At 41.3% G+C, this 144,179-nt stretch overlaps 5 protein-coding genes across 15 annotated transcripts in view; 2 read left to right on the forward strand and 3 right to left on the reverse strand.

The window, feature by feature from the left end:
* Window positions 1-606: 606 nt before the first annotated feature.
* LOC117399481 (protein mono-ADP-ribosyltransferase PARP10-like) lies at window positions 607-16,832 on the forward strand. The gene is made up of 11 exons (XM_033998693.3): window positions 607-796; window positions 3,303-3,478; window positions 4,117-4,362; window positions 4,844-5,074; window positions 5,185-6,176; window positions 7,376-7,588; window positions 8,060-8,183; window positions 9,043-10,080; window positions 10,683-10,819; window positions 11,211-11,385; window positions 14,503-16,832. Exons 2-11 carry the CDS (start codon window positions 3,304-3,306, stop codon window positions 14,799-14,801), a joined length of 3,630 nt encoding a protein of 1,209 aa, XP_033854584.3. The 5' UTR covers window positions 607-796; window position 3,303; the 3' UTR covers window positions 14,802-16,832.
* A 1,264-nt stretch (window positions 16,833-18,096) lies between these two features.
* On the forward strand, window positions 18,097-47,096 carry LOC117400484 (cleavage and polyadenylation specificity factor subunit 1). 2 transcript variants are annotated; one of them, XM_059021316.1, is made up of 38 exons: window positions 18,097-18,355; window positions 19,636-19,827; window positions 20,325-20,352; window positions 20,683-20,816; window positions 21,149-21,229; window positions 21,436-21,587; window positions 21,743-21,889; window positions 22,835-22,974; window positions 23,164-23,274; window positions 23,537-23,630; window positions 23,743-23,830; window positions 24,555-24,677; window positions 25,114-25,162; window positions 25,493-25,587; window positions 25,867-25,941; window positions 27,195-27,275; window positions 27,975-28,064; window positions 29,895-30,005; window positions 30,342-30,483; window positions 30,898-31,076; window positions 31,433-31,572; window positions 32,914-33,094; window positions 33,387-33,593; window positions 33,719-33,808; window positions 34,100-34,249; window positions 34,408-34,560; window positions 36,913-37,029; window positions 37,132-37,222; window positions 37,460-37,544; window positions 38,429-38,570; window positions 39,217-39,369; window positions 39,622-39,798; window positions 39,891-39,957; window positions 40,372-40,419; window positions 40,853-41,008; window positions 41,168-41,297; window positions 41,447-41,585; window positions 46,783-47,096. In XM_059021316.1, exons 2-38 carry the CDS (start codon window positions 19,684-19,686, stop codon window positions 46,828-46,830), a joined length of 4,338 nt encoding a protein of 1,445 aa, XP_058877299.1. In that variant the 5' UTR covers window positions 18,097-18,355; window positions 19,636-19,683; the 3' UTR covers window positions 46,831-47,096. The 2 variants fall into 2 exon arrangements, with proteins under 2 accessions (XP_058877299.1, XP_058877301.1); XM_059021318.1 differs by having other exon boundaries at window positions 19,653-19,827.
* Window positions 47,097-50,088: 2,992 nt separating this feature from the next.
* adck5 (aarF domain containing kinase 5) lies at window positions 50,089-71,050 on the reverse strand. The gene is made up of 15 exons (XM_033998275.3): window positions 70,843-71,050; window positions 68,832-68,926; window positions 68,415-68,564; window positions 67,585-67,660; window positions 67,158-67,358; window positions 64,243-64,383; window positions 63,058-63,171; window positions 59,087-59,218; window positions 58,915-58,998; window positions 58,508-58,589; window positions 54,530-54,608; window positions 53,933-54,024; window positions 53,319-53,571; window positions 52,845-52,961; window positions 50,089-51,625 (listed from the first exon to the last, which is right to left on the reverse strand). Exons 1-15 carry the CDS (start codon window positions 70,867-70,869, stop codon window positions 51,523-51,525), a joined length of 1,746 nt encoding a protein of 581 aa, XP_033854166.2. The 5' UTR covers window positions 70,870-71,050; the 3' UTR covers window positions 50,089-51,522.
* A 23,890-nt stretch (window positions 71,051-94,940) lies between these two features.
* Window positions 94,941-112,446, reverse strand: zgc:91890 (solute carrier family 52, riboflavin transporter, member 3-B). Of its 4 annotated transcripts, none has more exons than XM_059021323.1 (4): window positions 112,390-112,446; window positions 100,682-101,766; window positions 97,358-97,481; window positions 94,941-95,451 (listed from the first exon to the last, which is right to left on the reverse strand). In XM_059021323.1, exons 2-4 carry the CDS (start codon window positions 101,701-101,703, stop codon window positions 95,239-95,241), a joined length of 1,359 nt encoding a protein of 452 aa, XP_058877306.1. In that variant the 5' UTR covers window positions 101,704-101,766; window positions 112,390-112,446; the 3' UTR covers window positions 94,941-95,238. The 4 variants fall into 4 exon arrangements, with proteins under 4 accessions (XP_058877306.1, XP_033855470.3, XP_033855469.3 ...); XM_033999579.3 differs by lacking the exon at window positions 112,390-112,446 and adding an exon at window positions 102,550-102,766; XM_033999578.3 differs by lacking the exon at window positions 112,390-112,446 and adding an exon at window positions 102,117-102,405.
* A 14,662-nt stretch (window positions 112,447-127,108) lies between these two features.
* LOC117400652 (solute carrier family 52, riboflavin transporter, member 2-like) overlaps window positions 127,109-144,179 on the reverse strand; it is a 37,061-nt gene continuing 19,990 nt past the window's right edge. For 3 of the 7 annotated variants that reach the window (XM_059021344.1, XM_034000905.3, XM_034000904.3), the window contains one exon: window positions 139,598-144,179. This exon is cut by the window's right edge and continues 8,622 nt beyond it. Coding sequence is in view for 4 of the 7 variants with exons in the window: in XM_059021356.1 (XP_058877339.1) it covers window positions 127,361-127,573; window positions 130,139-130,262; window positions 132,300-133,179; window positions 134,080-134,209 (1,347 nt within the window). In the remaining 3 variants the exon portion in view is untranslated. Of the gene's footprint in view, window positions 127,574-130,138; window positions 130,263-132,299; window positions 133,180-134,079; window positions 134,214-135,346; window positions 138,168-139,045; window positions 139,335-139,597 lie in introns of those variants that run through there. The other 4 variants (XM_034000907.3, XM_034000909.3, XM_059021356.1 and 1 more) reach the window with 3 other exon arrangements.

Here is a 144,179-nt window from a genome sequence, read left to right on the forward strand (position 1 = left end):
GAATTTAGCAACTTGTCAGGTATTTAATGGTCATGGTTGCATTGGGAGAGGGGTATTGCAGTAGAACAAAGGCTCCCACAGCGTAGCTCCCACGGGGTAGTGCTGCGTGCGCAACTCGTAAATGACGTCATTATTATATGCTACTGCCCGATCACCATTTAAGTACTAAATCGAAGTTTATTTCATAACAATAATGCTAAAGTTTCTTGGGGTGTTGGCCGTAAGTTGGCAGCAGTGTGGAGTAGTGGTTAGGGCTCTGGACTCTTGACCGGAAGGTTGTGGGTTCAATCCCTAGTGGGGGACACTGCTGTTGTACCCTTGAGCAAGGTACTTTACCTAGATTGCTCCAGTAAAAACCCAACTGTATAAATGGGTAATTGTATGTAAAAATATCTTGTAACAATTGTAAGTCGCCCTGGATAAGGGCGTCTGCTAAGAAATAAATAATAATAATAATAATAATAAGTTAAATACACACAACAATAACCCAACCCTAAACGTTGGTGGTGTGGTATTAGGGTCACGTGGTAAATTGGGAGTTGCGCACGCAGCACTACCCTGCGTGAGCCACGCCGTGGGAGTGACCCACGCTGTGGGAGTGACCCACGCCGTGGGAGTGACCCACGCTGTGGGAGCCTTCGTTCTGGAGCTATCTATCTGCTCTTGTGCATTGCTAGAGTTTTAAGGCGGTGTTGACAGGTTAGACAGCACTCATTTGAACCAGGAAGTACGGTCATACAGAAACATTTCCGCGTTCAACTCGGAACACAAACACAATTTTCGCCGATGAATTGAGGTAAGCAGCATGTTGACGTATATCTGCTTCAACTGTAAAAAAATAAAATACCTGTTCATTTTACTGTAGCCTGAACTGTATCGCTGTGTCGTGTGCAAGTACTCTTTCACTTTCGATTCTGGCTATTACAATGACAGGATGTTGAGTGTTGTACCCCGTGAAATATATTATCTGTTTATTTAGCAGACTATATATATATATATATATATATATATATATATATATATATATATACACACACACACATATTGTATATGTAAAAAGGTAGGTTTTTGAAACTGTGAACTTAAACGTATGCTTGTGTTGGATTTCTAATATGGTGAATTGCTTTATTATTCACTTTTTAAACCGTGCTAAGAGAGATATACGTCACATTGTGAGCAATTTGACAACAGGAACACTGTAGGTGCGCAGCGTCTGGATGTGTTCCTGCGTACACACACACACACACACACACACACACACACACACACACACACAGTGTGCATTTTTATTACTTTGTTCATCCTTTCTGTACTGTAGACTATTTTATACATTAGCCTCCGTTTTTCGTTGTACTCCGCCAAAACCAAACACTTCCTTGACTTCACTCAGACGAGTTCAAAGTCAAACACATTAACCCACAGTATGTCAGTCACTATTAATTTGCTCCTTTTCCTACAGGTGTAATGTTAGAAAGTGGTACGCATGCCAAAATGCGACCCATGTAAATTCTAGTGAGTGTTTTGCAGCTGTGCATAAGTGGTACATGGCTTATTTAACCCTTTCAGGACCAAGCATTTTTCAGTGGGATGCTCCCCCAGGACCAGGCATTTTTTGGCTGTAGTTGAATCTTCCTATAAAATTTCACAAAAATTCATTTTTTACAGTAGCATCTTGCAAATGGTGTCCTTTTTTCAGAACACTCTGGGGGACATTATAAAGTACTCTGTTTATAAAATGTATTCTGCTTAGAGATACATGAATAAAAACGTGTTATTCTATGACCCGACGGACGTTACAATACTTTCTGAAAGTTATGTTGAAAAATATTGATGTTTGGGCAGATTACAAGACATTGTTTCCCCTGAGTGATTGCAATGACATAATACACGTTTATTTTCAGGGTCTTTATAAGCAGTAATGGACACTGCTCTCGATTAATAAATATTTATAAATAAAATAGTTATTAGTTCCATTATTATCAGTAGTAAGAAAAATGTACCTGTTAACTTTAGTTTATGAAGTTTTTTCATCCATGATTTACAAACACTGTTGGAAAAGTTGATAAATTTAATAATCTGCTGGAGTTTATATATTGTTACGTTTTCTTTTCACAGTGCAGTAACTACATTTTATTTCTACACCGAGATTAGTTAAAATCTTCTGATTTAGCGTCCTCCTCCATAAGGTTTGTAGTAAAAACACAAAACAAATGTTAAGTTAATTATACATATATATATATATTTTGCAAACTTAAACTGGAAACAGACAATCAGTTTTCTCTAAAAAGAAAAAAAACACTTCATGACGAACCAGATGAAATGAGAAGTCCACTGCAAAGTTGCATAAGTAAAAACAAATGACAAGACCCAATGCATTGCATATGATAAATCTTTGCATACTGTTTTCTTAATGGTGGAAAAATATGATACACTAAATTTAAAAAGATGAAAAACAGCATAACGTACCAGATTTCAACGGGCACTTTCGTTTTTTCAAAAGTTCAGAAGTTTTTCAAAGTGGAGCACTGTGAATTTGAAACTACCAAAACCTCAATTAGGTGCGTTTTTAAAAACTACAAACTGATAGAAAACACAAAAAATAGATTACCATGGTAATGGGGGGTTAACAACTTCCGACAGCACTAGAATTTCGCGTCTACTCCTACTGGAATCAAACTACACAAAAAGGAAAGGATCTTAAACATTTTAAAAGTTGCATGCAGAATGTGGTTGGTTAACAACTGCTGTAGAAACCACACATCACAAAGTTCAGTCATCATCAGATTTAAAATTACTGCAGGCGTGAACTGAACGGGGAGCGAGATTTTCTTCACAATGTTTTTCTGTTCAAAGAACAGTCTGTCTTCGGGGAAGGGCCACCCTCGTCCCTCCCATAGGTCCTTTCCTCTGATGGGAACTAGCATTAACCGTATTGAGACTCTCACACTCCTCATTTGCAGCTATTGGGCTACTGAACCTAACAGGAGGCTTCTGTGCTGTTAATCTGGTTCTTAGCTAAGGGGTCATCCAAAATTACCACCTGATACAGGAAGCACACAGTAAACAGCGCGCTCCTTTTCTCAATTAAAAGTAAAATATCACAAACTGTAAAAATAATGACATCTCTGGTGGCTGTAGTACTGTTGCATGAAAGTATGTGAATATTTCAAGCTCATGAAGTTTCATAATGTTTTGATCAAGAAATGTACACTGCTCTCGAACTGCCTTCCTCCCTCCTACTTTGTATGCTTTCAGAAAATCTGAAAATGTGGATCATTGTTTTAAAATGTTTCTCACTCTAGGATGTCAGAAAACAGTTTAGAAGGCAGGACAGTGGAGGTGTCTGGGATCCCTAATGAAGTTGAGGATGAATTTCTGGGGTTGTTTTTCGAAAACAAGCGGCGGTCAGGTGGGGGCGCCCTTGCCTCGCTCCGCAGGCAAGGCAGCTGCGCCGTTCTGATCTTTGAGGATGCTGAAGGTAAGACAGATCTACCAGGAATTAGAAAACAACAGGACCTGGGATGACTATACATGAAGGATGCTATATTAGTCAAATTGGCGTAGTATTGTATTGGGGTATACGAGTGGCTGACCTGGTAAAAACACAGCCGCGTGGTGTGGAAGGTGATTCATACAGTCAGGGGAGCGCAGGTTCGTGACCTGCTGTGCAAAGTCGCTGGTCTTTGCCAGGGATTCCGAAGGGAGAGTTGCATTGGCTCTGGCGCTCCCGTGGGTTAGTGAGGCGAAACCGGCAGGGAGTGTTTCTCCTCATCATGCAACAGCAGACCCTGCTGGTCAGGTGCCTAGTGTGCTCTAGAGGTCGGTAGCTTTCTGACATCCGCTCTCGAGTTCCTGGGTGTAAAAGAGCAAGCTGTCTGAAGGAGTTCTCCTGAGCTGTGTGGAGAATCGCTGAAAAATAATTGGACATTTTCAAATTGAGGACAAAAAATCTGAGGTAAAATAATTGTGCAAACTACAATTACAATTTTTATTTTGTTTAAGTTAAAAATAAATAAATACAAAAAGACATTGTCCCCCCCCCCCCCCCCCCCCCCCCCCCCCCCGATATAAAGAAACATGTCAATTCTATTTTGTATAACCCTTGTCTCTCAACAGTTGCTAAGAGAGTGCTGTCCAAAGGGACACACATGCTACACAATGCTAAGCTTACCGTTCGGAAGCCAACCCCAAAGGACCCTAGGAAGGTGCTGCTTCGTGGGATGAACGCCAGCACAGCCAAGGAAATGGTGGAGGTCTTTGTGGAAAACGTCACAAAGCTAGACAGCACGGGATACCTAATGTACCCCAGCCCAAGAAGAGATGAGGTTCTCGTGCACTTTCACAAGCCCCTTTCAGAACAAGGTATGCCTGAGCTCATGAACCATCCCTGTCAGAGAGCATTTGGAGTACATGCACTATAACTGGGATTCTGAAATGTAGGGACGCAGTGCCCCTTGCATTTTGCTGCTGGATATGCATTGTTTTTGTTCACAAAGAAAAAAAAAAAATCATTTCTAGTGTGGAGGTGTTTTTTTTTTTTTTTGGTATAAAATACAAAAAAAAAAGGTTTTCCATTGGTTGTACAGTTGCTATCTACACCCTTAATCTGGCTAGTAATACAAGGATACAGGACTGTAGTGTAACTCTTTCAGCACTAAGTAGCTCCACTAAGTGGACTTAGCACTATGAGTAATACAATGGTCTGCCTGTGTACAGGTCTACAGAAATGAAATGAGTTAAGGATTAATGGTGTGGTCCGCAGTCTAGTCGGTAAGTGTGGTGCCAGCTATCCACACCCCGTTTTAATAATGTATTTATGTTTTGGTGGTGTTGTGAATCACAGAGTTCAGGAGGTTGGCGGACAAGGTAAGGAGGCGTCTTCTTGATGGAGCCAGGATTGAAGCTGAGCAGATTGAGAGGACCGATTCTGTCATTGTGGAAGACCTGCGCTCTACCACCACCGAGGACATGCTGACACTCTACTTTGAAAACAAGCGCGGAGGAGGAGAAGAGGTGAAGGACGTTACCATGGTAGCGGACGGCATGGCCAGGGTTACCTTTGAAGACTGGGAAGGTAAGATTCCACATAGGAGCGTTGTGTCTATTGTTGAACCTTTTCATTTTCTAGCTATGCGCCATAAAAAGAATTCGTAGTTACGTATTTCTGCTCTGCATTTATTACAGCTGTGGACCGTATTCTTCAGCGGTCCCATAAGCTGGATGGGAGTAATTTGTCACTCCAGCCCTATTTCGACTTCCTTCTGCCTGGAAAATATCCACCATCTCCCAGCACTCCAAATGGTACAGAGGAGGGTCACGGGGACAGCGCAGGTCACGCGGACAGCACAGGTCATGCTGACAGCACAGGAGATCTGTGCACAGACACTCTTAGGTGCGACACTACTAGGGAGGAACTCACTGACAGTACCAGGGAGATGTACCCTGACAGCCCCAAGCTTTACTCCAGCAATATCTTGCTCGATGATCCAGTGAAACTCAATCTGCTGCAGTGCAGTCACCTACTGCAAGAGCTCCAGCAGGGTCACCAGGACTTTGGCATCCAGATTGTGGGTAATGGGGTTCAGATAAGCGGCCCCAACCAACTTACGTCTGAACAGCTGAAAAAACACATCCTGGAAGTGTTAAGCGGCATTGCCCAGGCTCACCTGCCCTTTAGCACTCAAAAGGCCACGTTTCTTTCTCGGTCAGAAGTGCAAGAGAGCCTGCGGAAGAGCCTGGAACAGGAAGGGATGTTGGCCACCTACACTGCGTCAGATTGCACAGTCACCGTCATTGCACTCACCCTCGACATGGTTAAGCAGGCCTCAAGCCTGGTCAAGTCCTTGGTTTGCGACTTCACCATGCCCATTGCCGCAGAGTATGAATGCATGCTCTTCTCAGACGAATGGCCCAAGTTCTTGTCTTCTTTGAGTCTTTGCTCTGCCAAGGTGACGGACCGAGGAGATGAGATTAATGTAGTGACCTTAAGAGGGCAGGAGGAGGAAACCCGGAGCAAGATCGAGTTTTTTCTTAGCAACCCCGTTGAGCAGGAGTCTGTGATCACTATGGAGCCTGGTATGCTGAGATATCTGCAGACTCACTGCCACATGCTTCTGGCAGACATGAACCAGGTCACCATATTCCCATTAGATGGAGATGACATCACAGGATTGAGAGTATGTGTCTTCAAGGTCTAGTATGAAAAGTTACAAAGGGTGGGAGGTTAGGCTGAAGATAAGATCTACTGTAAGGGCTGAGTATATATTGAATGTATTGTGTGATTACACTAGGCAATTATTGCTAGCAATTACTGCTAACAATAATTGCTAGCAACTTGATGGCAATTCAGCATGGCACTGTCAAATAAGATACATTTCTATTGGGTATTTAGATAATGTATTAAATATATGGTTTCATGTTACATATAGTGGAGTTGCATTTCAAATTGATAACATAGGCAAATGATAAAACCCTTTGTAGCTCCCCAATCTCAGATGGGTATTTTATCTGTGTGGTGTACTGCTGTTTCAGAGTACATTAGGCATTAGTATAAGTCAGTACAACATAACATTTGCCCTAAGTGTGACATAAAATCTTCTGATCTATGTTTTTTTTTTTTTTTTTAAACTTCCAAAGGAATATAAAAATAATTATATTATTGGAATATTGCAGCGTTGTTTTTTTTTTTTCCCTTGCTTTAATCGGGTTATAAATTACCTCAACAAGGAAATGTCCAGTTAGCAAAATAATTCATCAGCTAAGTTTTAGTTAAAGTATTATTTTTCTTTTCCATGTAATGTTTGCAATAACATTACAATGTCTTTATCAATCATAATTTGGAAAAACCACAATAACAAACCATATAACTAGCTGCTGTGTTGAATTTTAATGCACGTTCAGAATATAATATTTCCTTCTTGCCTTTTTTAAAATAATCAGTCCCAAAGACAAACTTTACTTTAAAAAAATCAATGATAAAGCCTCCTCTTCCAAACTCCTCTTCTCTTCTCTTTGGGCACTGCCATCTTGGAATGACAAGTAAAATAATGTCACATGTAGAAACATTGCTGCCAATATTGCTCCAGGGTCAGAACTTCTCCAAGAGTGCAATCAAACTTGCTTTCTGTGTTACACTAGGCAATTTGCCAACAGTAATTGCTAGTAATAATTGCCAAGTGTAAACCCACCCTAAGCCATCTTTACATCTGAACTATGAAATGTTTTAGCTGAAATGAAAGATGCTATCTAGGTCTGATCATGTGATCTAACTGACACTTTGTCACATGGAAAGAGGTACATGTTATTAGATTTCTAATTATTTTTGTTGTCTATAAATTGGTGATGAGTTTATATAGAATTTTTTTTTTTTTAACAGCTACACGGGCAAGCCAACGCCTGCCAGGCTGTGGATGAGCTGCTCCGCAATGTGGTGGCCTCAGTTCACACCAGAACCATAACCCTGCAGCGCCCCGGGGTAGCACGCTTCCTTGTGGAGGAGCAGGGGACCAGCATCCTGAACCAGATCCAGACCAAATTCGAGGTCGTCATCAGCCTGGAGAGAGTGCACTGGGTACCGCTGCAGTCAGAGGTAGGGCCTGGGAGGATCTAGTGAATGTGTGGGATACAGATGGAGAACAGCTACCCTTCACTGTGTTTACATGTTCTGTAAAGAAGCTAACAAAAAATAAAGGTTTTTACCTTGGTTGAGAATTGTATTGTCTCCCTTTTAAGATTCATTGTTCATTGAACCTATAGTCAAGACTTGCAAAACAAAAGTCACACTCATACTATACATACTGTGTAGTATAAATGTGTTGTGAATAATCTCCTAGAGCATATTGATTTTAATCCTTTGCTCAACCAAATTGCCTGCCACTGTTAAGAGCAGGGGCAGATGCAGAACAAATTTAATGTGCATGGCTTCCAGTGTTTTATTAAGTCTTTCAGAGTGTGACATACAGTACATCTCGATGACAGCTTACCAAACTGTGATGAAACGGTTAGGGCATAATTGCTCCAGTCCTGCAAAATAATATTAATGTACTTGTTTTTTCATCAGAATATATTTGAGGATGCAAAGAAGTTCGCACCACCACCGAGCTTTGAAAGACACCCCTCTGCAGACACAGATTCCTTGACAAACGCTGATGAACAAGCCCGTGACCTCAACAATCCTGAGACAGGTGCATTTCCAACTAGATGCAAAGTCAGTCGCTGGTCAGGTGGATCATTGCTACAGCAGCATTGATGCACAGCTTTTAAGATTCACTCCAGTTTTGAACTAAGAAGTGCATAATATTGTCTGCCCATTCAGAGTTACGAGTGCAGGCTGCAACTGGTTACTGACGATGCACACAATCATTATTTTATGTTTAAAATGAAATTTCACTTAAATTGATAACATTAACTGCATACAGTGTGTGGCAAATGTGGTTAGGTGCAGTCCAGTGGAGAACTTGTGTTGCATACAACAGCAGTTGAATGTCTTCACTTAATTTAAAAACGTTAATTGCAATTCTGAATTTCTTCGTTTAAATGATTTTATTCGTTTTGAATTCACAAAACAATAAATATGAACAAATCTGTATCGACTGTTGCCTGTTGTGGCTGCAGCACCCTCTGAATGCTTGTCGCAGACTTGCTCGTTCATAAGGCTCCTAGCGCACCTTACCATGTTGGCCCTAGGTTATGTTGAACAGACTGCACAAGAATTGAGATATTGTAGTGTAAATCGGTATATTTATGAGTGCTTACTAATGCTTTAAAATACGTATATACACAATATAATATAATTTATTTTTTCTTTTGAAATGTACTCCAAATTGAAATATAACTGCTTTGGCCCCTGGGTCCACAAATGTGGACATAAACTTGTGAGTTAAGTATATACAATGAGTCCTGTGTGTATATCATTAATTAATTAATGATATATATTATATATTAGGACTGTAGGGGCTATTATACAAGCAAACGGTCTTCAGCAGTAGAAAAGGTGGACCAGTGATGACACTGCTTTAAGAACTACAATATTGTTGTTTGCAGTTCTTTTGGAGGAGGCCAAGAAGCTTATCTCAGTTATCAGAAAGGATGATCATGAACTTCCAGATACAGCAACCAGTGCTCCCGGTACAGCGGCTGCTGGGATCAGCATGGATGAAGACCTCTACACTGACCAGCTGCTGCCTCTCAGCTCTTTGGACAACAAAGACACCCTGGCAGAAATGGAGGAGACCCCGGGGATAACAACAGAAGGAGAAAGTGAAGGGGCTGTGGGGGGAAATCCAGAACTGAACTATGTGAAGCAGCTTTCCATGGAGTCCTCACAAGTGGATGGCGTCCTTGAGGAGGATGCCCAGCTTTCCTTGGCCATCCAGTTCTCAATGGAGAACAACAGCGACCCAGTGGACAAGGAGGATGAACTGCAGAAAGTTCTGGAGCTCTCCCGGAGGACAGCAGGGCAGGGCAGGACCTCTGGCACTTCAGAGCTGGATCAAGCCATTGGGCTTTCCATTCAGGATACCATCAAGGCTGCCCACACAGCCCAGATTTTGGTGTATGCAGGCTACGACATGGATCTTATCAGGGTAGATATCGCCTTAGGGAAGAAGACTGAGCTGAAACAGTGCAAGGAGAAAATTGAGAGCAAGTGCCTAAAGAATTTATCTGAGCACCACAGAAGTTGCGTGGACCTGATCCAGAGGAAGCATGCAGTAGACATCACCATTCAGGGAACCACAGCCACAGTGCAGGGGTTCAAGGAGTATGTTTCAGAGGCAGTCCTCGATATGAACAAGCTTGTCAACCACATTTCTGCCACGGTGCCAGACCCTGATATTTTGCGAAGTGTCCAGTGGGTTTGGTACAAGGAGCAGTCAAATGCCATCCCCTATCCTCCCAAAGCCACTATTTATATAGAGCACGCCTTTAAACAGAAACAGAAGAAGATCGACATTGTGTTTGATAAGCAGCCGTGCACCATCAGCTTTGAGAAGATGGAGGAGTATAACATTGCCTCAGGGAAGTCGCTGCCAATTGCGAGGAAGCAGCTGAGCAACATGGACATTTACAGTGATGTAACAGGTGTGTATCTTTAATGAATTACAGAACGACTGCTGTGGCTGCGTTTGCAGTTCACTGTGTTAAGTCAGAGTGCTGTGCATGTTTAGGAACAACCTCTGTTTGATTCATTTCAGTTTTAAACACATCTCTGTGGAATTGTTTTGGTTTCTGAACATATGAGCAGCTCGTTTGTAAAGTCTGTGAAGTATAAGGACTCTGAGGTGTTGGAAATATATGGATAATCCAAATATCAGTCTACAGGACTAACATTCCTTGTGTGAGGGGGTCAGTGTTTGTGTGTAAAGACACCTTGACCTACTGTGTTAAAAGGTGTGGTAACAGCAGTCCTAGTATAAATACAGACCTATGGCACTCTGCCCTGTATCAAGGTCAAAGAGTTGCAGTATTGCATGGATGTGAAACTCTCATACTAAATATATTATTTTCTCTTCCCACAAGTGTCCATATTCATAAAACTAAGCTTGTGTTTTAAAAATATACTGAATGTTAATCTTGCTTAAATAGTTCCTAAGATGTTCGTAAAATACTTATCATTATTATTATTATTATTATTATTATTATTTTAAATAATTCCCCTCTATTCTTTCTTGTTTCCTTTACAGAAATAGAGGATTTTACGGCTCTGTCCAGCATGCCTGAGATAACTAGAGTGAATGAGGCAACAGATGAGTTCCGGGATGTGGTTCAAGCATTCTATGGTTCTATCAATGAGTTCCATAATAAAATACGCATCATCAAGGTATGCATTATGGTGATTTTCAGTTGTAGTTTTTATTTCATATTGTATTAACTGGGCTGGCTGATAATGGTTGTCTGAATTTGCTTAGTTTAAACTTTCATTGCTTTGGGTTTAAACACCAGTTTATCTGCACTTGATCTAGTAATTACTCATTGTGTTCCACATTTTGTCTGAACTTTTACATTCCAGCTGTCACAATAGCCACTGGTAGGTGCAACTCCTGGTCCATTATAATGAAACAATATTCCCTCTGAAATAAGGACAAGCAAGCACCAAGATGTGTTGCTGTTCATGTGTTAAGACTGTGGACATGTTCGCTAAGTCATATATGTTTTCTTAAATGACCTTATCTTAATTACTTAAGCACTGATGAGGTTTTATTTAATTGTAGGTTGAGAAGATGGTGAACAGCCTGTTGTACAATCAGTACAAACTGAAGAAAGCCAGTATGCTGCAGACTTGTACCCAGGCTGACGTGGAAAGGACTCTGTACCACGGCACCAGTGAAACTGGCATGAGAGAGATCTGTTTACATGGCTTCAACAGGAGCTTTTGTGGAAAGAATGGTACATGTCATAAAGAAAACTACACAGAAGGGTGTTTGTCTCACATGGCAAGACACTCCAATATAAACTTGATATATATATAGTCGCAGACAAAAGTATTTGTTAAAATTAGAAATTAAGAAATCGCTTTCTTTGTGGCTTTTCTCTCTTCTTTTTTTTTTAAACTGCCCAAATACTTTTGTCTGTGTGTGTGTGTGTGTGTGTGTGTGGAAAGTATTGGCACCCTACTCTTATAGCATAATTCACATGCCTTTATACAGTCCTTTTTAGGGCTGTGTTCGATGGTTCGAAGGTTCGTTCGCTAGCCAGGAATTTGAAGGTAGTTTTAAACCTTCAAAGGTTTGTCAGGTGGCATTCACGCACTGCTTTTTTTTTTTTTTCTCTGTTAACAGAAACCGTTTGACAATGTGTGAATACTATAAATCACATTAACTGTCACGCGCATGCAAAAGTTGGATCTTTTGATTTTGTATAATGCATATTACACAAACAAAAGTTGTTGTGTTAAAATCTACTATCAAATCACTAATCGTAGCAACTCTATATGGCACTGCTCCCTTAGATGGAGCAGGGTATAGTATCCAAAGCACTGGGGGGTACCTATCGCAGTTATAAAATATGTACTTAATACCTTGTGTACAAGACAGTGCAAGAGAAGTGCTATGGTAGAATATGTTTGAAACATACAAAATATACGCTAACACCAATAATTAATTATGAAAACTGAGCACCTTCCCCCCCCCCCCCCCCCCCCCAAGCTCATGTTATCTACAGGCAAACCTTTTGGTTGATGATTCACCATCTCGACAGCAAAGTGTTGTATAGTGTAAGCTGTATTGAAAGAAATGTCTCTCAACCCCTCTGCTGTTCGGGATTTTTTTGTTAAATGCCCAGACGACCAAAAAAAAGTAGAATGCAAACTGTGCAAGCGACTCGTATCATGGAGGCATATCCAATCTCCAGGGTCACTTGACAAGCGCCAGTTCATATTATTATTATTATTATTATTATTAATATTAATATTAATATTAATAATAATAATAATTGGTAGTAGTATTATTAATATTTTTTAGTAGTAGTAAAATGTGGCTGATAACCTGCTTGGAGCGGTGACTGTTAAATAAAGCTTTGTCTTGCCTCAGTCCTCTGCAGTTGGTGCTGCTGCAATGCAAGCTTACTGTATATATCACATTAATTCTCAAACTGAACGCAGTAGGGATTCAAGGAAATGCATGCACATGGATTAGGGAGTGGTTAACAGGTAGAAAACAGAAAGTACTGATTAGAGGAGAAACCTTAAAATGGAGTGAGGTAACCAGTGGTGTACCACGGATCAGTATTAGGGCCTCTGCTATTCCTAATCTACATTAATGATTTAGACTCTGATATAGTAAGCAAACTCGTTAAATTTGCAGACGACACAAAAATAGGAGTGGCAGACACTGTTGAAGCAGCAAAGGTCATTCAAAATGATCTAGACAGCATTCAAAATTGGGCAGACACATGGCAAATGAAATTTAATAGAGAAAAGTGTAAAGTATTGCATGCGGGCAATAAAAATGTGCATTATAAATATCATATGGGAGATAGTGAAATTGAAGAAGGGAACTATGAAAAAGAGCTAGGAGTTTATGTTGACTCAGAAATGTCATCATCTAGACAATGTGGGGAAGCTATAAAAAAGGCTAACAAGATGCTTGGATATATTGTGAGAAGTGTTGAATTTGAAATCAAGGGAAGTAATGTTAAAACTCTACAATGCATTAGTAAGACCTCACCTAGAATATTGTGTTCAGTTCTGGTCACCTCGTTACAAAAAGGATATTGCTGCTCTAGAAAGAGTGCAAAGAAGAGCAACCAGAATTATCCCGGGTTTAAAAGGCATGTCGTATGCAGACAGGCTAAAAGAATTGAATCTATTCAGTCTTGAACAAAGAAGACTAAGCGGCGATCTGATTCAAACATTCAAAATCCTAAAAGGTTTAGACATTGTCAACCCGGGGGACTTCTTTGACTTGAAAAAAGAAAAAAGGACCAGGGGTCATAAATGGAGATTAGATAAAGGGGCATTCAGAACAGAAAATAGGAGGCACTTTTTTACACAGAGAATTGTGAGGGTCTGGAACCAACTCCCCAGTAATGTTGTTGAAGCGAACACCCTGGGATCCTTCAAGAAGCTGCTTGATGAGATTCTGGGATCAATAAGCTACTAACAACCAAACGAGCAAGATGAGCCGAATGGCCTCCTCTCGTTTGTAAACTTTCTTATGTTCTTACAAGCAGCATCAATTACATGTAAATAAACAACGTGCATTTTTATTTTTTATTTAAATTATAAAAACATGATTACTGTTCTATATGATGTATTTTTAAACTACATGTGAATGTTGTATTCCATTTATATGGATTGCCTGTAAAATAATAGGATTTTCAATCAAATATAAACAAGTAAAATGATGCAAATGAGTACCATTGAAGGTTTGAACCTTCGAAGGTTAAAGTGTACCCTTCGTTACAGCACTAGTGTCTTTGTGCACTATTGTGCCTGGTGCCTCTGTCTTTAAGTCCTTTGCTGTACGTGTAGTTTTCTTTAGATGTCCACTTCTTTCAAGCGTTTCAGTTGAATTTATTCTGTGGTACTTCTTGATTATTGCTCTGATTGTGGATTTTGGTATTCCATATTTCTTTGATACTGTTCTGTAGCCGTTTCTTTTGTTGTAGTTTGCTACGAGTGCTTTTCTCAAACGAAAATCCAACTCCATTGTCTTGACCATCATCTGTTGTGTTGCGAAAACATTCTTCTTCAACAAATGTTGGAAATAATTACCTCTTTTTCTGGCTATTTACTTTATAATGCAGCTTAGTTACTGTGTAATGGTTTTCAATCAATGAATATATTTTAAAATGAGTTATATACAATTTTTACAGACGTTTGATGTAAAGGTACCAATTTTGTCATGAACAAATATTTAAAAGTGCTTTTTTTTTAAAGATTGTTTGTTGAACTACCAGAAATTATGTATCTTGGTCTTTGTCACATTTAGTGGCTAATGTTCACTAAATGCTCTATTTAACATGTTTTCTTGAATTATCTTATATTTTTGTTTTTCTTTCCAGCCACAGTGTATGGACAAGGAGTCTACTTTGCTGTGGAATCAGCCTTGTCTGTGCAGGACCAGTACTCCCCACCCAGTGAAGAAGGATACAAGTATGTGTTTGTGGTGAAGGTGCTGACTGGGGAATACACCAAAGGGAAACACGAAATGAAGACGGCACCACTGAAAGAAAACTCCCGCATCCCTCTGCGATACCACAGTGTGGTGGACAGCACAGACTCGCCAAGCATATTTGTGATCTTCAATGACACCCAGGCCTATCCCGAGTACCTTATTACCTGCCAAAAGGTTTATGGCTAAAACCACTGTAGTTTTGGAGCATGAAGATCATGGGATCAAAATTAGATTTTTCTTTTACATTTTTCTTTTTTTTTTTAATCAAATGAAAAAAACAACAGATTCTGAAATCAATTACTAAAATAATGTCTAACCGTATTCCACTTCTACAGTTCCCGTTTACTTCAGCTTAAAGTGGTAAGAAGCTTCTAAGCACTGATTATAATCAGACAGGCAGCATTTTGATACTTCTATGCCAAATAGAGCTTCAGGATATCTAACCACAGTCTTGCATGATTGAGGCTTAGGAATCCACTGGCAGTACATATAGCGTTCAATTAAGAGCCCAGTATGTTGTATTAAATAACCTGTTTGTTTATATCTATGATTGTATACAGCATATACTGTCTTACCAAAAATGACACATGTTGAACACATACTGTGCTGTTGTGTAGTTCCATATGTTGTCGTTATATATGCTTGGATTTGTCTTCGGCATGGCACCATGTACACTGTCCGAATATCCTGCAGTGGATTGTTACCGTCTGTCTGGCAGACCAGAGCACCTCTGTTTTAAGGAGGGGGAAACTGGTTTGAATAGAGCAGCAGGGACTTCCCTTCCACCCATCAATGAACTATCGCAGTAAGCCCTTAAGGAAAACTTAACCAACTTCTTCAAGAACCGCAGCCTTCAGGGGTACTTTTTGAGGGAGCATTTTTACAGTATCAATTGAATATTTGGTTAAAAACAGAACTACTACTACTACAAAAAAATCTATATATGTATTATTATTGTTTATTTCTTAGCAGACGCCCTTATCCAGGGCGACTTACAATTGTTACAAGATATCGCATTATCTTTACATACAATTACATTATTATTTACACATTATTTTTACATACAATTACCCATTTATACAGTTGGGTTTTTACTAGAGCAATCTAGGTAAAGTACCTTGCTCAAGGGTACAGCAGCAGTGTTCCCCATCTGGGATTGAACCCACAATCCTCTGGTCAAGAGTCCAGAGCCCTAACCACTACTCCACACTGCTGCCACTGTATCCATAAAAATATATATATCTACAGTATCTATCTGTCTGTACACTGTGTGTATGTATGCAGTCAGCACTCACATATCCGACCCTGTGAAATTTAGACTTCAGCGATGGTTAAAAGAATGTGATGCATATCTGATTATTTGATTTTGGCCCGTTCCTACCCTTGTCAGGGAACACAAAAAAGATACAATTATCTAAAATACATAGCTGAAAGGACTGTGTTTTAAAATAAGTAGGCTTCCATTTAGAAGTACTATAGTTGGTTTTGTTGGTACAGTATTATATTTTAATTCGGAATTATACTGATTCTGAAAATATCACTTGTTGAAAGAGATGACACGTGGACTGTAATACAGTACATACTTTTAAATCAGGTACGTATTGTAGCAGTATGTAAAATTCCCCATTTAATGAACCAACAGCAAAATTAAATCAAAATGTTACCCATGCACAGAACTGTGTAAAATGTAAAAGGCAATGCAATTTAGCAAAAGGTTTTAAAAAATCAAAGTTTTAAAATCCATTTATTTGCCTCTGCTAGCATCAGCAGCATTATTGCTGGTCCTGCTGTTTTTGTGTCAACTATCTTTTGGTTCTTTGCTTGTTTTTTTTTTTTAATACTTTTAATTAGGAATATGCAGATGTTTTTTCCACCCAAAGTATTGTTTAACCCTGTAAGAAAATGCAACGGTTTCTTCTCTAATAACGTCCTGTGTGACAAATCATATGGCCTGATTCCATAATAACCATGGATGGTCACCCCATTGTCCTGTCCATTGGGAAGGTTTCTCTTCCCGGTGTTATGTAAGTAACTCCCAGCTAGGGGAGCTCTATCTTGCTCAGTTGCTGGGAATAAGACTGTATATGCCTATTGCTGCCTGTTCCATGCAGTCTGTGTGTATTATAGACTGTTGATCTATACTTGACTGTATACTTACTGATTCTCTTTAATTTGCCAGTCTGCTAATAAAGCTGTGTTGTGGACTCTGCAAGCTGATTGTGTGTCCTGTTCTCATTATGAGTTCCAGTACTGTAATGAGAGGAGTTGTGAATCTGACCTACCCTGGGTGCAGCCATTAATACAAGTGAAACAAAGTCACAGCACAGCAGCAGGAAGTGATTGTGTCCTGTGCAGACGCAGCAACTGTTATTCCGTAGGGATGTCTTCGAAATATCAGCATATTGCAAACTGAAGCATAAAGTGTAAGCAAAGACCCAAACATCCTTCAACAGAGGAAAAGGTGGCACAGAGATAACAATGTCAACAAAGGGGTTATAACAACGGGATTGTTAACACTGATTTAGAATAATTAGGTGAAGGATGGATTTTTAAAACCTTCAATTTTCATGTCAGGGATGTTACAACTGCCTTCGACAGGGTGCAGCTTGGGAGAAATGCAAGACGACTACAGCATCCCTGCTTCAAGAACAGGTGCTTTTACACCTTTGTGTGAAGCAGTGCTTGTGTTAGGACTCGAATCTGTGTGTTAAAACCAAAGATGTAATTATGCAAAAGGGTTTACGATAATTAAAACGAACATCACAATATTGTTGTAATTAATGTTTGGACTATGTATTTACCAATGTAGTTAATAGCAACACATAACAATTGTAGAACATCAGCTGAGTTTAATTGTTGCCAGTCGGAAGTATACATAATAATGTGTGTGTTCACGTGACTCAACCAGGGTAATGGCTGATACACCTTTTCAGTCTGAATTACATCGACTAAGTGTTTTAGCAATGTATTCTCAACTGAATTGGATAGCTACAGCACACGTTGGCAATTGTATTCGTGCTCTTTCCTTTACTCCGATTAACTAAATTGTGGTTCAGCGGTGGTTTGGAAAGTAAATACCGTAAGCCTGTTACACATTTTTCATGCTGACAGCTTTTGAAATCTCTTTTGTCACCTGCTGGGCATTCTTTCTGTATTCAGCCTGCCTTTACCTGCGTGTACATTTCACACATTGCAGATCTTCCCTTAATACACGTATTGTGATAGAAATAAAGTACCGGTAAGTGTAACACCATTAAATGGCCAAAGAATACATACGGCGGGGGCGGGGGGGCTAGCTCTCAGTTGTTTCTTGGTAGTTCAATTATAATACCGTACAAATAATAGCAGGGTGAAGTTTTACTATAGACAAACACGGTAATACCTACATTAAATATTGTTTCAGTTACAACACCCAGTGAATTTGTTTCGAATACAAAACCAATATCCAACAAACCACTCAAAATATGTTTTGGCCTGTATCTCTCTGAACAGTAGGAAGTAGGAAGCTTTGTTTCCGCGGAGTCGGAACCTTCTGCTATGCTTCCCGTGTTTCCCTGCCGGAATGTGTTTACGCTCTGCCATAGGTAGCGCTGCATGGTGGGGCTCGAGAGGAATGAAAGACAAGAGTAACGCAACTGGTTTATGACTAGAAACATAAAGGGGAAATTAGATCATGGTGTTAGCTGAACAAAGTGGAAGAAGTGTGTAACAGGAGGGCAAATCAGAATTTGTAAGCAAAGGTAGGTTGAATGAAATAGCCCAGTCCTTCTCTGTTCCTACGACGACGATGCAGTATGCAGGCTTTTCGATTTTGCCGGGGTTATAGAGTATATTTCATGTTTTCACACTTCATAAGTACCTTGTAACATGAATGCATGCTTGTATATGTTAATATGTGTTCGTTACCATACACACATTACTAAATAAAGGCTTGAAATATGTATTCATAAAAAAATAACAAAAACGTGATAGAATACTCACTGTTATTGCTGGTGTGTGTGTATGTATGCATCATCTCCCGCATTGTATTGTTGTTAATCACTGTATGTCACCTATTATCAGATAGAGAAATACACTGTGGAAATACTTGAGGAGATTAGATACATGCAATACCCTGTTATAAGTTTTAATAGAAGTTCAGTATACAAATACAATGTGAATTTGTATAATAATTCTCTTTTAAGAAAATCAGTATTTTAGTGTCGTTCCTGTACCTTCAGATTTAACGAACCCACTGTTTGTATGTTAACGGCGAGTAGTATTTGTGTACGATACAGTTTAGTATGACGCTCGGGCTCTGCTGATCATCGGTTTCTGGTGTCAAGGCATTCTGTTGCCCTGGCAAAATTGAAACCACCAAAAGTGATCGAAGTCGTAAGTCTTTCTCTTTAACTCTGAAGACATTTTCATCATCATATAGGAGGCTGTGTGGTCCAGTGGTTAAAGAAAAGGGCTTGTAACCAGGAGGTCCCCAGTTCAAATCCCAACTCAGCCACTGACTCATTGTGTGACCCTGAGCAAGTCACTTAACCTCCTTGTGCTCAGTCTTTCGGGTGAGACGTAATTGTAAGTGACTCTGCAGCTGATGCATAGTTCACACACCCTAGTCTCTGCAAGTCGCCTTGGATAAAGGCATCTGCTAAATAAACAAATAATAATAATGTGTCCTTTCTACTCTAATTATTTTTGTCAATTCAATATTTCAACCATCCCTTCTCCAGACAACTGAACATATACTTACTGTGTTAATAACACCTATGTAGAGAACATTTAGTAAAGCCTCCAGTCCTATACCTGATGTTCTCTCACCCCCACCCATTATCTGGCATGCGAAAGACAGATATGAAAAAAAATAATAATGCTTGACTTTACCTGCGATATCTCGATAACCGTGAGGTTAAAATACCTGCAACCTGCATAGTTGTTAAGCCATTGTTGTTTGATCTCCGTGCCTAGTTCATGGAGTGCTGTTACATTCTATTCCATTTTAATGCACTGAAATAAGGAACAGCGCCTGCAGCATTCTTATCTCCCCAGGAGCTGTGTGGGTTCTGAATACTCAGCCAGGATGTATGCAGTCTACAGACAGGCTCACCCTCCGACTGCGGTCGAGTTCTCTGTGTACTGCAACTTTATCTCTAGCCAGGAGAACAACCTGGTGGTCGCTGGAACGTCCCAGCTCTACGTTTACAGGATAATCCATGATGTGGAGGTGAGTGGATCAGATGCATCTTGCTGAGAAATGGTTTTTGGTTTTTCTATTCATGTTAAAAGCACAGTATAGTGCCTGCTGTGTGTGTGGTATTGGGTGGAACTGTGGCACACTTCTTGAGCAAAAAGCATTCTTTGTTTTTTAGTTGCTTGTTTTTTGTTTTTTTTATATGTAGTGTTTTACTGCTCTAGAGTAATATTCTGGATTGACAGCTTTGAGGACTGAAATCCTCCCATTATCCATATAGAGCCATCGTATTCTGAGGGTAGAAGTCACTTGAACCACTCTAGCTATTCTGAAAAAAAGAATGGGTTCCATGATATGCCCCTTCAAACTTTCCTGGGAAAGTTTGTGTCTATCTTGTGCAGTTGCTGTATTGTATCAATGTGCTCCATAGCTGAAATCAAAGCTAAAGTTCTGTCTTTTACAACAAAAGCCTTTTACATATTGCAAATTCTTGCATTTGGATTTGCCATTTATGTCTGTTTCTGTTACAGAACGCATCCAAAGGAGAAAAGTCATCAGGTATGTGTCAGTACATACTGTATAGGCGCTATCATATCAAGTTCAATATGAATATACTGTGTTTATACATAATTAAACTGATTTAATGTTTAGCAAGATTGTCTATTAGTATGAAAATATTTTACAATTACTTTTTGGAATAGAATGGAATAATAGTGTTGTTGATGGACAAAAATCCTAAGTAAAATAAGCATGTTAATACAACCCTATCTAGGACTGTGAATACAAAATTAGAGCTTTCTGTATCAGGTGAATGAAAGTCTGAGGAGCTTTCCTTGTAATGTATTTGAGCTGCATTAAAAAAGCACATACTCCTCCTTTGTTGCCCAGAGGTGAAGATCCGTAAGGAGAAGCTGGAACAGGTGGCAGCCTTCTCTCTGTTTGGCAATGTCATGTCAATGGCGAGTGTGCAGCTGGGGGCGTCCAATCGAGATGCCCTGCTGCTCAGCTTCCAGGACGCAAAGGTACAATCGCTTCTTGATTTTCTATTTTACATTTTTTTACGTAGTCTCAGCTCGTAAAAAACAACTTTATTTATTGCAATAAAAAATGTTTCTGGGTTTAACTACAAAAAAATAATGGGTGCTGGTGTTACAAAGAAAAAAAACAAACATTATCCCTTAAAAATGAGCAACATTTATCTCAGAAATGCATCACAGTACGCAAACAAAATGTTGATATAATCACTGTTGCATCAATAACTGACACTATATATAAAAAAAAGTACGTTTGGAATCTGCTCGTGCTTGCACTGCAGTTACAGTGCACTGACCCTCACACTTTCTTTGTCTGCCAGCTCTCGGTGGTGGAGTATGACTCTGGGACACATGATCTTAAGACGCTTTCTCTCCATTACTTTGAAGAACCAGAGTTAAGGGTAAGAGTGGTCGAAACTGTTTTATGCCATTATTTTGTAGAAACTGAACTGCATTTCAGACCACGCTAACAAGCAGATAGAGAAATGTGGCATAGCAGTAAGAACTGGAAATGATGGTTTTGAATCCCAAACTAGGACCTCATCGAGTCTCACCCAAAGCGCAATGTCAGCTTTGTACCTTTTTTAACTTGCTTCTATTTTGACAGGACGGTTTTGTACAGAATGTCCATATCCCCATTGTTCGTGTTGACCCAGAGAACCGCTGTGCTGTGATGCTGATCTATGGAACTCGACTGGTGGTGCTGCCTTTCCGAAAGGACACCTTAACTGATGAACAAGAGGGGGTTGTGGGGGAAGGGTATGTTTTCTTTCAGTTCAGCACAAATGGTGTGAAAAATCTCTGCCACTCTTTTCAAAGACTTAAATACAGCGTGAATTGATAAAGGTGCAGTAACCAGTTACATCTCTTTCTTTCTTTATTTATATATTTATTTCTTCTTCCTCCCCCTACAGGCAGAAGTCTAATTTCCTTCCCAGTTATATTATTGATGTGCGAGAGCTGGATGAGAAGCTGCTCAACATTGCTGACATGAAGTTTCTGCACGGGTACTATGAGCCCACCCTGCTCATTCTGTATGAGCCTAACCAGACATGGCCAGGGTCAGCACTTCTTTTTTTTTTCATGTAATAATATTTGTTCTGGATTGTTAAGATCTCTTCAGAGGGACATACTATCTATATCTAGTTACCCATGTGTCTGTTTATATCTGTATGTGTGTTTATTTGTTAGACTGTCTTGTTGTTGGTCTACATTACTAGAATCTGTGTAAAATAAAAGTGGAGTTATAAATATGGAACGAGTCCTTAATACAAAAATATTCTAGTTTATTTTTACGTTGGCCTAGTATGTGTCCCCTAAGATGTTTAGCTTATGTCCTGGCTGTCACCAAACCCTTTTAGTATATTATGTTTCTACACCTGTATACAAGTCTGCAGCCTTGGTAGTTAAGGTTGTTATGAATGAGTCAGGCAGTCCATTCCAGACTTCAGATAATAAAAACACTACAACCTTTGCAGTTTGAGGTGTTAGAGATATTACTAGCTCAGTATTTTTGTCTGAAGTAATACCATCATGTTACTAGCTCAGTGTTTTTGTCTGAAGTAATGCTATCATGTTACTAGCTCAGTGTTTTTGTCTGAAGTAATACTAGCATGTTACTAGCTCAGTATTTTTGTCTGAAGTAATGCTATCATGTTACTAGCTCAGTGTTTTTGTCTGAAGTAATACTAGCATGTTACTAGCTCAGTGTTTTTGTCTGAAGTAATGCTATCATGTTACTAACTCAGTATTTTTGTCTGAAGTAATGCTAGCATGTTACTAGCTCAGTATTTTTGTCTGAAGTAATGCTAGCATGTTACTAGCTCAGTATTTTTGTCTGAAGTAATGCTAGCATGTTACTAGCTCAGTATTTTTGTCTGAAGTAATGCTAGCATGTTACTAACTCAGTATTTTTGTCTGAAGTAATGCTAGCATGTTACTAGCTCAGTGTTGCAGTGTGTTCTACCTCTCTTTGATTATTGAGGACGTTTCCGTCTTCTTTGCAGACGTGTGGCAGTTCGGCAAGACACCTGCTGCATTGTGGCCATCTCCTTGAACATCATGCAGAAAGTGCACCCGGTCATCTGGTCACTCAGCAACCTGCCCTTCGATTGCACTCAAGTCATGGCTGTGCCCAAACCTATAGGCAAGTGTGGCCTTCACTCAGGCTTAGCCAAACCTGTGATAGTGATCAGTGATACACGTTCTGCGTATAATACTGCATGTTTACAATTTGAGAATCTGACAAAACAAGCAGTAAAATTATAACTTTATTCAAATTTAAACTGCACACTGCAAACAAAAGTGAAAATATATCTTTGCTTCTATATCCCAGGTGGTGTTGTTGTCTTTGCTGTGAACTCCCTGCTGTACCTTAACCAGAGTGTCCCTCCCTATGGTGTGTCGCTCAACAGCCAGACCACTGGAACAACAGCGTTCCCACTCCGTAAGAACCAATAATCTGGACCATTACCATCTCTCTTTAACAGGAACCTTTTTTTTTTTTTTTAAATTAACGACACTTCACTTCAAATTTTTGTGTTGAATTGATGTGTTGGTGAGCATGATTTATCAAAGGTAGCATTGTGAGTGGCCGAGCCTGTTTACCATGATCCCATCTGACAAGTACTGTGTATTGCTGCGTCTGAAATGTTTCGAGAGCTTGATGTTTTTTACTGAATCTAATCCAAGGTGTTCTCATTGATCAGGTGTGCAGGAAGAAGTTAAGATCACCCTGGACTGTTCCCAGGCTACTTTCATTGCCTCTGACAAGATGGTGATTTCCCTGAAAGGTGGAGAAATGTAAGCATTGTTTTTTTTTTTTTTTATTCTGGCGGAGCTATATTAAGAGAGATTATGAAACCAATATCTATGTAACTACTTTATTTACTTTTCTTCTTCTTCTTATACTCAGTTACGTGCTGACCCTTATCACTGATGGGATGAGAAGTGTGCGGGCGTTTCACTTTGACAAAGCGGCCGCCAGTGTCCTGACAACTTGTGTAAGTGTGTGTTTGTGTGTTTTTGTGTTGAGATTGTTCAGCACTCCTTGTGTTGTCAAAAAGCCAGTGTGTGTGTGCTGGAAAACTGCCCAAATGGATCCCTTGTTTGGGGTTGCAGTGCGTCTCTGCAGATACAGGCCATTGGCTGACTGCTGCACTGCTCTGCACAGAAGAGTCTCCCCACCATTTTAGAGGGAGGCGTTGGTAACGTCAATCCCTGAGTCTGAGGAGAGAAAGTGTGCTGTTCCTCGTTCTTTCTGTTACATGGGTTGGGACAGTTCATGTTGCCTGACAGCCTAGGACAAGCTACTGCATAGTGATCCAAGGATATTCTGAAATGAAAAACCTCATGCATTGGGGGCAACTATGGATTTTTTTTACATAAGTATGTATCTTTTCTTGTTATTGAATAGTCACAAATTAGACAGGATTCATTGGGAGAAATATCTAAATGACCAGCTGCAGCTGTTGGTGCAAAGGTGTCAATTCTGCTTGCATTGTCACCACTGTAACAGTTGTGTAGGAAAATTACTGTATAGAAATATATATTGTTATAGTTTGGTAATGATTTTGATCTTAGTTAAATGAGAACAGCTGACTGTCTGGCTAATTATTGCTTTTGGTTTTGGCTATATATTGGCAGATACATTTAAAGCATAGTATATACACTGTCTGATTTCTGTTCATTTTTCAAGTGCATTGGTCTGCATGTCCTTTATTACAGATGACGCCCATGGAGTCTGGTTATTTGTTCCTGGGCTCCCGTCTTGGTAACTCCCTGCTCCTCAAATACACAGAGAAGCTACAGGAGACTCCCATAGAGGAGGGCAAGGAGAAGGAGAGGCAGGTGAGGCGGGAGCATCTGTCACTCTCTTAAAGCTTTTCACATTTCATTGGACTAAGGGTTCCCTGATTACCCCTTTCCATATTCACACTTTTCTAAATAAAACAGTTTGAGGACAAAGGCTTATTTTATACAATTATGCTCAAGAAATAAATCCAAGGGAGTTACAAAATGATTATTCCCTCTCGCCCAGTGGATAAACACCCTGGGTGAAGAGCATATGCAGTGCATTCTGTGGTAACGAAACTGACTCAGATATTGAAGGCTGTATATCTTGGGATCCACTTGCATGGATGCGATGACACTGCATGGGCATTTGTTACAAAAAGTTACTCCACTTATTGTGAATGCTGTTTGTGACCTGTTTTCAAGACACTGACCCCTGTATTGAATTGTATAAATCCTTGGCAGAGTGCACTGACAAACCTTTGTTTTTCAGGAGGAACCTCCAAGTAAAAAAAAACGAGTTGATTCGACTAACTGGTCTGGTGAGTGGGTCTTGAATTTCACTTATTGAAACTGAAACTGTATATTAATAATTTCTTACCTTTCTTGCTTGTCCTTGTACTGCTGATTCAGCTCAGGTGTGTGTCCCACTAGGTGAGCAGTTTAAAGGTATAGCATTATTAATGCAAGTCTCGTAATACTTCAGTATGTAGGTTTTATGGCAAATGTTTTCTAGTGAGTGTTATAAAGAGCAAAAGGAAGTTGCTGTAAAAGCAAGCACATTCAGCCATGTGTATACTCATGGAGTGCACACACATAGACGATGCCTGCATTGTTCACACCCTTCTCAGCTTCAGTCGTTTGTGTTTCAGCTGGGAAGACGGCTCTCTTGGATGAAGTTGATGAGATTGAGGTGTACGGCAGTGAAGCTCAGACTGGAACCCAGCTGGCCACCTACTCCTTTGAGGTACTGGTCCTCTTTAATGGGGGGGATTTTTGACACAGAACACTAAGTACCGGTCAGGGGACAGTACAGAACATGAGGACAGTGCAGTGGGGGCTTCATGGCATTTGCGATCCAAGAGACTGAAATAGAAGCTGAGTAGGTATGTTAGTATGTGTTTTACTTTCATTTGTAAAATTAACAGGGCAATGCAAGTATTTTCCTTTTCTGGTTAAGCAAAACTGAGGTCTTATTCCCTAAAAAGTGTGATTTGGATTTGGAATCTGCTATTTGTATCTGTAGGTGTGTGACAGTATACTGAATATTGGCCCCTGTGCCAACGCCTCGATGGGGGAGCCTGCCTTTCTCTCTGAAGAGGTATGTTTGAAGACCAAGGGGTCATACAGTACAGGAAAAACCTGTATTAATAGAATCTGTATCACTTAAATAACTTTTTACAGAGTTAATAGGCTTCTAATGCTGGACCCTCCCCACAACCAACAAAAAATCAATAACAATAAATACTGAGTCAGTTGACTGAATGACTACTTGTGTGTGGGTTGTTGTGCAGAAACAGATTGCCATGCTGTGGACAGTCACGGGTGACTAAAGGCCACGATACACTATGCAATTTCGGTGCAATCCGATTGCGTGATTGCATGCAATCGATAGCATGCAGTCGCGGCTGATCGCTCCGGGTGCAATAGGGTGCATTATAATGCTATAAATATAGAGGGTGTTTGTATATGCTTATTTCGTATTTTGTAAACATGTCTGAATGTGTTTATTTTACAGAATGTATTAAGGATTTATGAATCATTCATTATTATTTTTGCCTAAATTTCATCATCCAGAGCACCCGTACTTTCAGTTTAGGACTGTTTCGGTATATCTCTTACAAAAAAGTAATATAGGCTACTGCAAGTAGTTATGGTCCTATTGGTGCTATCTTATTTTGGCACACTTGCAGTACGACTTTTGGGCATTTTTTTGTAACGGATGTATAGACTATTATTCTTACTAAACAGGAGTAATCGTCTCATTAATTGATGGGTATATTATTTTCATTGTTATTTTATACATTACTGAAGTACAAAAGGTGAAATATTTGTGGGGGTTTAAGTTTTACGTTTAAAACGTGTATACACTTTATTAAACCCCACAAATAACTTGATTAGTTTGCTAACATTTTCTTGGTTAGCTACATAAATTGATTGATTACTTTGTAGTTTTTTTCCCAGTTTACCACGGTTTCATGTGCATGACTATGAGCACAGGAGCAGAGTGGGAAATTGCCTCTCCGGCTCCCTCCTGTCAAGTTCAAGTTCTTTCCTGTCAGCGTAGATGTTGTCATGTGACTCCTCCTTGCTCACTGATTGGATACTTGTCCAGGGCAATCGCATCCGATTGCATGAAAAAAGAGCCCTGCTCAATAGCTTGTGATAGGATGGAGCCCGATTGCACGGTGCAATAATGATGCAATAACCATGCAATCATGGGCAGTGAAATTGCTTAGTGTATCGTGGCCTTAAGAGTATATTCTTATAAGAATGTCTTCTTAGTCAACCTATTCATAATAAAACAGAAGTACAATACTGACTTTTCCTCCCTGTGTATCTTTTTTCATCCAGTTTCAGGACAGCCCAGAACCAGACCTGGAGGTGGTTGTGTGTTCAGGTTTTGGAAAGAATGGTGCCCTGTCAGTGCTTCAGGTGAGACGAGCACCCAAGGAAGTGTGTTTGAATCTCAATGCCTCACACAGCATTAATAAGTCTTTCTGGCATACACTTGTCATACATATATCATCAATAAACAGTATCTGTGGGTTATATATTGTTAACTTCCTAGCGAAAATGAGTGTTATTTTATGGATTGACACAAAGTATTTTCTCAAATAGAACATCGTTTACATTTAATAAACCTTATTGGCTACGTGCAATTACCAAATGGTTATTATCACTGATTTTAGAGACCAGAGTACAGCAGTCTTCTTTGCTTCCTGTGAACTAACAAAGAGCTCTAAAAAGGCTGTTTTATACCTAACGTGGTTATATCAGTATTGAGTATCCTCTCCTCGTTATCACTGCTCTGGTTGTATCATTCCTCTATAACTCTTTCTTCATTATAACTGACCTCTGGGTACAGGTTGATCTGGCACCTTCCTGTACTCCTGTCTCTCCTTTGGTCACGTCTGAGTGTCTAAAACACACACACTCACAACTCGAGCATTCAACACACACACACACACACACACACGTCCTGCTAATAAGATACGCTGTTACAAAAGATTACAAGTACACAGACAAATTATGCTAGCATAGCAAGTCAGAAAATGACAATCAGCATTTCCTATCGTAACAAGATGCAACCCGAATGAATCCTGTTTAGTGAACTTTTTTTCTTCCCTTCAGAGAAGCATCCGACCTCAGGTTGTCACCACCTTCGAACTCCCAGGCTGCCAGGACATGTGGACCGTTATTTCTTCTGAGAAGAAAGAAGAAGTAAGACTCTTTGTACTCGTTGAAACTTTTTGGAATTTAAGACTTTCAGTAAAAGTACATTTTTGTTCCATTGTTTTCTTATAGATTATATATATATATATATATATATATATATATATATATATATATATATATATATATGAATATATATATATATATATATATATATATATATATATATATATATATATATACACACACACACACAGTGCCTTGCAAAAGTATTCAAACTCCTGACCAATTCTCTCATATTACTGAATTACAAATGGTATATTGAAATTTCGTTCTGTTTGATATTTTATTTTAAAACACTGAAAGTCAAAATCAATTATTGTAAGGTGGCATTGGTTTTATGTTGGGAAATATTTTTAAGAAAAATAAGAAACTGAAATATCTTGCTTGCATAAGTATTCAACCCCTGTGCTGTGGAAGCTCCCAGTTTACACCGATGAAAGAAATTGCCCTCCCGAGGACACAATTACCTTACCATTGGCCTCCACCTGTGAACCATTAAAGTTGCTGTCACATTTTCTGGATAAAAACCCCACGGTTGAAGGATCATTGGTCAGGCTGTGAATCTGAAGGAAAATGAAGACCAAAGAGCATTCTACAGAAGTTAGAGATAAAGTAATACAAATGCATAGATTAGGGAAAGGGTACAAAATAATATCCAAGTGTTTGGATATCCCAGTGAGCACAGTTGGATCAATAATCAGGAAGTGGAAGCTGCATCACACCACCCAGGCACTGCCAAGAAAAGGCCGTCCCTCAAAACTCAACGCTCAAACAAGAAGGAGACTTGTGAGAGAAGCCACAGAGAGGCCAACAATCACTTTGAAGGAGCTACAGAGTTCAGTGGCTGGGAGTGGAGTAATGGTGCACCAGTCAACCATATCAAGAGCTCTGCATAACACTGGCCTGTATGGGAGGGTGGCAAGAAAGAAGCCGTTACTCAAAAAGTACCATCTGAAAGCACGTCTGGAGTTTGCCAGAAAGCATGAGAGTGACCCAACTGCGATGTGGGAAAAGGTTTTGTGGTCAGATGAGACCAAGATAGAGCTTTTTGGCCAAAACTCAAAGCGCTATGTATGGCGCAAACCTAACACTGCCCATGCCTCAAGACACACCATCCCTACAGTGAAGTATGGTGGTGGCAGCTTCTCATCAGCAGGGACTGGGCATCTTGTTAAAATTGAAGGAAGAATGGATGGAGCAAAATACAGGGAAATACTGCAAGAGAACCTGCTTCAGTCACCTTTCAGCAGGACAATGATCCCAAGCACAAGGCCAAAGCAACATTGGAGTGGCTCAAGAACAAAAAGGTGAATGTCCTACAGTGGCCCAGTCAAAGTCCTGATCTCAATCCCATTGAGAATCTGTGGCACTATTTGAAAATTGCGATCCACAAGCGTCGTCCAACCAACCTGAACAACCTGGAGCAAATCTGCCAAGAATGGTCCAAAATCACTCCGACACTGTGCAAAGCTGGTACATACTTACCCCAAAAGACTTAAAGCTGTTATTTGGCTCTACCAAATATTAATGGGGGTTGAATACTTATGCAAGCAAGATATTTCCGTTTTTTATTTTTCTTAAAAATAATTCCCAACATAAAACCAATGTCACCTTACAATAATTGATTTTGAGTTTCAGTGTTTTACAATAAAATATCAAACAGAATGAAATTTCAATGTACCATTTGTAATTCAGTAATATGAGAGAATTGGTCAGGGGTCTGAATACTTTTGCAAGGCACTGTGTGTATATATATATATATATATATATGACAGTGTTGTGTTTTGAACAGGTGTGTCTGTGCCCTTTCTCCAGGCTCCGAAGGGAGAAGGTGAACACACAGAGGGGGAGGTGCCCCTAGCTACCCCTGACGATGACGACAAGAAACACGGATTCCTCATCCTGAGCCGGGCCGACTCCACCATGGTAACCACACCTCCCAAGCGGCAGTCGGCAGTACACGCAGGGTTCATAGCAGAGCTGTGCAGAAAATTGCCTTTAAAAATTGGGTTGTTAAGCAGTAAAACCCTATTATAGAGTTCAAAGAGTAATAAAAATACTTTATGCTAAAACTTATTTTTTGTTTTTGAGTATTGAACCAGCACTGTGTAACATTTTGGATAGCTCTAATAAATTATCAGTATGGAAACCAAGAGAAGGAAACAATTGGGTTATTCTGCAGAGTATTGGTTCGAATAATGTAGGAATGGCATGAGTGTGCCAGATCTCTCTGTGTCCTGATTCATTTGCCTGGCATTTCAGATATTGCAAACTGGTCAGGAAATAATGGAACTGGATGCCAGTGGATTTGCTACTCAAGGGCCCACTGTCTTTGCAGGCAATATTGGGGACAACAAATACATTGTCCAGGTCTCCCCCATGGGTATTCGGCTTTTGGAAGGAGGTACGTATTTGGTTTATAATGCAAATCCTGAATTAGCCAAGCCAAGATATACAAATGCATTGGTACTTGATCAACAAGTAAATCCAGCAGCAGCAGCAACAGAAAACTGTTTTTTGAAGGGTGTTTATAAACATTATACAAGTTTAAACATTGCTTTGGGAAATTATAATACACTTCTAACCCACTCTAAAACGGTTTAAAAGAGGTTTTGTGATCTGCAAAACTTGATTTATTTAATCAAAATGGGTTTAAAAACCAATGTTTATCGAAACATTGAATAAGACAAATACATTGTCCAGGTTAGACTGGTGGATACCACATGTGTCATGGTGTCATACAAAGTACCACAGTCCTAGCGCTAACTTTATGAACAGTCCTCCTGCTCTTGTTATCATGTGGTTCTTTTCCCCCTAGTGAACCAGCTGCACTTCATCCCCGTGGACCTGGGCTCTCCCATCGTGCATTGTGCCGTGGCTGACCCCTACGTGGTGATCATGACCGCCGAGGGGCAGATCACAATGTTCGTCCTGAAGAGCGACTCCTACGTGGGGAAGACACACCGGCTCGCCCTGCAGAAACCACAGATTCACACCGTAAGTCTGGGGACTTTTCAGCGTTCACACGTTTTGTAAGTCAAGAGTTTAGAGGATTAAACCCCACTCTTTAAGCGTTTTATCTTGCTTTAAAACAGAATTGCGTTTGGAAGTGAAGAAATCTACAACAAAATCAACAGGCTGTATTTATGAAGATCTTAACATGAAGATCTTAAAGCTTAATCTTATAAACTCAGAAGTAGTTTAAGGCCTCAAAAATGTACCTATGTTCTTTGTACCTTAATTAAATCTGGCCCAATATTCAGAAATGCAAAAAAGAAAAAAATGTATTCTCAGTTTTGCAGTGGGGTTCATCAAGGAGCTGGGTTGATGTGGTGCCTGCTCTCTGTCCCTAGCAATCCAGAGTAATCACCCTGTGTGCTTATCGAGACGTCAGCGGCATGTTCACCACGGAGAATCGGGTTTCCAGCACCGCCAAGGAGGATACAGCACCTGGGACCCAGCCAGAGACAGAGACAGTCATTCAGGAGCTCAGGTAGGGGATAGCTGTGGGCTCAAACATTCCCAACAGGAACGTCCCACCGAGATATCAGCTCGAAGGTGCTACAGTTACAAATTCCCCCTCAAAAATACAAATAAGTTATTCCACATGAAATCAACACACTTTTTTACATGATGGCCTCAGATTTTGGCTGTCCGAAACCAATGAGAACACTCATTTTTCATGTTTCCATATCTTCTGTAGGATCCAACTGCATTGCCGTTAAAATTGGAGTTAGAAATGGTTTTGATTTGACCTGGACTGACTCACAGTCACGTCATGGACGAGGAGGAGATGCTGTATTTAAGAGCCTACATTGTGATTTCTTTCACAGTCACGTCATGGGCGATGAGGAGATGCTGTATTTAAGAGCCTGCATTGTGATTTCTTTCACAGTCACATCATGGACGACGAGGAGGAGATGCTGTATTTAAGAGCCTACATTGTGATTTCTTTCACAGTCACGTCATGGACGAGGAGGAGATGCTGTATTTAAGAGCCTACATTGTGATTTCTTTCACAGTCTCGTCATGGACGAGGAGGAGATGCTGTATTTAAGAGCCTACATTGTGATTTCTTTCACAGTCACGTCATGGGCGACAAGGAGGAGATGCTGTATTTAAGAGCCTACATTGTGATTTCTTTCACAGTCACGTCATGGACGAGGAGGAGATGCTGTATTTAAGAGCCTACATTGTGATTTCTTTCACAGTCACGTCATGGACGAGGAGGAGATGCTGTATTTAAGAGCCTACATTGTGATTTCTTTCACAGTCTCGTCATGGACGAGGAGGAGATGCTGTATTTAAGAGCCTACATTGTGATTTCTTTCACAGTCACGTCATGGGCGACAAGGAGGAGATGCTGTATTTAAGAGCCTACATTGTGATTTCTTTCACAGTCACGTCATGGACGAGGAGGAGATGCTGTATTTAAGAGCCTACATTGTGATTTCTTTCACAGTCACGTCATGGACGAGGAGGAGATGCTGTATTTAAGAGCCTACATTGTGATTTCTTTCACAGTCACGTCATGGACGAGGAGGAGATGCTGTATTTAAGAGCCTACATTGTGATTTCTTTCACAGTCACGTCATGGACGAGGAGGAGATGCTGTATTTAAGAGCCTACATTGTGATTTCTTTCACAGTCACGTCATGGACGAGGAGGAGATGCTGTATTTAAGAGCCTACATTGTGATTTCTTTCACAGTCATGTCATGGACGAGGAGGAGATGCTGTATTTAAGAGCCTACATTGTGATTTCTTTCACAGTCACGTCATGGACGAGGAGGAGATGCTGTATTTAAGAGCCTACATTGTGATTTCTTTCACAGTCACGTCATGGACGACGAGGAGGAGATGCTATATGGAGACTCTGGTCAGTTCTTCAGTCCCTCCAAAGAAGAGTCTAGTCGCAGTGCCTCTGCATCATTCAGCTACAGCAAGGACAGCCCCCATTACATGGTGGAGCCCACACACTGGTGTATGGTGGTCCGGGAGAACGGGGTCATGGAGGTAAGGATGAATACTTGTTCTTCTCACACTTTGCCAGCGGTTTGGAGACGGCTGTTGGTGGAAATGATAGGCTATAATAGTTATTGAAAAAGTGTGAACCTTGCTACCGTAGATTTTTGCTGCTGCTTATAGTTGTAGTGCATCTTGACGTCAATACGAAACCAGGATGTGAAAAGGGCATTCCTATTTATTCAGCTCCACATTGGAACTGGATGTTCAAGTCATATTGAATGCCTTTTAGTCTTATTCTGCAGCTAAGATAACCACGTGCTGCTGTGATTGTGCGTCTCAGATTTACCAGCTCCCTGACTGGCGCTTGGTGTTCCTGGTGAAGAATTTCCCCGTGGGGCAGCGTGTGCTGGTAGACAGCTCTTCAGGACAGTCTGCTGCCCAAGGGGAGGGCAAGAAGGAGGAAGTGACACGCCAGGGGGAGATACCATTGGTAAAAGAGGTGTTGTTGGTGTCACTAGGCAACCGACAGACACGTCCGTACCTGCTGGTGAGGATTTTATTTATTTTTTTAATATATACAGATAGCATCATCAGAGACATTGCTGCATCTATGATCACCTGTATATTATTATTATTATTCACTTTTTTAATGTGCACTGTGTCACATCTCAGGTTCATGTGGATCAGGAGCTTCTGATCTACGAGGCCTTTCGACGCGATGTGCAACAGGGTCAGAACAACCTGAAAGTGCGCTTCAAAAAGGTAAGAAATCAAAACAGCTCCTTCTGCAGACACAGAGCTTTCTCCACGGAAATTCTACATTGCAGTAATCTTTGCGTCTGTCTCGTCTGTGATTTTTAGATTCCCTTTGCTTCTAAGTGAGTTTTTGAGCAGAGGTTAACTGCGATTAAACCAACACTGTCTGTTGTCTATTTAGAGCAACTCGGAATCACGTCTTTACATCTTAATTTTAGCATCAAGGACTGTACCTGCAGACCTTCGACACAGAGGTGATTTATAACAAACATGTCTGTCTGCCTTCCCTTCCTTCAGGTTCCCCACAACATTAACTTTCGGGAGAAGAAGGTGAAGCAGTCGAAGAAGGATAAGAAGTGGGAGGGTGTGTCCGGGGAGGATGCTGCTGCTGTGAAGGGCAGGGCTGCCAGGTTCCGATACTTTGATGACATCTCAGGATACTCGGGAGTAAGAGGCTTTTTTCATTCAGAGCACAGTAGGAGGCGAGGATTTGTTTAGGGTTAAATAGCTATGTGATTTATAATTCTCATGTTGTAATGTGCTTGGAGACAGTGCTAACAGCTTTTTTATGAAGTGAACGCTTACATGCCCTGCTTCCACCCCAGGTATTTATCTGTGGCCCGTCCCCACACTGGCTCCTGGTGACCTCCCGGGGGGCTCTCCGACTCCACCCCATGACTATCGACGGCTCCATTGATTGCTTCTCCCCTTTCCACAACATCAACTGTCCCAAAGGATTTCTCTATTTCAACAAGCAGGTATTGAAGAAGAGCAATGAAATACTCGGGCATCAAGAAATGTAAAGTACTCAAATCCAAGCCTAGCTCTCCTTAACATGCATAAGCTCCCAAACATAGCATTTTTTTATGTGCAAATATAGCATACAATCAAGTAATACATGTTGATTTTTACCAAGTACAACATTTGCCTCATTGTATGTATATATTTATTTATTTATTTATTGCATTTATAGGAGGCTGTGTGGTCCAGTGGTTAAAGAAAAGGGCTTGTAACCAGGCGGTCCCTGGTTCAAATCCCGGCTCAGCCACTGACTCATTGTGTGACCCTGAGCAAGTCACTTAACCTCCTTGTGCTCCGTCTTTCGGGTGAGACATAGTTGTAAGTGACTCTGCAGCTGATGCACAGTTCACACATCCAGTCTCTGTAAGTCGCCTTAGATAAAGGTGTCTGCTAAATAAATAAATAAATATAGCGCTTTTTATACAAATGTATTGCAAAGCACTGCACAGTATATAGCAGAAAAAAAGAACACACCACAATACATTTATATAGCATGTCACACATACAACTGCCACAGTCAGACCATTTAAATAACAGTATACACATAATAATACAAAAGCAGCAATTCTAAAGTTACATTAAAACCCACTAAGATAAGAAAGTGCGTTTTTAGTCTTGACTTGAAAACTGTAACGGTCCCAGCTGAAGGCAGAGCATTCCATAATTTAGGAGCTCTACAAGAAAAAGCCCTACCTCCCGTGTTGCTTTTGTTGACCCTAGGAATAACCAGCAGCCCCACATCCTGTGATCTCAGAGTGCGGTTTGGAAGATACAGGGTCAGTAACTCCTGCAAATAACTAGGTGCTAATCTATTCAGGGCCTTGTGAGTTAACAGCAAGATCTTAAAATCAATTCTATACTGCACAGGGAGCCAGTGTAAAGAGGTTCACTTTTCCAGGTTTTGGTCAGAATTCTAGCGGCGGTATTCTGAACAAGCTGCAAGCAAGATACCATACGTTAATTGGTCTAAGTTTGGCTATATTTCTCAAATGGTAAAAAGATACTTTAGTAACTTCCCTAATATGAGTCTCGAATGAGAGATCAGGATCAAAGACCCCCAAACTCTTTTATTTCTAGTTTAGGTTTTGATGAGAGACTGCAAGGGTCGAGCTCATGTAATCCCACATTTCCTTTTAGTTGGTTCTGTGATCCCACTAGCACAACCTCTGTTTTATCTGAATTCATCATTAGAAAATTCTGTGTCCTCTAACGCTTGATGTCTGTAAGGCAAGTAGCTAATAACACCCAGGCAGAAGAAATTCCTGGCTTTAGGGACAGATATAGCTGGGTATCATCAGCATAGCAATGGAAGTTCACTCCGTGTCTGTGGATAATGTCACCTAACGGTAGCATATATAATGAAAACAACAAGGTGGAGCCCTGTGGAACACCACAGACAACTTCCAATAATGCAGATTTTACCTCCCCAATGGACGCGACCTGAAACCTATCAAAAAGATAAGATTTGAACTATATATAATAGCTCTTCGTTTTGATGACTTACAGGGCCACTGTACTTTGCAGTACAGGCTTGAAACCCATATCAATGGAGAGGGGAGGGAGTGACGTTCACTTCCTGATGGTTTTTTCTTTTTGTGTGACGTCACTGAAAGGGGCATTTAGTGTCTAAAGGGCAGAGATAGTTCACAGCAGCCAGGTAGAGACAAAAGCAGAAATAAAACATCACAGGAACTTGATAAAAAAGGGGGGGGAAACATTGTAAATCTGATGTATTTGACTTATAATTATATTCAAACATTTATTCTGTCTCGTGTGTTTTAATTTATATGTTTTTACAACGTTTATAAATATCAAGAAACGAGTGGCTTTAAGTATATACTATTTCATGAACTAAATGCAGCAGGTACGTTTTTTTTCCTTATTACTGATTATAATTAAATGAATAACTATTATTTTATTTATAAATATTTATTTTGAGAAAATAAATCGAGAGTAGTGTCCATTATTGCCTATGAAGACCCTGAGAATAAATGTGTGTTATGGTATCGCCATAACTCAGGTGAAACAATGTCATGTACTTTGCCCAAACAACATCAATATTTTTCAACAAAACTTTCAGGAAGTATTGTAAGGTCCCTTGGGTCATAGAATAACACGTTTTTATACATGTATCTCTAAGCAGAATACATAATAAAAAATACATAACTTAAAAAAATAAATATTTTGTTGAAAAAAAAAAAAGCCCCCCAGAATGTTCTGAAAAAAGGACACCATTTCCAAGACGCTACTGGATTAACTAGCTGGTTGTCACATGTTTCCTGTAAAACATGTGCAATGCTATTTCCCAGGGAGAGCTGAGGATCAGTGTTCTGCCCACCTATCTCTCATATGACGCTCCCTGGCCAGTCAGGAAGATCCCACTGCGCTGCACAGCACACTACGTCTCCTATCACGTGGAATCCAAGGTAAGACGTGTCTGTCATTTCTTTTATTTATTTATCATAAGGAAGGGTAGAGATCCGGCCATGGCAGTGACTGAGTGTCTGTGTTCTGTTTCTTTATGGCAGGTCTATGCAGTGTGCACGAGTGTGAACGAGCCATGTACACGCATTCCCCGGATGACTGGTGATGAGAAAGAGTTTGAAATCATAGACAAAGGTAAAGGGCTGCCATTAACTTAATGCACGCTTTTTATACAAACTCGAAGGCTACTTCCCTATATATTAAAGCATTGCTTTCTTCTTTCTATGTGCACACCCTTAGGCCTTTACATACTCACTCAAACTGAATTTTATGGATCTTGGCTTATGTCCCTGTCCTTTTAAAGAAACTCCTGATTTGTAACCTGGTGTTAAAGATACTCCGGATTTGTAACCTGCTGTTGCCTCTTTTCAGATGAAAGGTACATCAGCCCCTTGCAGGAGAGATTCTCTATCCAGCTTATCTCTCCAGTCAGCTGGGAGACTATCCCCAACACACGGTGAGGAGGGAGTGTCAGATAACTTGTACAGTGTACTGGTCTCATTCTCACCACCACCAGCTTGGAAAAGACTTTCACTCGCAATCCATTTCAATGGGTTTTAGATGCGTACACATATGCACTGTATGCACATCACACTTTAGAGTTGTACACTAATCTAGAGAACCGCTTGTCCGGTTCTGATGAAATGTGGTTAGTGCATTCTGTAGCACAAGTTATTGAGAGTATCTGGTGCCTTTAAATCTGTCTTTACGTACATACATGTGTCATGGTTCCATTTTTACTTGTATCTCTAGAACCACTTGTGTGAGAATACATGGTTACGTCAAGTCGTTACCACAAGTTACTAAGTACAGTAGTGTGCACGTTTATTAGAGCAGCCCATTGCTTCTATTTGGATTTGTTGTGCTTATGAAATCAAACCACTGCAACTGAAAATCTTGGAAATGATTTTGTATAATTTAATTGATGACATTAATAGGCCACACATGCAAAGCATTTAAAATAGCAAGAGAAAGGGAACACAGAGCCACACATGGTAAAATGCAGGACACTTTTTAGAAGTTGTTTAAGGTGCCTAGTTAAAGCACAAAGTGGTCGGAACATTTTCACACGGAAATTGAATTTCTCACATCCAGAGGTTTTCATGCAGGTAGTTATATAAAGGATATAAATGACTGTTACTTACAGTTACTGTACATCAGAATCTGTCTGTCTATCCGTAAGTGTTGTGGATGCATGTCTGTCTGTGCATTTCTAACATATTTGTTATAAGGATACCATGTTTGGTATTACTAGGACAGAGACTCTGCTAGATCTGTACCAAGATTTTGCCATGAAGTTAAGGTTGTTCATGTAGTAAACTTGACTCCTCCCCTTCCTAGGATTGACCTGGAGGAATGGGAACATGTGACCTGCATGAAGACTGTCGCTCTGAAGAGTGAGGAAACTGTTTCCGGGTTGAAAGGTTACGTGGCTGCAGGAACATGTCTGATGCAAGGGGAGGAGGTGACGTGCAGGGGCCGGGTAAGCTGAGATTCCTATACAATGGGACGGGGGTCTGTTTTCTAGTCAAACAAATACAAGACTTTGGACTGTTATTTGGCTTAAATGGTAAACCAGTACACTGTTGTGAGGAGAAATTGTAGATAGGAACAAAATACAGACAAATACTGTGGTCTGACCCATCAATATGCAAAACCTAGGAGGCTGTGTGGTCCAGTGGTTAAAGAAAAGGGCTAGTAACCAGGAGGTCCTCGGTTCAAATCCCACCTCAGCCACTGACTCATTGTGTGACCCTGAGCAGGTCACTTAACCTCCTTGTGCTCCGTCTTTCGGGTGAGACGTAATTGTAAGTGACTCTGCAGCTGATGCATAGTTCACACACCCTAGTCTCTGTAAGTCACCTTGGATAAAGGCATCTGCTAAATAAACAAATAATAATAGGTCGAGTTTGGATGCACCTCTTGCCCCATCTCTTTTGGGCTACCTCAGGTTAACATGTGACTTGAGCTACAGCCGGTTTAACCAACACAGGAAGATGCTCCCTGATTAACTAGCAGTACCACGTAGTAATAAATGAATACAAAATTAAAAATACATAACCTTCCCGGCACTCCCAAGTTGCTGACATAGAGGAATTTGTTTTAACTTTTCATCTTCGCGTTTGCAGATCCTGATCATGGATATCATCGAGGTAGTCCCTGAGCCAGGGCAACCTCTCACCAAAAACAAGTTCAAGGTTCTGTATGAGAAAGAGCAGAAGGGGCCTGTAACTGCCCTGTGTCACTGCAGCGGATACCTGGTCTCTGCCATCGGGCAAAAGGTAACCATTTATTACCCAAGCTAATTGCCAAACGATACAATTGCATGCTGAAAGAATGCCGGATTTCTAAGCTCTAACATCCATTTTAATTTAAGCATCCTTATGAGGAGGGGAGGGGCACATGTGTGTTTTGTCATGTGATCTGTTGGTTTATTGCATGATGAAGATTTAACGGTTTGAAATACTGACTTGATGCACAACTACTGCCCATGCTGAGCCTGCACATGTTCCTGTGCTTTTCTTTTTGGTTAGATCTTCCTGTGGAGCCTGAAGGATAATGACCTCACTGGGATGGCCTTCATCGACACCCAGCTTTACATCCACCAGATGTTCAGCATTAAAAACTTCATCCTAGCAGCTGATGTGATGAAGAGCATTTCCATCCTGCGTTACCAGGAGGAGAGCAAGACTCTGTCCCTCATCAGTCGGGTAGGGTTGCAGGCTTCACTTAAATAGAACAATGTGGTTGCTGACAAATAGTGTATCACCTGAAGCATCTAACGGCTGTGTGTTTGTACCAGGATGCCAAGCCTCTGGAGGTTTACAGCATTGAGTTCATGGTGGACAATAATCAGCTGGGATTTCTAGGTAACGTGCTTCAGCCTCTATATGTCTTAATGTATTTATGTACGCATGCACTGTATTTTAATTGCAAGACACACTTGCTGATTTTGTCCATAACTTTAAACAACATAAGAGATTAAAGTGTGAGTTATTGTCTTTTGCTTATCCTGTTTAAGGACCTGTTTTCAACACTCCTTTTTGATTCTTTAATGTTCTGTATGATTTTTTTTTTTTTGTAATTATCATGATACTGGTAATTAGGGTCAATGCTTTTTGTAAATTTAGGTTACAGTAGTTATTTGATCAAGCCAGATATATTTTACTCAATGTAATATTTAACATAGTTTGTTGTACAGTATAAACTACAGAGTTCTCATCTGCAAGAAGGCATTATGTAGCAGGCTGATCTCCAAAGTAATCTTTTTTCTTTATTTTTAGTGTCGGACCGAGACAAAAACCTCATGGTTTATATGTACCTGCCAGAAGGTAAGTAATCTCCTAATCCATGTGCATGCATGCTGTACATGCACACACTCAATTTAAAAAGACGTTTATCCATTAGATGGAAGTAGAACTCTGAAGAAAGCATAATAAGCAAGTAGTACTATTTGAAAATGGAAAATACTAAGATAACATGGGCAGCAGTTCTTTGATATACAAGTGGCACTCGGTAGAGAAGAAAGCTTGAACAAGTTAGTCCAGGAGTACTTGCGATTTCATTTTTACCATCCACCGCTTAAAATATTAGTGGAGGCACTTGTATGTACTTGTATCACACACACACAAAAAAAAAAAAAGTATTTAATGAAACTTGCTATTCATCAGCACAACTTGCATCTGTCAGTATATCCCACTCTGAATCGAGTCATTTTTGTTGTCTGAGTGCTACACTTTTCATTGTTGTATTTGTCGCTCCCAGCGAAGGAAAGCTTTGGCGGAATGCGTCTCCTGCGGAGAGCCGACTTTAACGTGGGCGCGAACGTCAACGCCTTCTGGAGAATGCCCTGCCGAGGAACTCCGGAGGGAGCCAGCAAGAAGTTGCTGGGCTGGGACGGCAAGCACATCACCTGGTTTGGTAGCTCTTCCTAAATCATACACGGATGTTCATAGCATACATAAAGAATAGGCAGCTTTCACTACTATGTTGTTACATAACGTTGATGTACTGTTTGGTTTTGGTGTGGTTCTGGCTAGTTAACATGGGTTTGTGAGTTTACTGTTTTGCTGTCCTCAGCTACCTTGGATGGTGGGATTGGACTCCTGCTGCCGATGCAGGAGAAGACGTACCGTCGTCTGCTAATGTTACAGAATGCTCTGAACACAATGATTCCTCATCATGCTGGGTTAAACCCAAAGGCGTTCAGGTTAGTTTTAATAACGGGTGATCAATGATACCGCTTGATTTTATTTATTTTCAGATGGGTCTGGTGGCAGTCTGATTTAGTTCAATGTGAATGAATGTAAAGCCTCCCTTATCTGAGGTAGAGTATAATGCTGTATGTTTCTCCTGTAGAATGAATCACTGTGATAGACGCTCCCTGCAGAATGCGGTCCGTAACGTTTTAGATGGGGAGCTGCTGAACAAATACCTGTACCTGAGCACCATGGAGCGCAGCGAACTGGCCAAGAAAATCGGGACCACGCCAGACATAGTGAGTGAAAGGAGGGGCAAATGAAGCCTTTAAATTGACAATGAGGTGTTTTATTTTGTGTACAAAGTTGTAAAAACACAAATCTGTCCCCCCCCCCCTTTTTTTTAAGAAAGTAGTCAACTCTCATTAAAACTAATTAAAGGGACCGGCAAAAAAAAAAAAAAAAAAAAAAAAAGTATTTTAAGACCATAACACCGCTAAAATAAAAGTTGATAAACTGTCAAAAACTGTAGACTCAGTACATAAAATAGTTAAAAACATAAAAGGAGATTTTTGGCTACAAATGCCCACTATTGAGGTACTAAGAATCCAACAGATTCCTTAGGAATACCATTCATGTAAACAGTGAAGGGTTTATTGATGAAAAATACAAGGACATTGAAAAGAAATTGGTTTTCCTCACATAGGCTATGGTATTCAAACTGTTTTTGTCTTGATGTCAGACTCCCTGCAATGCACACCCTTCATCTCCGGAGCCAGGGGGTGCAGTGTGTGTTCGGACAGTTGAGAGGGGTCCACCACCCTTCATCTCCGGAGCCCGGGGGTGCAGTGTGTGTTCGGACAGTTGAGAGGGGTCCACCACCCTTCATCTCCGGAGCCGGGGGGTGCAGTGTGTGTTCAGACAGTTGAGAGGGGTCCACCACCCTTCATCTCCGGAGCCGGGGGGTGCAGTGTGTGTTCGGAGTTGAGAGGGGTCCACCACCCTTCATCTCCGGAGCCGGGGGGTGCAGTGTGTGTTCGGAGTTGAGAGGAGCCCACCACCCTTCATCTCCGGAGCCGGGGGGTGCAGTGTGTGTTCGGACAGTTGAGAGGGGTCCACCACCCTTCATCTCCGGAGCCGGGGGGTGCAGTGTGTGTTCGGACAGTTGAGAGGGGTCCACCACCCTTCATCTCCGGAGCCAGGGGGTGCAGTGTGTGTTCGGACAGTTGAGAGGAGCCCACCACCCTTCATCTCCGGAGCCAGGGGGTGCAGTGTGTGTTCGGAGTTGAGAGGGGTCCACCACCCTTCATCTCCGGAGCCAGGGGGTGCAGTGTGTGTTCGGACAGTTGAGAGGAGCCCACCACCCTTCATCTCCGGAGCCAGGGGGTGCAGTGTGTGTTCGGACAGTTGAGAGCAGCCCACCACCCTTCATCTCCGGAGCCAGGGGGTGCAGTGTGTGTTCGGACAGTTGAGAGGAGCCCACCACCCTTCATCTCCGGAGCCAGGGGGTGCAGTGTGTGTTCGGACAGTTGAGAGGAGCCCACCACCCTTCATCTCCGGAGCCAGGGGGTGCAGTGTGTGTTCGGACAGTTGAGAGGGGTCCACCACCCTTCATCTCCGGAGCCCGGGGGTGCAGTGTGTGTTCGGACAGTTGAGAGGAGCCCACCACCCTTCATCTCCGGAGCCAGGGGGTGCAGTGTGTGTTCGGAGTTGAGAGGGGTCCACCACCCTTCATCTCCGGAGCCAGGGGGTGCAGTGTGTGTTCGGACAGTTGAGAGGAGCCCACCACCCTTCATCTCCGGAGCCAGGGGGTGCAGTGTGTGTTCGGACAGTTGAGAGGGGCCCACCACCCTTCATCTCCGGAGCCAGGGGGTGCAGTGTGTGTTCGGACAGTTGAGAGGAGCCCACCACCCTTCATCTCCGGAGCCAGGGGGTGCAGTGTGTGTTCGGACAGTTGAGAGGGGTCCACCACCCTTCATCTCCGGAGCCCGGGGGTGCAGTGTGTGTTCGGACAGTTGAGAGGAGCCCACCACCCTTCATCTCCGGAGCCAGGGGGTGCAGTGTGTGTTCGGACAGTTGAGAGGGGTCCACCACCCTTCATCTCCGGAGCCGGGGGGTGCAGTGTGTGTTCGGACAGTTGAGAGGGGTCCACCACCCTTCATCTCCGGAGCCGGGGGGTGCAGTGTGTGTTCGGACAGTTGAGAGGGGTCCACCACCCTTCATCTCCGGAGCCGGGGGGTGCAGTGTGTGTTCGGACAGTTGAGAGGGGTCCACCACCCTTCATCTCCGGAGCCGGGGGGTGCAGTGTGTGTTCGGACAGTTGAGAGGGGTCCACCACCCTTCATCTCCGGAGCCCGGGGGTGCAGTGTGTGTTCGGACAGTTGAGAGGGGTCCACCACCCTTCATCTCCGGAGCCCGGGGGTGCAGTGTGTGTTCGGACAGTTGAGAGGGGTCCACCACCCTTCATCTCCGGAGCCCGGGGGTGCAGTGTGTGTTCGGACAGTTGAGAGGGGTCCACCACCCTTCATCTCCGGAGCCCGGGGGTGCAGTGTGTGTTCGGACAGTTGAGAGGGGTCCACCACCCTTCATCTCCGGAGCCGGGGGGTGCAGTGTGTGTTCGGACAGTTGAGAGGAGCCCACCACCCTTCATCTCCGGAGCCGGGGGGTGCAGTGTGTGTTCGGACAGTTGAGAGGAGCCCACCACCCTTCATCTCCGGAGCCGGGGGGTGCAGTGTGTGTTCGGACAGTTGAGAGGGGTCCACCACCCTTCATCTCCGGAGCCCGGGGGTGCAGTGTGTGTTCGGACAGTTGAGAGGGGTCCACCACCCTTCATCTCCGGAGCCCGGGGGTGCAGTGTGTGTTCGGACAGTTGAGAGGGGTCCACCACCCTTCATCTCCGGAGCCCGGGGGTGCAGTGTGTGTTCGGACAGTTGAGAGGGGTCCACCACCCTTCATCTCCGGAGCCCGGGGGTGCAGTGTGTGTTCGGACAGTTGAGAGGGGTCCACCACCCTTCATCTCCGGAGCCGGGGGGTGCAGTGTGTGTTCGGACAGTTGAGAGGGGTCCACCAACCTTCATCTCCGGAGCCGGGGGGTGCAGTGTGTGTTCGGAGTTGAGAGGAGCCCACCACCCTTCATCTCCGGAGCCGGGGGGTGCAGTGTGTGTTCGGACAGTTGAGAGGGGTCCACCACCCTTCATCTCCGGAGCCAGGGGGTGCAGTGTGTGTTCGGACAGTTGAGAGGGGTCCACCACCCTTCATCTCCGGAGCCAGGGGGTGCAGTGTGTGTTCGGACAGTTGAGAGGGGTCCACCACCCTTCATCTCCGGAGCCGGGGGGTGCAGTGTGTGTTCGGACAGTTGAGAGGAGCCCACCACCCTTCATCTCCGGAGCCGGGGGGTGCAGTGTGTGTTCGGACAGTTGAGAGGAGCCCACCACCCTTCATCTCCGGAGCCGGGGGGTGCAGTGTGTGTTCGGACAGTTGAGAGGAGCCCACCACCCTTCATCTCCGGAGCCGGGGGGTGCAGTGTGTGTTCGGACAGTTGAGAGGGGTCCACCACCCTTCATCTCCGGAGCCGGGGGGTGCAGTGTGTGTTCGGACAGTTGAGAGGGGTCCACCACCCTTCATCTCCGGAGCCGGGGGGTGCAGTGTGTGTTCGGACAGTTGAGAGGGGTCCACCACCCTTCATCTCCGGAGCCGGGGGGTGCAGTGTGTGTTCGGACAGTTGAGAGGGGTCCACCACCCTTCATCTCCGGAGCCCGGGGGTGCAGTGTGTGTTCGGACAGTTGAGAGGGGTCCACCACCCTTCATCTCCGGAGCCCGGGGGTGCAGTGTGTGTTCGGACAGTTGAGAGGGGTCCACCACCCTTCATCTCCGGAGCCCGGGGGTGCAGTGTGTGTTCGGAGTTGAGAGGAGCCCACCACCCTTCATCTCCGGAGCCCGGGGGTGCAGTGTGTGTTCGGAGTTGAGAGGAGCCCACCACCCTTCATCTCCGGAGCCGGGGGGTGCAGTGTGTGTTCGGAGTTGAGAGGAGCCCACCACCCTTCATCTCCGGAGCCCGGGGGTGCAGTGTGTGTTCGGAGTTGAGAGGAGCCCACCACCCTTCATCTCCGGAGCCGGGGGGTGCAGTGTGTGTTCGGACAGTTGAGAGGGGTCCACCACCCTTCATCTCCGGAGCCCGGGGGTGCAGTGTGTGTTCGGAGTTGAGAGGAGCCCACCACCCTTCATCTCCGGAGCCGGGGGGTGCAGTGTGTGTTCGGAGTTGAGAGGAGCCCACCACCCTTCATCTCCGGAGCCGGGGGGTGCAGTGTGTGTTCGGACAGTTGAGAGGGGTCCACCACCCTTCATCTCCGGAGCCAGGGGGTGCAGTGTGTGTTCGGACAGTTGAGAGGGGTCCACCACCCTTCATCTCCGGAGCCGGGGGGTGCAGTGTGTGTTCGGACAGTTGAGAGGGGTCCACCACCCTTCATCTCCGGAGCCCGGGGGTGCAGTGTGTGTTCGGACAGTTGAGAGGAGCCCACCACCCTTCATCTCCGGAGCCAGGGGGTGCAGTGTGTGTTCGGACAGTTGAGAGGGGTCCACCACCCTTCATCTCCGGAGCCAGGGGGTGCAGTGTGTGTTCGGACAGTTGAGAGGGGTCCACCACCCTTCATCTCCGGAGCCGGGGGGTGCAGTGTGTGTTCGGAGTTGAGAGGGGTCCACCACCCTTCATCTCCGGAGCCAGGGGGTGCAGCCACACACCCTGCCCCCCTGCTGGCTCTACTACTGGACAAAAGCATACTGTCAGTTTTTATTGAAGTGACAGTTGCACTGAAATTAAATTTCAATTACAGTACATTGAAAAGTATTATACATTTAAAAGTGCTGTGCATTTTGCGTCTCAACACTTGCATCCTCTGTTTGCTGTTCGTTGGCGTATTATTGTACTCTGTTTTTTCAGAATGGCTGGCAAAGTACTCACATGAATGCTGAAATGTGCAGCAACAGCTTTCTTTTTCTTGTACGGGGTGAATTATCCGGCACTGCTTCATGGGAATGACATTGATGCGTGCGCACTATGGCAACTCTAAATGCATCATACAATCAGTAGTCCCAAAACAGCACTGAAACACAGAACATAATTAATACATTTCCCAATATCCTTTACACCGTTCGCAATAGCGCAGTTCAGTTTTTTCATTTTTTTCTTCCCTGGGGCAGGGCTCCAAAATAAAAGAAATTGGTAAAGGGGAATTCGTGTTATAAGAAGTAATTTACAATAAACGGCTGTTAAATTTGTCCGGAACCATGTAGAAAATTCATGGTATTGGGAAATTGGCCTAATCAGAGGTTTTTTTTTTTTTTTTAATAAGAATTAACAAAGGACATTATGGTCATCACCATCACCTTCAAGTTTCACAAATCTTCGGCAGGACAGACAGCAGTACAGAGTAATATGACTCAATTGAAAAAATAAGTTACATCATAACTAATTGATTTTGTTCCCCTTTTTTATTTTAGATTTTGGAGGATCTTTTGGAAGTTGACAGAGTAACGGCTCACTTCTGAGGATGTCTCCCTGAGATCTGCAAGCACCTGGTTCACCGTTGAATCATCTTAGAAGGCTTCGGAAATGACTTTTTAGTCCTTTTCATCAAGTTTTATACACATACATTTGTTGTTAAACATTTTTTACTACTGTTTAAGGTTCTTCTTTATTATTTGTTTTTTTTTATATAACATGAATTTGTTATATAAAAAAAACCGCAAATGCATCATGTTTCATATGGAAGAGATTATTTGTAAGCAAAATAAAACGAAGCATTAAAAAGAAAGTATTTTCTGGGTGAACGTGACTAAATTGAAATATTTTATGAACAGACATTACCGGAGGTTTAAATCCTAAAAAGGAGACTGCACTATGAGCTTCATTTCCTATCAATTGTGACCACAAGGTGTCAAATGCCTAGTTTAGATGTCACTACCCTTAAATTATAAACCATGGCGATGCTTTGTTTTTATTCACAAAGAAAAAAATTATCTGGTTGAAATGATTAGCTCAGTATTATTATTGTTATTATTATTAATGAGTCATTTAGCAGGCGCTTTTATTCAAAGCGACTTACAGAGACTAGGGGTTGCATTATTCATTAACACAGCTGCAGTCACTCACGTACAATTGGACCTCGGTTTGACGTCATCCGAAGGCCAGAGCACAAGGAAGTAAAGTGACTTGCTCAGGGTCACACACAGTGAGTCAGTGGCTGAGCAGGGATTAGAACCAGAGACCTCCTGGTATCAAGTAGGGTTGGACTATAAGGACATTTTCAGCAATCGATTATCGTCTGTAAATTATCATGCTAATCATGACTATCGGCCGAATAAATACATAAAATTCTTGTAATTTATATAATAAATATTTGTGTTTTTATGTTAGAAAAACAGTCATGCTTTTCCACTGTACAACTTATTATTAAAATGAAACCATGACGAAAAGTTAAAATCATATTGTTTAAAATCAATATTTAGCTTCCCAAAGCAGTGCTCACACAGAACATGTTTTGTGCCTCACGCAGACAGTTCAATTATGATTATCGATAATTTTTCAACGCAATAAAATTATCGTAATTATCGATTTTGTTCCAAGTGTAGTATCAAGCCCTTTTCTTTAACCACTGCACCCCCACCCTCTTTAACACGGTAAGACATTAAGGAGTCCACTGCAGCTATGTGCAGACTGACAGTATTGGCTTTAGTGTTTACAAGTTACTCCAGATTGAAAACCAACTCTTTTTGGTCATGTTTCTATATAAAAAAGTTGGATGTTTTTGTCTTCACCTGGGTCAGAGAAAGTGAGAACTAGGGGTGGGAATTTCGAGTAATTTCGTGCTAGAGTACTCGACCGTTAAAAATTTTGAGTACTTGAACCTAATGCCAGACAATATTATTCGCCGGCAGCCATTATGACGGTACGTTTTAAACAACATCAATATTAAAATGAAAGACAACTATCCCATACAACTCAAAAGTTTTATTCAAGCACAATTAAGAATAAAATGGTTTATTTATTAACTAAACACATATAAAGCACTACTTCAAAAAATGAAAAAAATAAAATAAACATTTTAAAAGAAACTAGTGTGTAAACAGGTATATGTACATACAAAACTAAAAAAGTTTAATTTAAAACGAACGTAACGTGTTAGCTCTTGCGTGTGTCATTCGGTGCAGCACAGAATCCAGGTTGAGCTGCTGCAGCTTTGCAGTTTTGTGAAATGTTTCTGCTGAAGCGCTGTGGCAAGCTTCAAGATAAAATCTCTCTGACTCATATTTTCCCTGGTGCATTCCTTGTACGAAACAAAGGCATTGTGTTATATATATATATATATATTCGCTCAAAGAGCCAGCTGCCCAACGTTTCGATATGTTGTACATATATTTCTCAAGGGAGCCTGTGTTTGAATCAAAACATTGGAGGTATTTATAGGTTTTTGACGGCATGACAACTACTTGTTATTGTTTACATTCAAATCCATGATTTATTCTTACATGATGTAATGGTGTTCTATATATATATATATATATATATATAGTAGGTGTTCTATATATATATATAGTAGGTTATATTCAAAATAAAAACATGTATTAAAGTCATTCTAAATTACAGCTTTGTTGCTAGGTGGGCGTGCTTATAACTTCCTTATTTTCGTGATCCTGCCTTTCAAACGCCGTTAGGGTATTTATTTAGTAAAAGTCGTAAACGGAGAACCACATAACTTTCAGACACGCAGAGTAATTTAAATTTGAAAACCTCAACCCGTCAAAATGACTTCCATGGCATGTGTTAAGGTGGTATACGTGAATAAAATATTGTAACGACCGCTGGTCTTGAGACTCAAAGCAGGAGACGGAGACGGGATTCAGGCCCTAACAAAACTACTTTATTAATTAAACAGGGTCTGTGTTTGGGTCAGGACCACACCACAAAAACAATAAATCCTTCCTCCTGTCTCCTAAAAACTCGCTCTCTCTATTCCACACACACAGGCTCCGACTATATAAGTCCCCTCACACACAGAGAAGAGCAGACCACTACTCTCATAATGGGGGCAGAGCAAGGGCGTCTAGATGACATGGTCCGCACCCAACAGCAGCTCACACACTACCGAAACTAGTGGTATTCTCCCACCCCGGAACAATACAGACAACGTGAATGCACAGGACCAGATGAAACAAAAGTCTGCCAACCTGAACTGACCGGGTCACTATAATATTGTAACAACCTCAAGAGGTGGCAGGAATCTTGGTGGACCCCCGTGATGGACAGGTGGCGAGGATGCTGATTGGGTTCCACCCCCGGGAACCTTGCATGGGGAAGCGAGAAGAAAAGATGGAGAGGACGGACAACCAGTCAGGACAAGGGAGCGACTGGCAGAAGAAGGGACGTGAGACGGGAGTCCGAGTGAAGAGTCATGAGGAGCTGCTGCTGCGGAGCAGTGTGTGTGTGTGCATGTCTTGACCCCTCCCCCCCATACTTCCGCCTACCCTGTGCTCTTTCACCCCTCTATACCCGTTTTTGCTACAAACACTGCCTCCGTCTGAGCCGATAAGGGCGTACCCTGAAAACATTACAATATATTGGACTTACATTCATGAAGAGATATTATTCACATTTCTTCAAGTACTCGAGTAATTATAATTATTTTGAGTACTCTAACCCATCCCCAGTGAAAACAAAACAAACCCAACAGAAAATAGGGGTAAAAAACAAAGGCAACAAAACTACCAACATCCTTTTACTGAAACACTGAATAAACAACAAGTACCCCCGACCTCAAGTGATCTTTATTATAGCAATTTCCAGAACCATGCATTTAGCACACTTCGACCTCTAGCTCACAGGCTAGCTCTTCCTTACACGTCTGATTGTATTACATAAACGAGTAATAAAAGCAGGATCTTAACACATAATCATTCAGTTATTAAATTCAAATTATTAAAGTTCTGCATCATCACCAGTTTGTTGTTTTATTTATTTAAGCCAAGGGTGTCAAACTCCAGTCCTCGAGGGCCGCAGGGTCTTCTGGTTTTCATTCCAACTCAAACTCTCAATTAACATAATTGATCTAATTATTTGTTCAATTTGACATTTAATATTTTTCAAGGTCTTTTACAGTTGATGGTTTTAAAAACACACTTGATTCAAGGTACACTACCTATGAAACATTTTGAGGCCTGAAGAGAAGTGTTAAATGTGTCCAGTTAATCAAATAATTAGACCCATTAAGTAATTGAGAGCTCAGGTGGAACAAAAGCTATTAGACATTGCTGCCCTCCAGGAACTGAGTTTGACACCATTGATTTAAGCGATCTGACCCCCAAGAGCTTTAGAAGGCAAATGATACAATGGTCTAACAGCTACTCTTATAAAAAGTTCTGGTAACAAAACTTAATGTACAAAAACAAATGCAATCTGATATACACTGGTTTAGCAATATAAACTGCAATGTTGCCATATTCATATTATATTTCATTAATTGTCTGATAATAAAAACATATTTGGTATATGGAGACATTACGGAATCGATGCACGCCCATATATTCTGGGGTGTTTCCATGCAGTTACAACAGAAAACAAGGTCCTAAATAACACACAGCACAGTTCAGGCATAATCATTATTGCTGGTTTAATGCGCACAAATGACATTTTTCTAGACAGCGCAGTTGAACTGCACAAAGGTATGGGTATTGTTTACTTCTAAGTACAGTGCAACAAGCTACAGTAGGTATTGTCCTTATACACCAGATAAGGGTACAGAGGTAAACCTGGTGCAACTTCCCTGTGCTGATATTGCCAGCCTTAACTGTAGCTCTATGTATTCGGCCTGAATGGCCCAACCAGGTTTTGGCATTGGACAGGAAGTGATGTTGAGTTCTCCAGCTGCATACCCACCAACATGGTCCTGACACATTTCCATTTCTAAGCTTTGCTTTGAACTCTACACAGTTGGCTGCTGTATTTCACCATGTTTAAAATGAACCACCCTCTCAGCAGACACCTGATTATAATAACAGCAGCAATATTAAAACTTGCATATTCGGTGCCGAGATAAATTTTCATTTTCCTTCTATTTCGAAGGTGCCACTTTTCTTAATGTATGAAAAGCCCTGTGATTCTGGCTTCAGGGGGTGGAGAGCCTTTTTGTTTTTTTCCGGCATGAGGTAAAGAAATTGAGTTGTATCATATCCTACAGCAGGGCATCACTGGAGATATTGATAGATGCGGTCATCCTGAGGAATTCGGCCAAAGTAGACCAGTAACCGTAGCAACGAGGTCATCAGACGCATCACCACAACCTCTGACCTGACGTGGAAAATGAATATATTAGCTTTAAAACTGTAATGTCTTTGTGCAACCTGCCTAAAGAAATTATTTTATTGATTGAATTTTGGGTTTGGACAATATTTCTGCATACTGTCAAACAGGTCAATAACTACAGAAATGCAGCCACAGAAATATATCCCGCAGAAGGTCTGTGTTCTGAAAAGGAATTCATCCAAGAACAGCCAGATAAGAGACTTAATGATCTAACCTAAAAAGACAATAGCAGCATTTCATATTTTCTCTTGAAGTATTTAACCTAGAAAACCTTACTATTTAAATAATTGTAGCTAACAAAACAGTTCCCCACATTTTCTCCACCATGCACATTCATTCATTATATAGGTCTGAAATGTGCAGTTTTTAAAGAAACTGCAAACAGTTACATTTTAAAACTGGGTATCTGATACTACATTAGATTTAAAAAGTTATCTGTTTGCAAGTCATGTTTTTATACTTGGACATCCTGGAACATTCCACTTAGCTGCTATGCTGTCATTAACTAATCAGCTGCTTCCCCTATTGACTGACATGCTTTCAGTCAGTAACATGCTGTGACTTAGAAGGCAATGCTAAGGTGAAATGAAGAAGCAAATAAACAGAGTTCCTGGTAGACAAGGAAAGTCATCTTGGACCTTTTGATAGCTAGTTTACCGTTTTGAAATCAAACTGCATGCTTTCTAGAATGTGTTTCTTTCAAAACTGCACATTTGAGACCTATGCAGCTAATGGAAGTGCACAATGGGTAACATTCAGGAAAGTATTGTGTTACGTGCACTTACTTTAACTTAGATACACCAAGCAGCACACAAGGAGGCTGTGTGGTCCAGTGGTTAAGAAAAGGGCTTGTAACCAGGAGGTCCCCGGTTCAAATCCCACCTCAGCCACTGACTCATTGTGTGACCCTGAGCAAGTCACTTAACCTCCTTGTGCTCCGTCTTTCGGGTGAGACGTAATTGTAAGTGACTCTGCAGCTGATGCATAGTTCACACACCCTAGTCTCTGTAAGTCGCCTTGGATAAAGGCGTCTGCTAAATAAACAAATAATAAATAACATCAAATATCTGACAAAACTAGGGAATAAGAGAATGCCTTTCGTTTTGATTGCTTCCATAGAATGTGTGAAAGTAACTTGGATATTAGCATTTGCCAGTAAAAATGAATACAAAAGAAAATGTTTCTAGACAAACACGTGCATTACCTCAAAGCAAATTCGAATTTGACATTCTCCCACACGACCCACAGCCAGCGAATCACCCCGATCTGTGGCAGTCTCCTGGATCTCTCTGCCTGCATCCAACTCCAGCCCCTCACAGCACTGTGGAGGGAGCACCACAGTCATTGAAGCAGAACATAACCATTTAAAAATACTAAACCAGGTGAGGTAGGCAACTTGTTATGTTATGCATGTAGCTGAGAAAACAAGGACATAGTCAGACAGTGAGAGATCTCTTGGAGGTACCTAAACATTTTTCACTCCAAACAGCTGAAGCAAGGTAGAAGACCACTCAGCAAGTCACAGTGTGCTACTGGGTACGATGGTTAAGTCCTAATAAGTAAACCAGAGAGGGGGGGTCTGTTGAGTCTTGAGTCTTGTCCTCACTGAACTACAGGAACGATCTGCTGCTGAGCCCCGAGGTCACATCAGTATAACAATCCAAAGCCCAGGCCTCACCTCTTGGCCATGAGGAAGTACCTATCCACGGGCGCCCCCAGTGCGATGTTGATGCAGCGCACCGTGTTGATGTTGCGGAAGACCAGCAGCATTGGCCTCGGCATGGCCTTCAGGACCTCCATGATGCGCTCGAAGTGCTTCGCTGCCATCTCTTGCATGTAGACCGTTTCTTCCCAGCTTAGGATGTTAGACAGGCCGGTCTTGTGCATGTGGATAGGCCGCTGCAGCAGGATCTCGCAGAACAGGAAGTAATCTGCGGGGAAGCACTCAAATAGTGAGCTCACAGAACAGGAAGTAATCTGCGGGAAAGCACTCAAATAGTGAGCTCACAGAACAGGAAGTAATCTGCAGGGAAGCACTCAAACAGTGAGCTCACAGAACAGGAAGTAATCTGCAGGGAAGCACTCAAACAGTGAGGTTTGGATCCTTAGTCATCTCTCTCGCCAAGCCATACAGCACATGCTGGGAACAGACCCTGTTCAGAACGGAGTACTAGTAGTAATCTGCACTAAAGATGTCTCGTCTAGTATGTGTTTAATGTTTCATTTAATCAAAAAATCAAACCTATATCCTATCCTGGCTTCTTAGCAAAATAATTGCACATAGCAGCTTACCTTTGACCCCCAAGTCAGATGAATATTTCTTCATGGCCGGCTTGTCTCTGATAATGATGGAGCGCCACAGCTTACACAAAGCCACCCTGTCACTAATGAGAGGCGGAAACAGTGTCAGGAGCTGCTGTACCTACAGACAGGAACTACATCCGAGGTACAGACAGCGAATCTCAAGTAGTAATTTACAACAGGTAGTGTAGTGCAGGTGCGTCGATCACCAGCAGTTCATGAACCGGACATGTACTACATCCGCATACTGAGCACTGCGACATGTTCTCTAAATTGCCAAGTTTATTAAAAAATACATTCATTAATCTTATACAAAAGTACAGACCAAAGATGCCAGAGAGACTCCCGACGAAACACTTAAGTTTGTGGCAAAGAATGTCAGAAACAAGTTTCATCACAATTGGATCAGCAGTTCTTTGGATAAAGTAAGTGTGATGTACTTACTGTATGTACATCCGGAGAGACATTCGGACAGACACCATCTTAAATCTTTGATACCTGTGCTACAGAAAGTCTAATAGTACTCTATTTATTAAGGGATTAGCCAAGACATTTGCCCATTGCAGAGAATAAGAAATCATGCCTCACTGTTCGCTCAGGAACTCGTACAGCCCGTGGTCCAGTAAAACCAGTTCAGCCTTCTTATCAGGTCCTTTTCTCACCAGCACTAAAAGTAGCAGAAAGATTATGCTTTAAAGATGGATGAAGGCTATATTTGTCATTTGAAAAAAAAAGCATACCGCAGTAGTGACGTCAAAATGGCATATTCGCCTACAAGATTATACTTGACCTTTGACCCATATTTGACTCCTGTTCACCCAGAGACCACTTGCAAAATACAAAATGTCTCTTTTTCAATCACTCGACAATACCCACAATTCATGGTTTTTAGAACTTTTAACAAATCTCTCTCTGTGAAAATTTACAACCATCCTCCACCAACGGGAGCACCAAACACGCGAGCCAAATAATCTTGATTCGGCAGTTCCTGTTTTAGCACATGCTTGTTCACAATGCAAGTCACAGACGGAGGAGAGGATTCGTTTAGTTCATTTTCAACCATGATTCTGATTGAATGCGCACGCCCTCCTGTCTTTTCAGTACAAAATGCTTCAATTCAAGCTGATATTATACCTATAGTTTTCAGCTACACTAAGAACGGTGTAAAATTATTATTATTATTACTTTTATTTCTTAGCAGAAGTCCTTATGTTACAAGATACCACATTATTTTTACATACAATTACCCATTTATACAGTTGGGTTTTTACTGGAGCAATCTAGGTAAAGTACCTTGCTCAAGGGTACAGCAGCAGTGTCCCCCAGCTGGGATTGAACCCACAACCCTCTGGTCAGGAGTCCAGAGCCTTATTGCTGCCCTATATTCAAAATATTTGAATTTGAAATTATAAAGCAAAATATGAATGTTAATAAGAAAAAACAATAGACAACTTTTTATAACAAAATGTTATAAACTATTTTCTTTCATTCTTGGCTTAATTAAAAAAACAAGGCTGCTAAGTGAAAAGAATTTGTTTTTATACCAAGCATCAAAGAAACTTACCACTATTAACACTTTTTTTTTTTTTGAAAAAAAAAGGTCTATAAATGGACATTGACAAAATGTTTTTGGTTTCTTTTTAATCACTCGATCATTCATCCTTGACCATGACACGCTTGAGTGACTGTGACTGAAGCATATGCACTTAATCACCTAATTAGTGAGACCGTTGATTGGACACTGGATATGGAGTGATTTCAGCTGTTGAATTGCAAGCTTGAATAAAATCAATAAAGAAAATCACAGAAAAAAAACAATATGCCACATCTGTCAAGAGAGCAGCGCCTTCGTGCAATCGACATGTTGGAGACTGGACTTGGGTAGCGTACTGTGGCTCGGCATCTTGGGTGCTCACAGTCAGCAATTTCAAACCTGGCACGACGGTATAACCAGACCAAGAGTCACAACACCTGCCCAAATCGACAGATCGTTTTGCAGCATCTTTGTGATGTCAGTTGTTAATCAGCACAATAAAAAGTAACTGCACCTGCTCTAAAACAGAGTTTGTCATTTTTCAATCACATCTAGTGAATTTTATCCAAATATAAGTGATGTTTCTTTTGATGCTCAGTGTATGTATATATATATATATATATATATATATATATATATATATATATATATATATATATATATATATATATATATATATATATAGTAACAGAGCAAGGGCTCTGCATGTAAATAAAGTCTGGGTGGTGGTTGGCAGGGGCGGGGTTAATTCCTCTCCCTGCCAAAAAAATGTGAGAATGTGGCTGTTCCAAACGAGGTAATTGGTGTTGATTGGGAACAGCCACAAACTATAAAAGAGAGTTTCCCTCTCCATTAGAGGGAGATCACCAGGGAGCTGGTTTAAGAGGAGTTTGGCTGTTTTGAAAATTAAGGTAAACTGTTGGGAAAGTGTTTGTTGACAGGTAAACGGCTTAGCCGTCTTGTGTGTGAGTCAAGGACCTGCTAAAGTGAAGCAAGGCTATTTTTTCCTCCATAACTACATGTATGTGTATCGCTTTAAGAGCGGACAGGTGTCGGACAAATGATGTTTTATGTTGTGACCGGTAAAACATTCTGTTTTTTCCTTTTGTTTGTATTGGATTGAAAATTGTTTTACAGGTAATCCATATAAATGGAATAAAACATTCACAGTCTGTATAATCAAAATACAATTGTTTTCTGTGTGGCCGACAATGTGACTGCTCCCGGGGCTTTTAGGTATAATGTAATATATCTCCTTTATTTCTGCACTCCATCCCCCACTCAGCTAGGCCCAGCTTACTTACCTTGCTTTACATCAACGTTTCCGCCCCCCCCGCCCCCTGTGCTTGAGGTCCCCAACCAGAATCTTTTCGTCTCAACCAGAGCCAGTTGCTGCTCCTCTCTGGTGCTTCAGATAAGTTCTTCACTATGCGTCGCAACTTTTGACCACTGAATCCAATGTCTCTGAGAAACCACGTTGTGGAGTGTGCCACAAATCCTAGACAACCCACCTCCACCTGGTAAACTCAGACTCTCCATTGTCACTGTTCCACTTCAGCAGCTAGTTGAGCGTACCGAAGTTTCTTCCTCTCATACGCCTCATCCACAGAATCCTCTCATGACACTGTTTACTCTACCAGGTGAACAAGGCGTGCTGAACCAGACCGCAAGACAATATCAGGTCGAAGGTTTGTGGTGGGAAAATAAGCCATTGTCCAACATCTGCCAGCATTTTCCAGTCTCTAGCACAGGGGTGGGCAATCCTGGTCCTGGAGGGCCGGTGTCCCTCCTGGCTTTTGTTCCAACTGTGCTCTAAATTACCTAATTAGACCAATAATTGGTAATAATCAGTACAATTAAGTAATTTAGAGCACAGTTGGAACAAAAGCCAGGAGGGACACCGGCCCTCCAGGACCAGGATTGCCCACCCCTGCTCTAGCAGCTTGCAGTTGTCCAAGACGAGTTTTGGTTTTAATACCTTTTCTTGGTGGTTGCTCCCCTGGATGGAGGAATGTTGTTCTTCTTGTGTCATATATTGTTGGCATTGGTGGCAATCTGTTGGTCATGCTGCGCTTGTCTTCTAATGTTAAGGCCAAACATCGCAGAACCTGGTCATGCACTAAACCGTAAACCGTCCTGGGCTAAGATACCACCTTACATCCAGTCAAAATGTGTCTGGCGATAAACACAAAGGACACCATGGATCCTCTCCTACTCATAGACTAAGATTCTGTGGTGATGGGAGAACATCATATGTTGACCTGATGAAGAAACTGATCCTGCTCTGTTCCATTGTCCATAGATCTCGCCAGCCGATCTTGTGTTGTTCCACACTCTCCCATCTTGTCCATTCTCCCTGCTTGGCCTGGGAAACTGCCTTTACACACCTCATCCTCTCCTCCTGCATTTACATCTCGTTGACTACCATTTTCCTCTGTTGAGCTGGGGCTGCTTTGTGCCGTGTAGGAGGAGCTGAACTGAGAGCAAGGCCTCCTCTTCCATGCTGTACTTGCACCATGATATCACTGATACGAAGGGCAGCCTTTGCATCTTCTACAGCTCCCTTTGCCGCCCACTTTCTTCCAGTTTTCAGCACAGGGGCTGCCTCCCTCACACATTCGTCATGTGACTCTACCAATGTAATTTCCAATCGAACCTTGGCACACTGAAACTCCTCGGTTAGAGCTGAGACTGGCAGCTGCATTATCCCTTTACCATACGACCCCACTCTGCTGAGGCAGCGTGGAACTCCTAACCATTTCCTGACATATGAACTGATTAACGCTTCCAGATTCTCTACTGTTGTCAAGGAAACCTCATACACAGTGAATGGCCACAAAAGTCTTGGCAGTAGACCAAACTATATATATAAAACTATACTATATATATATATATATATATATATATATTTTTTTTTTTTTTTTTTTTTGACAAGAATCCTTTAATAAAAATGAGCATTTTTTATGAACAAGTACACCTACTGTAAAAGAACAAGGTATAATAAACAACAAATAAACCATCTTCAATCTTACCATTGCCTGGGTGGGGATCTGCATGGATGAACCCTGTATAAAATATCTGCTCTGCAAATGTTCTTATGAGCTTATCAGATACCTGAAAGACAAGACCAGAACTAAACCTGTCATCCCTTTAACAAACTATGTCTGTTTTTCCAAGTCAGAAAGAATAACAGTTTACAGAGTTGTAACAATGAAGGTTCAACTTCATCAGTAAAAGGAGGATAAAGAAACACCAATCGCTGTAAGCAGGACCGATAGCCAGGTTAGAATCCCAGTCTGTTGTGTGTACGAACAAACTGGAAAGAAATCAAATGACAGATTCAAACAGGCAAGAAATTAGATACAAGGAAAAGCAGAAATGTATCCCATGAAGTTTACCCTTGGAGAATATCGCCAGCTAAAACAAAATCATTGCTTACATCTTTCAAGCTGAGACCTTGTCTCTTGATTTCTTCCACGCTGTTTACTTTGCAGCCTTCACAGTAATCCGCTGTCAGCACCCTCTGTGAAGGGACACGTTTTGTTATTTATTATTTGTTTGACATACCAGCTCATTTCCACAGGTATAGATAACCCTGGAACAGGTCCTACCTTGCTGGTTTTGTCCCAGTACACCTTGGGAACAACGATGAACTTGAAGTGTTTGAGATCCTGAGCGCAGCGCTCAGAGTTCCGGCCCTCGTTCTCAAAATCCAGCTCCTGAGCGAGAGTACCTTTCAGGTCCTGTTAAATAGAGAAGAAACTAAACCCTTGTATGTGCGTCTACTGCATGTATGCAAATACATCTTGTGGTATTTCATTCTATACAAACACTAGAGCTGGAAAAACAACACAAGAGCAACTGCAATGCTTAGATGGTCATATACACAAGAACATGAGAAAATGTACGAATGGGAGGAGGCCATTAAGCCCATCTAAGCTTGTCTAGATCCTGGTAGTTGAATGATCTCAGAATGTTGTCATGTTGGGTCTTAACCCTTAGCGGTCCATTTATTCAGCGCGTGTCAGGCGCGTCAGGTCCAATTTATTTTCACACACGGTTTATTTTAGACGCACTGTTTAAAAGTATTTTTTTTCACAGTAAAACAGGTTTAAAAGAGGCACTGCATATCAACAGGAAACTCAGTACTGCATCTCCAGCACCGTCCCACCCCTTGTTCGCTATATTTTTCAAATACCTCTTAATAATAGTACATACCGATAAATCATCTCTTGATCACTCGTTTTATCACCACTCCTCAATAATGCGATCCAAGTCGTTATTTTATTACAATAACATCTCGAAAAAGCTCTGCAAATGTCTGTGATGTTCTTTGAGCGCTGGATGCGGAAGCAGCTATCTTGTTTGTTTATGTCCGTGTTATCTATGTGGTGCCGGGGCTATCAGTATTCATGAGATATGCCCTTTTTTTTCCCCGGCTTCTCTCGGCTCCTATCGGTCTCACTCGGCCATTTAATGGTTTTCTCTGCTTTTTTTCCGGAGAAAAAACGACTAGAGACCTGTTTTTTACGTCTTTTTGATGATGTCAGACAGGGTCCGACATTGGAACCGAAAGGGAAAATTGTGATGTCGGACCAGGTCCGACATAGGACCGGAAAGGGTTAAAGGATCCAAGCAATTCTGGCTCAGTAACATGACTAGGTAGCCATTCCATACCATCACCACTGTGTGAAGAAGTGTCTCCTTCCCTCTGTCCAAAGTCTATCTCCACTTCATTTTCACCTGTGCTCTGGTTTCTGTACTGTATTGTTTCGACTTAATTATGTCAACTCCTTTTAGATTTTAAAGACTTCAATCATGTCCCCCCTGACTCTTCTTTGCTCCAGGCTAAATAGACTCAGTTCCTTCAGCCTGTCTTTGAAGCTCATTCCTTTAAGTCCTGGGATTAGCCAGGTTTCTCGTCTATGGATTCTCTCCTGGGCCACAACGGCATACACTAGATTTGTGATGTCATCATACCATCATCGTATTATAGTTTACTAGAATTTGAAAATGCGTGTTCCAAGCATGGAACATCTGGAGGGGACAAGCCAGCGCCAGTTTGGTACCATTTGTCACGACTGTCATTTGTCACCTTGTACAAGGTGCGACCACCCTTTTTGAGTGAAAGGTGTATGCGGCAGAGGTAGATGTCTCTTTGATAGAAACAGTTTAAAGTATTTGTGGTTTGCCCACTGATGATGGGAATGGGAATGGGAATGTAGAGATGGAAGACCTGCTAACAAGATTTAAGTTTTTGCAGGTATCAGGCTTTTAAAGACACACCTGTGGTGGCTTTGACAGACTCACTGAGAGCAGAAACTGACCCAGGACTGTGACAGCTACTGGAAGCAGGCTGATCTTTGGGATGCAAATTGAACATTTGTGAAACTGCATATGTGTTAATGTTGTAGTAACTGTACTGTGTGTTAAAGAATATAAAGACAGCAGAAATACTAAACAAATTGTTAAAACACACTGTTCAGACAAAAAGTTATGCTATGTATTAACCTATAGTTATGTTAGAGCATTCTATATTCCTGTTTATTCTGTTACAATAGTGACAAATATTATTGTATTTTTGCAAGTCTGAGTAAAAAGGGAGCTAGCAACCAAAAAACACATGTGAAATGAGCTAAGCTTGTACTTGTCTGAGCTACTGGTGCCAAGGTTTATAACCTTGAGGAGAAAAGCAGAAACGAGAATCTCATTTAATTAACTCAAATGTTCACAGTCATGTCTCTTATTTAAAGAAGTAAGCGTGACCTGAAAGTAGTCTTTAAGCTAAACACAGTTATAAAAAGCGAAGCAAAAAACTCTATAAAAGCCGAGGTAAAATCCTAGTGAAGTGTCACTCAACTTGCTAACTACAAGCTGAAGATCTCTGATCGAGCTGATTGCTGTTTGGTCGTATTCACAAGTCTCTGCCTTTTGAAGACAGTTTCTGTCCTTACAGAATATTTTACACTTCCATATATATTTTGGAAGGTAAGAACTATTTTGAATCTCTATCTCTTTTATACTGATACATCGCTATAAGGTATATGACTTATGTTTTAGTCTAAGAGAGTGATATATTGGATGCTCTAGGATTTAGCAGTGGGTGTTTTTAGCTCCATGCATGCATAGCCTTAGAGCAAAACATGTTGTAACCAAAAATGTATTGAAGTATTAATGCTATTATACCTGTTTATATATATATAAATAAAAAGAGTATGTGCAAATCTGACAGATTAACATCATTCCATAGGTCAAAATGGGTCAAATTCAAGGGACAAATTGAAGAATCATTATCTTACTGAGACTGAAGTCCACTTCCCTATCTCCTGTATTCCCGTTGCAAATCTTGTGTTAAGAAATTCATATCGCAATACATCAAAACAAATCACGCAAGGCACAATGAAATGCAGTATCAAAAAAACAATAATTCCAACCAGGGACATAGGACAGAGCTACAACAGTGCTTCCCTACAATTTTCAACATGGTTAATCCTTTCACAACAAACTCAAACCAGGTTCATCTGTTTATACTGTCCTTTTATTTATACATATAAATTATAAATCCAACACGTCATCAAGGAGTGAAAAAGGGTTAAATCAAATAATCAGTCAATTTAATGTCTTACAGTGCCCCAGTCTATGTGAACCTGTTTATACTTGCATGGAGGGGTACACCCCACCCCTCTGTATATATGGGTATTTTATATTTGTATTATGGTTATTATAATTACCGTTATTATTATTATTATTATGATGATTTCATAAATATGACGGGTGGAAAGCCTGTCTGGTTCATTATTGTTCTATTTTTCTATTGAAATACAAAGGCAGAGAAAGTTTTGTCGGTTCCAGTCCGGATTCACTGGTCCCCAACTCATACTCTCTTTAGTTATTCTAATGAACCCTCTTCAATTAAAGCTTGACATCCTCTCTCTCCACGTTGTTAATGGAGGGTCCTTACTTTTCAGAAGTAACTTGTCCAATAACTGTATTGTCCAATGTTTCCATATAATGATTTACACAGGCACTGCTACGCTTAACATTCATGATACAGAACTTAATAGTGAAAGCACTGCTCAAAAAGTTCCTTACAAATTCATTGTTTGTCAAAACATGGCCCCATGTTTTAGACACTGCTGTTCCAGTTTTCACCCCACCTCAACAACCAATCACCAACAAGTAATTTATCTTCCTTAGATTTGTTTATAAAACATGTGTGATACAACGTTCCACCAACTTCCTCAGACCGCATGTTTAGACTTACAGAAACATTACCAACATTGTTGAAACTTAGTTAATTTTTTTCAAGGTGCTGGCAAAATCCCGATTTTTGGAGACCAATATACCTTACATTATGATGACTTTGAAGTCTGTTGAAAACCTGAGTCACAATAGAAAAGGGCAGGGTCAATGGATTGTTTTTTTTTCAGAAATAGTAGCGTGATGATCATAGCGTGCTACCTCTGTTTTCGTTTGTAAATCATACTGAGTCCATGGCCACAGTTAGAGGTTTCCCCTCTACCATTAGCCATCTGCACAAGTTTTACAACACAAACTTGCCTTTCAGCTTTAATAGACTTGCCTTGAGGACCCAGCGGAATCCAAAGCTGGGGTGCATGAACTTTATAAGATCCAGCAAGATTTCCAGCGTCCGGATATCTCCTTCAAAACGGTCTCTTAAATCTATGTACTGCACCTGGAGAGGGAAAGAAAGAAAGAAAGAAACAGATTTATTTATATGTCTTTGCACTCAGTAGAAAGCCCAGACTTGAATTAAATCAAATAATTACTTAATTAAAGTTACTTTGGAATTAAGTTTGACCAATGTATAAAATACAGTCATCTGACCGGCTATCCACCTGTTAAAATATTCAAAGGATACTGAATGATCGTTCCTGGTGTACAGTTTGTATTCACTGCAGGAGGATGTAAGGACATACTCCTAAGGGGAATAAAAACCATATACCACATATGATCATTCAGTATTCAGTTTATACCATAAAATATATTTAAAATATAAAATGTGTACATGTTTATGATAAGTCAATTAATTCAGGGATTATTTTGCCTGATGGAGTTTTACTTTCACTGTCAACAGACTATGCTTCGACACAGATTCATTTAGAACCCTGTTTATGGCCTCTTCACAACCATCTTTAGCTAGACCCTCAAGCTCAGTCTGTCAGTTTACATCCTCTCTGTTGCTTCCTACCTTTACCAGTTTTAATGAAGGGGCTACAGGCTGCTCATATGAGTCAGACGCAGGCAGAGGTAACTGGCATTTCTTGACTAAACCCATTCAAGGAAATCCGAGTCCAAATCAAAACAACAATAGCAATTTTAAATTATTTCTGACTTTTTAAATGTGTTATAAAACACGCAGCTCTGTCCTGAATGTCAGCAGCACACCACTGGACTGGAATGTAAACAAAGACACATTCGAAACTAGTCCTGGTAAGCATGTTATCCCACTCCAGCGAGATAACAAAAATATATCCCACGCTAGATATACCCACTCTTGTGGTGTGTGTATATATATATATATATATAATACAAACACACACACACTTTTTTAATTAAAAAAAATACTTTTCACAATTTATGTTTTTTAGGGTGTTTGCTTAACAAGTGAAAATAATTTACTGGTAAAACAGTATAGTCTGTAAAGTTCGCTAAATTGAGATTTATACATTTTCCTCTGACTTATTATTATTATTATTATTATTATTATTATTATTATTATTATTAATAATAATACGATTATTACCTTGACAGCCACTGCAGTCCCATCGTTCAGTTTTGCCTTGTGCACCTGAGCCAGGCTGGCTGCTGCCACTGGCTCATAATCAAACTCTTTGAACATCTTGTCAGGAGTGCTGTTAAAATCCTCCAGGAACAGAGCATCCACCTGAGCCAAAACAGCAAGAGCACAACCAACTCAGAATTATAAAAACGTCAAAGAATTCGAGGCAAGAGCTCAATGGAATTAAAATGATTAAAATGACAAAACAATTCGAGGCAAGAGCTCAATGGAATTAAAATGTTTAAAAACATCAAAGAATTTGAGGCAAGAGCTCAATGGAATTAAAATGATTAAAAACATCAAAGAATTCGAGGCAAGAGCTCAATGGAATTAAAATGTTTAAAATGACAAAGAATTCAAGGCAAGAGCTCAATGGAATTAAAATGATTAAAATGACAAAGAATTCGAGGCAAGAGCTCAATGGAATTAACATGTTTAAAATGACAAAGAATTCGAGGCAAGAGCTCAATGGAATTAAAATGTTTAAAATGACAAAACAATTCGAGGCAAGAGCTCAATGGAATTAACATGTTTAAAAACATCAAAGAATTCGAGGCAAGAGCTCAATGGAATTAAAATGATTAAAATGACAAAACAATTCGAGGCAAGAGCTCAATGGAATTAAAATGTTTAAAAACATCAAAGAATTCGAGGCAAGAGCTCAATGGAATTAAAATGATTAAAATGACAAAACAATTCGAGGCAAGAGCTCAATGGAATTAAAATGTTTAAAATGACAAAACAATTCGAGGCAAGAGCTCAATGGAATTAAAATGTTTAAAATGACAAAACAATTCGAGGCAAGAGCTCAATGGAATTACAATGTTTAAAATGACAAAGAATTCGAGGCAAGAGCTCAATGGAATTAAAATGTTTAAAAACGTCAAAGAATTCGAGGCAAGAGCTCAATGGAATTAAAATGTTTAAAATGACAAAACAATTCGAGGCAAGAGCTCAATGGAATTAAAATGTTTAAAATGACAAAAGAATTCGAGGCAAGAGCTCAATGGAATTAAAATGTTTAAAATGACAAAGAATTCGAGGCAAGAGCTCAATGGAATTAAAATGTTTAAAAACGTCAAAGAATTCGAGGCAAGAGCTCAATGGAATTAAAATGTTTAAAATGACAAAACAATTCGAGGGAAGAGCTCAATGGAATTAAAATGTTTAAAATGACAAAAGAATTCGAGGCAAGAGCTCAATGGAATTAAAATGTTTAAAAACGTCAAAGAATTCGAGGCAAGAGCTCAATGGAATTAAAATGTTTAAAATGACAAAAGAATTCGAGGCAAGAGCTCAATGGAATTAATTTTAAAAATGTCAGAAGAATTCTAGGCAAGAGCTGAATGAATTTAGGTCACTTTTCTCTTGGACTATTGCGTACTTCAATATCTGGCCTTGGAATATTTTTTTTTTTTGCCCACCACATGTTGGGGTTTGGCTAGCCATAAAAACTGAAAATGGGATTTGGGGGTTCACAGTCTACAGCATGCAACACCCTCAGCTGTAGACAATCATCGGCAATTAACCAAACTGAGAGGTGGACACACTTAATGTATTACCGATAATATGACAGTAGAACGGTGGAATCTCAACTAACCACCAAAAGAATTGAGCAGAATGTCCAAAATAGAAAGCTGGGGCTAGTTTCACAAAGCAGTTCTAGGTAGCAGTCTTCTAAATCAAATTCACTTATATATAAAAATAAATAAATAAATAAATAATAATAATAATAATAATAATAATAATAATAATAATAATAATAATAATAATAATAATTCAAGAAAATAACACATTTATACTTTAATCATATAGACTTGTTGAATGGATTTCTACTACATCGTTCTATCTGAAAATATCGTTTTTTGAAACAGGTAAAAATATAACTTGCTCAGTGGTGGCAGTGCTTTGTGAAACTGGCCCCTGGATCTTTACAGTTCTGAATTCCAAAGCAATTAAGAGGAGTTATTTATGTTAAGATGTCATTATATGGAACTGTTCACAAGGAAATCATTTATTGTACAGGTACAGTGCGGAATCGGTTACCACACGGTAAGGTCCTGGCTCCCATTTCCCCCATAATGCAATCTGACTCACAAACGTCAGGTTTTATTGTCGTTTTACATTACCGTATTTAAACCCATTTAAGTTGAAACTGGGACATACAGTACTTATAAAGCTCCTGTGCTTGCACTATTTTTTTTCTGAAAGTAAAAACAAACTGCCCATTAATGTTACAAAACAAGTACGAAACAATACAAGTCTGTAGAAACGTCCTAGGATTCTGTGTTATTTATTTAGTTTACAACATTTATTATAAAAAATTATACAACTTAAATAAGAGTGGTGTAAACTTTAAACTGGTGGAATAGCCGTTTCTATAATACTGTATATATTGAAACGACCCAGGATTCATACTGTTACAGACTGGTCTACGGACCCTGAGTGTGTGTGTGTGTGTGTGTAAGCAGGGAAGCGGTAAGCTTTGGAAACCGAATCAGACAAGCTGCTGTGTGAAAGACTGACAGGCTGACAGAGGCCGGGAATAATCTTCCCAATAAACCGTGGATTCCAGTACCTGCAAATTGTGTGTGTCTCCTTCCTTCACTTTCCGTGGTTCGCTACTATATTAATTTGGCCATTGTAAATCATTTCGGGAACAGAAATGCCAATATTTGTTATAAGGCTAAACACAAATAACGCGGTCTCCAATTATGGACCCTGACACCTGCGCTATAACGGGGTACCACTTTATATCTATTCGTTTCCTTGCTGTTCAGACATTGCATAACACCCCAGTCCTCTCGTACTTGGAATCTCTCAGCAACGACTGGTTAAAATAAAGAAAAAGCCCCCAGTATTCTATTACTGCTACTCACCTCCTTATACTTCCTGTTGAGAGCTTTGTCCTCCAGGACACGCAGGGTGTTTATGTACTCAGGTGGTAGCAGATGGTTGAAGGCACACAGCCCCTGGCCCAGTTTGATGTACACCCCTCCATTCTGAATGGCACCTTCCACCATGCTGTCGGCAGCCCGCTGGTGACAGGCAGACATTCCCTCCACAAAGTCTGAACTATTCTAGCAGAATACATAGGGGGTATGGGGGGGCATCATTACAAAACTGAAAATATTTTATTTGGACTGAAGCTATGTCACTCTAGCCAAACTGAAAAGCATATTGACTTACAGTATATTACACTACCAACTACCAAGATATCGTAAGCACCTAATGCTAATGTTGTATGCTTTCTTGTAACTCAAAATGTTTTCACAGTGATGCCTGCAAAAGGGATTTGAGGCTTACCTCTTCAAGCCCCCGTAGCTGCACATTGGCCGTCCACCAGTAATCAAAAGATATCACAATCCCAACTTGCAAGGACCTAGGGCATCACAATTCATGGTAAATTATTACTAACGCTTCAAGCCTGTACAGTAGAATAAACACTACTGCAAGGCAGCAGAACACACAAGAGCTCCCGCTTTATAACACTTTAGACAGGAACCAAACAGGATATGACGCTTCAATACAAATACATTTTTTAATGGAATTAACAAGAACATAAAAATACAGCAACTGATCATCATGACCTGCGTACAACAGTACTAAAATTAAATAGATTGTTCTGACCAAGTTTCATCAAAATTGGTTAAGGGAGACTACATACAGATATATGTAAATATGTGTCATATAAATGTACAGACCCTCCCACCTCCAGTATTTCTGGGGGGATGTATCCCCTGTAGTACACATCAGAGGATTAGCTCTCTGACTGGAAGCAGCTAGTGAATGCATCCAATCATAGTGCATATTAAGACAACATCTGTCACATTACATTAGCAAAGGAGTTCCCCCCAGTAGGGGAGAATGGTGTGCTACCAAGGGACAAGCCTTGATGGGCCAAAAATGCCTCTTCTTGTTCCAAAACCTTTCTAATGTCACTGTATCAACACATGCAGACAGGAATACAAACACATCAGTGGCTAAAATGCCTAAAACCATGTTTGTTAAGACGCTATAAGATAGAGATCTGCAAGCTTGTTCTTTGGCACTATTGACTCTGCCCATGACTGGATATATTCACTCTGCTAGGGGATTATCCCCATAGGGGCAAATAACTGAGAAACCAAACTTACCTACAGAAGCGCCTAACCCCCTCCGTCACTATTGTGATCCTTCGTCTCTCCCGGGGGTCAGCAAGGGCGTACCGAGCTCCCACTACGATGGGCACCCCTGCAGCAGCTCCCAGCAGCACCCTCCTTACCAGTGCCCAACGCCCGACTGCACTGCAGAGGTAAACCCCACCCATTTATTATTAGGATATTCAGGTACTGAAACACGCTCTTCCATGCTTCTGTACACAGTATAATTACCTCAGTACAAGTGAGGTTTTTGTTCACTTATGGGTCAGTTTTCAAATGCATTTTCAGTTTACTACGAAATCTGTTCTGTTATTTCAATAATTCTCACACTAAAGAGATCCTTTGATACTATAAAATCTAACCATTTTAGCATTCTAAGTACACACACATACAATACACTCCACACGTCACCTTCTGGACTGAGAGCTGAAGGGCCTCCTCAGAACACGAGCGGCAGCCTCTGAGCTCTGTACCAAGGCATGACGATGACGCTGACACAGCTGCAACTGAAAACAAAAGAACACAAAAAACAAGCACACTGACACCAAGTTTGTTTTCATGCTGGGCCATTCTATGAAGTTTGATATAACTTCTGTTATTATGATGGACCGATCAAAACAAAACATTCAGACGTGAAGTGATGTCAGTATCTGTGCATGTCCAGAACAGCACATGCTTGGGTGGTTTCTGGATACCTTTTAGGCTGAGCAACTCACTTACTTGGTTTAACTCCTTTAACAAACTGCAAGACCTTGAGTCCAGGTTGAGCTCAAAGTGTGCAGCCAGGAGAATGTGGATTCAAGAAGCTGGGTGGCTGAGAACTTTCACTAAATCAAGGATAATGTGACACGTCCTGGGGCAGTTGTTTTCCTTGGCTTTGTCTTAGAACAAAATGTTACAAGCAGGCCGATTAACTGATTAACACAGCTACAGTGTCAGGGACGAACCCCAGACTGTTATATTTTTGTCTCACTGCAAGAATCTAAATGTGATGGCAAAGACTGGAGAAGAGAGACTTTCTCAGCCAGTACGAACAATAATAAGTGAAGCATGGCCCTCCCCATCCAACCACACAGAGTCCATACTCATTGTTACTGTCACAACACGTTTGTTGATTAGCTTGCTTTGTGTTTGTTCGTTATGGTTTGTGAAAGGATTGGCTACCTCAGTAAGTTGAGGGCATGCAATTGATACCGAGCTTTTAACCCTGTAATACCAAGGCATTTTTTAAACGAGAAAAGCTACTTTATTATTATTATTATTATTATTATTATTATTATTATTATTATTATTATTATTATTATTTATTTCTTAGCAGACACCCTTACCCAGAGTGACTTACAATCGCATACAAAATAAAATGCATATCAAGAATTACAGTACAATTAAAAGCAAGATACAAAATACAGTGACTTCAGTCCTAATAAGAGCAAGTACAAAACACAGTACGATTTGATATCGGGGCAATTCAAGAGCAGATAACAGTGTTGATAGTTACATCAGGGTTAGATACGAGTGCAAGTGAAATACAAGATACTACAGATTGGGTTAAGTGCAGGATTAAATACAGTAAAATAGGGAGCAGATAAGTGCAAGTTAAAGTGCATTAAAGTGTAACAACTAGATTCCATTTCTTGTACAAAACACTTTTTTCCCCCCCATGTCCGACAACACATAATGTTCTGCATATGACAATTCTGGCTTGTGGGGATGGATGTAATAAATAATAATAACATAAGTGTGGCTAAGCATTGTATCAGGTGTAATTAAGGGGTTAAGTGCCATTGTCCTCATTTGAGGACAGGCTTCTTTGTAATTTTTGGAGCATTTTTAACTGGCATCTATCTACCTGTTATTTAAATGTTCTCTTTAACTATATTGTTATGAAAACTCTCATTTTGTAAAACGCTAAAGTGAAATCTAAATGTAACGTCACGATCCCATAAACAGCTGCTGTGCTGATTTTTCAAAGAATTTAATTTGGTACTTAACGGGTTAAACAAAGGGTCAGCTCCCACAATGCAATGTTTAAGTTTCCACTAAAAAATGTCTTACATGAAACAGCCAACATTACACAACTACTAATGTGTTTTGGAATATAACTTGTTTAAAAACTGGTCCAGGCAATTTGTTCCGAGTTTGAGGGTCTTGTGAAAATGCTTAACCTTTTTTTTTCTTTTTCTGCACATAGAGAGGGAGTTCCTGGCTGTACTGTACATCGTGATAGTAAGTGCACACATCCCAACCCTCTTAGTTATTATACTCTAGCTTGTGTGCATTTTAACGAAGTAACGTAGTATTGAAAAATACACTGTCGGATTAATCCATAACACAGCATGCATTAAAAAATATCCTCATGAAAGAAGACATGTCACACACTGAATGGGGTTTTTATTACATGCAAAATAAAACGTTATCTTACCGCTGTGAAGCCAGTCGCCTTGGCCATCTCTGTATCTCTCTCTTTGCAACGTGTGTTTATTTGTCCACTTAGTTAAAAGCAATGTTGTTGTTGGTGTCGTTTACAGCTACAACTGCACTCTGTCATTCTCTGTGCAGTACTACGGAGAGTGCCCTAACCGTTCTCAAAGAGCACAGCAGCGGCACGCTCTGAGTCACGTGACAGGTGGTCTGACTGAGGTTCACACATGAGTCATTCATCTTCGTCACGTGACAGTGGTGTGACACAGCTTCATTTAGTGTGTCAGGGGGACTTGCAACAGCGAGACAACATAAAACCACACAAACATACTTAAATATACAAGGATCGACGTGTAGCAGACAAAAAGTTCTATTAATATATGTATATGTTTTTCGATTGATGATTACTGAAAATTTTACATCGATTTCAAAACTGCTGCTGCACACAAAATCCTTCCATTGTGGATGAACACGAGCACGCTGTCTTCGCCCACACTACACAAGGTACACAGGACGTTTGGAACGGGTAATACATTGTATTCCTTCCCCAAAACCAAAGACGAGCTTCGAAAAACGTGTGCTTTGGATCAAGCTTCTGACTGCAAGATCAGCTGCACAGAAAGCTCATCATTAAAGGCACCTGCACCTGCTCCAAGTTACAACGCCCAAAACGGATGTGTGCAGGGGGGCTGGGGTTGAGGCAGCACCCCCTGGCTTTGCATGGCTTCCATCATATACAGGGGTTACAGTTTTGTTTAATGGCTTTCAGCACCCCCACTTTAAAATGTGTTCCAGTGCCACTGAATGTGTGGTGAACCTTTTAAAAGCTATTCAAACTGCGAAGACTTTCTTGTTTTCCCAAACCCTGGAGTGTTGTTTGAGTGCTATACGTCTGGATATCACTGTTCTGCACTTTAAATAAAGACATGCACTTCTCTTAGGACTGATGGAGTGACCCTCCACCTGTTACACCAACTTTGTCAAAAGGGAGTTCAACATACATACAGAATAATGAAAATAAAAATAAATAATGAACTTCCACACCCTGCAGGTTCTTTTAGACACTACGAACAAACAGCACATTTGTATCTTGGAATAAAAATGCAGAAAAACATTTTTTAAACAGTCTATCACACTCACTTTATGATTGTAGATTAGGATTCATTTGTTAGAATACTAAATAAATAAATCTGCTGTTACCAACAACTTTAACAATATAACTGATAACAGCAATACTGTTTTTTTATCATTCAGAAAACACTCCCAAGTAATTTCTTTCTATGTTCTCTATTAAGTAAAGACCAAAAATGAGTTTACATCCCCAGACCTGTGATAACTCTGACTGTCCCTTTGTGTGTGTCTGTGGTGTCTGTGTGTATCTGAAACAAAAGACGTCAAGTTATCAAAAGTGCCCAGCAATTTAAAGTAGAGATATCAAAAACACAAGCCAAGTTTCAAGAAACCATTGGGGCAACCTTGCCCAGCACAAAGCAGATAGACACAACTGTAAAAGCGGTGGGGGTCAAGGTTTCCCCAGTTGTTTCTACTAACTCGGCTTGTGTTTTTCATGCGTTTGATCCACATTTATTGTGCCTGAAAAACACAAGCCAAGTTAATAGAAACAACTGGGGAAACCTTGACCCCCACCGCTTTGACAGTTGTGTCTATTTGCTTAGTGCTGGGCAAGGTTGCCCCAATGGGTTCTTGAAACTTGGCTTGTGTTTTTGATATCTCTACTTTAAATGGCTGGGCACTTTTGATAACTTGGCGTTTTTTCACATTTCCAATGCATTTTTGTTTTAGATATCACCTTTTTTTCACTTAATGGAGAATAACACACACAATAGGAATAGCAAAATTGTTCAACCTATATTGAGGCAATGTATTGCCGTTTGGACAGGGTAAATGTAAATAGTAGCCTAGTCTGTCGAAAGAGATAAGATGTGAATCTGTGTAGCGTAGCAGTTATGTAGCTGGAGTGAAAGTATGGCTAGTTAGGGCTCAAATCCTGCCACACACACACACACACACACACACATATATATAGGTGCACAGTGTGAAGTACAATGGGCAGCAGTGTGAAGTAGTGGTTAGGGCTCTGGACTCTTGACCGGAGGGTCGTGGGTTCAATCCTGGTAGGGGACACTGCTGCTGTACCCTTGAGCAAGGTACTTTACCTAGATTGCTCCAGTAAAAACCCAACTGTATAAATGGGTAATTGTATGTAAAAAATAATGCTGCTAAGAAATAAATAATAATAATAACAATGTTATTTGCATTTTAAATAGTAAGCAGATAGGTTTGTTGATTGTTTGAGTAGTATTGTTCCTTGGGATAACAAAATACTGAGCTCAAATCATGTGATTTTATAAAATGCCAGGTGCTTAGTGTAGTTATTTGAGTTGAGTTAAAATTGCCAAAATGAGTTTATTAAGAATCTGTATAAATAGTCAATTGAAAAGATATGATCTTAATTAACGCAACAGCGAAAGATACGACCGTGCTCTGTGAGGGACAGGCCACATCCTGGAAGGCAGAGGGTCACCACACCGGCCCAAGACCATTATGCTGACTGTTGCGTTATTCAAGCCAACCTGTGGGGCAACCACAGCCAGCCAGTCTTCACAGGAAGAGCGGTGGAGCATCCCACAGCAGTCTGTCCAGAGGCTGATCAGGTCTATGCATCAACGCTGCCAAGATTGTGTTAATGCTCAGGGAGGTCATACCCAATACTAACTTTGAAATGTTTTCACTTTGACAGTGTGTCACGTTTTATTATTATTATTATTATTTATTTCTTAGCAGACGCCCTTATCCAGGGCGACTTACAATCGCAAGCAAATACAAATACATTCAAGTGTTACAATACAATTCATACAATAATTGTATACTGAAAACTTACTTAGATTACTTCATCTGTATTTTCTTTCACATTTTCTGTGATTTTATTTGATATCTCTGTTTAAAATATTTTGATTAAATCCAATAGACCCAAGTGTTGCATTTCTTTTATGCATCAGTGTGTGTGTATATTAACACAGTGTCTATTTGTTGTGCAGTAATCCAAATAAAGTGCTTGGAGGCCGAAATTGATCTTGCAAAACAAACAGTGCGCTTTATTATTTACAGAAAAAACAAAACAAACAAACAAACAAACAAACAACGGCATCAAAAGAAAAACCTACCTCCACTCGGAGTCCAAACTAAACAGTTTTCCCTGACCGCGGTTGGAACGCCTAAGGCTAAGCTGTTTATCCAACAAAACAAAATAAACACAAAAAACACACACTGATCAATACTGGTTGCAGTTTCCAAGCGACAAATGTTGTTCCGATTTACACTGGTTATCTGCCGGCTTGTACTCCTACAGGGTTACTTTTCCAAACAAAATAATTCTCTTTTTCACAACTAACTGTTCTTCTTTCATCCAGTCGACACCCAGGTCTCCAAAGCTCCTCCTACTCGCCAGCAGCGAGCACAAACAAAGAACCTCTTTAAATCTGTTCCCTGATTACCAGATTGGAGACAGTTTAACCTCAGCTGCTCCTATAGTGAGCTAATTAACTCTGTGAGAGACAAGTTCAAGTGCCTCCCGCCCCCTAGTGGACATTTCTAAGATTATCATCTCTTTGACTGAATTATTTTAACAGTTTTCTGGGAATATTGCCCTCTTCATACTTAAACTCACATACGTGTTTTTTTTAACACATTTCCACGCAACTTATTGTAATATATATATATATATATATATATATATATATATATATATATATATATATATATATATATATAGTAGAAAATAGATGCCGGCCCTATAGAGATGTTTCAGTCCATTTAATCAGACACGAGGTGCTTCGTCCCATGTTGTCTTCATCAGAGCATATTGAAAGAAGGACTCATTAGCTCTATTAAATGCACCCGGTACTCATTGTCATTTAACACCATTATCCAATGGCCCGCAGCAGGAAGAAATGGAGACGGCACAGGATGCAGTTTAAAGCAGTGAGAACTGCTATTTGTATTGAAGCGTTGGAACAGCAGGCATATGGATGCTCTCTTATTAAATAGTTTAGCTGAGATAGACAGTTCCAGGACACACAGCTCCATGTAACCACAACACGACCCCGAGCTGCTCGCAGGCAGCTCTTAAATAGTGATCCCCCCGAGCTCTATTGGCTCACACACACAGGGATACATTTACACACGGTCCAATCGCTCAGGCCCTCGGTCCCGCGCAAACAGCTGGTTGGTGGAACTGAGCACAAATCACAGTGCAGCAAACACAGACCCCATCTACATACAGCTGCACTCTGCATGTGATACCCCAGGCAGCGCGCCAGCACTGCCTAGACACAAAACGTGCTTCTACTCACAGCAATACACTAACACTAACACTTCCGCATGGCAGTGCGGGGCTCTATCTGGGGCTATGGCAACGTTGGGCTCCCTCTCTAGGCGTCTGGCGGCACGGGGCTCTCTCTCTGGGGCTCTGGCGGCACAGGGCTCTCTCTCTGGGGCTCTGACAACACTGGGCTCTCTCTCTGGGGCTCTGGCGGTACGAGATACTCTCTCTCTGGTAGCGCAGGATAGTCTCTTCCAGGTGGTGGGAGGTACTCTTTCTCAGGCTGTAGCGCTGGGCACTCTGGCAATGCTGGGCTCTCTCTCTGGGGCTCTGGCATTGGCCGCATAGGACGCTCCCTCCTTGGCGGCACAGGGTAATCTCTCTACGGTGGCAATGGGACTCTCTGGCAACCGCACATTTGTATATGAAGTTAAACTGCCCCATTGACAACACACTGAAAAGGTAACATAATATGCAGCTAGGAGGGACATATATTTTTGACTCAGCTAAATATAATCAAATAGAGCTAGTTTTACATATTAAAACATCTCTCATATATACACATATACTTGTATTATATTATAGCAAGGACTCAGGTGAACTTTGGTCCACCTGACTTTTTAGAAAAAGAAGGAGTTGGAAAAAGAGAGCGATGAAATCATGTTCCAATATATTTTGGCAAGAAGATACATCTCAGGTTTGAAAAAGGAGTTGATCAGATCCTTCTAGAATGTATCATTAAATTAAAGATAAGAAATGTCAAGGCCGAGTGATGATTAGATTTAATTGGAACTCCTGATGTATTCAATGGAGGCAAAAATCCTATAAAAACTAAGGTAAAACATCAGTCAAATATCGCACGACTTGCTAACTACAAGTTGTGTGGTCCATGCGCTGAGGATCTCTGAAAAACTGATTGCTGTTTGGTCATATTCACAAGTCTCTGCCTTTTGAACAGTTCTTATTTTTCAATATATCCTACATTACACTTCCATATACTGGAAGGTAAGCATATATTTGAATTTAATATCTATTTTGTATTGATGCATTGCTATAAGGTATAGAAATTATGTTTTAGTCTTAAGAGTGTGATATATATTGAATGTTCTAGAATTTAGCGGTGGGCGTTTTTAGCTTTATGCATGCATAGCCTAAGGGCTAAGCATATAATAACCATATTCGTATTACTGTATTGACGTATTAATGCTGTTAAACCTGTAAAGGCACCAGATTGCCTGGACTGCTTATTACTTGGGATTTACGGTGGTCTGCGCAACCAACCAATCCAATTTTTAACATAAGCATTTAATAAACCGAAGGGGCACTACTACTGCTCTGATTCGTTAAAACTTCAAATTAAATGAGTCTGTGTGATTTTCTTGATTATTAAAAAGTTGTCTGGACATATAGCCTGCCCAGTGCACGAACAAAACCACTACAAGAGTTTAAAACATCTCTGTCCTCCTTGAACGTCTCCCCTGAGTTTATGAGCGTGCTCAGAGCATATATATAAATAAAAAGTACGTACGGATTATCCTGACAGGACCCTCTTCGGGTCTCGGTACTCAAACAGGAAGTGATAGCCTTGCTGTGCAAGCGAGCCATCCATCTTGTAGACCCCACCTCCTGCGGAGAGGGGTTCTACTCGAGATATTTCGTAGTACCCGAGAAGGACGGCGGTTTCCACCACATCTTAGACCTAAGATTCCTAAAGGAAAGGAGGTTCCAAATGCTGACTCATCGTCACATTCTCCAGTCCGTCCGACAAGGCGACTGGTTTACCACCGTGTACTTACGGGACACGTATTTCACATTCCCATTCGTCCAGTGCACTGAAAGTATCTCTGTCTTCAGGGAAGCGTTACGAGTTCTCTGTGCTGCCATTCAGCCTCTCCTTAGCCCCATGTATCGTTTCAAAGTGCATAGACACTATCCTGGCCCCCTTGCGTTGCAGGGGATCAGAGTACTAAACTATCTAGATGACTGGCTAATCTGTGTCAGTTGCGGGAGGGAGCAGTGGCCCACACGGCAATGGTGATGCAGCATCTGGCGAGGCTGGACCTCACCATCAGTTTTGCAAGGAGTCGGCTTTGACCGGTGTTGTGCACGACGTACTTGGGACTTCAGGTGGACTCCAGTACGATGCGCGCATACCTGTCGGACGACAGAGAAGCAACTATTCGGGTTGTCTCTCCCTGTTCAACAAGGATCGAAGATCCCCTTAGTACAGTTCCCAAAACTGTTGGTTCAGATGGCCAAGGCCATATCAGCCATGGAGCAGGGTCTGCTATTCATGCGCCCGCTCAAAGCAGATTCCCGACAATACTGTTGCACCTGGTCTTCTTGGAGAAGGTCCTGTTAGAGAAAGCGACAGTTCTCCTAGTGGTCCCTTGGTGACCCAGGAGAACATGGTTCTCGACTCTATGCCAGCTCTTACGAGACTAGTCCTGGGAGATCCTGCTTCGCCTGGATCTCCTCAGTCAGGTAGGAGGCACTCACTGGCATCCAGAACCTGCCAGATTCCAGTTATAGGTCTGGCCCTAAAAGGGACTGCTGGACAGCCCCAAGGCTATCTGACGCAGTGGTGGCTACTCTGCAGAGCACTATGGCAGACTCCTCTAGGTCGCTGTATGCGTACAAGTGGAAGTATTTCCAAATTTAGTGTCTGACTACAAGTCACGACCCGCTTTCTTGCCCCATGCCGGTTATCTTGCAATTTTTGCAGTAACTGCTCGATGCTGGAAGATCACCTTCCACATTGAAAGTGTGTTTAGCGGTTATCTCTGCATGCCATGCCCCCATAGATTCAGTATCTCCGGGTGTGCATTTTCTGACAAACCGGTTTCGCAAGGGAGCTCGGAGGTTACACCCTCCCAGGAGGACTGTCCTCCCCAAGTGGATCCTTGATGTTGTACTGGAGGCTCTTGCGAAGTCCCCGTTTGAGCCTATTCACTCCAGAGAGTTGAAGCATCTGTCTATAAAGACAGCCTTCCTCTTGGCTATCACCTATGCTAAGCAAGTCAGTGAGTTACAGATGCTGTCAGTGCACAGTTCCTGTATGTGTATTTGGGACGATGGCAGCAGGGTGTCACTCCATACAAACCCTGTTTTTCTCCCCAAGGTGATCACAGCCTTCCATATTTATCAGGCTGTGGAACTGGAATCCTTCCATCGACCCCCGTTTCCTCTGCCCAGTGCGGGCATTGAGATGCTACGTGGATAGGACAAGAGCTCTGCGTCATTCTGACCAGCTCTTTGTCTGTAAGGACCCTAGGACAGCCCTTCTCAGAGCAGCATCTGTTGCATTGGATTGCAGACACAGTCTCGACTGTGTATGATGGATAAAGGCGTCTGCTAAATAAACAAATAATAATGGTGCCAGCTTGCCCCCACCTGGGATGGTAGCCGCACACCCCACTAGGGGGTTAGCTACATCTTGAGCCCTCTTTAGAGGGGCCTCACTGTCCGATATTTGTACTGTGGCTAGCTGGGCTACGCTGCATACTTTCTCCAGGTTCTACCGCCTTAATGTGGTTGATTCTGCCCTGCCTTCATTAAGCACAAGGGTCCTTGAGGGTGTAAGTTCACACCGCTAACCTTGGGTTATGCAGTGCTGATGCATCCCTCATATGCTGCCATTCCTTCTTCCTCGTCATGGCTCTGGTATACATTATCCCATACATAATGTCGTTGGTAGTCGTCATCGAATTGAAAGGGAACGTTAGGTTACTCACGTAACCCTGGTTCTCTGAAAAAGAAGACGACCACCAACCGCGAGGTCGCATCACGGGTTCAATGGAAAAAGAGAAATGGCTTCCTCAAGATAATGGTTTTAATCCCTCGGTGTGCAGGACCGAGTGCGTCATCCCAGGAAGGGGCCTATTGGCAGCTCTGGTATAGAGAGCTCAACAATTACCTACCAAACGTGCAGGCATATCCCATACATAATGTTGTTGGTGGTCGTCTTTGAATTGAAAGGGAACCAGGGTTACAGTAAGTAACCTAACGTTTGTCTTTCCCTCAATTCAAACTTCCCCCCAAAACATTCTTCACTGATCTGCTTCAAAGGGGCAAGATACTGGTAACAGGGTCGTAAAGATTTAAATTGACAAATGGTTTAGAATACCTGCTGTGCTGACCTGCTAGTCTTGTAGAAATGCACAAAGCTGATTCTTATCTTTTAATTAGAATATGTCTTGAATACCAATAAACAACTGTTTTTCTCAAAGAGTAAAGAAGGGTGACACCTGGTGGATACAAGGTGCCATGACTCTCTCCCATGAAATGCATAACACTAAGTGTTGTTTAATTATGTTTTCCCAATAACATTGAAATGTTTATTGTGTTTTAATGAAAAGTATTTGAATAAGAAGCTAGAATGCGCTATCTGTGCCGTGTTTGCACGCTGTTTTTGTATCAAAATCCGTTTTGGGCTGGGGTAAATATACATGGAGGTCGTAGAGGGGTTCCCCCGCTGTGAGAATCAACTTTGAAATACGTGGCCCAAAGCGATTTAACGATCTTGTAACAATTGTAAGTCGCTGGATAAGGGCGTCTGCTAAGAAATAAATAAATGACAATAAGAAGCTGGTGAATAAGAAGATGAAATGCAAATAAGAAGCTGGAATGTGAATAAGAAGCTGGAATGAGAATAAGAAGCTGGAATGTGAATAAGAAACTGGTGAATAAGAAGCTAGTGAATATGAAGCTGGAATGTGAATATGAAGCTGGAATGAGAATAAGAAGCTGGAATGTGAATATGAAGCTGGAATGTGAATATGAAGCTGGAATGTGAATATGAAGCTGGAATGTGAATATGAAGCTGGAATGAGAATAAGAAGCTGGTGAATATGAAGCTGGAATGTGAATATGAAGCTGGAATGCGAATAAGAAGCTGGTGAATATGAAGCTGGAATGCGAATATGAAGCTGGAATGTGAATATGAAGCTGGAATGTGAATATGAAGCTGGAATGCGAATATGAAGCTGGAATGTGAATATGAAGCTGGAATGTGAATATGAAGCTGGAATGAGAATATGAAGCTGGAATGTGAATATGAAGCTGGAATGCGAATATGAAGCTGGAATGTGAATATGAAGCTGGAATGTGAATATGAAGCTGGAATGTGAATATGAAGCTGGAATGTGAATATGAAGCTGGAATGAGAATATGAAGCTGGAATGCGAATAAGAAGCTGGAATGCGAATAAGAAGCTGGAATGTGAATATGAAGCTGGTGAATATGAAGCTGGAATGTGAATATGAAGCTGGAATGCGAATAAGAAGCTGGAATGCGAATAAGAAGCTGGAATGTGAATATGAAGCTGGTGAATATGAAGCTGGAATGTGAATAAGAAGCTGGAATGAGAATATGAAGCTGGAATGAGAATATGAAGCTGGAATGTGAATATGAAGCTGGAATGCGAATAAGAAGCTGGAATGCGAATAAGAAGCTGGAATGCGAATAAGAAGCTGGAATGTGAATATGAAGCTGGTGAATATGAAGCTGGAATGTGAATATGAAGCTGGAATGCGAATAAGAAGCTGGAATACGAATAAGAAGCTGGAATGCGAATAAGAAGCTGGTGAATATGAAGCTGGAATGTGAATATGAAGCTGGAATGCGAATATGAAGCTGGAATGTGAATATGAAGCTGGAATGTGAATATGAAGCTGGAATGTGAATATGAAGCTGGAATGCGAATAAGAAGCTGGAATGCGAATAAGAAGCTGGTGAATAAGAAGCTGGAATGTGAATATGAAGCTGGAATGCGAATAAGAAGCTGGTGAATAAGAAGCTGGAATGCGAATATGAAGCTGGTGAATAAGAAGCTGGAATGTGAATATGAAGCTGGAATGCGAATAAGAAGCTGGTGAATAAGAAGCTGGAATGCGAATAAGAAGCTGGTGAATAAGAAGCTGGAATGTGAATATGAAGCTGGAATGCGAATAAGAAGCTGGTGAATAAGAAGCTGGAATGCGAATATGAAGCTGGAATGCGAATAAGAAGCTGGAATGCGAATAAGAAGCTGGAATGTGAATAAGAAGCTGGAATGCGAATATGAAGCTGGAATGTGAATATGAAGCTGGAATGAGAATATGAAGCTGGAATGTGAATATGAAGCTGGAATGTGAATATGAAGCTGGAATGCGAATATGAAGCTGGAATGTGAATAAGAAGCTGGAATGTGAATATGAAGCTGGAATGCGAATAAGAAGCTGGAATGCGAATATGAAGCTGGAATGTGAATATGAAGCTGGAATGTGAATATGAAGCTGGAATGTGAATATGAAGCTGGAATGCGAATATGAAGCTGGAATGTGAATATGAAGCTGGAATGTGAATATGAAGCTGGAATGTGAATATGAAGCTGGAATGCGAATAAGAAGCTGGAATGCGAATAAGAAGCTGGAATGCGAATATGAAGCTGGAATGTGAATATGAAGCTGGAATGTGAATATGAAGCTGGAATGTGAATATGAAGCTGGAATGTGAATATGAAGCTGGAATGCGAATAAGAAGCTGGAATGCGAATAAGAAGCTGGAATGCGAATAAGAAGCTGGAATGCGAATAAGAAGCTGGAATGTGAATATGAAGCTGGAATGTGAATATGAAGCTGGAATGTGAATATGAAGCTGGAATGTGAATATGAAGCTGGAATGCGAATAAGAAGCTGGAATGCGAATAAGAAGCTGGAATGCGAATAAGAAGCTGGAATGCGAATAAGAAGCTGGAATGTGAATATGAAGCTGGAATGTGAATATGAAGCTGGAATGCGAATAAGAAGCTGGAATGCGAATAAGAAGCTGGAATGCGAATAAGAAGCTGGAATGCGAATAAGAAGCTGGAATGTGAATATGAAGCTGGTGAATATGAAGCTGGAATGTGAATAAGAAGCTGGAATGCGAATAAGAAGCTAGTGAATATGAAGCTGGAATGTGAATATGAAGCTGGAATGCGAATAAGAAGCTGGAATACGAATAAGAAGCTGGAATGCGAATAAGAAGCTGGTGAATATGAAGCTGGAATGTGAATAAGAAGCTGGAATGCGAATAAGAAGCTAGTGAATATGAAGCTGGAATGTGAATATGAAGCTGGAATGCGAATAAGAAGCTGGAATGCGAATAAGAAGCTGGTGAATATGAAGCTGGAATGCGAATATGAAGCTGGAATGCGAATAAGAAGCTGGAATGCGAATAAGAAGCTGGAATACGAATAAGAAGCTGGAATGCGAATAAGAAGCTGGTGAATATGAAGCTGGAATGTGAATATGAAGCTGGAATGCGAATATGAAGCTGGAATGTGAATATGAAGCTGGAATGTGAATATGAAGCTGGAATGTGAATATGAAGCTGGAATGCGAATAAGAAGCTGGTGAATAAGAAGCTGGAATGTGAATATGAAGCTGGAATGTGAATATGAAGCTGGAATGCGAATAAGAAGCTGGAATGTGAATATGAAGCTGGAATGTGAATATGAAGCTGGAATGTGAATATGAAGCTGGAATGTGAATAAGAAGCTGGAATGCGAATAAGAAGCTGGAATGCGAATAAGAAGCTGGAATGCGAATAAGAAGCTGGAATGCGAATAAGAAGCTGGAATGCGAATAAGAAGCTGGAATGTGAATATGAAGCTGGTGAATATGAAGCTGGAATGTGAATAAGAAGCTGGAATGCGAATAAGAAGCTAGTGAATATGAAGCTGGAATGTGAATATGAAGCTGGAATGCGAATAAGAAGCTGGAATACGAATAAGAAGCTGGAATGCGAATAAGAAGCTGGTGAATATGAAGCTGGAATGTGAATAAGAAGCTGGAATGCGAATAAGAAGCTAGTGAATATGAAGCTGGAATGTGAATATGAAGCTGGAATGCGAATAAGAAGCTGGAATGCGAATAAGAAGCTGGTGAATATGAAGCTGGAATGTGAATATGAAGCTGGAATACGAATAAGAAGCTGGAATGCGAATAAGAAGCTGGTGAATATGAAGCTGGAATGCGAATATGAAGCTGGAATGTGAAGAAGCTGGAATGTGAATATGAAGCTGGAATGTGAAGAAGCTGGAATGTGAATATGAAGCTGGAATGCGAATAAGAAGCTGGAATGTGAATATGAAGCTGGAATGCGAATATGAAGCTGGAATGTGAATATGAAGCTGGAATGAGAATATGAAGCTGGAATGTGAATATGAAGCTGGAATGAGAATATGAAGCTGGAATGTGAATATGAAGCTGGAATGTGAATATGAAGCTGGAATGTGAATATGAAGCTGGAATGAGAATATGAAGCTGGAATGAGAATATGAAGCTGGAATGAGAATATGAAGCTGGAATGTGAATATGAAGCTGGAATGTGAATATGAAGCTGGAATGCGAATATGAAGCTGGAATGTGAATATGAAGCTGGAATGTGAATATGAAGATGAAATGCGAATATGAAGATGGAATGTGAATATGAAGATGGAATGTGAATATGAAGCTGGCGAATAAGATGCCAACTTCAGCATCGTTATTTCCCCAGTGTTTACAGCAGGTAGTGAATGACCTGTTGAAACGCACTGGGAATTATATCTATTATCCCAGAGAGACATTTGCTATCCATGATATAAAAGTGGCCTTTTACAAAGTGTCTTGCTTTCCAAATGTATTGCGGGCTATTGATTGCAAGGCAGCGGCCAAGGGCCCCACACCTAAGGGGGCCCCACGCGTGTCACAAATTGTATGACGTCTTCAGAGTCAAAACAGTCTCGCGAGTACTATGTCGTCCCCTCGCAAGTACGAGTTGGGTCATTGTGAAAGGAAAATAAAAAATATAAAGAAATTCAAGTCAAGCGGAAATAAGGAGCTCTGCTGCCGTATCCAGACAAACTGGCAAATAAAAATGAATCCGATTCAGACTCTTCACAATAGTCATCTCCAAAATATAGATTTCTACTTACCAATATAACGTTACCACATTTGCACTTTCTGACTGACAAAGAGGACGTATTTCCTCATGTGAGTGTACTTGATCATAAGACATTTCGGTAACGCTTTGTATTGCGTGGTGTCACACCTAGCTTTGGCATAGATCTGCCCACTGATGATGTGCAAGAGAAACCAAAAGATATGAAAAATAGTGAATTCTGGCCCACTCCTGTATTTTGGATGGAGGGAGTGCCGCCTAAAATTACCCTCTGTGAGCAACATGAAATGTATCAAGAGAACAGTGATAGAGCCAGAACCATTGTTCATGGTACAGAACTAACTCTGAACAGAGCAGTTGAACGCAATCCTTTTTTAAAGTGTGGATGTGACAAGTGCAGATGTGATAAGGGCCAAGGTGAATTACCCTGACCAGGTCCAAACCCTGCCCAGCCTGTAGTCACTTAGTCAGACACTGTCGAATTCTGTTTGAATGTAATAGTCCTGAAGGGATGTCATTTTCACACTTGAATGTAGATACACGGGATGTAAAGAGAATTGAATGTGTGGGTTGTGAAGGTGGTCATCCAGTGACATGGGCTCATTTGGGTAAGCTAGAATGTGAGGAGGGTGTTCCTGCCAAACGTGTACAAGTGTCTTGCAGGTATCAAGTGAAGACCCTGGTGGCCACACCTGCGATGTGAAGAATTGGATGAAAAGGCCTGTTTGTGGAACCGGTCTGAGCTGAGCCCGGCGCAGAGTTCGGATCCTGCTGGGAACGGGCTGATTCATTAGACATGAATTGGATGATCTAAACGAACATGTATGGATTGAAATAATATGATATACTCTTAGTCAATAATACTGTATGTACTCTGTTTCAAATAGACCTGTATACTCAGTAGAAAATATGAAGTAGCTGTTATGTACAGTCTGTGAAGAAGCATGCAGAGAAAGGTCGGGCTGACCAGCTTTTGGCAGGCCCTTATCAGTAGTAGGCAACTCTTTGATTTAGGTGCCAGACCTTGGTATCTAACTTTCTGGCGAAAGCTGCTGAGCTGAGTAAAAAAGGAAAAACATACTTTGAAATAAATATATACATGTTCTGTTAGTGTAGATGTTTAAAGTAGAAAAATAATAAAAATCTTGTAATGGAAAAACTAAAAAGACTTAGAAAACTAGTGTACAGGGTAACCAGTTAAAGAGCAGACTCACAAGTGAGTAGGCTACTATTAATCGATAATAAAATGGAGATTGTGTGTATTAGAGTAAGACGGACCACCACACCGATGGTCTGAATAGGTATCGGGGTATAAGGCAGGGGACTACGTCAGAGCAGGAGAAGGATGAATGAGAACGATTGAGCAGACAGAAAAGTGCAATTGCAGTAAATAAGCCTTTGAGTAGGGGTCTACTTAAATCATGGTAAATTAATGTATTTTTCACGGGTATGTTGCGGAATAAAATTAGGATTTTGCGGACCTGTTAAACATTAAATAAACCTAAGTAGACAGTATTTCAGAACACTATAAAGCCTAAAAATAGTGGTACTTGTTTCCTTACTGAAACAGAGTACCACAGAGTGCTGTCATTTGTTAATAAAGGCAAGCATGCAGCATCCCCCAGCAGTTGACTTGCCCATACATTGTATTCTGCATCCACTGAATTGGTTGGAAGTTAAGGCAAAGCTTTGCCAAGTTATACAGATGTGGAAATTGAACAGCCCCAAAACTCGGTTACACAAGGGCATCTGGCATACTTTGATAAAGGCAATGTATGCAGCACGTTAGTTGTCATGTTATTTGAATTTCGCGGTGACCCCTCAATTTCATGATTTCCGCGAAATCGCGATTTAGGTAGATCCCTACTGTTGGAAAACATGGATCGAGAATTGATTAGCAGTTTGCTACGCATGTGGACTGGCAGAGCTATACTGGTGTTCTTTTCTGAAAAGAAACTAATATTGCAGATAGCAGACTGTTTGGTTCAAATTGCATGTACTGCTAACAATTGATAAGAGACCTTGTGTCTACAAGCTTCTTGTCCAACATTGACTGCAAGCTAACAAGATATTGGTGCTATGGACCAGGAGGGGCTAGGCTCTAAGACTTTTAGGAATACAAAGCATAAAGGGGCTAAAAGGCTCCCAGGGACTGCCGTTGGACCAAGAGGTTCACAGGGAGAGTAAGAGATAATACTACTGGACTTGAAGGGTCTAAGGCAAAACGGAGAGAAGATGACAAAAACCAGATGTATGGACCTTTTTGGGGCACCAGGGGTTTGAGGAATGCACTGAGTTCAGAGGTCGTCACACTAGACTCACACACACACACACACACACACACACACACACACATACACACACTCACACTAAATGAAATATATGTTAACAGGATAATGAGTTGTACCTTTTCTATTGGTTAAGTGTCAGAGAAAGAGGAGGAGAGAGACACCTATGCAGAAGGGTATTTAATGTCATGCAACAATTGTAAGAACGAGTATTCTGTTTGTCCTGTACCTGGGACCAGACTCCCTGCATATTTCAATAAACCTAACAACTGAGTGAAGAAAAGGACTCTGTGCATTTTTCTTGAATCTACTTACTCATCATCCTCTTTTTTAAGTTACATCATTTGGCGAGCCACCTGTGGACTGTTTCCTGAAACTTTTTTTTTCAAAAAACCGGGGAGGTTTGTTACCTGACTGCAGAGAAACCCATTTGCCCAGCCTGAATCCCGTGCGCGCAGGACCAGGACAAAGCGAATGGACAGAGACTGCTTCTAACTTCTGACCAGACGGTGTGGAGAATCTTTGAATCAGGACTTCAGCTCGAACATATAACCACATACATTGGTGAGTAGTTACTGGTTTATTGTTTTATATGCAGTGTTTAGAATGTAGTGAGAATCAAGGGTAGAATATGAAAGAGGACTTCTTGATGATTCATGTACATTGAGGACACAATTAGTTAAGTCAAGAGAGATTGACCGCTGAACTAAAAGTGTATTGACTATTAGGACTTTAGGTATGAAAGAGGACCTCTGGATTCCTAAAAAAGTCGGAGTAAATCGTGTAGTGTTATGACGTGCCAGTAGAGTCTATTGGACTAGTTACACGGACTTGTATAGCTCAACAGGTACGGGCATACTCGGATTTATGTTTTATGTTTGTTTTTGAGAGGATTTGTTACACCTGTTTTGTCTTTGTTTTTACTGTTTGGTTTATAAGTCACGATAAGGGGGGCAATAGGATAAGCCTCTTATTTAACTGTCCACATTAGGTGGTACAGATAAGGAACAATCAGACAATAAGTTCCAGTTAAGCCCAAATAGCGCATACAAAAGTGTAAATTAAATGTGCAATAAACCAAAATAAAAGTTTATGCTTCGTTAAGCATAGCTTTAAACACGGAATATTGGTAAAAACAAAACAACACCTACCTATGAGGGTTAGCCAGAACGAGAGCTAGGTAGAGGCTGTGAGAGCGACTGGAGTAGGAAAGAGAGTAGAAGGGAGCAGATACTGACAGCCTATAGAGATAAATTATAGAAGCAAGGGGGTTTATTGTTTTGGTTTGGTCTCAGCCCATAGCAACCGAGTGTTACAGAGAATACAAAGCGGATATTCTGTTTGCAGTTACTTATTTCTGCTGTGAGAGTTGAGGTGCAGTCATAAATACAAGCAATCAAACAACATCACTTTAACGTTTCGACAAACACTTTTGAAAATGTAAGTAGTGAACCTTTAATTGACTGAGCATGCTTTGCTAACGTTTGATTAATATTTCAAAATAAATCAAACCGAGATTAAGTTGAACAAACACATATTTATTTGATTTGCAGAGTTAAACATAAATGTGCCTTTCACAATTACTCTCACAGCTTTGACTCTCTCGAGGCCGCTGTGAGTTTTTGGGGTAAGCAAGACCCCCTCCTACACTCATTGTGACAAACTCAGAACCGTACTTACCTTTTCATTCAAGCGTCCTTATATACTATAATAAACTGTGTGTAAACCGTGTGGATAATTCCACAGGAGTGACAACTTGCAAATGAATCATTTAGCTTGTTTTTTGTGCATATAATTAGCTTAGTGAATAGAGCTACTGCTGGTTCATTTTTGCACTCAGTGTGGCTTCCCCCTGCCAGGCGGTAATTCTGGTCATTTCCCACCGTTTAGTGAACAAGGCCTTTAGGGCCTAATTTACTAAAGGTTCTTAAAAGTAGCCATAACAATCCTGTAACACGCGTCTTAAAACTATAAATAAGCTGGTATTTATTAAGACGCGATATAAGAGATAAGGCACGTCTTAACGAAATGAAGACATAGGGGCTACTGACTATAAAGGAATGAGCAGAGATACGCAGTTGTCAGTTCTTGACTTTTACTAAGTATTTGTATTAAATACTCTATAACACTGTAAATATTTATTATTTAACAAAACTGCTCTGTAAAGGCAATTTTTAACTACACTTGTGACTGACTTTCATTCAATTGAAGGGGCTTGTGTGAGAGAACCCATATCTTGGTCACGAGAGAGGTCCCCTACCTCTACATAAACAAGGGGTGGCATAGGTTTTGGGGTGTATTCGACTACATTTGAAATAAGGTTATTCAACTTTAAATCCCCCCTGCTCTAACCACGACAGATTCCACACTTTGTCAAAAGCTTTCTGGAAATCTAAATAAACCATGTCGTATGCTTTGCAATTATCCATTGTCGATGTTGCATCCTCAAAAAAATCAAGCAGGTTAGTTAGACATGATCTCCCTTTCCTAAAACCTTGTTGACTGTCTCCCAGGATACTGTTACCATATAGGTAATTTTCCATTTTGGATCTTATAGTTTCCATATAATATTATTATTATTATTATTATTATTATTATTATTTATTTCTTAGCAGACGCCCTTACGCAGGGCGACTTACAGTTGTATACAAAAAATACAATCAAGAATTACAGTACAATAAAGAGCAAGATGCAAAATACAGTGACTTCAGTCCTAATAAGAGCAAAACACAGTACGATTTCATATCGGGGCAGTTCAAGAGCAGATAACAGTGTCGATAGTTACGTCAGGGTTAGATACGAGTGCAAGTGAAATACAAAATACTACAGATTGGATTAAGTGCAGGATTAAATACAGTAAAATAGGGAGCAGATAAGTGCAAGTTAAAGTGCATTAAAGGCAGAGTGCTATATTGTCCAGAAGGGAAGAGTTGAGTTTTACAGGTGTTGTCTGAAGAGGTGTGTCCTGAAGAAGGTGGTCAGGGACTGGGCTGTCCTGACATCCATAGGAAGGTTGTTCCACCACTGCAGGGCAAGGGTGGAGAAGAAGCAGGCTGTAGTTGTTGATGAGGAAGGGTCGGATTCTTTGTATGTTGCTCAGGAAGAATCGTCAGGTGCGTGCTAAAGTGGAGATGTGCTGGGAGAAGGAGAGGCAGGGCTCCAGGGTTACTCTGAAGTTCTTGGCTGAGGAGGAGGGAGATTGCATGGTAGATTCCAGAGGAATGGAGATAGAGAGATCAGAGGAGGGGGAAGAAAAGGAGGTCAGATTTAGAGAGTTTATGATTAAGGTGATGCGAGTGCATCCAGGAGGAGATAGCAGATACGGGAGGGGATTGTGGGGTCGGAGGGGGGACAGAGAGGAAGATCTGAGCATCATCAGCATAGAAATGGTATGAGAAACCGTAGGATGCGATGGGGCCCAGGGAACAGGTGTAGAGAGAGAACAAGAGAGGACCCAAGACTGATCCTTGGGGGACTCCTGTTGAGAGAGGGTAGGTGCAGTTGGAGAGGTAGGAGGAGAACCAGGCCAGAGCAGTGCCAGAGATTCCCAGGTCAGCGAGAGAGGATAGGACAATAGAGTGATCGACAGTGTCAAAGGCAGCAGAGAGATCAAGGAGAATTAGGACAGAGGAGAGAGAGGCAGCATGGGCAGAGTTTAACGAGTTAGTGACAGACAGGAGAGCAGTTTCAGTGGAGTGAGCAGTGCGGAAACCAGATTGGAGAGGGTTGAGCAGAGACTGGTTAGACAGGAAAGCAGAGAACTGGCAGTGTACTGCCCACTCGAGGGTTTTAGACAGGAAGGGTAAGAGGAAGACAGGACGGTAGTTCTGGAGGGAGGTGGGGTCGAGGGTAGGTTTTTTGAGGAGGGGGTGATAGATGCTTGTTTGAAGGTAGAGGGAAAGAGGCCAGAGAAGAGAGAGGTGTTGAGAAGGGAGGAGATGAAGGGCAGTAGAGCAGGAGTAGCAGCTTGAAAGAGGTGAGTGGGGAGGGGGTCCAGGGCGCACGTGGAGGGTTTGTGGCCCTGTAGGAGGGAGGAGAGGTCAGAGTCTGAGAGGGGAGAGAAGGAGGGTGAGTTAGTAGTGGGAGACAGAGGGTGTTGGGATTGGAGCGGGAGGGGGTGGGGGGGGAGGGAGAGGAAAAGATTTTAGAGGAGAAGAAAGAGGCAAAGTCGTCAGAGGGGATAGAGGAGGGAGGAGGAGGTAGAAAATAGTTTCCGGGAGTTGTTAGTGGAGGATTGGAAATAGGAGCATTTAGCAGAGGACAGAGTAGAAGGAGGAGAGGAGGGTAGAGATCTAGGGCAGCAGGGAGTTTGGTTCTCTTCCATTTCTTTTCAGCAGAGCGCAGTTTGGTTCTTGCTGAGTGGAGCACAGAGGAGAGCTAGGGTTGGGGAGGGGCGGACAGGTCGGGAGGTGAGGGGACAAAGGGAGTTGAGGGAGGAGGTGAGGGAGGAGATTGAGTTGATAGGAGGGAGGTGAGAGAGCAGTGGAGGCAAGGACAGAGGGGAAGAGAGAGCTTACTGTGGGAGGTGACAGTGGGGGTAGGTGGAGTAGGGAGAGAGGGGAGAGACAGAGAAAAAGAGATGAAATAGTGATCAGAGAGGTCTAGAGGGGTGACAGCGATGGTGGAGGGGCGGCAGGGCCTGGAGAAGGTAAGGTCCAGTTAACGGCCAGCTTTGTGCGTAGGAGGGTATGGAGAGAGAGAGAGAAGGTGAAGGCGTGAAGGAGAGGAAGGAATCCGGCAGAGTGGGTGGGGTTGGAGAGATGGATATTGAAATCACCTAACAGGAGCTGACAGGGAGAGGTTAGTTGGACAGCATGAAATTCAAATGTGTTAAGAGAGTGAGGAGAGGTCAGAGGGGTCAGAAAAGAGTAAGGAGGGAAGAGAGGAGAAGACCAGTCCCACCTCCCCGTCCAGTGAGATGCAGAGTATGGGACGGGATGTAGAGAGAGGACAGGGCAGCAGGAGTTGCAGTGTTACAGGAGAGAGCCAGGTTTCAGTGAGAGCAAGGAAATCGAGAGAGAGGTGGGAGGTTTGTTAGCAGAAGAGTGACAGTTCCAGAGGGCACCAGAGAGAGTGCGGGAGGGGAGAGAGTGAGGGGGTGGGGTGGGGTGGGGGGGGAACAGGGATGTGAAAGACAGTCATAGTACGACAGGTGAGATAGATAGGTACAGTAGTAGTGGGAGCAGGAGCGGTGGGGGGAGGGTACAGACCTGTCTAGTAGTTGGTGTCTTCCAGAGCGCTGCTAGGTTCGGATTTTCTCCAACAGCCTCTCCTCGCAGGTCTCTCCTTGCTGGACTCCCACAGCTAGACTCCCGGCTCTTTGGTAGAGAGGCTCTTCGGTTGGCTAGCGCTTCGTGCTGGCGCACAAATAGGCTAGCTGTCTATTATACTAACTAGATGGATAAAAGCTGTGTGTAAACCAATCAAATTGCAAATCAACCCCTATTCAATTTAACCACACTCAGCTGGTACTAATCACAAACAGTAGATAACCTAATTAAAACAACACCTTTAGAATGTTACTTAAATACAGCTAATGTTAAGAGTTGGAATGAGGCCTCTAGTAGCCACTGGGAGAGATAAGGAAAAGGTCCTCGCTCTGACTGCCACAGCTCAGCTGCCCTTGGATGTGTGGCCCATAGACTGCCACAGCTCAGACTGCACTTGGATGTGTGGCCCTTAGACTGCCACAGCCCAGACTGCCCTTGGACGTGTGGCCCTTAGACTGCCACAGCTCAGACTGCCCTTAGACGGCTGGCGCTTAGAACAGCTGGCGTTCTAAAACACTGTTTGCCAATTTATACTGTTCTGCAGGTCTAGAGCTGGTCCAGATTACACGCTATCTAAATTCACTTCAATCAACCACAGCTCTGAACACTTTAGAAAATTAATTCCTTCAACCAGATAATGTAGTTACATCAGCAACAAGCATTCAATTGTACTTACCAGAATCGCTAGTTTCTTTCTTGTGAATGCAAACAGCAAAACACAGTCCAAGCAGAGGCTCATTGGTCTATAGTTACCTGGTTCGGTTCTGTGGATCGGTATTATGCTTGCAGTTCTCCAGTATGTAAGTACAACCCTTGTCTCAAGAGGCTGTTGCATGATCTTAATTAGCGGCTTGTAAATAACTTCCACTTCCATTTCTTTGAGTACTATTGGGAGGATCTTACCTGGCCCAGGAGATTTGTTTATTTTAAGAGCCCCTAATCTCCTTAACACTTCTGCCTTTGTTATTTAAAACTGGATAGGAACAGGTCAACATGTGGGGCATGTTGTCCATATCCTCCTTTGTAAAAACCTAAAGTAAAAAGTAATAATTTAATATATTTGCTAATTTTTCTCTTCATCTATGTTTTTGCCATTTGTATCTCTTAGACATTTTACTTCCTCCTTGAATGTTCTTTTGCCGTTATAATATTGGAAAAACTTTTTGGAATTGGTTTTAGCCCCCTTAGCAATGCTCATATCGATTTTACCTCGTGGGTGTCTTCTGGGCCAAAGCATGTTACTGACTGAAAGCATGTCGATCATTAGAGAAGCAGATGATTAGTTTATGACATGTAAGAAACAATTGAAGGGGTGCGGGCAATTGACCAAGCAAGTGTAGCGTGCACGGGGGAAGGCAGCAGTAGGGCTGGTAGGTAACGTAATCACACACAGAGACATAAGCCCGATATACGCTCCTTGCAAAGGAGCCGGCTCTTTTGTACAGCGGTATCGGCGCTATGCTTCAGTGCGAGAGGTCCCGGGTTCGCGCCCGCCCTCCGCCTGTGTGTGGATTTCCTCGCTCTGTGTGATGCGCCTGCCTGCGGGAACCGAGAACGTTACACAAGCAAAGCATGGTTTGCGAACAGAGATTTCTTTAACGTCGTGTGGTATCATGTATGCAGTTTTAAAATAGAAATACAGTTTACTAAAACATGGTTCTTTCAAAATTGCACATTTGAGGCGAATACATAATGAATGCGCAACAGATTCATTTTTTTGTTTTAAGATGTGCGTAAATCACAGCAAAATGTTATATGAATGACATTATACTCGCTGCTCGGTGTATTGTTATTTATTATTTATTATTACTGGCAGTGCATTATTCTGCATATCTATACCATTACTGCAAAATATCATCCAAAAATTTTTTTAAAAAAAAACTTGAGAGTCATAAACTTGAAGGATGGGGCTTTTTTCATAAAATCATAACAGGGAGTGCTAATGTAATTTATTTGAGTTTATAGGCAGAATTTAGACGTTTTCATACAAAAGTTATTCCATAGCGGTATTTCATTTAGATCAGTATTTCAGTTCCGTGATAGCTGTATCCTTGGGCCAGGGTTGACACACAATATAGATACTCCCAGCGAGACCGCTGCAGCCACTCTTTTATCTCAATGTTTTCAGATTATTACTGCAATACCTTCTGGTCTGGTTGCTATTAGGGTGATTCATGTCATTAAATAGAAGTTTGTTTGTCTAAATTCAGTTATTAATGGAGTACGACACCGGTGTACACTTTCTTAAGAGTCTAGTTTGAGCGCCATCTGCTGGAGGAAAAACAAAGTTGCAGTTGAGCAGCTTGGATAAACACAATCACATATTCTCGTTGTTCTGCAATTAGACGTAGAAATGACCGGACACAGACATGTTCTAAAATATTGTTTGTGTATCTTTATTAATAATATATATTTTGTTTTCAAAGTTTTGAACAGGTTAAACTCTTCTGATAAAAATACAACATAAAAACACATCTATTCCACAATTTATTTTATTATATAATTTAATTAGGCGTATTCATTTGGATTGCTTATTTTTAATTGGTTACCTAGATGGAAAGATAATATAGATACAGTAGGTAAATATGAACGATATTTGAAATGTATTGTCATTTGTCAACGTCATGTGTTTAGTTATGGTACATGTGCATACAATTCAAAGTAGAAATAAAACAAGACATAAACCAAAAGCGAAAAAAAAACACGTCGTAGTGTTTAAATTATCTAAAGCTGCTTTGCAGACAGTAAACTGGATTGCAGAGGTTTTTTTTCCTGCAGATGTACAATATATTGTATCATACAGTCCTGAGCACATTTCCGTTTGCTGTAAGTGTAACAGACACGAGGGCTGGCAGTCTCGGGATTGGTGGTCGGTTGTGTTTCCTCGTTTCCTCCCAGCAATTAAAAAAAATCTACTATTCGTACATTCACTACTAAAACCACAGTGAATCACCAGAACAATGCTGACAGCTACTCTACGTCTGGATAGCAATGGTTATATAACGTATTTTACAATAATAATAATAATAATAATAATAATAATAATAATAATAATAATAATAATAATAATAATAATAACTTTTGAAACGTTCTGCAGCATGCTATCTTCTTGGGGTCCATTAACGTAGCTAATACTACTGCAAACAGGAATGTGAATTCAGGTGTCTTAGTTTAACATTGACCGTTACGGTTTATTTAAACACGAGGCGTTTCTAAACAACAGATCAATACAAATATAACAATCTTTTTATTCGTTAAATGTACTTCACATGTAATTAGAGAGAGAGAGAGAGAGAGAGAGAGAGAGAGAGAGAGAGAGAGAGAGAGAGAGAGAGAGAGAGAGAGAGAGAGAGAGAGAGATACTTGGTGCCTGAAAAAACTTGCAAATACAAAGCTTTGGAACGTAAGATGGTATATTATTAACACTGGGTAACAAGAGCATTGACTTCACTAATATTTTGTCAGGCTTTAGACTCTGTGTCTTCCATATTCTACATGTGTCTTCTCCTTGCATTAGTGAGGCTCCATTGCAAACTTAGGTAACCTCTTTTACAGCAGCAATACTTCTCAAATAGACCAAATAATCAAGCAATTCAAATAGGACACTTTGTGTTGCAAGAGTCCCCAGATTTGAACAAACCAAACACACTAACCAAGGGGAACATGGTCAGAGCACCCAGCATGGAACCCAACTGAACTACAGCTCCACACCATACGAGGGCGCTGTGTCCCTCGTCCCGTAAGATCACCCCGATCATCACCTTGACATAGGAGAGCGACAGAACAAAGAGCACCCATGCCATGACCTGAAAAAGAGACACAAAGTTTTATTATTACAATTATGATTCCTTTTCAACGTAGCCCAACATTAACTCTACCCTTGAGCAAGGTACTTTACCTAGATTGCTCCAGTAAAAAAAAAAAAAAAACAACTGTATAAATGGGTAATTATATGTAAAAAATGATGTGATATCTTGTAACACTTGTAAGTCGCCCTGGATAAGGGCGTCGGCTAAAAAATAAATAATAATAAATTAAATAATAACTCTTTAGGAGCATTTCTTTTGTTATCAACAACAGTTCCTCGTATCAGGCTTCGAACTTCATTATTTAGGGTTTTGAGCTGCAACCTTCTTCACAGTCTACAGAGCGGAACGCGGAGGTCAAGGATGAACTCGTCTACAACGTGAGGCAGGGTGCTGCAGTGGCTTACAGCTGAGATTGCCAAATCCTAGTTGAGATTTAACTTTACAGTTACTGTCTCAATTGAGCTACATCATGCCTTTTTTAATTGCTGTAATAGTTCTGGACTTGACTGTTCATTAACGTAGACAAACTACGAATATTTTCTGTGACTGAAAAAATACAAGTGTGTATTTCCGTGAAATGTGTTGAAAAATGTAAAGCCTAATTAAACCAGTTGTTTATTAATCCTAGAACGGTTATAAATAAAAGCCGAAAATCAGACGCCGTACCTATAGTGTAGTAAGAGGCAGTAACCATGGGTACTCTCAGTTACACTTAACTGAATATCGTTAATAGTTACTTAAATATTTCACTATAAAGTTTTGGATCATCAGTTTGCTGTTTTCACAGTAAAGTGATCCTTGTATTTTCCTGTTTGTTATTGTGGTGGGATAACTTCATAACTATAAGCCAACCTTCCCCTAAATTCTGCCGTAACTGCAAAGTAATGTATAATATTTGCCACAATCTGCTTAGAAATGCGTGCTGTGCTGTTTGAAGGTTAACTGCGTGGACTGTTGTGCATCTGGCATTCAGGGTTTCTCTAGTTTACAGAAGATATTTTTGTTTTTCAATGGAATGAACATAAGCCATCCATAAATAAAAAAAACACTATTTCTAGCCTGTTAAAGGGCCCCTTTACATTTCTAATTTGTATTACATGGTGAACATTTGCCCCTTTACCATATTAGCTTATTTATAGGGCCCTTGTTCAAAATGTGGACCCTTATGCACGGACTGTGTCGGTCTGTCTGTCTGCCTGTCTATCTGTCACATGTGGGGAACACAATATATCATAGACTCCTAATGAGCACAGGACCCAGACAGAATGTGGGTATAAAGTTTATCAACAGTTATACTATGTTGATCATATACATTTTTTGACGATTCAGGACGATCCTCTCTTAATGAGCGTACTGTTTGATCATTCCTGTGCTATGACTTATTTGGAGGTTAAATGAGCAATGAGTTTTACTTTGATTGGTGCCTTGCCATGAACACAATAATGTCATGAAGCTGAGCTCTGGTTGTTTCTAAGCAGTCTGAAGAAATCCTAATCTAAATAAGTCCCTGGCTATAGCCACACAATCATGTGCAATGACAAAACAATCTGTGCAAGGTAGTAACAGCCCAAACATGATGTTGAGCCAATGATATGCTGTATGAGGCTGTGTGGTCCAGTGGTTAAATAAAAAGGGCTTGTAACCAGGAGGTCGCCGGTTCAAACCCCACCTCAGCCACTGACTCATTGTGTGACTCTGAGCAAGTCACTTAACCTCCTTGTGCTCTGTCTTTCGGATGAGATGTAGTTGTAAGTGACTCTGCAACTGATGCATAGTTCACACACACTAGTCTCTGTAAGTCGTCTTGGATAAAGGCGTCTGCTAAATAAACAAATAATGATGCTGATTTAGCTACAGAAGATAATGATGTAAAATGCAAAGACAATTAAAACATGTTACTTACTATCAACATGGCCCCTGTGCTGTAATGAATGAGAAACGGGCACGGACTCAGTACCGCTGTAGTCATGATATAGGATCCGAAGCCAGTGCCAGCCAGGGTCAGGACTCCCAGCAGCAGGAACGACCTGGGAGGAACAAGGCATCGGCCCTTCATAAGAGTAGGAATAACAAGCATGGTTCTCATGGGGGATTTGTATGTTTACTGGGGTTCACGTTGAGAGTGTATTTCTGTCACACAAAGAGTGCAATAGAAAGTACATCTCAAATTAATTAGAGGTAATACTTAGAAACATACTGTAAGTCATTCAATCTAAATAACAAAACAGATGAAAAACTATTATTGTGGCACTTAATCTGTTTTTTATAGAACCTGTTGTGATTGAAACATTTAGAATGATTTGTCATTGACATTCAGAGTGTGAGCTCTACACTCTCAGCCTCCCTTCTCCCGTTTCTCTCTAAAACCCTCGAGTGAGCGGTACATCGCCAGCTCTCTGCTTTCCTGTTAACACATTCTCTGCTCGGCCCCCTCCAATCTGGCTTTCACCCGGCACACGCCACTGTAACTGCTCTTCTCTCCATCACTAACTCTCTGCTCTGCCCGTACCGCCTCCCTCTCTGTCCTTATTCTCCTCGACCTCTCTGCAGCCTTTGACATGGTTGACCACTCTATTCTCCTGTCCTCCCTCGCTGACCTGGGACTCTCCGGCACTGCTCTTGCCTGGTTCTCCTCCTACCTCGCTGATCGCACGTACCAGGTGTCCTGGCGCGGCGCACCCTCTGCCTTTTGCTCTCTTTCGACAGGATCCCTCCTGTTTTCTCTCTATATCCGCTCCCTGGGTCCCCTCATCTCCTCCTATGGCTTCTCGTATCATCTCTATGCTGATGATGCCCAGATCTTCCTCTCCATCCCCCCTCTGACTCCTGGATGCACTCGCTTCATCTCAAACTGAACCTTCCCAAATCAGACCTTTTCTCCACCCTTCTTCGTCCGCCACCGCTAATCTCTCTATCTCTATTCCTCTTGAATCCACCACCCTCTCTCCCTCCTCATTCACCAATAACCTTTGTGTCACCCTTGACCCCCTCCTTCCCCTACTCTCAGCACATCTCTACTCTGGCACGCTCCTGTTGCTTCTTCCTCAGCAACATACGCAGAATTTGCCCTTTCTTCACCAACTATTCCACGCAGGTCCTAGTTCAGGCCCTGGTACTGTCCTGCCTTGACTACTGCAACTCCCTCCTGGCCGGCCTTCCTGCCTCTGCTATCCATCCGCTCCAGCTTATCCAAAACTGGTGCTTGCCTTGTCTTTTCCCTTCCTCGTTTCTCCCACGCTACACTGCTGCTCCGCTCCCTCCACTGGCTCCCTATCGCCACTTGCATCCATTTCAGAACTCTTGAACTCGCCTATCACTTTCTTGACCTTTCTGCACCTTCCTATCTCCAGACTATAATTTCTCCCTACACCCCCCCCCCCTCCATTCCCACGCCTCCAGAGCTCGCTCCTTCTCCTCCCTTGCCCCTCAGTGGTGGAACGACCTACCCACGGATATCAGGACTGCTCAGTCCCTGACCATCTTCCGGCAGCTTCTCAAGACACACCTGCTCAGACAGCATCTGTAAACCTCACAACTCTCGACTATACTGGACTATATGGCACCCACCTGTATCAGTACTTCCATCATCTTGTAACTGCTCCATACCTTGCCATATTCTACTACTGCTCTTAACTATAACTATTTCCTGTATCTTGTATTTGATTTTACTCTTATAGGTATCCGTACTCACGTTTTTTGTAATTGCTCTTATTTGAAATCATTCTCATCCATTTATCATACTTATTACATGCTGTTTACTCATATAAGCAAATATTTTTACTATAAGTTAACTGCTCTTTGTCGAACTCACTCTTAAATGTAATTATTTACTGTATTCTCTATTTTGTTCTTAATTGAATTTGATCTTATTTGCAACTGATTTTATTGTACTTTATAACTGCTCTTATCTGTAATGTGATATTCTGATATGTGATATTTTATAATGTGATAATTTGTAATGTGATACTTTGTACTGTGACATTTTGTAACAACAGTAAGTCGCCCTGGATAAGGGCGTCTGCTAATAAATAAATAAATAAATAAATAAATAAATAATATAAGTGTAGTTGCTGCTAACAGGTTTCAGTGGGGATGTGACTTAGAATAACCATGTAGTGCGCCCGATTATTACCGCTGCAATTCCTACAACAGCTGAAGAGAACTCCAAGTGCCACCAATTTGCTTTCCAATTGAAACCCAATCTCCTGTTATCGTTTTGAACCTTTCCGTGCAGCTACTGTTCACTTGCTGTTTGAATAATAAAAAATAAAAATATGACGTGGAAATGATTCATGATCAGGAAAGTGCAGACACCTTGCTGCCTTCTTGTGGAATGCAGCTTGACTGCTTTTATTCATCTTGCTTCCCAGAATTTACAGGAAGGATTTTTTTTATTTTTTTTACTTCTGTATTTCCTCAGTTTTATTTGGCTTCTTGAAACTTGACTGAATTATTATATTAACTGAAAAGGGCCTCCTATTAAATACACATTTCGTTATTTCAGTGTGCTGTTATAGAGGCAGCAGGGAGACTCTTTATGTGTGCTGGCATATCTCAACTGAAAGACTAAGCAGTCACGCTGAGAGCAAGCGATGTGCTCTGGAAGGGGAACCTTCTGCAATGTGGGAAGCAGTGAAGCACAGCTGGACCAGGGGTCACAAATGGAGATTAGATAAAGGGGCATTCAGAACAGAAAATAGGAGGCACTTTTTTACACAGAGAATTGTGAGGGTCTGGAACCAACTCCCCAGTAATGTTGTTGAAGCTGACACCCTGGGATCCTTCAAGAAGCTGCTTGATGAGATTCTGGGATCAATAAGCTACTAACCACCAAACGAGCAAGATGGGCTAAATGGCCTCCCCTCGTTTGTAAACTTTCTTATGTTCTTATGTTCTTACTGTGTGAACTTCTGGTTGATGTTTTGTTTATTCCTCAAATAACCTACTAGCTAGCTTTTTAAAAAAAAATTGGTAGAACAATAGTAGTATCCAACAGTAACAGGTAGTTTAAATGTTAGATTTCAGAAATAAACTAAGTAAGATGGCTGTCTCAAGATATTACCTATTGGAATGGAAACCTTTCACCTTAGTAGCAAATAATATCTGCCTATTGTAGTCAAAAGATCAATAAATATTTCATGTACCTGATTTAAGGAAATCGTCACAGGGCTGAAGGAAAGACAGACATACAAAGAGTATATTCAGAGTTTACCACTGTAAGCCTCACCTGTTTGGCAGGAACATGGCGATGAAGCAAGCCACAGGATTGGCTACAGCACCAAGGGTGGCTGACATGTGGTAGGCATTGTTTCCATAGGGTAGACAGGAGTAGGACTGGACTGCAGGGAGGACAGCATTGGTCAGTGCATTTGCCCAGCCAAGCACCACAAAGAGAAATAGACACTCGGGCCAGCTGTACTTCCCAGAACCAAACGAGCTCTGCGCTGCAGGCTGTTGGCTTTCCAGAGGGCTAATCATGGGCTTCTGCTCAGGCTGACTGTTTTCTCTAGGACTCAGCTCCCCATTTTCGTCATGAATGCCTCCCTCAATGTATCTGCTGGATTTATGTTCCCGGCGAACATTTGGGTGGTAGTTGAGAAGCAGGAAGGCCCCTAAGCACACCACCATCATCACACTGAGGAAAAAGAAAAAGACTTGAGCAGAAAACATGGCAGGTTGGTACCAAGCCTGCAGCTCCAAGCTTGCGGTCGAGTTGCCAAAGCTGCCATTTATTGTTTGTGTCTGGTTGATGCATTTCACCATTCCCACGCCTTGAACCAGGGCCACTAACCCCGGTACTAATCCACTGAGTCCCTCGCCGATGAAGTACGTGGTCATGTACTGGGGTTTGAGACGCATCATGAAAGGGAGAAACGTCACAGAGGACGTGCAGTCCACGGTGGAGAGGAAGAACGTTAGAACCAGGAGAGCCACACTTCGGGAGCTGCCAGCAACAACCAGGGTCTCCTTCCAGAAGAAAGCCAGGAGGAAACTGGCAAGAATGCCTACGCCAATGATGGTATAAATGACCGCAACCTCACTTAGCTTGCCTGGATGGAAACGGTGCATTAAGGTGACAAACAGAGGCCCAATGTTGGCCATCTGGATGAGCACAGTAAGGTAAGAAGGCAGGTACCACCCCTCTGGGATGTCAGGCACAATCAAGGGCAGCTCTACCCACATCCCGTTGATGGCCACCCAGGACCCGATCCCAAAGAGGCAGGATAAGGTGTGTGTTAGCAGTGCCATGGCTAATCAGTGAGGTCCAAATCCTTTCAAGCAACGACAAGACGCCACTGGTTGGAAGAGTATCTGGAATCGTAAGAGGAAGGGAAATGTTTACTTAGACGAAGTTTTCCAGTTATCAGTTTGAAATTGTTCCCCATTTTTGGCACAATGCCTCACACAGTTTGTAAAAGTAGTTCCTCTTATTTTATAGTGTTATATACATATCATATATATATGATTTTGAAAGATGAGTGATTTCTTAAAATTACATTATTTTAAAATTAGCTTCAACACATAGAGAATTGTGAAATTGCATCCTTTAGATTAGAACATACACATCAACAGATAGGTCCTTTTACTTTACATGTTACTCATTAAAAAAAAAACAACATTCAAACACAAAGCACCATAAAAAGTCAGAATGTCCTACCTACAGTAGCCAGGAATTGCCAGGAATTTCCACAGTAGCTCTCTACTCGCTCTCTTCCTCTCTAAGCGATGTGTCAGCTGCTTAAAATGTCTGCCTTGTCATTGTTACATCATTCAGTTTGAATGAAGCAATCTCTCTGAAGCCTATACGCTGACCCTGTATTATGTTCACCTCACAGTGTGGGCAGAATGCGAGTCATGTACTGGACCCGTCTTCTGAGGTGCTTTAAGCAGGGATCCATGTGCTTTCCTATACCGGCTGTTCCTGGCTGTGTGTAAGAGGGTGACTCTGCAGCTACAAGCTCCTCCCTGGCTCTGCTCCCTGTTTGCAACATCGCTGGTACTGTGTAGGAGGGGCATCTTGCTCATTTTCATACAGAAGCCCAGGTTAGCTGCAGTATATACTGTGTGTGTATGTGTATATAATGATTTCCACACCTTGTAATTAGATCTTCCCTGTCACACTGCAGAGGGGAGAGGCTGGAGGCAGGAGCACACCTGCAAAGCTGCACTGGGTTGCTGGCTCAGCTGTGCCAACAGTCGCTCAATAATGAAGTTTCTCTCTCTGGATTTGTAAGTCACACAGAATTCAGTTCCAGACTTGAACTTGGACGTTCTTTGAGCAGCAGGCGAATTCTGTTTTACTGTACTTTAAAAAAAAGATTAGTTTTGTTTTATCTTATTTTTCTTAAGTGAATTTTCAAGCAGATTAACAGCACAGATATTTCAAACACAATGGTCTATTAAAACAATAAAACACAGCAATTGACTCTTTTCCTGTTATTAAGGTAACAGTCTTTGCTAACCCCAAGTTCAATACTAGAGTTCTTTGCCTTAAACAGTGCCTCTGGGCCTGCAGTTTTTTGCACCCTCCTTTCTTAGTCCCTTCCAGCCTGAAGACGTCTGTGCCTCAAGTGGTAATCTGTGTTAACCCTTCCCATCTTTTATTATTATTATTTGTTTATTTATCAGACGCCTTTATCCAAGGCGACTTACAGAGACTAGGGTGTGTGAACTATGCATCAGCTGCAGAGTCACTTACAATTACGTCTCACCCGAAAGACGGAGCACAAGGAGGTTAAGTGACTTGCTCAGGGTCACACAATGAGTCAGTGGCCAAGGGGGGATTTGAACCAGGGACCTCCTGGTTACAAGCCCTTTTCTTTAACCACTGGACCACACAGCCTCCTACTTGGGTTACAGCCGCCAGCGTTTAAACCCCCAGGCGCGGTGCACTCCAGCAGTGGTGTTGCTGGCAATGACGATGCTGGCAGTAGGGACGCTGGCGGCGGCACGGGGCCCTCCGGTGCTGGCAGTGGTACTGGCAGTGGCAAGGCTGACCCAAGCATGGGGCACTCTAGTGCTTGCGTTGGGCAGTCAAGCGGTAGCGCTGGACCTTCAGGCCATGGCGGTGGTGGTGTTTACGGGGTTCGGGAGGTGGTACTGGCGGCAGTCATCATTCCTGCTCTCCACTGGTGCCCTGCTCTTGGCTCGAGCCCTTTGCAGGAGCTCTTGAAAGGGCTGGCGCTTGCAGCGGCGACAGCTCTCCCCATCTTGCAACTAGTGCTGACCACGACTCAAGGATCTCCAGCCGCTGCTCCCCCATCAGGCGGGGGCAGGACACCACGTAGTGCCCATATTTCCTGCAGGCACAGCACCCCTGCGGGGCGACCCAAACGCTTCGGTAGTCTTCTCAGCTGCCCTTCCCCCAAGTAGCTGGCAGGTGTCTGCAGGGTATTCCAGCAGCACCTTCCTCTCCGGCACTTGTGCAGGCAGTGCCTCCTTCTCCGACACTGGAGACAGTAGCAGCTCCCTTGCTTGCCTCCGGGAACGGCCGCACCTCCTCTGCTTTCGTTTTCGGGCAGGCAGTACCTCCACTTCCTCATGGAAGGGGCAGCGTGCCACCTTGTGCCCGAACTCCCCACAGGCAAGGTACCAGCCTTGATCCTCAAGGCCACTGAGGAGGTCCTTCAGTCCGCCATCCCACCGGGTCTGGAATGGGTCGGAGTTGTAGCAGATCGACTTGTTCATTGTCTCCTAACTGCTCCTGCCTGACGCTCGTGGATTTGACTGAATCCCGCTTCTCACTCCAATGTAGCGTTTCGCAGGTGGCAGAAAACAGAGAGACGCTGGTTCCTTTTTCAAATTCTTTGTCTTTATTTATTTCTCTGGACGCTCTCTCAGCACCCAGACAGAGCCCACAGCTCTGTCGGCAACACAGGATTCACACACAAGAACTCAGCAACCATGGCAACCAGCACAACAACAACTCCCAGAACAGCGCTGCACGCCTTCTTATAGGCTTAGCCCATCCCCTTATGCAAATAGATTACCAGGCTCCAGACACATCCCATTGGCCCTCAGCCACACACCAGGACCAATGGGCACAGACCGACAACAACCAATGAGGACGCACAGATAACAACCAATGAGAATAAACCAGGGCAGATAAACAAACAGCGGGTCACATGGTATGGCAATACACAAACAAGGGTAAACATGCAATGGTGGAATACAGTGGAGAGGGAATAACACAGACAGCATGCAAACACAAACAGCAGGGAATACAGAACATAAACACAAATGCACGGATCGCTACATAACATAATAAAACCGGACAATTTATTTGCTAAAGAACTAGCAGAAACACTAGTTTCCTAGCTATACTTGATTAAATGTTTTAGTTATGGGAGAATACATCTTTAGAACGTTTTGTTAAAGATGTGGTTGCAGGTAGTATACAAATACATCTTTAGAACGTTTTGTTAAAGATGTGGTTGCAGGTAGTTTACAAACCTTGACATTTCACTGCCCAGGGGAAACGTTGTTGTAAGGCAAATACATTGATTGAGCATCTCTTTTCTCCTGTATTGAAAAGCTTGTCGCCTTTTGAACTGTCTCTGTCGTATCACTTTTACTGCCCACTTATGCACATTATTCCTATCTCTCAAACAGATTTCTAAATCTGACCTCCTTTTCTTCCCCTCCTCATCTTCCCCCTCCTCTGATCTCTCTATCTCTATTCCTCTGGAATCTACTATGCGCTCACCCTCCTTCTCAGCCAAGAAATTCAGAGTAACCCTGGACCCCTGCCTCTCCTACTCCCAGCACATCTGCACTCTAGCACGCACCTGCCGATTCTTCCTGAGCAACATACAAAGAATTCGACCCTTCCTCACCAACTACTCCACGGAACTCCTCGTCCAAGCCCTGGTACTCTCAACCAGGGCTTGGATAGCCTCAACCATCAACATCAGGCTTGATGCCCAAAAAAGCAGCTCCTCCTGCTCCATCAGAGCCTACACTCCTGCTTGTCTCTCGGTGATGTCATTTCATGCAAGAGACTGAACAAGACCAATCAACATGGAAACAAACCATCAGACATCTGAAAAAAAAGAAAAGAAAACTATTGCTGCAGCTAATGCATGACTTTTCTTCTGTTTGCCATTAAGGAGCTGTGAACACGCGCAATATCTTAAGGCTCTGAACCTGGAGTGGAGGCCCGGCTCTACCAGAACACTGTCTGGATCCTACACCTGCCTCTACTCTTAACACCTCTTCCAGCACAGCCGCACTTGTTTTCCTGTCCACTTCTCTTCCTCGGCGCCGTTCCTGGCGCCAGCCAGCACTTGCTTCAAGATTCTGCCATCAACTCTTGTGGCCAGTCATAGCCCAGCTGGCGCAATCATGCTACATCCAGCAGCATCCAGCCAATGTTCACCTAACCACTCTGCCTCAGCCTTCAAAAGCAGCCCCTTCTACCAGCACAGCCACGCAGAGCGCAGCTTCCAAAATCTTCATGCACGTCAGGCTCCAGCTAGCCTCAGCATTCACGTCAGGCTCCAGCTAGCCTCAGCATTCACGTCAGGCTCCAGCTAGCCTCAGCATTCACGTCAGGCTCCAGCTAGCCTCAGCATTCACATCAGGCTCCAGCTAGCCTCTGCATTCACGTCAGGCTCCAGCTAGCCTCAGCATTCACGTCAGGCTCCAGCTAGCCTCAGCATTCACATCAGGCTCCAGCTAGCCTCAGCATTCACGTCAGACTCCCAGCTAGCCTTAGCATTCAAGTCAGGCTCCCAGCTAGCCTTAGCATTCACGTCAGACTACCAGCTAGCCTTAGCATTCAAGTCAGGCTCCCAGCTAGCCTTAGCATTCACGTCAGGCTCCAGCTAGCCTCAGCATTCAAGTCAGGCTCCAGCTAGCCTCAGCATTCACGTCAGGCTCCAGCTAGCCTCAGCATTCAAGTCAGGCTCCAGCTAGCCTCAGCATTCACATCAGGCTCCAGCTAGCCTCAGCATTCAAGTCAGGCTCCAGCTAGCCTCTGCATTCACGTCAGGCTCCAGCTAGCCTCAGCATTCACATCAGGCTCCAGCTAGCCTCAGCATTCACATCAGGCTCCAGCTAGCCTCAGCATTCACGTCAGACTCCCAGCTAGCCTTAGCATTCAAATCAGGCTCCCAGCTAGCCTCAGCATTCACGTCAGACTCCCAGCTAGCCTTAGCATTCAAGTCAGGCTCCCAGCTAGCCTTAGCATTCACGTCAGACTCCCAGCTAGCCTTAGCATTCAAGTCAGGCTCCCAGCTAGCCTTAGCATTCACGTCAGACTACCAGCTAGCCTCAGCATTCACGTCAGGCTCCAGCTAGCCTCAGCATTCACGTCAGGCTCCAGCTAGCCTCAGCATTCAAGTCAGGCTCCCAGCTAGCCTCTGCATTCACATCAGGCTCCAGCTAGCCTCAGCATTCACATCAGGCTCCTAGCTAGCCTCAGCATTCACATCAGGCTCCAGCTAGCCTCAGCATTCACATCAGGCTCCAGCTAGCCTCAGCATTCACGTCAGGCTCCAGCTAGCCTCAGCATTCACGTCAGACTCCCAGCTAGCCTTAGCATTCAAGTCAGGCTCCCAGCTAGCCTTAGCATTCACATCAGACTACCAGCTAGTCTCAGCATTCACATCAGGCTCCCAGCTAGCCTCAGCATTCACGTCAGGCTCCCAGCTAGCCTCAGCATTCACATCAGGCTCCCAGCTAGCCTTAGCATTCACATCAGACTACCAGCTAGCCTTAGCATTCACATCAGGCTCCAGCTAGCCTCAGCATTCACGGTAAGCTCCCAGCTAGCCTTAGCATTCACGTCAGCCTCCCAGCTAGCCTTAGCATTCAAGTCAGGCTCCAGCTAGCCTCAGCATTCACGCCAGGCTCCAGCTAGCCTCAGCATTCACGTCAGGCTCCAGCTAGCCTCAGCATTCAAGTCAGGCTCCCAGCTAGCCTCTGCATTCACATCAGGCTCCAGCTAGCCTCAGCATTCACATCAGGCTCCCAGCTAGCCTCAGCATTCACATCAGGCTCCAGCTAGCCTCAGCATTCAAGTCAGGCTCCCAGCTAGCCTCTGCATTCACATCAGGCTCCAGCTAGCCTCAGCATTCACATCAGGCTCCCAGCTAGCCTCAGCATTCACATCAGGCTCCAGCTAGTCTCAGCATTCACGTCAGGCTCCCAGCTAGCCTGAGCATTCACATCAGGCTCCAGCTAGTCTCAGCATTCACGTCAGGCTCCCAGCTAGCCTCAGCATTCACATCAGGCTCCAGCTAGTATCAGCATTCACGTCAGGCTCCCAGCTAGCCTCAGCATCCACTCCTGACTCCCTCTACCAGAGGCCAAGTCAGTGGCTCCGCCCCACCTACGAAGCGGCCTTCTTCTCCAGCACAGCCTCATAGTCAACAAAGCATCTAGCAGTGCTTGCAAGCAGCAGCCACTCAGCCTCACCTTTCAACCCTGCTCCTGCCACCAGCCCAGCCACACAGCACACTTCCGCACTCCATCTTGCAGCACTCTGCTCAACCTCAACCTGCCATTGCTCTGGCCATCGAAGCAGCATTGTCCAGCAAGTCAGCCACGCATCCTGCAGCAGTTCTCGATGGAAGCTCTGCCTTCTAAGCAACTCTATCCATCAGGAGAGTTGCAGCCACGCCATCTCCAATCACCAGACTGGAAGCAATGAAGGACATAAAAATGTGGACAACTGTACTGCAGCACTGGAATCGGCTATCTATGTTCCACAAGGATTGTGTATCAGCTGCAGATCTCACTCTGTTCACAGATGATTCTCATCTAGGCTATGGGGCAATCCTGGCCAAGTTTTTCAGCCAATGGCCCCCTGAAACAGCAATTCTATCACCGGAACAGAAATCCACTGCATTATTGGAATTATACTCAACAGTTGCTGCTGCTTTCATCTGGGGCAGATCATGGTCTAGAAAATCAATTTCTGTTCTATAGCAACAATTCAGCCACAGTCGAAATAATCAAGGCTGATCTCCAGTACCATTCATCATGAAATGACTGCGAAGGCTCATATGGCTATTTGTGTCAAACAATTTCTTAATTCAAGCCAGGCATGTGCCCGGTTCCTCTAATAACATTGCCGATGCTCTCCCGTTTGCAGATTTCCAAATTTCACCAGATCATGCCAGCAGCATCGCCTCTCCCTCTGTCAACCTCCTCCCTTCAATCACCTCATCATAGAATAAATTCATCCCTTTCCAGTTTACTTCTCTCTGCTCAGGGCTACATGGCAGCAGCTCTGGCTCCAGCAACCAACTCATCATACAGAACAGCATGGAATTCATACTCCCGAATCATGCACCGAATCATCCCGACCGGCACAGTTCAACCACAACAGGATCCTGTCATTCGTTGTGCACCTCCGGGACATCCTCCAGCTGTCACACACTACCATTAGATCATATCTGTCTGGGATTCAACACCACTACTGACTCCAGTGCATCCCAGCACCCACCCTCCTTTCACTGCCTGCAGTCAGCCTGACTCTCCGCGGAATCGAGAAGTCTCTTCAACCTACTTCTCCGATGAGGATGCCGATCACGACGGACATCCTCCTAAAGATGATTTCCATCCTCTGTAACAGATGCTTCAATCCAGCAGACGACATCGTAATGGAAGCAATCTGTATAACTGCCTTCTTCGGGTTTCTAAGATGCGCAGAGTTCACGGTTGCATCCTTTTCCAGTTTCCCAGCTTCAGGAATCAGAACGAGCAACCTCTCCTGCAATAAAGACCAGCACTTCCTGCTGTTTTTTTTTGAGGAAATCAAAAACCCATCAACTTCATTCTAGACATTGTATTCAATTATCAAATATTAACTCTCCCCTTTGCCCTTACTGTTGTCTGGCAAAACTCATCGCTCTCAAGAAACCCAGTCACTCAGATCCGCTGTTTACCGACTGCTCAAGGAACATTGTCACTAGGAACTGGTTTTCATTTCATCTGTCCTCTCTCATAACTAAAGCAGGTCTGCCACAGCAATTCTTGACTCCTCACTCCTTCAGAATCGGAGCTGCAACTTCAGCTGTCAGAGCAGGACTAAATCAACATATTATTAAAACTCTAGGTCGCTGGGCTTTATCAGCAGTTGAGACGTACATTCGAACGTCAGCATCAGACTTTATTTCTGGGGGGGGATATTGATCACTTCCCCTAGCTTCTCAGGCATCCACCATTCAAGCTCTCTAGCCAGCGGGACCCCCGGCCACAATCATCTTACCTTTTGCATGATGTGCGCTGTTCTGCTACGTTTCCATCTATACTGGACCTTTAGTTCCTCTACTATCTCAAACTTTGTAATTATACTAACATCTGTTTCTATAGAGCCCCCTGTAAGTGCCGTTGCTGCGCAATCATATTGGCCACTCTATCTTATTTTCTTCCTTCAAGGACTTAATCACAAGTCCGTTCGGCTCCGTTGAGTCGCGACCATTCTCCTCCCCCCTGTGGGTTTGCATCCGCATCCAAGCCGCCGCTGCGGCGGCTCTCCTGTGAGTAGGGGACTAACACTTTATGTTTTCTAGGTCTCGGGGGTCATCCAACCAGCCTTCAGTCACCAAGGTTCCCAGTCACGAGACTGAGACTTGCTTTCCTCTCCACTTTTTCCCCTTCAAGTAAATAGCGCTCATCGAACCTGCTATAAATCACTCTACACTATAAAAAAATCACTCTCTATACACTCTATAAAAAACTACACACATTTCACCGATACTCCATGAAATAACATACCTGTCATTTTAAAATATAATGTTACCTGTCTCCACATGCTGCTACAACTTTAACCACTGGACAAAACTGTGTGGTCCAGTGGTTAAAGAAAAGGGCTTGTAACCAGGAGGTCCCTGGTTCAAATCCCACCTCAGCCACTGACTCATTGTGTGACCCTGAGCAAGTCACTTCACCTCCTTGTGCTCCGTCTTTCGGGTGAGACGTAATTGTAAGTGACTCTGCAGCTGATGCATAGTTCACACACCCTAGTCTCTGTAAGTCGCCTTGGATAAAGGCGTCTGCTAAATAAACAAATAATCTGACTAATAATCTAATAAATAACATACCTGTCATTTTTCTTTTCATTTTGACCATCTTGACAACTTTTTACACTTAGAACTTTAAAGTCTGTTTCAAAATGTCCGCTCTAGTGCACTGGGGTTTGAGATCTGTCCTCTAAATTACTACTTGTTTAAAAAAAAACAAAAAGAAACATAACAACAAGTGCTCTGGCTTTTCTGTTCCGCACCACATCATGGATCGTTATTGCTGTGTTGCCTGTTTGACAATGTGGGCAACAATCCTATGAATCATATTTTGTCATACTTGTACTTGCTAGAACCAAAGTCATTGTATTTATCTTGCTCTTAATTGTATTATTACTTGTACTGTGATTCTTGAAATGTATTTGTTTATGACTGTAAGTCACCCTGGATAAGGGTGTCTGCTAAGAAATAAATAATAATAATAATAATAATAATAATCCTGACACTATATTTTGAAAAGAGCTCTGAACAGACTAAACAATACAAAGTTCTGGGGGAAGAAAGTAGGGGATACTGTATGTATTTATAGGTTTTTTAAATTATTATTTGTACTGTTTTCCTGGCAATCACCCTAGTTAGCATTAGCTGTATAATACCTTTTATGCTATTTTCATTGTTCTCTTTGTGTAGATGAAGAATAAAAAATCTCATAGTCTATTTGGCCGAGGATAAGCAGAGCAGACAGAGTTAAAGCAAGTTTACTCTGTCCTTCTGTTCTGCTTCTTTAAGTTGGGGAGAGAATATGAAAAACAGATCAGTTAAAAGGGTTGTAAAATCTATACAGGTAACAGGTAATTATCAAAATTGTTGCAAAATATTAAGCAATACTTATTTATACAGAGTTTGAGTTTTTGCAATTAATTTAAAGAATTGTTGATGACATTGTAAGTTATGTGAAATAGATTAGAATGCATTTCAAGGTATTGTAGCAATCTCAGTTAATGCAGGCAGGCGCATCACACAGGGCGAGGCAATCCACACACAGGTGGAGGGTGGGCACCAACCCGGGACCTCTTGCTCTAAAGCATAGCGCCGATACCGCTGTACAAAAGAACCGTCTCCATTGCAAGGAGCGTATATCCGTATATCAGGCTTATGTCTTCATGTGTGATTACATCACCTACCAGCCCTGTTGCTGCCTTCCCCCGTGCACGCTACACTATTATATTATCAATCATGTATAGATCCATGAAAAAAATAAATTACAGTTTGTGCTCCCTTTCGTGTTAAACATATACACTTACACAGAGAGGGTTAAAGACACAGAAACACAGACACACACACACACAGGGCACCTTTTCTTGTAAGTAACCAGCCACCTGGAAGGTTGAGCATTTGAATAACCAGAATTGCTGTTTTTTTCAGGAAATGTGGGTTGTAATACACCTCTCCCTCTGGTCCCAAACTAATAAAGCTGTGGATGTAATACTTCTTGTAAAAACTCTACAATGCAATTGGCAAATGCCCCATGAACATGCAACTAATCCTACCCTTAAATCACAATTTCACCCAGTTCTTAATCCTAACATTAAAGTCAATATCAGATTGCAGTTTTGCTATTCTGTCCCCCAAAAAGTGGGGAGGAGGGGAAGAAACTTTCTCCAAAAGTTAACAACATTAACTACCTTATTATTTATCCAGCAGAGCACAATTGAGCTGCTCTCCCACATCTTCTTCAGTTTCTTTTTCTATTTTATTTTTTTGGGGGGGAAATTTTCTTCCCAAAATATTCAGCACCTATACGCAATGTTTAGACTCAGTAATGAGACCGAAGTGTTGCAAAATAGTACCTCTGCTGCAGTTGCAATTCTCTTTTGTAGTATTACATTGTGCTTTCCAATATACTGCAGCCTGCTGTTTGAAGGGTTTGACTCTCTTCTGAACCTGAACTCTGTGTACTCACATGGAACTGCAGGCTTGGAGATGAACAGCTCTCTGTAGATAGTGCAGTCCTTTGCAGTGTGTGGAAGGGAATTCCGAAACACTCCAGATTAACTTCAGAGTGGGAGTGTTCAACCTAACCTACCACATGCCTCCATTCCGCCCAGATTAAGGGTACTGTTATCTAACTGCCTGTTACAGCCATGTGAGCCTCTTCTGTCTGGTTTCACCTAAAACAAAAACATTACAAATCATATTGCTTTAAATCCTGGTACTGTTTTGACTTGTATCCCCTTTATTATTTCTTTAAACCCCTGCTGAGTGAAAGAATGAAGTTATGCATAATTTAATGTTAATAGCCAACCTGAGCTTTTCTTGCAAACTTGATTTGGAACTGGACCAGGGCTCAGGGCAGCTGACACGACACTCACTATAGTTAAAAAATGTGTACTATCTTCGTTATTGCATTTTTTATTATGCTAGCGACGTGCTTTATTTAAAAAAAAAAAAAAAGAAAGAAAAAAGAAAAAAAGAAAGCGCCCTCGAGGCCAAAGTAGTTCTTCAAATGAATCCAAAGCATCCAGCAATATCCTTCGGAAAGATCTACTTTTTCAATATCTATCTATCTATCTATCTATCTATCTATCTATCTATCTATATATATATATATATATATATATATATATATATATATATATATATATATAGATAGATATATAGATATATATGTATATTTATTGTGAGAAGGGAGAGGGTTAAATTCCTCCTTGCTGAAGAAAAAAAAAAACATGTGCGAATGCATTTGTTTAATTGAATTGTTTTCTTTATTGTTAATTATCACCCGCACATGGTTCACATTGTAAATTACAGCCAGGTGCAGGGTTTAAGAGGGACAGTCAGACTCTTCAGGGCTGCTGAGTAGTAGCAAGCAGAAGGTGTGCTCTGTTTCCAAGCAGGCATATATAAAAGTAAGTGCCGTGTTGAACACGTGTGGTGTGTTTTGTTTGACAGGTAAATGGCTTATTAGTCAGTGCTCCAACACAGAGTTAGGATTTTGTTTGTTTATTTCATTTTGTGTATTAAAAATCAATTTCTGTGTGTTGGGTCTGATTTAAAAGGGGCAACGAACGACCGTGAGTGCCGGCCGTGTTACATATGGTGGCAGTGTGTGTGGGCGCCCCTAGAGACCCAGAAATGGACACAGATTTAAAAGCGTTGATCGAGCAGATGAGCAGGAACACCGCTGCTCAGAAGGGAGACAGGAGAGGAGGCTGCTGGATCCGGAGCCAACCGAGCTGGATCTGCTGCTCCAGAAGTGGGAGCAGGCAAGAGAGGCACTGCTGTCTGCAGCTCCAGAGAGAGAAGGCCCGCTGTCTCAGGAGGAGGAGCCGTTGCTGTCTCAGGTTCGGGAGGCACCGGCTGCAGTCAAGGGGGTCAAGGTGCCTCAACCACCAACCCTGCAAGCCACTTAGGGTTGACAACTGTCTGGTTTTGGACCGGACATCCAGTTTTAAGTGAATTTGTACTGTGTACGGTCATAACCACTGACCGGACAGCAAAGGTCCGGTTCTTGCAACTTTTGCTTACTCACTGTTCATTGCCGTTTGGGTATTTCCATTCTCGATGAGGCAGTCCACTGAGCAAACATGTTTCATTATTATTATTATCATTATTATTGGTCTGTTAAGTTTGTATTGTGCGTTATTTTGCCATTTCCTTCAGGGCTGCTGTGTAGTAGGAAGCAGAAGGTATGCTCTGTTTCCTAGCAGTCATATAAAAAGTGCTGTGTGGTTTGTTTTGTTTTGATGACAGGTAAACGGCTTAGCCATCCTGCGAGCGAGTCAGGGGCGTGCCTGTGTAATCAGTGCTCCAACACAGTCAGAATTTTATTTGTTTATTCATTGTGTGTATTAAAAATCAATTTCTGTGTGTTGGATCTGATTTACAAGAGGCAACAAACGACCGCGAGTGCCGGCCGTGTTACAATACCCCCCCCCCATAAACCCAGGGTAGTGCACATGTATTAGAACACCCCATTAATTTTGTACTTTTGATTTGTTGTGGATATGAAATCAAACAACTGGAACTGGAAAATTATTGCAATTATTGTAACTGCAATTCATTTAAAATAGTAAGAGAAAAGGAACACTTAGCCACAAATGGTAAAATGTATGAGACTTTTTATAGGTTGTTCACAGGAGAGGTTTTCATGCAGGTACCGTAAGAATATCCTGCATGTTCTTGTCCCTCATAAAAGATTACTTCTCAAACTGAACGCAGTAGGGATTCAAGGAAATGCATGTACATGGATTAGGGAGTGGTTAACATGTAGGAAACAGAAAGTACTGATTAGAGGAGAAACCTCAAAATGGAGTGAGGTAACCAGTGGTGTACCACAGGGATCAGCATTAGGTCCTCTGCTATTCCTAATCTACATTAATGATTTAGATTCTGGTATAGTAAGCAAACTTGTTAAATTTGCAGACGACACAAAAATAGGAGGAGTGGCAAACACTGTTGAAGCAGCAAAGGTCATTCAAAATGATCTAGACAGCATTCAGAATTGGGCAGACACATGGCAAATAACATTTAATAGAGAAAAGTGTAAGGTACTGCACGCAGCCAATAAAAATGTGCATTATAAATATCATATGGGAGATAGTGAAATTGAAGAAGGGAACTATGAGAAAGAGCTAGGAGTTTATGTTGACTCAGTAATGTCTTCATCTAGACAATGTGGGGAAGCTATAAAAAGGCCAACAAAATGATTGGATATATTGTGAGAAGTGTTGAATTTAAATCAAGGGAAGTAATGTTAAAACTCTACAATGCATTAGTAAGACCTCACCCAGAATATTGTGTTCAGTGCTGGTCACCTCGCTACAAAAAGGATATTGCTGCTCTAGAAAGAGTGCAAAGAAGAGCATCCAGAATTATCCCGGGTTTAAAAGGCATGTCGTATGCAGACAGGCTAAAATAATTTAATCTATTCAGTCTTGAACAAAGAAGCCTATGCGGTGATCTGATTCAAGCATTCAAAATTCAAAAAGGTATTGACAATGTTGACCCAGGGGACTTTTTTGACCTGAAAAAAGAAACAAGGAGCAGGGGTCACAAATGGAGATTAGATAAAGGGGCATTAAAAACAGAAAATAGGAGGCACTTTTTTACACAGAGAATTGTGAGGGTCTGGATCCAACTCCCCAGTAATAATGTTGAAGCTGACACCCTGGGATCCTTCAAGAAGCTGCTTGATGAGATTCTTGGATCAATAAGCTACTAACAACCAAATGAGCAAGATTATTATTATTATTATTATTTAATTGTTTATTAATTGTTTCAAGATATCACATTATACATTATTTCAACTACAATTACCCATTTATACAGCTGGGTTTTTACTGGAGCAATCTAGGTAAAGTACCTTGCTCAAGGGTATAACAGCAGTGTCCCCCCACCAGGGATTGAACCCACAACCCTTCGGTCAAGAGTCCAGAGCCCTAACCACTACGCCACACTGCTGCCCATTGCCAAATGGCCTCTCATTTGTAAACTTTCTTATGTTCTAATATAAGTGAGAAGTGACAAGCCTTGAGGTGTTCTAGTAAATGTGCACACTACTGTGTGTGTGTGTCATATATATATATATATATATATATATATATATATATATATATATATATATATATATATATATATATATAAAATTACCACAAATCATTAAAGTTAAGAGAGTGTATTGGATCAATGATAGCAGGCTATATAATGTAAACCAAACAAACTGAATGAGGCTTAACAATTAAAAAATAAAACTGTCATGTCTGTTTAAATTATGCAGTGGAAGTCATAACTGGCAAGCATTTTGATCACACACTGATTACAAAAACATAAGATGTATAGAAAAAATGTAAAAGAAGCTTTGATGTTGGTTTAGAATTGTTTAAACAATTAATCCACACAGGAACAATTGTAAATACTGACATTGTTTCCTGTTTTCCATGGACCCAATCTCCTCACACATGCCAGGAAAAAGTACATTACACACTGAAGTCTAAACTATAACCATATATTAGGCAAATGGAGCTGATCCAAGCCCCGTTGTCTGACAGGAGATGCTAAAGTAGTAATAATGATCCCTTTCTCTCTATCTCTGCCTTTTATAGTTACTTTGACTGCTTTTAAAGAGACTCCTAAAAGTTGAATTTGTGAGGTGGTTTGAAATGACCACTAGAGTTGTGCAGTTGTAATGTCTCTCCCCACCCCACCCCACCCCACCCCATATACCTGTGGGGATGCTATCCAAGTGCCATGTGATTGACAGTGCAGCATATAAAGACCAAGAGCAGATGAACAGCTAGGAAATGTGTAGAAGGGTCATGATAGTGGTCATGATAAGCATATTTTTCCATAGCTGATCCTGCAACTGGGAAATCAGAACCTATATACTGTGTCAAGCATCTTTATAGAATGGACAGTAGAATGAAACTAGTGCAAAATCAGCACAATAAAACAGCAAGCTGCACAATGTAATAAAATATCCAGAATAACGCATCATTGATTTCTGCTCAGAGTGTTGCTTATTATCCAAAATAAATACATGTTTAACAGTGACCTGTAAATGCATCCATAAATATTAAATAAAAAATAATAATAAGCCACCTGTCTCACTTAGGTATACTTTGTCTTGAAATGTCCTCTTTTGACATAAGGGTTAATAAATTGCCACTTTGGTTCAGTCACACTGTTATCTTTTCACTGTTTTGCTGTTGCAGCACCCTGCAGAGCCCCAGCCTGTTTAAATGGCCACACTCATCTGTTAATTGGCAGAGCAAATGAAAATTCAGTAAGATGGAACATGGCAGTTCATCGCTGTCTATCAAGCAGATTCTTTTTATATAGCGCCTTTCATGGTGAACCACCTCAAAGCGCTTCACACTCCAATATGTAAAGAGGCTATGAAAATAAGGCCAAACAATAAAAGAATACAAATAATATAAAAACATATGTAAATCACAAATCAAAAACACAACAAAGGTTCTGTGTTCTGAATTAGACATGGTGATTCTTACACAGTAGACACACTGGACACAGCTATGGACAAAAGTTTAGTATCACTCAGAATTGTAGGATTGAGCCATCATCATTAAAAAAAAGCCTACATGAACATAATTTAAATCTTTTATTTAACATCATGTAATCAAAGAAACTACAAAATGATATTGCAAAAGTACAAAGCGGTGTGCAATTCAGTATGTTAACGTGACATTATTCAGCAGGTTTCGTTCGACTTTATGAAGCAACATTAGTTAATTCTGTAGGGAGATGAAAAACGTTTAGCCAGAGCTATACATTCTAATTTACCTACGTTCAAGTTGTAATTACACTCAATGAACCCCTTTTACATTTATGCTATTTCTACCCTATACATATAGTAAAGCTGATCCCCTGTAGCATAATATAATTAAAACAGCACAGTAATTAATAGTTGAACAATTCACAAAAATGGTATAGTGCCTTTCATCACAAGGATCCCAAAGTGCTTCATACACACACAAAACATGAATAAACAATTAAATAAATAAGAAAATCAAATACAGAATTTATGAAATTAAAAGATAGAAAATTTGGTTTTAATTGTAAAATTACAAAAAGCGAGTTTGTAAAAATAGAACAAAATGTGGTTTTGTTCCCTTAAAATAAAGGCTGAGGTGTATCACATGACTTAAACAACTTATCCCCCCCAGCAACTCAGCTACTGTCCTCATGAAGGTTGTCCACAGATTGACCCCTAGGGAGAGCTCTCCTTAAAACTGAAACTGTCCTCATGAAGGTTGCCCACAGATTGACCCCTAGGGAGAGCACTAGCACTATAACTGAACTCATGGCGCGCTCTGTAAATCCTAGAGATTAAATAGAAGGCACGCCCGTTTCGTGGAAATAGATTAATTGGGGGGGAAAAAACCTGGAAAAAAAAATCTTTTGTTAACAACCAACACATATGGGTCTAGTGGGCATACACTGAGCATTTAAGGCTGTATTTTTTCACAGTTATCACAGATTTCACCATTTCCATGAAATGTACCCATTGCTGTTTAATATGAAGTTCCCTGTGAAAACCCATTTCTGAAAATCATGTAAATATACAGACATGCTCAAATTTGTTGGTACCCTTACAGCTCATTGAAATAATGCTTCATTCCTCCTGAAAAGTGATGAAATTAAAAGCTATTTTATCATGTATACTTGCATGCCTTTGGTATGTCATAGAATAAAGCAAAGAAGCTGTGAAAAGAGATGAATTATTGCTTATTTTACAAAGATATTCTAAAATGGCCTGGACACATTTATTGGTACCCCTTAGAAAAGATAATAAATAATTGGATTATAGTGATATTTCAAACTAATTAGTTTCTTTAATTAGTATCACACATGTCTCCAATCTTGTAATCAGTCATTCAGCCTATTTAAATGGAGAAAAGTAGTCACTGTGCTGTTTGGTATCATTGTGTGCACCACACTGAACTGATCAGTTTCTGATCGCACCATCCGTCGCTTTTTGAGCGAAAGTGGGCTTCATGGAAGAAGACCCAGGAGGACTCCACTTTTGAAAGAAAAACATAAAAAATCCAGACTGGAATTTGTTAAAATGCATATTGACAAGCCACAATCCTTCTGGGAGAACGTCCTTTGGACAGATGAGTCAAAACTGGAGCTTTTTGGCAAGTCACATCAGCTCTATGTTCACAGACGAAAAAATGAAGCTTTCAAAGAAAAGAACACCATACCTAAAGTGAAACATGGAGGAGGCTCGGTTATGTTTTGGGGCTGCTTTGCTGCGCCTGGCACAGGGTGCCTTGAATCTGTGCAGGGCACAATGAAATCTCAAGACTATCAAGGCATTCTGGAGCAAAACGTACTGCCCAGTGTCAGAAAGCTCTGTCTCATTCGCAGGTCATGGGTCCTCCAACAGGATAATGACCCAAAACACACAGCTAAAAGCACCCAAGAATGGATAAGAACAAAACATTGGACTATTCTGAAGTGGCCTTCTATGAGTCCTGATCTGAATCCTATCGAACATCTATGGAAAGAGCTGAAACTTGCAGTCTGGAGAAGGCACCCATCAAACCTGAGACAGCTGGAGCAGTTTGCTCAGGAAGAGTGGGCCAAACTACCTGTTAACAGGTGCAGAAGTCTCATTGAGAGCTACAGAAAACGTTTGATTGCAGTGATTGCCTCTAAAGGTTGTGCAATAAAATATTAGGTTAGCGGTCCCATCGTTTTTGTCCATGCCATTTTCATTTGTTTTCTTATTTACAATATTATGTTGAATAAAAAATCAAAAGCAAAGTCTGATTTCTATTAAATATGGAATAAACAATGGTGGATGCCAATTACTTTTGCCAGTTTCAAGTTATTTCAGAGAAAATTGTGCATTCTTCGTTTTTTGTGGAGGGGTACCAACAAATTTGAGCACGTCTGTACATATTCTATCACTTAAAAATAAATACAGCAAACATTTACCTTATTGACACACTACCTGTTACACTGCAATTTGGAACCTGGCAGCCGGTTCAGTTTGCTATCGGTAAATGATTGAACACACTGCATAGAGCCACACGATGTCTTTAAAATGTCTTCAACAAAAAAGACACCAGCTGCATCAAAAATCTGAAAAATATTCAGAAAAAGATCGCTCTGTCTAGTACAAAGGACATTTCACGTGTCTTGTTATTTTTACATTTATTCATGTTTATATTTGTTTGATAATTCCCTGATAGTGACAATAGAATGTCTTTGAAAGGTGGGCATAAAAAAAACCAAATAGTCTACAATTTAGCATTTACTGTTTCTCAGGTAAGCATTTTAATATTTAGGAACATTTGTTGTACAATAACCTCTACAGAAAATTATCGATTTAGAATTAGTTCCTGTTTTTAATCACAATTTAAAAATGTGCATTTTTTTAAATAAACATTATTAGACCATGAACTATCGTGAAATAAGAGTTTTATTTTACCGTGAAAAAAAAATACAGCCTTATGTTTAATTACTCAATTCAAGATGAAACTGTAGCTGTAATTGAATAAGAATGTGTAGACAAGACACAAGGGGCAAATGAGGTACGACATAAAGCTTAGAGCACAGGGTAGTGGGTTAAAGTCACATCAGAGTCCATGAAACAGTCAAGGAGAAAATGAATGTTCTGCAAAGTCACAAGATACCATGGACCAGTTAACAAAACATCACAAGATTCCGTTGCAACAGGGTGCCCTTGTGAATGAAAAATGTGCCTGAAGAAAAGACTTCACTTGATACCTTGTTCACGAGATCCACAACCCCAAGCTATTGCAGAATTCAGCTTTATAAAAATTACAGTTAATCATTGCAAATAAATGGTGTTGGACATCAGTATTAGCAGGGTGGCGGAGGAGATGGTGCCAATTACCTGAAGTACATTATTGTATACAGTTTAGACAGTAGTCTTATGCGGTAGGAAGTTAGTTGGGAAAATGCAGCACTTCATCAAGAACTGGTTGCAAACCCTTAAATCGAAAACACAGTTGTCACTACATAGGAAGGAAAACAAAGCCAAAGAAAAAACAAACAAAACAAACCTACAGTGTTCGCGGCCTCTAGAGACCCCCACAAAAAGGGTAACCATTTCTTCCACTTTCTACAACACCTTTTGAAAATGTTTTAAATGCAACTTTTGTTTTACCCATTTCCTCACAGAATGAGACCACCAAACTAGACCCACTCTTTCATGTAATTGTCAGTCATTTCAAACAAGGAAACGTATCTTAAGGGTATCCTGTAATTAGGACTCACTTAACTGGTTTTCAAGATTTTTCTCCTAAACATGTACTAGAGACTGCTATTCCAGTTTTCTGACTCTTTGAAATGCAATACATCTGAGCATGGCAAAATACAGCACGACCCCTCTATCAAGCCATGAAGCCTAGGCAGCAAGTGAAGGCAGCAAGATTTTTTGAGACATTGGACAACAGTGTTAAGACTATATTATATCTGGGCTTCACCATGAATTTACACCAGTGCATCACAACACTAACCCATTTCACCAAGTTGGTCTGTTGATGTGGAATAATAAAACAGTTCAACCTGTATCATGTATGTGGCTTTACCCTGATAGTTCTAATCTGCATTGGGAAGGTAAGATCACTACCACAGCAATGCCTCTTAAGAGTGTTTATAGCCCAGTTTCCTTGTACTCGCTACTCAAAAAATACAGACCAAACAATATACTGCTCAAGTCAAACAGCTACATTTTTTTTCTCCCAGGTTTAAAATCATGCAACATATAAACACTGCCATATTAATCATCTAGCTGCAAAGGCTGAATGTAGAGCTGTAACCATGTCATAATGAACCTACAGTTACAGAACCGCTTCCTGTAGCAATCCTTAACTGCACCACGAGTGCCCCTGTAGATGAAGCCGACGCTGGTGGAGGCAGGATCTTTACTAAGTAACCAGTGCTGGCTGAATTCCCACTGGAGCAGTGGCACTCGACCTGGAAACTAGGCGAGCAGAGAAGCCAGGCTTTATTTATTCAGTAGCTCTTGCACCAAGATCAATTGAGATCATTTCCACGGTGATCCCAGAATGTGGTAAAATCCAGGTAACCACATAGAAAAGGATCAGCCCAAAGTTGCTCAGTCAGATCCAACACGGTGTTTACACTTTGTACGCACTTACTGATATCTGTCTCTGGCTATCCTCCCGTAGCTCAGGCTGTTGCCATGAATCAAGCCGTCCGCTTCAGCAAGGTAAATGGCAGTCTCCCCCACCATCTGAACAAGAAGCCTTGGTCGAGAGATCTTGTGCAGTAAACCTTAGTTTATGGTCACCCCAGTAAAAAGGCATTGTATTTGTTGAAATCCATTTGAAAATGGTGTTTAAGAAATATTAAAAGAGGTTACGTTAAGACATGTTAAAGTAATTCAGATACTCATTTCCATTCAGTTCAGAACACAAAACATGCATTCGATTCAGTTACATACCAACATTGGAGATAAAAGGCTGGTATAACCATAGCATTGTTCCCCCTTGGACCCAACAGTTTAAGATCAAGTGTCACAAGGGTTTAGTAAATAAATGTGCACACTTTATATTAACTTTTGTTCTACTTGAGGTAAAGAGTTCATTCTGGGCACATTTTTAAGCTCTTGCCACATAACACAGACATGCATTTAATAAGAGTTTATTAAAGAAACATGGTTCTCAAATAATTAAATGTAATAAAATAAAATAAAATAAAATATACCTGGCACCAAAGAGAAACAATAAATAAATAATGTTGTAGTCAAGTAACAAATGAGATCTTATTTTAGGATTATTTGAGAAAATTATGTATTTATTTATTTTTTTATAAATTGAGTCGTTGCCAATTATTTTTTTATTATTTTCACCCAATTTAGAATGGCCAATTATTTTTTAGGCTCAGCTCACCGCTACCACCCCTGCGGTGACTCGGGAGGGCGTAGACAAACACACGCTGTCCTCTGACGCGTGTGCTGTCAGCCGACCGCTTTTTTTCACACTGCGGACTCACCATGCAGCCACCCAAGAATTATAGTGTCAGAGGACAATGCAGCTCTTGGGCAGCTTACAGGCAAGCCCGCAGGCGCCCGACCAGACTACAGGGGCCGCTGGTGCGCAGTGAGCCGAGGACACCCTGACCGACCTAACCCTCCCTCCCCCCGGGCGGCGCTCTGCCAATTGTGCGCCGCCCCCTGGGAGCTCCCGTCCACGGTCGGCTGTGGAATAGCCTGGACTCGAACCGACGACGTCCAGGCTATAGAGCGCATCCTGCACTCCACGCGGAGCGCCTTTACCGGATGTGCCACTCGGGAGCCCCCATGTATTTATTTTTTTGTCCTGAAATAAGAAACTTTCTAACCAAGCTGCATTTCTGTCAATGTTAAGCAATGGCACTAAGAAATGCAAATAGAATGCTAGGTCAAAAGGCAAAGCAAAACTCACAACACCGCAACTAGCTTGAAATTCATATTTGTTTTATTTAATTAATAAATAAAGTAAGACTTCACAGACTGGTGTATTTTTATCCCCACTTGCTTGGCAATGTTTTGAATGGAGCTGGATATAAAATACACCAGGCTCATGGGGTTCGACTCATTGGTCTCCTTTTGCACTGGGAGAGGAAGTGAAAGTTAAAGCACAGGGATAACATGAGCACCAAACACGTTCAATTACAACTGGAATATCATGAAGCTCTGAATGGATACAACTGGACTATCATGAAGCTCTGAATGGATACAACTGAAATATCATGACGCTCTGAATGGATACAACTGGACTATCATGAAGCTCTGAATGGATACAACTGGAGTATCATGAAGCTCTGAATGGATACAACTGAAATATCATGACGCTCTGAATGGATACAACTGGAATATCAAGAAGCTCTGAATGGATACAACTGGAGTATCATGACGCTCTGAATGGATACAACTGGAGTATCACGAAGGTCTGAATGGATACAACTGGAGTATCATGAAGCTCTGAATGGATACAAGCGGATGATCACTTTCACTGGAAGTGGGAGAAACATGTGAAGTTAATTATTGTAGTCATGGCTCAATAAAAACAAACGAGCAGCTTCTGAACATTGCACCCATCTTTTACTCTCCAGTAGAGTTTACTGGGGGTGACCAGCTTGGGCCTGAAGAGCCGCAGGTTCTTCTGGTTTTCGTTCTACCGGAGTTCTCAATTACTTAATTAAACCAATTATTTTCTTAAATAGGTCAACGCTAAAAAAAAAAATGTCCAGGTCTTTAGGCATTGATGTTTTAAAGATACCCAGAAAGCCTGCAGGACTGTGGCTCTCCAGGATGGTCACGCCTGCCACTTGACTCCATGTACACAAGACAGTTTGGGACAGTTCAGGCTCTGGTAGTTGTACCTCCGTCTCAGGTACCTTTCACAGCATGACAACAGAGGCTTGAAAACTACACATGCACACCCTACCTGTTGTCATTTTCAAACAATTAATGATTAATGCAAAGACAATGAATCTGAGGTAGTTCCCTTTCTTGTATGCCGTGTTTTATTCTTCCACTACTACACACTTCAGATGCAGCTGAACTGTGTGGTTCATCTGTCCAACATTTTGGCAGCACACATATGCTCCACTAGAGACAGACAGACTTACAGGGAAAGATGGGTCTGCTATATATTGCTGTACAGTACCTTGACAGATGTTCTGAAACACTAGAAATGAAAGATTGAATGAAACCATGATAAAGGAGCAGTGAAATAAATCAACTGAAATTTATTCCTTGGGCACAAAACATTTTTGGACCCGAAAATGCATTCAGTGTTACGCAAGATATCACACAGTAAGCAATCAAGTACTAAAAAGCCTTTGTGTTTTATTTGTTCAATCAATTCAAATCAAATAGGTTATTTTTCCTCTACATGAAATGCATTGCTTAAATCTGCAGTTGTACATTTCAATACAGCTAACAGGAATTACTGCTCTATACCAACACACACAAGTACAATCTAAAAATATGTAGTACAGTATAGAGAAAAAAAGAATATATATATATATCAAACACACAGTACGCCCTTCATTATAACGAACTTGGCCCCTGGACCCCAAATAAAAAATTTTAAAAATATAAAACACACACACTGTCAACATGGGATACCACCTCCGTAGTGAAGTCAACTCTTCTGTCATAATAAAAAGCGCATGCTGTGTAACTATACATTCAAAATGAAAATCAATTTATGTTGCAACAAAGCCGGAAACTATATTGATCGTTTGAAAAAAGCAGTAATGCAGGCATGTCTCTGTCGTTAATATAGGTTTTCAAAAAGCACTTTTTTGGCTTGTTCAGCAACCATGCGGCAAAGCAGAATTGATTAAAAGAAAAAAAAAAAAAACACACTTGAGGATCTGATAAACTTTGCATGTCGGGTTGATTTGAAATACAAGCTCAGTTTGGGATTCTTGCATGTTGGATTAGGATCTGGTGCACTGTGAAACGATTCGTGTCAGGTTGATTTTGAATAAATGTTCAGCTTCAATTGGGGATTTGTGTTTTCAGTACTGTTAACTTTTAATTCTTCAACAAACAGGATAAAGCAAAGGCAGAATACTGCATACATGAGACGAACAGGTACATGTAATTCTACTTTTATTCACAATCTCATCTCATTAACTTACTCCAACCATTCATTTTGATTAAGGAGGCTGTGTGGTCCAATGGTTAAAGAAACAGGTTTATAACCAGGAGGTCCCCAGTTCAAATCCCACCTGAGCCACTGACTGATTGTGTGACCCTGAGCAAGTCACTTAACCTCCTTGTGCTCCGTCTTTCGGGTGAGACGTAGTTGTAAGTGACTCTGCAGATGATGCATAATTCACTGTAAGTCGCCTTGGATAAAGGCGTCTGCTAAATAAACAAATAATAATAATAATAATAATAATAATAATAATAATAATAATAATGAACCCCTCGATATAACGAACAAAAGGCTTGGACCCCAACAGGTTCGTTATATCGAGGGTGTACTGTATATACACACACACACACACACACACACACTGATGCACAATGAAAACGCAACAGTCTAAGTTTTACATCAATAGCTCATACATTTTAAATAGTGAGCAGATAGGTTTGTTGATTGTTTGAGTAGTATTGTTACTTGGGATAACAAAATACTGAGCTCAAGTCATGTGATTTCATAAAAACACCAGGTGCGCAGTCTTTGGTTTTTGAGTTGAGTTAAAATTGCCAAAATGAGTAGATTAAAAATCTGAAAAATAGCCATTCGAAAAGACATGATTTTAATTAAAACGCGAGAACAGCGAAAGATACGATCATGCCCCGTTTGAGTAATGAAGATCGCCTGTGTCTGTCTGTGAGAGAAGTTTCCCAGACAATGAGATGTTCTGCTTCAAAAATGAGCAGACTACTCCAGAGAAACCAGGAAACTGGCTCTGTGAGGGACAGGCCACGTCCTGGAAGGCAGAGGGTCACCACACTGGCCCAGGACCGTCACATCCGACTGATCCATCTGCGTAATCATTTTCAGACTGCAGTGGCTACAACATGAGAAATTCCAGGAAGAAATAACCCGCACATCAGGAGAATGACTGTAGCTCGCCGTCTGCATGAAAATGATTTGCATGCTCGGAGGCCGTTCAGCAGAGAGACGAAATCTCTGTCTTCTGTGGGCCACAGAACATCTGAGGTGACAGCAGAGAGAGTGGTGGAGTGTTTCATTCACCGATGAATGCCGTTTTGCCTTTGACAGACTTGACGGAAGACAACGTGTGTGGAGACATCGTGGTGAGCGTTGTTTCTTTTGTGCATCAGTATACATTCAAAAACACTAATTTAACCTAAAACTGCATCGATTCACTGATGAAAATGAATGCACCTATATCTATGTATGCCTTTACAAAGAGACTCTGTTATAAGGTGAGATCTAGGGAAAAAAACATCAACATTGTTTTCATTTAGAGCCTCTTTTTAGTTATAGCAGATTTATAAATCATTGGGACTTAGGAAAGTAACAAAGATAATATATAATTAGGGTCGCCTGATTTAAATCTAAGAGGGAATCCAAGAGGAATTCGTTTGATATATGAGAATTTCATTACACACTATAAAATTAATTTATATATATATATATATATATATATATATATATATATATATATATATATATTATATATATATATATATAACCTTTATTTATCCAGATGAGTAAAATCGAGAACAGTACCATACAATATACAATCACATGCCTTGATATGCAATAAGCATCGTAACTGTACGATGATACAAAGACAGTTATCAACCCGACTGTGTATTCCCACTTGAATTAGGACAACTGAAGTCTACAATTCTCTTGACACAGACACAGTTCTGTAGAAGCCAGAGGCACTCAGCTGAAGCTCTGCAGGTCTCTGCGCTGTGCCTCCCCTGTTCACAGGCTGCAGTTATCCACACAGTCCTGGGCCCTTTGGAATGTGTGGTAGACGCTGACCAATGGGAACATGATAAGAGCTCCTAAAAGTGAGCCAGCTTGGATTACCACCCCACACCACAAGAGGGCAGCGTGTCCAGCCTCATGGAGCAGAGACCCAACCACAACCTTCAGGTAGGAGAAGAGTCCAGTGAACACGATCCAGGAGATTACCTGGGGTGGGAGAGAGCAAGAAGAATGTCATGGATCTTTCAACAGACTCCATAGTCTGACTCAATTATGTTTGCAATTGATAACTTTACTTGTGTTTTTAGGCTCACTACCTCTTTTCATTGTCTTCATAGCCAAAAATAGCCATATTTAAATGTGTCAGGACATACAGTGCCGTGAAAAAGTATCTGCCCCCTATCTGATTTTCTGCATTTTTGCATATTTTTGACACTGAATGTTATCAGATCTTCATCCAAAACCTAATATTCTATAAAAGGGTCCCTGAGTGAATAAATAACACAAAAATTTGATACATATTTCATTTATTTATTAAAGAAAGTTATGCAACACCCAATGCCCCCATGTGAAAAAGTAATCGCCCCCTTAGACTCAATAACTGGATACGCCACCTTTAGCAGCAATAACTGCAACCAAACGCTTCCTGTAGTTATTGATTAGTCTCTCACAGCGCCGTGGAGGAATTTTGGCCCACTCCTCCATGCAGAACTGCTTCAACTCAGTGACATTTGTGGTTTTTCGAGCATAAACTACTCATTTCAGGTCCTGCCACAACATCTCAATGGGGTTTAGGTCTGGACTTTGACTAGGCCATTCCAAAACTTTAAATTTCTTGTTCTTCAACCATTCTGATGTAGACTTGCTTGTGTGTTTTGGATCATTGTCTTTCGCCAGACATAACGGGGCCCATGTCGGCCAAAAAGTTCCACTTTTGACTCATCTGTCCATAGAACATTGTTCCAGAACTCAAGGATCATCCAGGTGCTTTCTGGCAAACTTGAGACGAGCATTCATGTTCTTCTTAGTGAGCAATGGTTTCTGCCTTGCTACTCTGCCATGAATCCCATTTTTGCCCAATGTCTTTCTGATGGTGGAGTCATGAACACTGACCTTAGCCAAGGCGAGAGAGGCCTGCAGATCCTCTGGCCACTCCTGAGAAGATTCACTACTGTCCCAAACTTTCTCCATTTGGACAATATGGCTCTGACTGTGGTTCGGTGGAGCCCCAGAGCCTTAGAAATGGCTTTGTAACCCTTTCCAGACTGATAGGCATCAGCAACTTTTTTCCGGAGGTCTTCAGGAATGTGTTTTGTTCGTGGCATAATGTGCCTCTAGAACCTGTGTGCCGACAACTTCACTCTGATGGTAAGGGCCAAAGTTAGTCAGATTTATATTGTGCAGGCCTGGTTGTTAACCAAAGTACTCAAACAGCTGACCCTAATTATCCCTTTAATTGGGTTGAGTTAACTAGGGGGGGTAATAACTTTTTCACACCTGAAGATTGCATGTTTGATTACCTTACACACCAAACAAATGAAAGAAGCACCAAACTTTGGTGTCATTTTTTCTCTCAGACTCCCTCTATATACTACTACAACCCACAAAGAAATCTGACCAAATACAATGTGAAGAATTTGCAAAAATGCAGAAAATCAGACAGGGGGCAAATACTTTCACGGCACTGTATATTTTGATGATGATGATGATGATGAAGATCATTATGATGACGATGATCATCATTATGATGATCATGATCATGATGATCATGATGATGATGATTACAGTGCACTCCACTCCGTTTAAAAGAATCACATCCGTCCCGGATGATTTGATTCTTAAAAGTGGACCGATATGATTACAATTAGCAAAAGCGCCTCCGCGCATCAGCAGTTTAAATACAGTATACAAATGTCAATGGTGCTCAATCACTGAGGACAATACATCAAAACAAGTCCTTGTGTGTAAGCAACTTGTTATATGATCACGGTTATGTTTACTGAAGGCTGCAGAATGCTATTTTAATACAGTATACTTGAGAAGCGATCGTCCCGTGAGGGTGCCTAGTTTAACTGCCGTGCGGTGTTACATGTAATAACCTTTGAATTAAAATGACATTACAGTACAGTATTTACTCTCAGGACTACCACTGCATTTAAGCATCTGTGGCTTGCTTTTTTTCAGTCACGATGCAAATCTGACAGTTTTTCACTAAGCGGAGATGCAAAGCTCTGCAATCCTCCCTCCTTCTCCTCCTCCTCACTGCGCTGCAATCCCACTCCCTCTACATGCATATCGCACAATAACACTACTGTACTCCGTATGTATTCAATGCATGTGTATTCACTTTATTAAAACAAATTCACTAACAGAGAACACAAAAAATACCTGAACAATGCAGAAAACCAGTTTTATTGGTTGTACACGTCACTGCACTTGATACAGTATCGTATTACATGCAGTCAGTTTGCCCCAAAATGATTCTTATAAGCAGATTGCTTGATGCTTACAAGCGGAGTATTTTAGCATGGTTAGTATAGGAATGATTTTGTCTCAGTGGTTTTGATCACTATATACGGTTGATTCTTATATCAGAGATTCTTATAAACGGAGTGCAGTGTAATAATAATAATTCAAGGGTGGAATAAACTGAAGCAATGTAAGAATTTAAAAACAAATAATATAAAATTAAACCTGGGCAGGCATGATTTAAAATGTGTATAGCCTACTTATTCTACCTTTAGCCGTGAGCCACCACAGTACAGTACTTACCACCAAGGCCACTCCTACAGTGTTTCCCAGCAGTGGAGGGCAGGGGCTGAGTGCAGCAAGGGCCAAAAGGTAGGTAGCAAAAACCCCACCGAAGACTGCCATGGCACCTAGGCCTGCGCTAGACCTGAAAAAAAAGGAAGCAAGAGATTTAGGGTTATTTACAGATCTAGGTACACAACATAGATAAGAGTGAGTGGACAGCAAAGTTGGGTTTACATGAGTCTCATCATTCTGAGTAGAGGATTTCTATTAACTACAACCAGCGATGCCTGGCTTCAATGCCCTTTCCCAGGTATAGCTGCGGTGGCTGTGTTGGCCGAGGTGCTGTTAAAGACGGCTGTCTGCGTTCCAGTGGAATTGTAAGGTAAAGCAGACCCAGGAAGTAGTAGTGTGGCAGTAAAAGGTCACATTGTGAAATTATCTTTAAACTTGAATTAATTTTTACATTTTCCTATTTTAAAATCGACACTGAAATTGATCTCTGCTGCTGCAGAATTCCAGTGATTTTTGACACTTCCATTTCTAACTGTGCCTGACAGCTGCTCTTGAATGTGGTTTTTCCTCCCACAAGTTGAGGAGAAGCTGGAATTTCTTCTGCGTCCCACAGCCTTCGTCTACAACCTCCATTATTCAAAACAGTTGGTCTCTTTAGCACATGCCCTTTAATGACGTGCTTCTGCACAGCACAGTTTGGACGCGATGGGTATGCAAAGAGATACAAAGCAATGCTGTCCGAGGTGTAGCCTCTGTGGAAACACTCTCCAGCTGCACCTCGGGCCAGACCGGCCAGCTCAGCTGTACGAGAGGAAAGGCAGTGGAAACAAGGGTAAAACTGTGAAAGCATAACTGTCTGGAAAATCATGTGGCTCTTAGAATCCTCCAGCCTGGCTGGCAACATTACTTAAAACTGTTGCCAGAAGAGGTGGTTAATGAGACTGTATGCATGACATGAGCAGCTCAGGACCAACAGATAAACCATCCTAAAAGGACAGTCATTTAGGGTATTATAAAACAATGAACGATGTGTGCCACCTGGTGGATATGTTACTGTATATTTTTAAAGAGGAGACAATGATCTATTTAGAGATACAGGATATTTAGTAAGTAAAAGGGTCCAAGTAAGGAAAAATGGGCAATACAATCCCCACCCCTAGTCTTGTTGTTCCCAAACTTTTGAACACTACTGTATATATTTGCAGATACAGTACATGTATAATAGATGTATAATGGAAAGTTCAGTTATATGAATATATGCATTGATGTGTCAGGTACAAACAAAGTGTTAAGGTTTGAGAGCTATGCGTTCTGCATACATCAGATATTTGGTTAAATAATATTTTAGGGTATGAGAAAACAGAGAACCAAAAAGATGTCAAACAAATTTTGCAAATAAACAAAGTAAAAAAGTCAGACGCAGTTTTGAACTGTCGTGTTCACTGCAAAAATATCTTCAGTAAGGGGGAAAAAAAAGTTAACAGGCTTGAAACAAACATGGATAACAAAGTGACTGCTGTAACAGTTCACCCCCATACAATGCATAGCTCAGTATTCACCACGGGGATGCTGAAAGTTTTGCTTGAGCAATCACTGCCTCCTAGTGGATAAAACACTATGTAGTGCTGAATTGCATCCTGCCAGGGGATATTAGTAACAATGGTTATTTTAAGAGGAGAATGTCATCTATGTAAAAAATTAATCTAGACTTGCTGCCATTAGTCCATCCTAATACACAGAATTTTCATTATCAAAAAGTATTGGACTTGATGACTAATCCAATTAAAAAAACACACACACACTTGCCATTTTCCATTTAGAAATTACCCGACAACTAGAACTTGTATTCTTATAGGCTTCACATTAGTAATGTCAGTGATCATTTCTAAAAAAGAAGATATAGACCTCCAGGTAAGATCAAATTATTTCATATTATCAATTATTGTCAACTTTTTTTGTGATGAAAGCAGCTGCTGCCAAAACTTGGTTTAAAACATGTTGTCTTTATATACAAAAATCCAAAAATGATTATGCTATACTGCTAACAATGGCATGGGGTTCTTCTAATAGTTCAAATGTCTGATCAGTCACAATGCAACTTCCTTGAGACTCAAGTCTCCCAGGCAAAATCATTTGAACCTAAAATAACCAAAGATGCTCCTCTTACCTGCAGAGAACAAACATGGCCATGAAGCAGGCTACAGGGTTGGCAATGTTACCCAGGACAGCAGAAAGGTGAAAGGTCATGCTCCCATAGGGCAAACAGGAGAAGCTCTGCACCGAGGGAAGAACCCCATTTGTCAGGGCGTTGGACACCCCCAGAAGCACCAGAAGGTAGATGTTGCGCAGTGTCCAGAAGGGGGCACAGGGTGGCTCCTTGGCAATCTCCACCTGATCTTCCGATACTGGCAGGCTGTCATTCTGGAGTGGATGTGATTCCTCCGCTTCCACAGAATCCTTGGAGGAGGAGGAGGAGGCGGCAGAACATCCAGCTTTTCTCTTTTGTTCAGACTGATCCGCACTTTGCTGCGTCAAGACCAGGAACGAGAGGCCCGAAACCCCCAGCATGACAAAGAGGAACCAGAAAAAGTTCTCTGCAGGGAAGTTCTCCTTCAGATAATGCGGCTCCAAGGTGCCGTTTCCCGACGTACTGTTCCGGCACTCCAGCTTCCCCACACCCTGGGCCAGGGCCATCATGCAAGGGAAGAGTGCACTGAGGCCCTGGCCCACGAAGAAGGTGCGGATATACTCTGGAGGGTAGCGGAACATGAAAGGCAGGAAGGTAACGTTGGAGGTGCAGCACACCAACGCCAAGATAAAAGCGAGCAGCAGGTAAGCCACAGAGTGGAGATCCCCAGCTACCACCAGCGTCTGCCCCCAGAAAATGGCAAGGAAAGCAGATGCTACCACTGCCAACGCCTGGGCGACGTGGATGACTAGGCGCTCGTTCAGCCTTCCCGGGGCAAAGTGATGTACCAGAGTCACCGCTATCGGACCCACATTGCCAAGAGCGATCAGTACCGAGAGGTAGGCAGGTAGGTTCCAACCTGAAACACAAACATGGTTGGTCATTAAATGGCTCAGAAAATAACTGTTATAGTTTTTATAGTTTTGTACACCTTAATTTCATTTTTTTGTAATTATATATAGACACACACATACACACATATACATATATACACACACACATATTATATATATATATCTCCGCGATTTTCACAGGGTATATATATATATATATATATATATATATATATATATATATAATTACACACACAGCTTTACATTTTTTTTTTAACCCATTCTCATTTTGTTGATCATTAATAAACATTTCTGTACTGTGGGTGTTGTTGAGCGATTGAAAACGAGACATTTTGTGTTTGAATTGAAAGTGATGTCTCGAGGAATCAAATGGGTCAAAGTTCAAGCACATTTTCCTCTAGAGGAATTATCACTTTGACATCAATACTGTGGTATTATCACTTTTTTTTTTTTTTAATGGCTCAGGATGCAAATATAGCCTTCATCCATGTATTTTTATAAATATATTATATATATATATATATATATATATATATATATATATATATATATATATATATATATATATATATATATATATACACACACACACACACACACATACACACAAAGCTAGATAGTCTAGATAGTCTTGGAATAGAGTGAATTCTTCACCGTTATTGGAGTCTGGAATCTTACCTGGCAACACTTACCAAAAACCATGGACAAGCACACTCACCTAAAGCTGTGTTTCATCCAAATCAGATGGCCCTCTCTAACAGCAATCATACCCACAACAAAAACACTGAATAAAAGGACTGTATACTACCGACTGCAAAATATACTGCAACAGATGTGGTTGTTGAGTGCTTCATTTTAAAAAAACAGTGATTTATTTTTCTGAAACAGAAATACAATATACTAACCTTCTGGCAGCACATTGACCACGACTGGGAGTTCCAACCACAGCGAGTTCACAGAGACCCAGGAACCCATTCCAAACAGAGCCACCAGCAGGTGAGTCACCACAGCCCCCTTCCACCAGGAGTCCGCCATCTATCTGTGAAGCAAGAGAAAAAGGAGGGATCTGTATCTACACATGTGCCTGCAAATAAAACAGACAGCTTCTACACATTCAGAAACCGCTAAAATGACTATTCATTTCCAGACCATTTGATGACACTGTATGTGATAGGACAAGAAAAAAAAAATTAATAAGTTCTTACATTTCTGTTACATAGCTGGAAAATACATTGTAATACTGAATAGTTTTGGATAATGAGCTTCCCTTGTTTTCATAACCGCAAAGATGTTTCAACAGTCAAAAAGGTCAAATTGTTAGCAAGAGCGGACAATGTATCCTGTGCAAACACATCTGGGTACCTATACACAGAGGCACAACAATCCCAGGAGTTATATTAATACAATAGTCTATAAAAGGGAAAGTAATGTTTGCCAGAATGGATTCATAGAAAGAAATGTCCAACACACTTTTATTTAAATAAAACAAGCAGTTGCCAACACATCAATATTTAAGCCAATTACCAATACTGTGAAAAAATAGAAAACTCAAGGCATGTGTTGACTAACTGCAGAGTAACACATGTCTATAGAAAGTTTTAAACTGGAAAAGAGGTTCCCTGACATAAACCTCTTATTTCTGCCAACTAGGTGCAAGTACTGTGTAAATCACCATGGCCGTATTCAGTGTTCACTAGATTCTTAAAAATGAAAAGAAAACATATAAAACAGATAGACAGATCTCCAAAAACAGTGAGCTATACAGGTGTATCATCACCTAAATACACAGTATGCAGAATAACTCATATTGTAACACATGTTGAGTAAATGCAATTGTAAATGCATTCCCCAAGAGGGTTAAACATGTAGCGCGGGGGTAATCAGTAAACATGTTGGTCCATTCTCCAAGATTCTCCTAAATTCAGTACTGGGAATTGAGGTCGAAGGGTTCACTGTGAATAAAGTCCATTGTCTCCACACAGCTTTGTTGATCACATGTTGGTGCATCTTAAAGGCTTGCTACACGGTCTGAATCTTTTTTAAAATCAAGAATTGGTTTACAAGGTCACTGCACAAAGCTGTCAGAATTTTGTTTTGAAATTTGATGGATTTATTAAGATCAGGAACAAGCTCTTATCTTAAGCTGGTGAAACTGTCCACAGGATACTATACCATTCTTTCAGTCCAGGTGCTTCTAAAATCCTGAAAGAAGCTCAGATCCAACAGAAGTGTAGACTGAACTTTATGCTGTGAGACGGAAGGCAACCACCAGCACCTTTGTATGTTTGGACATCCTTGTACAAGACACAGCGTTCTATTACATGGAAGGAGTTAAAGCAAGTAGACAAATGTTTCGTCTGCTTGACGTGTGCCTCGTTTCCACTGCCTGGCTGCCCGAAGCTTTCTTCCCCAGACCTGGCTGACCTAGGAAATGCGTGCCGTGCGTCGAAGGTCACGGGGGATTGTGGGATCGTGTTGGGTTTCGTGTTAAAACTGGCGGCAACAAATAAATGTAACCAAATAAAAAGGAATCTGGTTAAGAAGGGGCCAGATTTTGTCGTTGTGTTTATCATTTTATTATTATTATTTATTTCTTAGCAGACGCCCTTATCAACAAAAAAGAAAAGCAATCCAAATTTAGACTTCTGTGCGGAAGCAGGATGAAAGAAAATCAGTCCAACAGTAGCGATTTCTCTACCGGTTTCTTCTCTACACACACCTCTTGGTTACATGATGACACACTTCCTTTGTAGCCAGTTTGGCTCCATCGAGTATGAGATACATCACCTGAGCAAAGAGCCGCGCTCAGCCGCCCTGTCAAACGGCTGAAAACTAACTGGGCTTGTAAATGCAGTGTTATGTCATACATTTCTGTCCAGCTATTCAAAATGAAGGAAAAATATATAAAAATATTCATTTGAATTTGTAAATAAATAATACAAAAGTAAAACACATAGTGTGCAGTGATTGTCATGTGACTATATGCAATCTAGGTGGGATATTAAAATACTACACACTGTAAACAAGAAAATGGATGTCGCTAAAAAGGCTAAAAATGTGTCTGCAGCAGATCACATAAAGCAGTAGCCAGCAGGAGTTTTACACAACAATGGAGGTAAGCTCTTCTGTATGTTCTGCAACGTTACTGTAGATCACTACCGAGAATTGGCTGTTGACAGGCATTTAGATTTAAGTATTCACTGAAAGAGAAAGGTGGAAATACAGAGCAGTACTGCGACAGCTTTACAAAAAAACGACTTCCATGTGACTTCCATGTTCCAAACGTCAGGGTTAGACTCCTACAGAAAATAGTGAGTGGACTCAATAGGTTTAACCAATGTTGAGCAATGGTGCACATGTTCCTACCCGCAAGGGGTTTTGCGACCCCAGGCCCCAGTGGGGTCTAGAGCCAGTGAAGTCAATTTTACACCTAAAAAGATGAAGACATTGCTCTATAGATATTATCTGGGGAGCCAGGTCCATGAAAAATCATACTGTTAGTTGGATGGGAAAATCTTTATTTGCATTTAAATAATGATATTATGTGGAGAATGGAACTAAATTTTAGGCTACCAATAATCAATATAATAATTAGAATTAATAGTGGAGCATATGCTGTCACTGTTGGGTAGATTTATTATGACAGGTTCCCAGCCCAGAATAAAGAAAAAGAGACTCTCACTCTCTAAACTAGGAGGGATATCCTTGTCTGTTCTTGAGAAATATTATTTGGCTGCAAGGCTATCGGTGCAATACTGCATTTTAAAAAATGTTAATGCGGGACGTACCCACCACATGAAACCATTTGGGAAAATAATCTGACTATTCACATCTCCTGGGCCCCCCAAAAAATTGTTTAAACATTTAAAATAAATTGTGTTTTGCATACACTAACTGTCTGGTATAAGGTTTACATAATTTTAGGATTAGACAATAATTTAAAACTGGAGAACAAAGATATTTCGTCCACAAAATAGAAAGCATGGCATCAACACACTGCAGGACATCTCAGGATGGCACACTATCCGCACAGTCAAGCACGATACAAGAGCAAAGGAACTCCGTTCTTTCAAGTCCTCAGAATGACCACAATATACTCTACACACTAATAGCACACATCCAAGTGAAGAAATATTATTGCTGCATGCCAAACCAGATAGAATCTTCTACAAAATGTTCAATATTCTAATATCTAATAACATATTTAAAAACATGATTAACATGTTTAAAGAGGATCAGAGCAGGACGGTTGGAAACATTTTAATACTATCAGAATGTCTTCATGTAAACTAATTGGTTTTTAACCGATAAAAAATCGAGGGGGTTTATGCCTTCAAATCATTTAATTTAAATGACACTGGCTTAAAGGGTCAAAATGTGTACAACGGTTAAAAACAGACAAATCACCCGTCTCAACAGCATTCACTACAATACCTAATGCCTTTCTAAACATAATAAAAGACCACAAATGAAATAAATCCACATCACAGATGTTGGGGTGACGTGAAGGGCAGCCAGCTTTCTCTCGTCTTGCTTCTCGAGAGCGAGATTCGCTGATTCAGCTCCTCAATCACCATCTGCTACCGTGCTGAAGAGCTCCGTCTATAGCCTAATGAGACCGGACTGCACTTCTGCATTACCTGAATCTTAAAAGATGCACAAGACATCTACTATTAAGTTACATTATATGTATTAGTCTAACATTAAACCTACATATAATATGTAAGGTTTATGCGTTGCTCAGGTGCGATTCTAAATGCTTTTATTTTATAGAAACCTAAAGTTACTGTAGCCTACTGTATTTGAGTGCTGTCTTAATTTCCGAAAATAAACGCTTTTAGCAAATCACAATTAAACAAAAAAACATCATAGAAGTGCGCAAAAAAATAAAAACGAAAAATAACAATAAAACCACACACACAAAAAAAACCTGGAGCCTACCAAAATATATTGCGAATTATACCTATACAACATACAATAAAAGCACAAAGCCATCGTATTAAGCGGTGTGCATACAATTTAAAAAAATAAATAAATAAAAAAAAAAATAATAATCGGACAAAATAGCAAGTCATAAATAATAAAAAAAATAAATTAAAAAACCACTACAATTTGTATGCAATAAAATAATAACGGAAGGCTTTATATTATAGCCTATAGTAAAACAGATGTGCAGTGTCTTTGTAAACACCGAGATGCTATTAAACACATCTCGCTTTGTATTATGCGCTTTCACAAGTATTTTCAGCATATCGAGAGATCTTGCTCGGAACGTGCCTGTTTGGAGCAAATGCTATTTTACATCGAATCGGTTTGGATAGTGTTTGCCATTTTTGGAAGGGAAAAAGCAACATCAACTGTTATACTAATTCAATTAGTTTATTTTAGAAATGTTGAACTGAATCAACATGTTATTATGTGATAACATTCGTTAAAACAAATTCAATTAAACCGCCCTCTACCAGTTGTCACGTCAATTTCAGTTCCTGGTGCCGTTTGTCAATTTCAGTATAACTCGAGTTGCTGTTTCGCTAGTGTACACGCAGACGCAATAAAAGCAAAAGTTACGTCCGGAACATTACATGATTAATTATTGTGGATAAATAAAATACGCTACTATTCAAGATAAAGAACCTAGATGGAGTGTAGAAAATGGCGTTTCACCAAAAAAGAGGGCGAGACCTCCCAGTCTAACACTGCCAAAAGTCCACTGGAAACCCTGAAAGCACAAACACATTCAATTTGGACCTGACAGGCGTTTGTTTGCGCAAACAAAATTGGACAACCACAAGTTAAGTAAATTCTTCAGACCGAGTGTTGCAAATGGTGGAGAGATTCCTTCATCAGCCCAGCTGAGACATAAATACTTACCTAAAGTTGCCGAGTATCACAAGCAGGAGATTATGGAATTGGTAAAACAGTCTGGGTGCTTGTCAGTGGTCACACTGACGAGTCGACTGATGCACAAGATCAGTATGGGTTACACATTGTATTTGTTTTGCAAGACCTAAATGGTGAACATGCACCTGATGTACTAGAACTGAAAGCTGTCCTTGCAGATACACTTTACCTACAGGCTGTTAATTACAACACCGTTTCACAAGCTATTGTAAAGTGCTTGAATAACTCTGACGTTGATTTTGATGATGTCAGTGCATTTCTCTAGATTGATGCTTAACAAATAATAATAATAATAATAATAATAATAATAATAATAATATGTATACAAGTTATAAAAATTAGTTCCGTGCACATTCCGCGAAATACGACTTTACCCGTGACACGCGAATTTTAAAGAATTTCCGCGATTTTCACAGGGCCATATATATATATATATATATATATATATATATATATATATATATATATATATATATATATATAGACACACACACACACACACACACAGAGGAAACGCAACAGTCAGGTCTAATGGATTTAATCAAATATTTTAAACACAGATATCAAACAAAATCACAGAAAATGTTAACAAAAATATAGATCAAATAATCATGCTAAGTTTTCACTATGAAACTTGAGACACTGTCAAAGTGAAAACATTTCAAAGTTAGTATTGGGTATGACCTCCCTGAGCAGTAACACAGTCCTGGCAGCGTTGACGCATAGACCTGATCAGCCTCTGGACAGACTGCTGTGGGATGCTCCACCGCTCTTCCTGTGCAGCTGCAGCCAGCTGGTGAAGGTTGGCTCTCGGTTGTCTCCTGTGGATGGCACTGGCGCTTTGGTCCCACAGATGTTCTATTGGACTCAGGTCAGGAGGAAAAGCTGGCCACGGCAAGACCTTGACATTGTTTTCTTGAAGTCGTGCAATTGTAATCCTAGCACGGTGTGGTCTTGCATTGTCCTGCTGGAAGATCGACACTTCCGGATTGGCTTGCAGGAATGGAAACTTACCTCAAGGACTTCATCAACATATCTGCGAGCAGTAAGGTTGCCCTGAAATCTGCACCAAAGGAGTTTTTGAGTTAAAGGGGATTCCTCCCCACAACGTCACACTTCCACCGCCTCACCGGTTGGCTTGAACAACGTGTCAGCATAACGCTCACCACAACGTCTCCACACATGTTGTCTTCTGTCAGGTCTGTCAAGGGCAAAACGGCATTCCTCAGTGAATAAAACACTCCACCACTCTCTCTGCCACCACCTCAGATGTTCTGTGGCCCACAGAAGACAGAGATTTCGTCTCTCTGCTGAACGGCCTCCAAGCATGCAAATCATTTTCATGCAGACGGCAAGCTACAGTCATTCTGCTGATGTGCGGGTTATTTCTTCTTGGAATTTCTCATGTTGTAGCCACTGCAGTCTGAAAATGATTACGCAGATGGCTCAGTCAGATGTGACGGTCCTGGGCCGGTGTGGTGACCCTCTGCCTTCCAGGACATGGCCTGTACCTCACAAAGCCAGTTTCCTGGTTTCTCTGGAGTAGTCTGCTCATTGTTGAAGCAGAACACCTCATTCTCCAGGAAACTTCTCACAGACAGGTCGCCTTCAAATCACGCCGATAGCAACCAGGCGATCTTCATTACTCAAGCAGGGCATGGTCGAATCTGTCGCTGTTCTTGCATTAATTAAAATAATGTCTTTTAAAATGGCTATTTATACAGATTTTTTATCAACTCATTTTGGCAATTTTAACTCAACTCAAATACCAAAGACTGAGCACCTGGCATTTTTATGAAATCACATGACTTGAGCACAGTATTTTGTTATCCCAAGGAACAATACTACTTAATCAATCAACAAACCTATCTGCTCAACATTCTGTATGTGCCCAATGAGCTATTGATGTAAAATTTAGACTGTTGCATTTTCATTGCGCATCAGTATATATAAAAATACATGGATGAAGGCTGGATTTGCATCCTGAGCCATTCGAAAAAAAGGCAAAATACCGCAGTAGTGACGTCAAAATGTCATATTCGTCTACAAGATTACACTTGACCTTTGACCCATATTTGGACTCCTGTGCACCCCAAGACCACTTTCAAACAAAATGTCTTGTTTTAAAATCACTCGACAACACCAACAATGTGGTTTTTAGGCACTTAACAAATCTGTCGCTGTGAAGATTTACAATCACCCTCCACCAAACGGAGCACCAACCAAGCGATAAATAACCTTCAACTGACAGCGACTAAGAAAACACAAATAAAACACAACACATTTTCCATAAAATGATTTTTGCAGTTCATTATCTACCCAGTTTAATTCACCGTTCCTGAATTATCAAAAATAATTAGATTTAATATTCTTTAATATTGACTTAATATACATTATTATTCACTTGCAATTTGAACCTTAACACCTGTTTATTGTCTGATATTACAGATACTAATATCCATGTATTATAAAAAAATAATAGATGTGCTTCAGTGGGTTGTAGGAAAATAATTCCATCTTGGGTTTCTGTGACAGTTTATAAACTACTCGACCTAATGGTCTTGTAGTTTACGACGTCACAAACCCTAGATTAAATTATTTTCTTGTAACTCGCTGAATCCCATCTATTATTCTCTCATATATACACACACACACACACACACTGTGTAACTTATCTTTTAAAAAATGTTTTATTTGAAAATGTATTGTAAAATGTGCTTATTAAATCTTCACATAAATGTATTTAAATTATACACAAATAAAAACACCTAAGAGGGTTTTAAAATGATAGTTCAAATGTGCGGTACAAGAATGTAGCACCCTTCTTACTCTCCTTTCCCTAACCCCACTCATTGCCACTATCCATACACAATGTAGAAATGATCAGTTTAACCCCGAGGGCTGTACTGAAGCTGGGAATCAGCTGATCCAGAACTTTGTTCCAAGCACTGCAATTAGTACTAAGATAGTACAGAGCTGGGGATGATCCACAAATAGCTGGTACTCAACTTAGTACAGAACAAAGGACTAAATTCTAAAGTTTGTTGCAATTGACCAATTTAGTCATATAGCCTACATAATTGTATTTTAAAAACAAGTTAGTTAATGTAATGCAGTTTACACATTGAATTTGTAGCCCAAAAGTAAACGTACTGTAGTCTTCTGTCCTTCTGTCAAATCATTCAGAAGATAAGAAGATCGCTTGCTCTTTTTTTGAACAAAACACAGCATTCCCTCATTCAGACCCCACAGGTTAGCAGCAGAAAAAAAAAACATGCACAATCTGTTGGCGTGTAATGTGGATTTTATTTACAATTAAACTGTCATATAAAAGTACATGATTTCCAGCTAAGGTACTGTAAACTACACCTCAAATGTCAAGTCTCGTTAAGAACCTGTTTTATTAAAAAGGCACATGTTGAAAACGTTAGGTTATTATCATAACCCTGGTTCCCTGAAATAGAAATGTAACCATTACCTCATGGATATTTATCCCTAAAGACCATGTAACATCAATAGATAGAGCCTGTGCCACAGTCATGCCTGCCCTCGAGGGCATAAATAGACATTGTCATCACTTTTCCTTCAAGACTGCAGCAACCTTGAAGTTTAATGGTTACATATCTATTTCAGGGAACCAGAGTTCTGATAATAACCTAACGTTCCCTTTCAAGTACGAAATGCAACCCTTACCTCATGGGTACGAATACCAAAGCTGTCACAAGGGCAATATTGCAGACCAACTGGAAAGGCACAAGGCTAAGCCAACTGCCACCTTGCACGTTACCATAGGAACCCCAGTACAAGTTGCTAAGGCTAAAAAATCTGAGGGAGAACAATGCTCCAGATCATTTTTTTCTGTCAGCAGTAAATCACTCCCAGAATCTTGTCAGCAGGAGTAATTTTAAATTTCCCATAAACTGCAGCAGTACAGTTTTGTGATAATAAAATTTTATATTTTTGTAGTCTTTTGAATACACTTTAGTCTCTACTGGTATAGAATCCTTAAGGGGCTTTACACCCTGTTTTTACTGTGTACCTTAAATTACTATAAACAGATATATTGTACACTTATGTAACATACTAAATACTTAATTTAGTTAATACTTGTACTGTAATTCTTGAAATGTATTTTTTGTTTACGACTGTAAGAAATAAATAATCATCATACATCATAACAAAATGTACTTAGTTTGTTTATTTTGAAACTTTTGTAGGGGTTTTGCAATATAAAACATTGCACTAAAACAGAAAATATCAGGATAAATTTGTATAGCCCTGTAGTGATTTTCATTGGAAAATAAAACACCATACGTTTTCAGGTTTCCCTTCTCAAATAAAAAGGTATAGCCCATTACAGTTGTACAAGGGAGGCACAAATTATTATTATTATTATTATTTTTTTAATGGAGTGTGTGGTATAGGCTAGTAGTGTAACAATTCCATTACTTTCTTATCATACATGGTTGTGTACTGGCAAAATCTGCATTTCTTTAGGGTGGACTGCACACATCGAGATCAAGATTCATCCCAATCTAGGATTGACTAATCCAAGATTGGATCCTGGATTCATTTCTGTTGCGCAGACCAAAGACTGGTGGTGGATCTGTAGATCCGAGATTGAATCTAAAATTCACCCGTTAATCCTGGATTCAGATTGTCTGTGACGCTACTTGATTACGAAACACTGTCTCATGACGTGGTAATCAGAGCATAACCATGGCAACGACAAAAACCTGTGCGTTTTCTTTCTTTAATAAAAACATTTTAATCAAATTTAATTTTTGATAACTATACAGATAGTATTATATAGAGAATACAAAAAATAAAACGATAACCAAACGTTATTTACCTTGATAGCAAGTGTATGTGCCGATTAACTAATGTATGTGTGTTATGAAGAAGAATAATAATCAAGAACTGAATTAATTGCTAGAACATGTATTTATTTACAAAACATTTTCTGAGGTAGCTGAGTGATTGATACTGCCCCGGCCCCTGCTGCCTCTGTCAGCTGAGATGTGAATCAGCTGACCCAGGCCCCGCCCTTCTGGAGATGTGAATCAGCTGACCCAGGCCCCGCCCTTCTGGAGATGTGAATCAG

This window comes from Acipenser ruthenus, chromosome 4, assembly GCF_902713425.1.
Source record: "Acipenser ruthenus chromosome 4, fAciRut3.2 maternal haplotype, whole genome shotgun sequence".
Taxonomy (NCBI): Eukaryota; Metazoa; Chordata; class Actinopteri; order Acipenseriformes; family Acipenseridae; genus Acipenser; species Acipenser ruthenus.

Bases quoted from the DNA above. Each gene is read 5' to 3' on its own strand.
- zgc:91890 (XM_059021323.1), bottom strand. From the start codon at position 101,703: ATGGCACTGCTAACACACACCTTATCCTGCCTCTTTGGGATCGGGTCC. The intron at 97,482-100,681 runs GTGAGGCTTACA...TGTTCCTCCCAG, and splicing joins GCCATGTTCCTGCCAAACAG to GTCGTTCCTGCTGCTGGGAG. The intron at 95,452-97,357 runs GTAAGTAACATG...TCTCTTTTTCAG, and splicing joins GCACAGGGGCCATGTTGATA to GTCATGGCATGGGTGCTCTT.
- adck5 (XM_033998275.3), bottom strand. From the start codon at position 70,869: ATGGCCAAGGCGACTGGCTTCACAGCG. The intron at 68,927-70,842 runs GTAAGATAACGT...TTTTGTTTTCAG, and splicing joins AGGCGACTGGCTTCACAGCG to TTGCAGCTGTGTCAGCGTCA. The intron at 58,999-59,086 runs GTAGGACCTGTT...GTCCCTTCACAG, and splicing joins ACTGGGACAAAACCAGCAAG to AGGGTGCTGACAGCGGATTA.
- LOC117399481 (XM_033998693.3), top strand. From the start codon at position 3,304: ATGTCAGAAAACAGTTTAGAAGGCAGGACAGTGGAGGTGTCTGGGATC. The intron at 3,479-4,116 runs GTAAGACAGATC...GTCTCTCAACAG, and splicing joins GATCTTTGAGGATGCTGAAG to TTGCTAAGAGAGTGCTGTCC. The intron at 4,363-4,843 runs GTATGCCTGAGC...TGTGAATCACAG, and splicing joins CAAGCCCCTTTCAGAACAAG to AGTTCAGGAGGTTGGCGGAC.
- LOC117400484 (XM_059021316.1), top strand. From the start codon at position 19,684: ATGTATGCAGTCTACAGACAGGCTCACCCTCCGACTGCGGTCGAGTTC. The intron at 20,353-20,682 runs GTATGTGTCAGT...TTTGTTGCCCAG, and splicing joins CAAAGGAGAAAAGTCATCAG to AGGTGAAGATCCGTAAGGAG. The intron at 39,799-39,890 runs GTAGGGTTGCAG...TGTTTGTACCAG, and splicing joins CTCTGTCCCTCATCAGTCGG to GATGCCAAGCCTCTGGAGGT.